The sequence below is a fragment of the Eubalaena glacialis genome, chromosome 9, assembly GCF_028564815.1.
Source record: "Eubalaena glacialis isolate mEubGla1 chromosome 9, mEubGla1.1.hap2.+ XY, whole genome shotgun sequence".
In the NCBI taxonomy this organism is placed as follows: Eukaryota; Metazoa; Chordata; class Mammalia; order Artiodactyla; family Balaenidae; genus Eubalaena; species Eubalaena glacialis.
The window spans coordinates 99,316,758-99,460,936 of NC_083724.1; the positions used below are offsets into that span (position 1 = coordinate 99,316,758).

Consider the following 144,179-nt stretch of genomic DNA (forward strand, 5'->3'; position numbering starts at 1 on the left):
GGGGTGACAGCCTTCTTGAGGGAGGTGGCTGAGACAGGGTGGCTGATGCTGCTGTGAAGGGCTGAGGAGGGGCTGGAACGTGGGTTCAGGCACTGGGGGAGGATTTGGGAAGGGGCTTCTCCAGACAAGCCTGGTCCTTGGAGCTGGGGGAAGGACAGATCCTGGAGGTCCCTGTTTCTTCCTCGTCATCCCATCAGTGTTCTGTGCCAGAGACAGCCTCAGCAAAGATGAATGACCCCCCCCATCAGACAGCCCCCCATGGGTGCACTGGAGAGGATCATAGTTCTTTTTTCACTTTCTCCTAAGTGTTACGAGAGCTCCTACACAAGCCATCTCCTCAGCCAGACTCAGACAAAGGGACAGAGAAAAGTGATTTCCTTGGGTCAATAGTGGATCCCAAATTAGAAGACAGGTCTCTGAACTCCTGGAGCCCTGTTTATCAGGATGTTTATGGGAGCAGACAGCATACACAGCCCTCTACCCACTCACCTCGGAGGGGGTGCTCACCCTCTGGCTGCTTGGGAGGGGCCAGCCTCCAGGACACAGTTCTATATTCTAAGGAGAAAATATGTATGTGTTCCAGCCTTGCTGAAGGCACCTAGGCTGCAAGCCCAGTGTAGCAGCTTGGAGGGGGAGTAGAGGACCCAGGCCTGAGGGCAATATTCAACATCTCAGCTCCAAATGACCCCTGAACCTCGGCACAATCTTGGGGACCAGAAAGACCTAGATCAGACATTTCACCAGCCCTGGGGGAAAATGGGGGTTTGTAGTCAACACTGAGTTGATCTAAAGAAAGTAAAGAAATGTGGATTTAAAAGAGTGGAAGAGGAGGGAGCTCTTTGAAATGTATCACCAAAACAATCCCCAGCTTTATTTCTCCCCCAACCCTCTCCTACAGTCCAGGGACAGAATGATTTGGCCTCAGAACAAAAGACAAGAAGCACTTCCATGTACTGTGTCTTTGTCCAGAATTCTCATCCCCCTATTTTCCGTAGGCCACGTGCAAGTGTCCCCCGGGCCTGGGAGCCTCTCCTTCTTCCCAAAGGAACTGGGCTCCAGGGCCTGTCCTGCCTGGGCTCCCTGTGCTCCCAGGGCCACCTGCCTCCTTAGAGGGGAGCCAGCTGTGCATCCTGTGTTCCTAAGGGGGGATGGGGGACCTGAAGGTGCTTGAGTGAGGACTGAATGAATGACGCAGAGAGAAAGAACTTAGATGGTCCCATATTTAATTCAACATTCTACTCCATGGCTCAGACACAGTACTTTCTGAAGGACCATTTCTCATTTGCCTGAAGGTTTATTTTACACATGGGGTTTTTTCATGGCTCACAGTCCCTGGGCTGCAGCCAGGAGGCTGTGTCTATCAGAATTCCTGGGGTAATGATTTCTGGGCACACCATCAACACCATCATGGGAGGCAACAGGCTGAACCTTTTCTGAAGCTCTTTAATTAAACTGAGCTTTCTATGCCTCAATTTAATTAGTCTGTGGACACTGTGGTGGTCAAAATTTTTAATTGTTGAAAAAAATAATTATGTGGCTATAACGGCGAAATCTCCTCTGAATCCTTTAAATACAAAAAGCAGGAAGACAAACATCTGGTAACAGAGGTTGTGTTCCGAGGGTGGTGGCCAAAAAACTTCATGCATTAGTCAGAGTCTAGAAAAATATTGAGGAAGGAACGTAAGACATCTGTTAAAAAGCAGATTTTTCCAAACTCAGTTCTTCAGAAATTCTCTGGAAAAAACATTTAAAATAAGAAATAAATTTCAATTCATTTAAAGATATTTTAGATTGTAAAAACAAAGTTCCCACTGTAAAAATATTACAACTCATAGAGGTTCTCTGAAGATTCAGAGTCAACAAACATCAGAACCCACTTGGTGCCAGCGATTTCTTTTTAACTTTAAAAATAACACAGTTAGTATGTGGGCCTGTTTGTGTTATAAAAATTCAAATAATGCAGTTAAAGCTCCAGTCCCCCTTGAAAGTAACCACCCATTTCAATCCCCTTCCTGAGAAAACCACTGTGACCATTTAACATTCCTCCTTCCAAAATGTTTTCTTTCCTCATTTACAAATTTTTATTTTTTTATTTTAACAAGTTTATTGAGGTACAATTGACATACAATATTTAAAGTGTACAATTTGATATGTTCTGACATGAAACCAATACCACAATCAATACAGTGACCGTAACCATCTCCCCCAAAGTTGCCTTGTGCCCCTTTGTGATTCCTCCCTTCTCTCCATCCCCCACCCCCAGGCAACCACAGATTTGCTTCCTGTCACTACAGATTATTTTGCATTTTTGCAGAGTTTTATACAAAGGGAATCGTACAATGTGTACTTTGGTGGGGGGTGGGCTGACTTCTTCCACTCAGCACAATTAGGCTGAGAGTCATTCCTGTTGTTGTATGTATCAATAGTTCATTCCTTGTTATTGCTGCATGGCATTCCATGTGTGCATATACCACAATGTAGTTATCCATTTACCCACTCATGGACATTTGTGCTCTTTCCAGTTTTGGGCTATTCCAAATACAGCTGATATGAGTACTTGTGTACAAGTCTTTGTAGGGACATGCACATGTAGGGGCATTTACTCTTGGGTAAATGCCTGGAAGTGGAATGGGTGGATCACAAACTAGGTGCATGTTTAACTGTGTTTTCGAAAGTGTGTACCGTTTTATATCCCCACTAGCAGTGCACGAGAGTTCCCGTTTCTTTGCATCCTCACCAACACTTGGTATGGTGGGTCTTTTTCATTTTAACCATTTTGAAAGGTGTGAAGTGATATCTCATTGTGGTTTTCATTTGCATTTCTCTGACTAATAATGCTTAGCATCTTTTCTTGTGCTTATTTGCCAACTCTATATCGTTGGTGGTGTATTCAAATCTTTTGCACTTTTAAAAGTTTGGGCTGATTTTTCTTTTGTCATATTGTTGAGTTTTGAGAGGTTTTATATAGTCTGGATTCAAGCCCTTTATCAGGTATATGCTTTGCAAAATTCCCTCCTAGTCTATGGCTTGTCTTCTCATTTTCTTAACAGTGTCTTTTGAAGAGCAGAAGTTTTTTGGTTTTTTAAAAAATTTATTTATTTTATTTATTTTTGGCTGCATTGGGTCTTCATTGCTGTGCGCGAGCGTTCTCTAGTTGCAGTGAGCAGGGGCTACTCTTTGTAGCGGTGCGTGGGCTTCTCATTGTGGTGGCTTCTCTTGTTGCGGAGCACGGGCTCTAGGCACGCGGGCTTCAGTAGTTGCAGCATGCGGGCTCAGTAGTTGTGGCGTGCAGGCTCTAGAGCGCAGGCTCAGTAGTTGTGGCGCACGGGCTTAGTTGCTTCCGCAGCATGTGGGATCTTCCCCGACCAGGGCTTGAACCCATGTCCCCTGCATTGGCAGGTGGATTCTTAACCACAGCGCCACCAGGGAAGTCCAAGAGCAGAAGTTTTAAATTTTGATGTAATCCTTTTTTATCAACATGTTCTTCTATGGATTGTACTTTGGAAACAGCACCTGAAACACTGACCAGTTTAAACTGGTTTTGCTTCCTTAAAACAAGTTGATTAATCAAACCTGGAGCTATTTTACAGAGACAGCACTGCGCATATGCAAGACGGGAAGCCATGTCTCCTGAATGACCCCAGGACCAAGAATCTTCAGTCTACAAAACTCAAATAATAGAAATGTTGCCACTGGAGCCCTTTACGAAGTGAGAAGTCCTTCAGTAAGGAAAATCCAGCTTCCAGCAGCTGATTACCATATGTGGACTGATCTAAGACTCGCCAATCAGCTTATTCCCCTCACCCCTTAAATTTCACCTTGAACTCTGGAGGGGGAGACAGATTTGAGCCCTGCCTCCTGTCTCCTTACCTGCTGACCTTGCAATAAAGCTCTTTCTTTTTCTCAAAAGCCTGTACCATTGTACTGGTTTCTATGCAGGTCGGGCAGTCAGCCCTTGCTCAGTAACACTTTTTGTGTCATATCTAACAAATCTCTGGCTAACCTAAGGTCACATGTGCTTTCTCCTAGAAATTTTATAGTTTTAGATTTTACATTTAAAAGTTGATTTTTGTAGATGATGCAAGGTATGGATCCAAGTACTTTTTTTTTTCATACAAATATCCAAATTGTCCCAGCACAATTTGTGGGCAGACTATCCTTTCTCCATTGCATTGCCTTTCCACCTTTGTAAAAAAGCAGGTGTTCATGTACGTGTGGGTCTATTTCTGTACTCTTTTTCTGTTCCATTGATCTATTTGTACAAAATACCACTGTTTTGATTAGTGTAGCTTTATAATAATCTTGAAATCAGATAGCGTTAGCCTGCCAATTTAGTTCTTTTTCAAAGTTGTTTTGTCTGTTGGAGGTCCTTTGCCTTTCCATATAAATTTTGGTTTTGGCCGTGCTGCATGGCATGCGGGATCTTAGTTCCCTGACCAGGCATTGAACCCATGCCCCCTGCAGTAGAAGCACCTAGTCCTAACCACTGGAGTGCCAGGGAGTTCCCCTAAATTTTAGAATCATTTGGCAATTTCTACAAGAAAAGCCTACTTGGATTTTGGGTAGGATTGTGTAGAATCTGGAGGGAAATGACATTTTAACAATATTGAGTCCTTTGACTCATGGACAGGTGTAACTTGTCTTAATTGGGTGTAAGTTTCTCTTGGCAATATTTTGTAGTTTTCAGTGTATAGGTGTAGTGAGCTGAATCATTGCCCTTCCATCCCATTCCCCAAGATATGTCCACATCCTAACCTCCAGAACCTGAGAGTGTGACTTTATTTAGAAAAAAGTTCTTTGTAGATGTAGTTAAGGGTCTTGAGATGAGGAGGTCATCCTGGATTATCTAGATGGGCCCTAAGTTTAATGACAAGTGTCCTTATAAGAGACATGTAGAAGACAGAGAGAGAGGAGGAGAAGGCAACGTGAAGATGGAGTGATATAGTTACAAGCCAAGACACACCAAGGGATGCCTGAAGCCAGCAGAAGCTGAAAGAGGCAGGAAGGATCCTCCCCTAGTGCTTTTGGAAGGAGCACAGCCCTGCTGACACCTTGATTTCAGGCTCCTGGCCTCCAGAACAGGGAGAGAACAAATTTCTGTTGTTGTAAGCCACCAAGTTTGTGATAATTCGTTTTGGCAGCCTTAAGAAACTAATACAACAGGTTGTTCACATCTTCTGTCAGATTTATACCTTAGTATTTCTTCTTTTTTGATGCTATGGCATTGTTTTCCAATTTCAGTTTCAGGTTGTTCATTGCTAATACATAGAAATGGAATTGATTTTTATATATTGATATTGTACCCTCTCACTTATTAGTTCTCACAACTTTTTTCTGCAGAGTCCATCAGATTTTCTATATAGATGATCATGTCTAAGGATAAAAACCATTTTACTTTTATACATGCACTTCAATGTTCATTGTAGCACTATTTACAATAGCCAGGACATGGAAGCAACCTAAATGTCCATCAACAGAAGAATGGGTAAAGAAGATGTGGTACAGATTGGTTCAAGATGGTGGAATAGAAGGACGTGCTCTTACTCCCACTTGTGAGAGCACCGGAATCACAACTAACTGCTAAACAATCATCGACAGGAAGACACTGGAACTCACCAAAAAAGATACCCCACATCCAAAGACAAAGGAGAAGCCACAGTGAGATGGTAGGAGGGGCGCAATCACAAGAAAATCAAATCCCATAACTGCTGGGTGGGTGACTCACAAACTGGGGAACACTTATACCACAGAAGTCCACCCACTGAAGTGAAGGTTCTGAGCCCCACGTCAGACTTCCCAACCTGGGGTCTGGCAATGGGAGGACGAATTCCTAGAGAATCAGACTTTGAAGGCTAGTGGGATTTGATTGCAGGACTTCGACAGGACTGGGGGAAACAGAGACTCCACTCTTGGAGGGCACACACAAAATAGTGTGAGCATCAGGACACAGGGGAAGGAGCAGTGACCCCATAGGAGACTGAACCAGACCTACCTGCTGGTGTTGGAGGGTCTCCTGCAGAGGCAGGGGGTGGCTGTGTCTCACCGTGAGGACAAGGACACTGACAGCAGAAGTTCTGGGAAGTAGTCCTTGGCGAGAGCCCTCCCAGAGTCTGCCATTAGCCCCACCAAAGAGCCCAGGTAGGCTCCAGTATTGGGTCACCTCAGGCCAAACAACCAACAGGGAGGGAATCCAGCCCCACCCATCAGCAGACAAGCAGATTAAAGTTTTACTGAGCTCTGCCCACCAGAGCAACAGCCAGCTCTACCCACCACCAGTCCCTCCCATCAGGAAACTTGCACAAGCCTCTTAGATAGCCTCATCCACCAGAGGGCAGAAAGCAGAAACAAGAACTACAATGCTGCAGCCTGTGGAACAAAAACCACATTCACAGAAAGATAGAAAAGATGAAAAGACAGAGGGCTATGTACCAGATGAAGGAACAAGAAAAAACCCCAGAAAAACAACTAAATGAAGTGGAGATAAGCAACCTTCCAGAAAAAGAATTCAGAATAACGATAGTGAAGATGATCAAGGACCTCGGAAAAAGAATGGAGGCAAAGATCGAGAAGATGCAAGAAATGTTTAACAAAGACCTAGAAGAACTAAAGAACAAACAGAGAGGAACAGTACAATAACTGAAATGAAAAATACACTAGAAGGAATCAATAGCAGAATAACCGAGGCAGAAGAACGAATAAGTGACCTGGAAGACAGAATGGTGGAATTCACTGCTGCGGAACAGAAAAAAGAAAAAAGAATGAAAAGAAATGAAGACAGCCTAAGAGACCTCTGGGACAACATCAAATGCAACAAAATTCACATTATAGGGGTCCCAGAAGGAGAAGAAAGAGAGAAAGGACCCGAGTAAATATTTGAAGAGATTATAGTCTAAAACTTCCCTAACATGGGAAAGGAAATAGCCACCCAAATCCAGGAAGTGCAGAGAGTCCCATAAAGGATAAACCCAAGGAAAAACACGTCGAGACACATAGTAATCAAATTGGCAAAAATTAAAGTCAAAGAAAAACTACTGAAAGCAGCAAGGGAAAAATGACAAATAACATACAAGGGAACTCCCATAAGGTTAACAGCTGATTTCTCAGCAGAAACTCTACAAGCCACAAGGGAGTGGCATGACATATTTAAAGGGATGAAAGGGAAGAACCTACAACCAAGATTACTCTACCAGGCAAGGATCTCATTCAGATTCAATGGAGACAGCGAAAGTTTTACAGACAAGCAAAAGCTAAGAGAATTCAGCACCACCAAACCAGCTCTACAACAAATGCTAAAGGAACTTCTTTAAGTGGGAAACACAAGAGAAGAAAAGGACCTACAAAAACAAACCCAAAACAATTAAGAAAATGGTCATAGGAACATACATATCGATAATTACCTTAAACGTGAATGGATTAAATGCTCCAACCAAAAGACACAGGCTCGCTTAATGGATATAAAAACAAGACCCATATATATGCTGTCTACAAGAGACCCACTTCAGACCTAGGGACACATACAGACTAAAAGTGAGGGGATGGAAAAAGATATTCCATGCAAATGGAAATCAAAAGAAAGCTGGAGTAGCAATACTCATATCAGATAAAGTAGACTTTAAAATAAAGCATGTTACAAGAGACAAGGAAGGATTCTACATAATGATCAAGGGGTCAATCCAAGAGAAGATATAACAATTATAAAGATATATGCACCCAACATAGGAGCACTTCAACACATAAGGCAACTACTAACAGCTATAAAAGAGGAAATTGGCAGTAACACAATAATAGTGGGGGACTTTAACACCTCACTTACACCAATGGACAGATCATCCAAAAAGAAAATTAGTAAGGAAACACAAGCTTTAAATGACACAATAGACCAGATAGATTTAATTGATATTTATAGGACATTCCCTCCAAAAACAGCAGAATACACATTCTTCTCAAGTGCTCATGGAACATTCTCCAGGATAGATCACATCTTGGGTCACAAATCAAGCCTCACTAAATTTAAGAAAATTGAAATCATATCAAGCATCTTTTCTGACCACACCACTATGAGACTATGAGATTAGAAATCAATTACAGGGAAAAAAACGTAAAAAACACAAACACATGGAGGCTAAACAATACGTTGCTAAATAACCAAGAGATCACTGAAGAAATCAAAGACGAAATCACAAAGTACCTACAGACAAATGACAATGAAAACACGATGATCCAAAACCTATGGGATGCAGCAAAAGCAGTTCTAAGAGGGAAGTTTATAGAAATACAAGCCTACCTCAAGAAACAAGAAAAATCTTAAATAAACAACCTAACCTTACACCTAAAGGAACTAGAGAAAGAAGAACAAACAAAACCCAAAGTTAGTAGAAGGAAAGAAATCATAAAGATCAGAGCAGAAATAAATGAAAAAGAAACAAAGAAAACAATAGCGAAGGTCAATAAAACTTAAAGCTGGTTCTTTGAGAAGATAAACAAAATTGATAAACCATTAGCCAGACTCATCAAGAAAAAGAAGGAGAGGACTCAAATCAATAAAATTAAAAATGAAAAAGGAGAAGTTACAACAGACACCGCAGAAATACAAAGCATCCTAAGAGACGACTACAAGCAACTCTATGCCAATAAAATGGACAACCTGGAAGAAATGGACAAATTCTTAGAAAGGTATAACCTTCCAAGACTGAACCAGGAAGAAAGAGAAAATATGAACAGACCAATCACAAGTAATGAAATTGAAACTGTGATTTAAAATCTTCCAACAAACAAAAGCCAAGGACCAGATGGCTTCACAAGTGAATTCTATCAAACATTTAGAGAAGAGCTAACACCATTCCTTCTCAAACTCTTCCAAAAATTTGCTGAGGAAGGAACACTCCCAAACTCATTCTATGAGGCCACCATCACCCTGATACCAAAACCAGACAAAGATACTACAAAAAAAGAAAAGTACAGACCAATATCACTGATGAATATAGATGCAAAAATCCCCAACAAAATGCTAGCAAACAGAATCCAACAGCACATTAAAAGGATCATACACCATGATCAAGTGGGATTTATCCCAGGGATGCAAGGATTCTTCAATATATGCAAATCAATCAATGTGATACAGCATATTAACAAATTGAAGAAGAAAAACCATATGATCATCTCAATAGATGCAGAAAAAGCTTTTGACAATATTCAACACCCATTTATGATAAAAACTCTCCAAAAGGTGGGCAGGGAGGGAACCTACCTCAACATAATAAAGGCCATATACAACAAACCCACAGCAAACATCATTCTCAATGGTGAAAAACTGAAAACATTTCCTCTAAGATCAGGAACAATCAGGACAAGGATGTCAACTCTCACCACTATTATTCAACATAGTTTTGGAAGTCCTAGCCATGGCAATCAGAGAAGAAAAAGACAGAAAAGGAATACAATTTGGAAAAGAAGAAGTAAAACTATCACTGTTTGCAGATGACATGATACTCTACGTAGAGAATCCTAAAGATGCTACCAGAAAACTACTAGAGCTAATCAATGAATTTGGTAAAGTTGCAGGATACAAAATTAATGCACAGACATCTCTTGCATTCCTATACACTAATGATGAAAAATCTGAAAGAGAAATTAAGGAATCGCTCCCATTTACCATTGCAACAAAAAGAATAAAATACCTAGGAATAAAACTACCTAGGGAGACAAAAGACCTGTATGCAGAAAACTATAAGACACTGGTGAAAGAAATTAAAGATGATGCAAATAGATTGAGACATATACCATGTTCTTGGATTGGAAGAATCAATATTGTGAAAATGACTATACTACCCAAAGCAATCTACAGATTCAATACAATCCCTATCAAATTACCAATGGCATTTTTTACAGAACTAGAACAAAAAATTTCACAATTTGTGTGGCAACACAAAAGACCCTGAATAGCCAAAGCAGTTTTGAGGGAAAAAAACAGAGCTGGAGGAGTCAGACTCCCTGACTTCAGACTTTACTACAAAGCTACAGTAATCAAGACAATATCGTACTGGCACAAAAACAGAAATAGAGATCAATGGAAAAGGATAGAAGGCCCAGAGATAAACCCACACACCTATGGTCAACTAATCTATGACAAAGGAGGCAAGGATATACAATGGAGAAAAGACAGTCTCTTCAATAAGTGGTGCTGGGAAAACTGGACAGCCACATGTAAAAGAATGAAATTAGAACACTCCCTAACACCATACAAAAAAATAAACTCAAAATGGATTAGAGACCTAAATGTAAGACCAGACACTATAAAACTCTTAGAGGAAAACATAGGAAGAACACTCTGACATAAGTCACAGCAAGGTCTTTTTTGATCCACCTCCTCGAGTAATGGAAATAAAAACAAAAAGAAACAAATGGGACCTAATGAAACTTAAAAGCTTTTGCCAAGCAAAGGAAACTACAAACAAGACGAAAAGACAACCCTCAGAATGGGAGAAAATATTTGCAAACGAATCAACGGACAAAGCATTAATCTCCAAAATATATAAACAGCTCATGCAGCTCAATATTAAAGAAACAAACAACCCAATCCAAAAATGGGCAGAAAACCTAAATAGACATTTCTCCAAAGAAGACATACAGATGGCCAAGAGGCACATGAAAAGCTGCTCAACATCACTAATCATTAGAGAAACGCAAATCTAAACTACAATGAGAGGGCTTCCCTGGTGGTGCAGTGGTTGAGAATCTGCCTGCTAATGCAGGGGACAGGGGTTCGAGCCCTGGTCTGGGAAGATCCCACATGCCACGGAGCAACTGGGCCCGTGAGCCACAACTGCTGAGCCTGCGCGTCTGGAGCCTGTGCCCTGCAACTGGAGGGGCTGCGATAGCGAGAGGCCCGCACACCGCGATGAAGAGTGGCCCCCGCTTGCCGCAACTAGAGAAAGCCCTCGCACGAAACAAAGACCCAACACAGCTAAAAAATAAATAAATAAATAAATAAATAAAGTAGCTATTAATTAAAAAAAAAAAAAACTACAATGAGATATCACCTCACACCAGTTAGAATGGGCATCATCAGAAAACCTACAAACAACAAATGCTGGAGAGGGTGTGGAGAAAAGGGAACCCTCTTGCACTGTTGGTGGGAATGTAAATTGATACAGCCACTATGGAGAACAGTATGGAGGTGTCTTAAAAAACTAAAACTAGAATTACCATATGACCCAGCAATCCCACTACTGGGCATATACCCAGAGAAAACCATAATTTAAAAAGACACATGCACGGGCTTCCCTGGTGGCGCAGTGGTTAGAAATCCGCCTGCCAATGCAGGGGACACGGGTTCGTGCCCCGGTCCGGGAAGATCCCACATGCCGCGGAGCGGCTAGGCCCGTGAGCCACAACTACTGAGCCTGCGCGTCTGGAGCCTGTGCTCCGCAACGGGAGAGGCCGCGACAGTGAGAGGCCCGCGCACCGCGATGAAGAATGGCCCCCGCTCGCCGCAACTGGAGAAAGCCCTTGCACAGAAACTAAGACCCAACACATCCAAAAATAAATAAATAAATTAAAAAAAAAAAAAAAAAAAAAGACACATGCACCCCAATGTTCATTGAAGCACTATTTACAATAACCAGGTCATGGAAGCAACCTAAATGCCCATCGACAGACGAATGGATAAAGAAGATATGGTACATATATACAATGAAATATTACTCAGCCATAAAAAGGAACAAAATTGGGTCATTTGTAGAGATATGGATGGATCTAGAGACTGTCATACAGAGTGAAGTAAGTCAGAAAGAGAAAAACAAATATCGTATATTAACGCATATATGTGGAACCTAGAAAAATGGTACAGATGAACTGGTTTGCAGGGCAGAAACAGAGACACAGATGTAGAGAACAAATGTATGGACACCAAGGGGGGAAAGTGGCCAGGGGTGGTGGTGGTGGTGTGATGAATTGGGAGATTGGGATTGCCATATATACACTAATATGTATAAAATGGATAACTAATAAGAACCTGCTGTATAAAAAAATAAAATAAAATTCAAGAAAAACCCAGAGGATATGGTACATATATACAATGGAATATTACTCAGCCATAAAATGGAACAAAATTGTGCAATTTGCAGAGATTTGGATGGACCTAGAGACTGTCATACAGAGTGAAGTAAATCAGAAAGAGAAAAACAAATATTGTATAATATTCACTTACATGTGGAATCTAGAAAAATAATACAGACGAACTTATTTGCAAAGCAGAAATAGAGACACAGACGTAGAGAACGGACATATGGATACCAGGGAAGGAAGGGAGAGTGGGATGAATTGCGAGATTGGGATTGACATATATACACTACTATGTATAAAATAGATAACTAAGGAGAACCTACTGTATAGCACAGGGAACTCTACTCAGTGCTCTGTGGTGAACTAAATGGGAAGGAAATCCAAAAATGAGGGGACATATGTATATGTATAGCTGACTCACTTTGCTGTACAGCAGAAACTAACACAACATTGTAAAGCAACTATACTCCAATAAAAATTTATAAAAATTTTTTTTTTACTTTTTACTCTCGATGCCTTTTATTTCTTTTCTTGTCTGACTGTACTAACTAGAACCTCCAGTACAATGTTGAATAGGACTGGTAAGAGCAGCCCTCCTTGATTTGTTCCTAATCTTATGGGGATAGCACTGAGACTTTCATCCTTATACATGACATCTGCTGTAGGCAGATTTTGTAGATGCCCTTCAGCAGGTTGAGGAAGTTCCTTTCTATTATTTGATGAGAATTTTTATCAGAAATGGATGTTGGATTTTGTCATATGCTTTTTCTGTGTCTCTTGAAGATGATGATCTGTTTTTTTCTTTTCTGTTTGTTTATATGGTAATTTCCTCATGTATGAAATGATCAGTACTCAGCTGAGCACCCAAGGGGGCCCTCTGCAGATCTCTGGGCTCCTGCCTGTGCAGCTCTCTCCTGGGTGGTACTCTGTCCAGCAGCTCTAGCCACCTGGTCTCTCCTGACTCTCATCTCCATTTCCTCCAGTAGGAAACTGCCAGGCTGTTCTCAGTCTCCTTTTCTCTGCCACAGTCTGGAAACTTTCTCAGGGCAGTAAGTTGTGGCAATATTGCGGCTCACAACATTTGTTTCCCATCTCCCAAAGATCACTGTCTTTTGTTGTCTGAGGTCCAGTTTCTTAAATATTGTAATTGTTGTTGTTGGTGGTGGTGGTGCTGGGGTGTGTGTGTGTGTGTGTGTGTGTGTGTGTGTGTGCGTTTTCTTGTTTCAGGAGTGCGGTAAATACGGTCTCTGTTTTTCCGTCTTGGCTAGCAGGGGAGGTCATATACAGAAATTTATGTAAGTTGAAAAATAATACATTGTACATATTGCTTTTCTTTTTTAAACTTTGCATCATGGAAAATTTCAAAGGTATACAAAAACAGAGAAAATGAATCCCTATATACCCAACAACCAGCTTTAACAATGATTAATTTATGACCAATCTTGTTTCATCTGTAACTCTGCCCTGATCTTAGGAGACCCTTTCTCCCATTAGGTAATTTTGAAACAAATTACAGACATTGCATCATTTTATTTGTAAGTACTTCAGCTTATATATTTAAAATATGACTTTTTAAAAAAGGAAATGACAATTCCATTATATCATCAACTATATAGATGTTGTTGTCATTGCTGTTTTATAATAGTTTGTTCATATCAGGATCCTGCCCAGGTCTATATGTTGCATTTGGCAGATAGGTCTTTTTAAATCTACAGATTCCCTCCCTTGTGATTTATTTACTGAAGAAATATGGTCATTTGTCCTATATAGTTTCCCAGAGAATGGAGATTCTGGTTGCATCCCCAAGTTGTCTTTAACAACTGATAAACTTAGATGTGATTCCATTTCTAGTTTTTGGCAAATATTTCACAAGTTGTTGTGTATAGTAGCATCATGAATTCATAATCTGATTGTCCCTCTTTGTAGTGTTCTACTAGCCTCCTGTGCATATATACAATGAAATATTACTAGCCTCCTGTGCATATATACAATGAAGTACAATATATACAATATATTGCCAAATACAATATATACAATATATACAATATATTGCCAAATATACTACCATAATATAATCATACACCTCATATTAGTCTGCTGAGGCTGCCATGACAAAATTCCATAGACTGGGTGAGTTAAACAACAGAAATTTATTTTCTCACAGTTCTAGAGGCTGTAAATCTGAGATTAAGGTCTGGCAGGTTGGTTCCTGGTGAGGACTCACTTCCTGGTTTGTAGACAGCCAACTTCTCCCTGTGTCCCCACATGGCAGAGAGAAAACTCTGGTGTCTCTTCCTCTTCTTATAAGGGCACCAGCCCTCTCATATTAGGGCCCCACCTTTATGGCTTCATTTAACCTATATCATCTCCTCACAGGCCCTATGTCCAAATAGACACAGTGGGAATTAGGGTTTCAATATATGAGTTTTGGGGAGACACAAAGATTTAGTCCATAATACACCTTAAGATTGTCTTTTTAAAACAATAAACTTTTTTTTTTCATAAATTTATTTATTTTTGGCTGCATTGGGTCTTTGTTACCGCGCGCGGGCTTTCTCTAGTTGCAGCGAGCAGGGGCTACTCTTCGTTGTGGTGCATGGGCTTCTCATTGTGGTGGCTTCTCTTGTTGCGGAGCATGGGCTCTAGGCGCACAGGCTTCAGTAGTTGTGGCACCTGGCCTCAGTAGTTGTGACGCACGGGCTTAGTTGCTCCGCGGCATGTGGGATCTCCCCAGACCAGGGCTCGAACCCGTGTCTCCTGCATTGGCAGGTGGATTCTTAACCACTGCACCACCAGGGAAGCCCCTAAAACAATAAACTTTTAAAGATAGTTTTAGCTTAACACAAAAATTTCAAAGAAAGAGTAGAATTCTTGTATATTTCTGACTCAATTTCCCTACTGTTAACATTCTATATCACCATGGTATGTTTGTCACAAGTAAGAAACCAACATTGGTACATTGCTCTTAACTAAACTTGACACTTCACTTGGATTTCACCAATTTTCTCCCAATGTCCTTTTTCTGTTCCAGAATTCAATCTTGGATATCACAGTTAGTCATCATGTCTCCTTAGCCTCCCCTGGGCTGTGAGAGTTTCTCAGCTTTTCCTGGTCCTTGATCAACTTGATAGTTTTGAGGAGGACTTCCCAGGTTTTTTGATGAATGTCCCACAGTTTGGATTTGCCTGATGTTTTCCTCATGGTTAGACTGGACTTATGGGTTTTGGGGAGGATGACCACAGAGGTAAAGTGCCTTTCTCCCCATGTCATGCCATGGAAAAATGCTATCAACATGACTTACCACTGATGATATTGACCTTGATTCCCTGGCCAGGACCTGTTTCCCAGTTTTCTCCACTGTAAACTGATACACCTTCCTGTCCCCTTCCATATTATACTTTCTGGAAGCAACTTACTAAGTGCATCCCACATTTTAGTGGGGAAGAGAAGAATATCTACCTAAATTATTCTGGAATTCTTCAGAGGAGATTTGTCTCATCTCCTCCACTTATCTATTGCTCACTTACTTATATAATTATGGACTCACAGATATTTTATACTTTTTGTATGGCTCATGCATTGTACAAAAACAAGTGGTGGGCTGGATTCAGCCTGATCCCAAGTCTAGGAGACTCCTTAGGAAGGATTCATGTGAATAATATTCTCTAAGTTATTTTATATTCATACAAATGTGTGGCCTTTATATATAACGGTTGCATTGCTTGGAAACAAAATCCTTTTTTCCATTTCTTCAAAAAGAAAAGGGGGGCTGTTGGAATTGCATTGAATCTGTAAATAGCTTAGGTAATAGCTTGACATTTTAACAAGATACTCATGTATCATTTATCTTCTGGCATGGTGTTGCTTTTGAAAAGTCTGATGTCAGTCTGATTTTACTTCCCTTTTAAATGACTTGGTCTTTTTGTCTGATTGTCCAAAGAGGCTTTTCTTTTTCCTTTAAAATCCAATAATTTTACTAGAATATGTGTCATTGTTGGCTAGTCTGGGTCGATTTTCCCATGTAATGATAAATGGAGTGAACTTTTAGTATATCCTTTTAAGTCTTCTTTTACTGAACAATTTTTTTGGTATTACAGTTTATAATTTGTTTTTTCCATTATTTTGGCTTTCTTTTTTTGAAATTCCTATTATACTTATGTTGAATCTTCTTTGACTGTCTTCTGTATCTATCACTTTTCTCAAATCTTTTTAATCTAACTTTGTAAATTTGTTTTCCTCCTTCCCACCTTTGTTTCTCTTGGATTTACTTGCTCTTGTGTTCCATCTAGTTTAATTTTCAGTTTCTCAAAGTTTTCCTTTTTATTTCTAATTCTTTCTTGAGTTCATCTGTTTTTTCAGAACTTCTTTTTATCCAATCATCTCATTTCTGAGTTTTTCATATTCTAATTTTTTGCTATTCTATCATAGCTTCTATAATCTTAATTTTTAAAGCTCATTTAAATATTAGGTAAGTATTTGCAAGCGTATTTTTCTGGCATCCTTTCTTTATTCGTAGGGATGTTATTCTGCACCTAATCCATTAATCTTTTTTGTTCTTTTAATAATTTTATATGGGATTGTTGCTCATGCTATGTGAGATGGGGCAGAACAGCTTCCCTACCTTCATGGTTTCAGGGCTTCTTTCTCTGTGGTTTTTGAAAAGTGATGAGAAAAAACAACAACAACAACTCATACTTTCTGTTCCTCTCCCAACTTTTAAAAAGATCTTCTCTTTCCTTTGCCCTCAATTTCTCCCTCCTTGTCAAATTGAATTCTACTTCCAGCAGCATCCCCTTAGTGGGAGGCTTTCTTGGAAAGGAGATTTGGGTTGTTAATTTTGAGTTGATAGAGGTCATACACTGTCAGGGCTACCTGTGGGGGACTTGAGACTCTTTCAGGGTGTCTTCAAGCTTCAAACTTTTTCATTATAGTATTAAGATGTTACATGCATTTCTCACTTTCATGAATGTACAGTGGAGTTTTCCAGTGATTACAAGATGTGTGATAGTATAACAAAATGAATGCAGAGGCAGATATGAGAGTCCAGTTGTCTTCTCTTGTTAGACCTTAAAGAGATTTTCAAAAATTAAAAACAATGCCACTCATTTAAAACTATAGTTATTTTTCACGAAGACATTTATGTTAAGAAGTACAGAACAGGTTTTTGTTCTTTTAAATGAATTATTTTAGAAATTTGTCAATTACTAATATATATAAATATCAATAAATACAATACAAATAAGCAAAACCTCTTTGAGGAACTTAATGATTCTTAGGAGAGCAAAGGGGTCCTGAGATAAACCAGTCAGAACTGCTGCAGAGGAGCCAGTGTTTGTTGTGTGCATTTGTGTATGCAGAATCCACTGTCATATGCATGTATGTGTGTATCAGTGACTCTACAGTTTTGCTTTCTGTCACGTAGTCTCTCAGTTGCTGAGAGTGGGATGCTGAAGTCCCAACCCTAATTGTGGCTTTGTCTATTTCTCCTTTCAGCTCTATCAGGTTTTGCTTCATGTAACTGGACGCTCTGATGGTTGGTGTGTACGTATTCAGGATTGTGTGTCCCTGGTGGGTTGATCCGTTTATCATTGTGTAATGTTTCTGTAATTTTCTTTGCTCTAAAGTCTACTTTATCAGATACTAATATAATCATTCTGCTTTTTAAAAAATAATGTATGCTATAACCAATCTATAACATTGTATTTTAATGTTTCTGGCAGACAGGACTTATTAATCATTTTTTATCCACTTGGCCAATCTGTCTTTTAATTGGTGCATTTAGACCATCTGAATTTAGGTAATTGTTAGAACTTAAGTCAGTCATTTTATTATTTGTTTGCTTGCTTTGTGTTCCTCATTCTCGTTTCTTTTCTTTCCTGTTGTAGTTATTTGAACATTAAAAAAAAGTCCATCTTGATTATAGTTTGTGAGAGTATCACTTTGCATAGTTTTCCTAGTGCTTACTGTAGGTATTACATATGTAACTTGGCACCGTCTACTGGCACGGATATTTTACTACTTTGAATGAAGTGTAGAAATATTACTTCCATTATGCCCCTATACACTCCACTCTCTTGTTTTTAAATATAATTGCCCTAGGTATTTTTTCTATATACACTGACATCAGGGATCTCCCCTCCTTTCCTCTACCACCTTCCCTTTCTTTTACCCACATTTGTTGAATCCCTTCTATGCACCCAGTGTTACACTAGGAGTAGCAGTTCCATGGATGAAAAGAAAGAATATCAACAAAGCCAGCATCCTATGTTCAAGTCCTGTGAGAGACAGAGATGCATGTGAACACACACTTGAGAGAAGAGGAAACACAAATGTCCCCAAACATGTAATAACATATTGGAACACTATCTCCATCAACTAGATCTGGCAAAAATCAAGCACTCATCAGACAGTACTAAGTGTTGACAAGGATGCAGAGCAATGGGAACTCTCATTCATGGCCGCTGGGAGTGTAAACAGCTACAAACATTTTTAGAAATGCTTTGTTATTGCATAGGAAACTGGACATGTGCATACCTTAAAGCCCATAAATTCCACTCTGAGCTACACAGGCTAGAGAAACTTGCATGTGTGCACTCATGTGTTTATACTAATGTACAAATATAAACCACCAAGTGTCTATCACAAGTCAAAGGGATAAATGGTGGTATATCCACATAATGAAATACCACTCAGCAGATAACACATAGATCACACTTCAACACACATAAATATGAGGAGCATGTTGAGCAAAAAAAAGCAAGTCACAGGAGAATGCATACTGCATTCTTCAGTTTACATGAAGTTTATAAACCAAGCAATGTGTTATTTGAAGTAAAACTGTAAACACACACAAGGTACACTGTAAGCACTGAGGAGGAGCAGAGATTTTGCTTTCTCCTGTATCAGTCAGCTCAGGCTGCTGTAACAAAATACTACAGATGGGTGGATTAAACAACAGACATTTATTTTCCCACAATTCTGGAGGCTGGTAGTCCAAGATGAAAGTATCAGCAGCGTGGGTTCCCCGGTGATCTCTCCTTGGCTTGCAGATGGCCATATACTCTGTGTCCTCATATCTTCCCTTTGTGCATGTCTGTGTCCTGATCTTTTCTTCTAAGGACAGCAGTCAGATTGGATTAGGGCCCACACATACGGGGCCTCCTTTTAACTTAATCACCCCTTAAAAGGCCCTATCTCCAAACACAGTCACATTCTGAGGTACTGGGGATTAAGACTTCAACATATGAATTTTAGGACGTAATTCAGCCTATAACACCTCCGCACCTCCTTGGTCGTCAGGTAGTTGAACTTAATTACACTTAACAAAGAGTTAGTTAGAACATATTCTGTTTGAAGGGATCAGAGCCGAGTTTTGAAGGACATTCAGAATTAACTGAATAATAAGTGCTGAGAATTAGTCTTCCAGCATTGTATAGAAAGAGTGCAAGTGTGGACTGAAGGGGGTAGTGAGGTGGCATACAATGCAGAACTCCGGGTGCTGATGGAAGGAGAAGATAGCATGGACAAGTGACGTGGCAGATATAGACATGCACTAGACTTGGCTCCTGATGGCGGGATGAATGACGGAATGATTCCTGGGCGTCCCCAGCATCAGCAGAGTGCAAGCACAGAGTAGCACAAATCAACTGCTGAACGAATAGGAGTTTCATATTAGTCTCTTCCAATTGTATTGGAACTCTAATGTGAGCATACAGGATATTCTTAGAAAATAATTGATCATCTAAACTTTGCTACAATAATTCAGAAAATGTCACCTACCAGTCCCAGGTACATTAAATTTAGTATTAGGTTGAACCATGAAATGGCCCATATTTGATAATTTTTGACTTGCAGAAATGGCCATTCAATATGGTTCAACCTGATTCAATGTCTGAGTAGTCTTGTTCTATTTTTAAGAGGAGAAAGAAAATGATAAAGCAATTCACTAAATCAAAACCAAGGAGTATTTGAAGACTGTAATCAAATGGTCACGTAAGTAGGAAAGTATTCTAAAAACATAACTTCTCTCCCAAAGAGGCAATCTTAAAACATGTTTTCATTTGCCTCCCAGAGGCAATCTTAAAACTTCTTTTCATTCTTAAAACATCTTTTCATCAAAAAAGCCAGGAGGCAGGAGCGTAACAGCCTTCTATTGTGATATAAATTGCAGTGGATGTATGAAACTTATTTTGAGTGCAAAAGGTTTTATGATATTAAAGTCTTATTGGGACATTATTTTTAGTGACTGGATATTTTAGTTGATGGCTTAGAACGAAGGTTTGCCACAGCTCCACTATTGAATGGCTCCATTGTGATTACTTATAAATCAGTTTTATTGTCAGCGTTGGGCTAATCAGAGATCAGCTCATGCTTAAAAGCATAACTAAAAAATAATGCACCACTGTGTAACAGGATTTGTTGAATTTTTCTCCTGCCATTTTATCTGTAAATAATTTTCAACACCTAACAATGAAAAGGGCTCCTTTGGTAAGGTGCTAATTTTGGGCCACATTCATAAAAATAAAAAGCACCAAAGGGAATGTAGTTCTTGGTTCACTTGCACTGAAAATATATCAATGCTTATTAATTTTGAACAACAACAAAGATCCTATGAGTAAGCTATCACTTTTAAACAATCACCCAAATTATTTGGGGGCCTTCAGATATCAAGAACTTGGGGCATGCATTGTCTACAACATAGCACCTCTGGAAATTTTTTTAGACCTCTAGAGAACAGCCAGAAATAGCACCCAAGCATATGAGTAAGTGTCCTCCACTTAAGAGAAAATAGAGAAACTTTCTCTCTACTGAAGTATGATATATGGTTATTTTCATGGAATCCAGAGTGACGAAAGCACATACTCTTTCTCAGATAGAACTGGGAAGCTGGCTGAAGCTATGAGAAAGTAGATCAGCATAGCATTTCTGAGTTATGCAAATAGATGAAGCAATCTCTAAAACAGCAGCACTTCATCTCAAAGAGCATCAGCAAATTCTCTGAAATAGGAAAAAACCAAAAAGTGTGATATGCTAGAGATCATATATATATATATATATGCATGTGTGTGTATGCATATATATATATTTATATATATATAAAACAGTAACAGAGTGAGCTCAGTCTTTTTCAGAGGACAAAAAATGTGGGATATTTTCACTGAAGTTATGGATAATATGATGTTCTATAATGCCATCGTGGAGTCAAGTGCTGAAAGGGCCTCAAGAGGGAGGTGAGCATGGTTCAAAGTCAGTCAGAGGGGAATTCTTTCATCAGCCAAGTATGAAAAATACTTCTCTCTTGGTCTTGTAAGAGAAGTAAGCAAGACAATGCATGTGCTCAGCCATGGTAGTTAAGTTCTGAATGTGTATGCTTTTGGCCCTTTCCACTCTGCTGACCTAAATTTTGCAGCCCTGTAACTTCTTCCAGTAGGTAGATTTCTATCCTCCGGGCTACAAAGAACTCCCCACCAGTTCAAACACAGGAAGGCAGGAATCTTGCCGACCTTGAGATTTTCCTCACACATTCCTCTTAGAACCCTCCTATCTGCGGCCTCCATCCCTTGGTCATTCTGCACCGACAGGATGGGGACTGACTAGAGCCTGGCTAGCTGACTATTCAGCCTGCAACTCAGGCTGCCCATCAGGATACTCTAATCACAAAGCCACATCTTTATCATCAGGATCTCAAGAGCACCAAGCTAAAGAACTACAAGATGAAGGTTATGGGTTTTTTTTTCCCACTTTTATTCAAATTAATACAAAAACTGTATACAGTCTGATTAATTTCTCCCACCATCTCTCTTTTTCAGGCTGGTGCACTTAGATTTTAGACATGCACTGCTGCAGTCACATCATGGCTGTGCAGGATCTATCCTCTAATTTGAAACGATCATTTCAGACACACAAGCCAAAAGCCACTTGCCAAATAAGCCATGGTGGTGCCTGCCCACGTGAGACTGACTGAGATGAGGATAAACATCTTTTTAGGTAAAAAACATATTTTTATAATGTACCTTTGGATAAATGTAATTGTTTTCTCCCCTTCTTTCCCAGATCAGGCACTTGAAAATAAGAAATTTCAGGAATGGGCAACCCAGTTCATTAAAATTCACTGGATTTGATTTCCTAAAAAATTCAAACAGTGTGGCATTTGGCATTTGCCACTAGAGTTAGTAAGACCAATAATGACTAAAATATTTTTGATGTGCTAGAGCTTGATTCAGAAATGCACAAGTTGGAGAAATTTCATTTGTTGTAAATTAGCCTTACTTCCCCTGAAATTCTGTCTTTAAGATTAAGTAGTAGCTTTAGTTAGAAATTGGTTTAATATCACTTTTATTGGGAAAAACTACTATCTGTTCTGTGGCTTGGCCTCTCGTGCCCCACATATTCATTTAAATAATATTTAATGGCTTCCATTGCTGATAGTTTGGTTTATAAGGAACTAAAATAGTTTGAGCAATTACTTCCTCTTATCCAAATGAATGCAACCTACATTGAGTCAAATTCAGTTTAAAAGTCTTAATTCTCATAGAAGTAAAGCAGCCAAAGATAGGGCCCTGAGGCAACTGGGTTTATGGAATGATAGATTTAGGAGGTGTGGGCTGGTGCTTGTGCTATCACAACATCGGCATGAACAGAACTGCCTCTGGGGAGAGGCTATGGCTAGGGTGCCCGCCCCTGTGAGACAGTTCTTTCTGCTGGAGTCCTGCAGCTTCCCATACTGCCTGTCACTGATCTCACTTTCTCTGTAAAGATGCTGCTCAGCTCAGCAACAGCCCAGGGGAGTGGGAACAACGTTTGATGTGTTGAGAACTGCTCCTTCCGCCTGTGACAGCAGAGGTCAGTGAGGTTGTCTGGAAGCCTGACAAAGAGCAAGTCTATTTCCTACAGTAATAAGTCCCAAACACTGCACTGTCAATCTTTTAACGTAAAACTAAATCACTCTGAAAAATAATACATTTGAGACCCTTTGCCACATTTATAAAAAGAAAAAACAAATTCAAACAAATATTAAAAAATCCTTTAAAAATGTTGTGTCAATTGCCTTCTTATTAACAAATATAAAACAGTTTAAGACACTTGGTGACTTCCTTAGGTCATGTATTGGGGAATAGACACACAGTGAAGTTTTACTACTAAAATTATCTATTTGGTAAAAACTCTAGGAAGAGTTCCATCAATAAGATAATTGTTTTGGAAAGAAGAGTTACAACTTTTTCCAAAATGTCAAAAAGAATAAGGATGTAAACACCGCATTCTTAAAAAATTAATACAACAATATTAATCCAGTTAAATAAATAAAAGAAGTGGCACCAACTTTATGGCAATTTTTCAACACAAAAATGTAACTCAAGGATATTTTAAAATAAATAATTGCTCCAAACAGGAACAAGCATTCTTAGCACAAACCAAGAGCATCTGAAATAAAGTGCTATGAGACGAAGCAGTTCCACATTTCAGCTTGTTCAGCTATGAGCAGAAATGCCATCTAGATCTTCAGGTCTGAAATATTCACGAGGGGAAAGTCAGCTTCACTAAATGCCAGGCTTAGGGCCATCTTTTGTCATTTTTCTTTTTTCTTCCAGTGTGTTCTTAAATATTTTCTTCAGGGTGTTGTAAACTATTGGTCCATTTTCAGAATCAAAATTAACCTGGTAACAAAGAAAATTTATATTCAGGATACTATAACAAGAATTTTAAACAGTCTTTATTTGGGGAGGAAAAAAAAGGGGGTGGAGAAAAAAACAAAGACTTATAAACAAAATTATACACAATTAAAAAGCACACACAATGCATTTCACACACTAGTTTTAATTAAAATACTATATTAGAGGGCTTCCCTGGTGGCGCAGTGGTTAGGAATCCGCCTGCCAATGCAAGGGACACGGGTTCGTGCCCCGGTCCGGGAAGATCCCACATGCCGCGGAGCGGCTAGGCCCTTGAGCCACAACTACTGAGCCTGCGCGTCTGGAGCCTGTGCTCCGCAATGGGAGAGGCCGCGACAGTGAGAGGCCCGCGCACCGCGATGAAGAGTGACCCCGCTCGCCGCAACTGGAGAAAGCCCTCGCACAGAAACGAAGACCCAACACTGCCAAAAATAATAAATAATAAAAAAATAAAAATAAAAAGGTCAAAAGAAATTAAGCAAGGAGAAATAAACTGCTTAAAAAAAAATACTATATTAGAACTGCCAATCATGTCAATACCAAATTTATGAATGAAAACTAAAAAAATTAAATCGAGTGCCTGTATATGTACTGTACTCATGAAGCAAGTCAATAGTGAGTGTGATGGGGGTTTTGAATGCAGAGACTAATCATGGATGGTATAAGGGAAAGGTATCCTTATTAAAACAATGCACACCAGCTTAACTGTTGGACTCAGGTGACCTGAATGGGGAGCCTAGCTTTCCACCTGTCAGCAATTGTAGCCTCAGGTCATACCTAACCTTCCTGTAAAATAAAGACCACAACATCCATCTCCTTAGGATTTCTCTGAGTACTAAATATGAGGCTCTAACACATGCTTGGCACATATAAATACATCCATAAAGTTAATTTCCTTTCCCATTGGTGGGAGGGCACCACATATACATATTTGGATTGTTTACCCAAGTTCACCGTATTGCAGGGTTAGGAGTGATGTTAGGACAGAGAACCAGAGCAATCACCACACCTCCACCCCACTCCCATCGCCAAAGAAATGTGTGACTCCTTAGGAAAGGATCAGGATCACTTGGCCGGTGATCCCTTCCCTCCTGGAGAGAGACAGCAAAGCCTGTTCCCTTATGAAGGGCTGGGAAGGGTCTGAGATTTCACCCTGATAACACACCTTATAGATGCTAGCAGAAGACATGAGATTGCTGGGTCAGAGACAAACAACTTTATGACTGAAGGCAGCACACGCTCCGTAATCACATGGGTTCCCTTGCCCTCCAAGCCCCCTGGGGATGATGCAGAGGGGCACAGGTTGAGTCTGCATCACAGCTGAGGAACTCCATGCTTAGGCAATCCCCCACGTTTGATGAGGGAGCTGTGGCAAGCCTGCTAAGCTTTGGCCTGAAGGAAACATGATCTTTGTTACATAGGAAGCAGATGCTACACAGATTTCCTTGAAGAGCTAGCCTGGAATAGAAGCTATCAGGGCCTTTGCTCCTAAGACTGTGCACAAGGGGAGAGACCCAAGACAGATTTGGAACAACTGGTATATTTAACTTTTCATTAGTATCCCCCTAAAAGGTCAACAGAAGTTGTAAAGAATTCCTAACACTTTCAGAGAGACCAGTATTCAGGATTTTTTCCAGTTAAATTCAGAAATTTAACTTTATCTTAATCATTATTTTGTCTGTCCTATCTGCAAAAACTTATTAACATTAACAACAGTTTGAACTGTATACTTTGTTAAACACCAAATCACAACCATCCCCACACAGCAGTGGCCTCTGGGTCTATGAAAACATAAACAGAGATGTAAAGGATCACATGACTTTGGTTTTGAGGCGCTGACTCTGGAAACAGTCATGAAGAGACTGAGAGGATGCAAAGTGGTTAGTGCTGTAAAGCATCAGATGAGGAAAAAAGAAACCTGCAAGAAGGACATCACTTTAGAAAGAGTGGATGGGGAAAGAGATTGGTGAATGAGTACAAATAATAAGTGCTATTATCATTAATGTTTGCCACAGATGCTGTCATTGAAAAACTGGGTTCTTTGTTTAATGACATTTTTGTATCACATATGAGAGATACCAAACAAATTGGTTTAAGAGGTGAGGGGAACATTTTCTTTCTTTCAATATTTATTTATTTATTTGGCTGCACCGGGTCTTAGTTGTGGCATGCGGGGTCTTTTGTTGTGGCAAGCGGGCTCCAGAGCGTGCGGGGTCAGTAGTTGCGGCGCGTGGGCTTAGTTGCCCCGTGGCATGTGGGATCTTAGTTCCCTGACCAGGGATCGAACCCGCGTCCCCTGCATTGGAAGGCAGGTTCTTAACCACTGGACCACCAGGGAAGTCCCAAGGGAACCTTTCCTCTTGGTATGAAATCTGGTGTGTTTTTTCAGCCAGGAAAGACTGCTGCAGGCCAAAAGGATGTGCATGGAAAGGAAACATTTTTTTACTTTTTGCTTAGGATTTGCCAACCAGACACGGTACCAAACTGCTAAAGTTGGATGTTAAATTCTCAGTAGATGGTTTCTTGTTCAGACCCAAGGTAGAACTGGCTCAACAAGAAAAGATTCTCTGAGTTCTACTAGGCACATGATTTAAAAATATTTTCTCAACACTCAATTGTTTCTCTCTACACAAAACTTCTTTGTTCCAAAGTTTTCCTTCAAAAACCCCACAGTTCAGCCTTTTATATCATTGTTAGGAAACTGATATTTTTTAGCCAAAAGTTTGCAACTATTTTCAAGAAATGTCAAACACATTTCCATTAAAGGGAAACATGGCCAAAAGGTTTATTTTAGAGAAGGCTGGTGACCCTCGGATTCTGATTTACAAAGATTATACTGACTGTGGTCTGTAGGGGGAAAGAGGAGCGCCACCCACCTTAGTGAAGGCTTTAATGGCACGTGCAAGAACGGCTTCCTCCACGTTGGCAGGAATCACCTGCAGGCTCACTATGCAATGCAACACGCAAAGAATAGTCTGTTGCTGGCCCTGTTTTTGCAGAAATCAAAATCAAACAAGTTAGGGGTGGGATAGGGAGGGTGGGAGGGAGATGCAAGAGGGAGGGGATATATGTATACATATAGCTGATTCACTTTGTTATATAGCAGAAACTAACACAACATTGTAAAGCAATTATACTCCAATAAAGATGTTAAAAAAAAAATGCCTCATGAAATAAACTCAAAACAACTGCTTAGCCAAGAACTGGTTTGTGACCAAGTAATCATTATCTCAAATACTAAACTATCTACCAAGGGCTCTACCAGTGTTTATGGTTATGTGTTAACTTGAAAAGCTTTCAGTAGATAATATCAAAGCTGGTTAGTTATTACACAAAGTAGAGTTGAATCTGAAGATAAGTGCAAATGAAAATCAAATGCCTTCCATGCAGTGAACTGAGGACGATCCATTCTTGTTGTTTCTAGACATAATCGTTTCAGTATGGCTAGTAGATGCTGACACGTCACAGCAATACGTGGATTAGATGGCTGGGTACTCAGCGCTCAGTACCTTCATCATGTCTTGCCAGTTGCACACAATACTAAGTGGGGAGGGACAGAAGAAGAAAGACAGCCACAGCCCTCCAGGAGCATGCCATAACATAAGGGGGAAGGTCCCTGAAGAATGTGTCCCCAACTTGACTCCTGAGGGTTGCTTACTTTGGAGAAACAAAGGAGAAACTCCATCACTGGAGCAGTTCGCATTCAATACACGTTGCCCCCTGAGAGCCACTAATTTCACTTCTGGAAATCTACTCTAAGGACATGATCTGAAATGCAGAAAAACCTGCAAGCACAAATTATCATTACAGTGATGCCTATAAAAGTAAAAAACTTTAAATAATGTAAATGCCCTGCATGTGAGGGTTGGAGTGAATGATGAGGAAACAGCACAATGTGACAGAAAGTACATGACCTTTGTGCCGGAGTTTGTATCCTGCTCTGACACATGCTGCACACTGTGGGCAGACTGCTTCACATTCCCTTTTCTGAAAAGTGGGGCCTCTACCTCTCTGAGTTATGGAGATGAACAAAGGTGAAAATAGAAATTATGACCTAGCAAGGGCCTGGCCCATTGCCACCCAATGAAAGTTAACTGCCTTCCTTATCCGCCCTCCTGTTTCATCTCTAAAATTTAAATGCTCAGAAAATAGCCTAAGAAAAGGACTGCAGATACAGGAAAAGCCTTATCTTTAAAGACGTGCATCACACAACTGTGAGCAAGTGCCTGTGTGTATCTCTGTGTGTCTATATGAAGTAGTAATAGTAGTAGTAGAAGATTTGGAAGCAATGAGGTGTTTACACCACAGCGTAGTAGGTTACTCAAGGTTGATTATAACATTGTTTCCTAAAACATAACAAAGCCTATTTATAAATGAAAATTTAATATCTCTTCAGGGTTAAAAATATTAAATTGTATAAAAGAATCTACAATGAAAAGTCTCCCTTGCTTCCTAGATCCACTGTCTCCTACTACTATTCTCTAAAGCAGGGGTCCCCAACCCCCGGGCCACAGACCGGTAACAGTCCATGGCCTGTTATGAATCAGGCCGCAGAGCAAGAGGTGAGCAGCGGGCGAGTGAGCGAAGCTTCATCTGTATTTACAGCTGTTCCCCATCACTGGCATTACTGCCTGAGCTCTGCCTCCTGTCAGCATTATGGTGAGTTGTATAATTATTTCATTATATATTACAATATAAAAATAATAGAAATAAAGTGCACAATAAATGTAACGTGTTTGAATTATCCTGAAACCATCCTCTCCCTAACCCACTCCATGGAAAAACTGTCTTCCATGAAACCACTCCCTGGTGCCAAAAAGGTTGGGGACTGCTGTTCTAAAGGCAACCACCATTATCAGTTTCTTATTTTTCCTTCTATATTTTATACATACACAAAATATATACATAAATGTATATATGTGACACACACCTTTTTTAAAGAAATACAAATGAGTGCATATTCCAACCTACCTCAGTTATTCACATTATATGCTCACAGTAAATAAGTAGAAACAAATACTTGAAAATGAAAAAGTGGTTAGTTATAACATATCCCCATGTTAGAGCATTACCTACCCATTAAAGTTAACAGTAATGAAAAACTTAAACATGGAAAAATACCTATGTTATAATTTTGAGCAAAAATGAAGTATAAAGTTGTATGTGAAATAATTTTTACCAAGTTAATATATGCATCAGTAAGATTGAAAGAAAAGACTTGAAAATGTTTAAAGTAGTTCTCCTGGGGTTATGGGTATTTTCCTTTTTTATTTTTGTATCTTCTAAATGTTTATACTGGGGATGCATTTCTTCTCTTACCTTGGAAAAATTTAAATTAGACCCCGATAAGGGATTCTGTGTGAATTCTCTTTTTTATAATGGGTTTTTTCAGTCTGTAAAACTTGTATTGAGGGCCTTAGTTAACTTCACCAACTGTTCAACAGCTACTTTACCTTCTCTAATAAAAACAGTGCTTCTGCGGCATCCGCAGATCTGTCAACCAACATGTCCACGTCCTCTTTGGTTATCACAGGCTCCTTCAGCTGCTCCACCCAAGACCACATCAAACTGCACAGGATGAAAGGATCCCTTTCGCCACATATTCTTTCCCAAGCTCCATCTCGGGAATTTAGTTCTTTCTAAAAAGGAAGGAAGGAAGAAAGAAAGAGAAAAAGAAAGGAGAGAGGAGAGGAGAGGACAGACAGGAAAGGAGGGAGAGGAAAAGAAAGAGAGAGACAAAGTGAGGAAGAGAGGAGGAGAGGGAGGCAGGCACGGTTTGACATCTGATGATCCTTAGGCTGTCCAGGAGAGTAAACTCTTAGGCTCTGGGGTGCAGATCGGGACCCCTCCCAGTAACCCCACTTCCAGGCAGTACCTTGGGCTAAGACATGCAATTTCTCTAAGTCTCAGTTTCCCTTTGTAAAGTTCATCTCCACCCCACAGGTGGACTGACTAACTGAGAGGGCTGTTAAAGCTCTTGGTACAAAGAAAGGCTTAGTTAACCTGAGTTCTCCACTTTGTTTAGAGACCACAGAAACAGTTCAAGAAGAGGGAACCTTCCTTTTCAGGCTCCTTGGAACAAAACAAATATTTACTGCAAGGAAGTAGAATGGTAGATGAAAAAGTGTAAAGTGTAAAAGTGCCAAAAAGTTAGTAAATGTGGTATATGTATTTCTTTCAAATTCCTTTTTAGAATCCTATGTAGAATTTAACAAACAAGCCCTGTATTCTGAAATTTGATAGGGTAAAATAACTAGGAAGTCTTGCCAATACTCCAAATGTCTGGAGATAATTTAAGATTTTAAAACTTTACCTCACAGAGATCAGGGGAAAAGTGAGATAAGAATTTTAATTTCTGATAGGGTTCAGATTTATTTTTAATAAATAAAATACGTGTTTGCAATAGTAATAAGCAGAATAATTGCCACCATTCATTCATTCACCCATCCAATATTCATAGAATACTTATAGTATGACAGGAACGATGATACAAGACTTATCTCTGATTCTTACAGCAACCCAGCAAGGAGGTCCCCTTTACAGATAAAATGTACTGGGGGGCTCAGGAAAGATGAAGTAACTTGCCCAGGAGCCCAAAGTGCGAGAGCGCATTCCCAACCCAGATCTGCTCTATCCCAGTCTGTGATGTTTTTCTCATGCTACCAGGGTCCTCCAGCACTGGGTTTCTCTTTATTATGTCATAAATAAGCCAAAACTTTTAGTTGTGGATAGTCCTTCATATCCCATAGATCATGTATATAGCAGAGTAGCTTTTACTCAATTTTTATGTTGGGCAGAAACAACATGATTCAAAGACCCTCTTAGTAAAACAACCATTACATCATTGTTGTTTTCTGAAATCTTCCAGCAGGGTTAGGAAAAACATCAGGGATGATGGAAAGTATTAAACACATGAACTGTATCCTGACCCTGCTGCCTTTGGACCACATCACCTCAAGCACATCACTTGACCTCTGTGACCCTTAGTTTCCTGACCTGTGATACTTAATTCATAAGGACTGAAAGATTAACAAAGAATCTGTAAAAAATATCATCTGTCTCACAGGGTTACTGTGAAAATCACATGAAATAATAGATGTGAAAGGGCCTAATAAGGGCACAGGCAGCATTATGCTACTCAAATCATGTTCATTTTACTTTTTCCAGAATTCAACTGATTTGTTTTATTACTGAAAGACCCACAGTAAAATCTAGAAAGGAAAAAAAAGGCAAACCTGTCCAAATGATAGGGTAGTATCCACCTCTAGGAAATGCTTTCGTTTATATTATGTGTTCAAACAGTCTGGCCCATGTGGGGCTGACCCACGAGGGGGTGGTAAGCTGTCAAGCCTGAACCCGGAGGTCCTGCCACTAGCTACTGTGGCTCACAGCGACGCAGAGGAGACCTGCGCACTGAGTGGAAGGCTTGCTCAGTTTGGAGTAGGAAATAAAGAAAATACTTCATGTTGGAAGAAAGCAATACATCTAACTATTCATTAAGCAAAACACTACAATTCTGATGAAGAAATCGTGTGTGGAAGAGCTCTCCTCCTGTCACACAGTTGCAAGTGAGGGCGAGGCTCCACGCCTCCTCAACCCGCCTCTGCAACTGGAAGGTCTGGCCTCCTGAAAAGTGTACACACCTTGTTTGATTAACGGTAGCATATGGAAAAGTAGCTACACAAATAATTCATGGTAGGTTATGGGCTAACGAGCCAAAATTTCACTGAGCCAGGCCTCCCCAGGTCAGCCCCACATATGGGCAGTTTACCTGTTTCTGGTAACTAGGTTTATAAGGCCTGACTTTCCTCTAGACTAGCTGCTTATTTTGGGCAGAGAACAAGGCTAATTTAAGACTGTCTTCCTAGTGAAAGTACAACACAAAAAGCCGTTAAAATTTAAAATTTCACATTCTAATTTAAGTAAAGGCTAAGAAATAGACCCCAAGAACCCAATCTCAGATAAAACCAGTGGCACAAAGGTACGCTGTGGCCACTCCCATTTGCCTTCCAGAATCCAGCACCTGCCTTACTGGGGTGGATTGGGAAGTCTGCAGGAGGGAATGCTGAGCAGACAGCATCCATCACTCATCCTTCTGGCTTTACTTGACACTTGGGTTAATGAGCTTTGGAAAAGAATTGTCTCTATTTCATTTATATCTCTGTCACTGGTTCTCAAAGTGTGGTTCCCTGCTAGGTCTCAGGTTAGAGATACTTCGGGTCAGTTCCTACAGCTGTCTGCTGTGGTCTGTTCATCTGTCCATCAGTCCTGCAAGCCCAGTGAGAAAGATGGAAACTATCGACATCAATCAGTATCATTGCCTTGCTCAGTCAAGCACCCTGCTGAGTGCTAAGCACTAAGTGCTTTCTTTCACAGAGATTGAAGTGAACCTACAAAACAGCCCTGTGTCTGTTGTTTCTATGACAGCAAGCTGGTATCATAGCTGAGTAACTTGAAGTTCAAAAGTTACGTATTATACAAACATGTCTTCAAATTCCTGTAACAAATGAATTTGGGAAAATGTATTGTTTTTTCTCTGACACAAATATTTCCCACTCATATATAATTAAATGAAATACAAGTACCTGCCACATTTCTACCTTCTTCTTCACTTCCTCCTTTTCTGCAATCTCATTTAAATTTGCCAGGGCTTTGGCTGCCAGTATTCTCCTTGCTTCAACACTCAAGTCAGACTGTAAAGCCGTGTATGGAGCAACTTCAGACAGATATTTGCTATCCCGGGTTTCAGGTCCAACCAAGAACTGTGCTTTGGGACTGGACGCACAGTCCACAGGGCGGCGGCAAGTCTCACTGTCCTCCGCAACGGAGCTTGGGCCACAACCACCATGAGTTTCACACTCACAGTGGGACACTTGCTGGTGAGAACAGTTTAGTTCCTTAGGGATATTTGCAAAGTTTGGTGTAACTGGTTCCCCAGGGTTGTATGAACCTGAAATACCTGAAGAGAAGGTTCTACTTCGCTGTACTTCCTTTGGAATGTTCGTCCTATGGAAAATTGATGACCTGTCATCTTTGAGTCCTTCCAGGCCTCCAAATTTAGCGTGATTCCAGAAAGAAAATGTATTGCGGACCAGCGTTTCCTTATTTAAATCTAGCTGTGGAGACTGTGGGGAGTAACAATGGCTTATGTGCTTCTGCTGCCTGGGGTTATGGCAAAGCAAGGCCTGGGCAGGCACTGTCCACGGAGTCCTCCCTTGCTCCAGAAGTGACTCGGCTCTCTTTAAGTCTGAGTCACTGTAGCTGAGCTGCCTTTTCAGACGAGTCAGGGGCTGAAGGCACTCAACATTCCGCCTCTTCCAAAGAGGGTCAAACTCTTGCTCACTGGAAAGAATCACATCCTGATTCTCAAAATCTGCCACCACTGCATTGGGGGTGAAAGAGTCCGATGCATCACTGTCATGTCTCAGTAACTCTTTATCCAGCTGCATTGTGACCATCTCAGAAACAGTCTTTTCAATTTCAGCAGAGAGGCCAGGTACTTCTGCCACTTCTTCCGTCACTACTGGCCTGTTCTCAGCTAAGTCCAGCAACAATTTGCACACGAGATGGATAATTTTGGGTACATGTTTCAGAAGTCGTGCCTCATAGCCATGAAGCAGATGCCGCTGACGAATGAGATACTGTGCTAAGGTGACAGCATGTGCCTTGGGGTCACAGCAAGAGAATATATTGCGAAGAGGGATCAGAAACTGAGTAAATTCCCTTACACATAGTAGCTGTCCTCGGGTTTGTATGGAATTAGGTCGCTTTGCCCGAACAAATATAATTGCTTGGTCAGCAGTCATTCTTGTTGCAAAAACTAAGTAACATGCTATTAAAACACCTAAACAGTGAAGAAGAGAATATTGATATGAGAAAAGCTTATATTTTTATTTATACTCTTTGGTGATTTAAAATTTGAATACGTGTTAGGAAACCACATAAATACAGAAACATTTTAAGGACAATGATAACTTTTTGTACAGGTGTTCATCTATTTACTAAGTCTATATGGCAACCCTCCCCTTGACTGAGAACCCTTGGTCACCTCTGTACTCCAGGGCAAGCACCAAGAACTGCCACAGTGAAGTTGAGTAGGTGTGGAGTGAGGGGGGATGACTGAGTGTGGAGGGTGATGACTGAATAAACTGATGACCTGCCCCATTTACCGTCATTAATGCCCAACTCCAACATGGAAGAAAGCCAATCCTGCTTTCCACTCTGAACAGCTCTTAAAAATTTCTATCCAATCAGTCTGTACACTCTGCTTGGAACTTCCCACCCCTGCCATCTTTGACATCAACTGGTGGCACATTCCAGACTGGCATTTTTCCTACTTGGGTATTTTTATCTTTGGCAATTATTCACATTCACAATCTATTTTTTTCTCCTGATAATTCTTATTTAAGACTAAACTAATGACTAAACTAATATGTATTTTCCTCTAGACCATAACTATTTTTCTATAAGCACTTAATATTAAGGAAAATAGCCTTAACAGTATAAACATTATGTATTCTTGTTAATTAATACTAAATTAAAATGAATAATAAAAAGGCGATAATCAATTAACTCAAATATAATAGTTAATTAACATCAAGTAAAAGACAAATCAAAAGACATCTGTGTTAATCACTAAGTTTGTGAATCTCATTACACATGAAAATCAGAACCTCTGAAAAAATGCATGTTTTCCTAGTATACGGCAAGGTCCAACCTATCTTTCTCACTAGGACATGTCAGTTCTTTAGGGTAAGTATGAAATATCTGCAGAGCTGTCATGCGGAATCTCTAGAACAGTGAGATTTTGGCTCAACCATGAGAGCTGACAATCTGGGACAGAACTGAGTCTCTACCCTAAAGATGCTCCCCAGAAGGTAGAAGACCCAGTGGTAGGTATATGGGTACACTGTGGACAGAGTCGAGCTCAGGTGTCTGGCTAGATTACATGACAATGAAGATTCCAACCCTTTTTGTGCCCCAATATCAGTGTTGCACTGATATTCTGCAGCATTTTTAAGTAAAATCATTGATTTTTATACAGAATTCTAGGTACAGGTAAGACTCTCCTTTACAAACAAAATCCTTACAGCCATGGATTTTAAATCATGGCCCTGCCACTTACTTGATGTAGCAAATTAACCTCCTTCAAAACTTACATTGTTGCTAAAGACTTAAAAAGATAGGTGAAACAATGCTTGCTATTTTCATTATTATTTTGGTTAAGGAAAATACATTTTAAAAAGACTGCATATTAAAAACAAAGTGTTGATTTTTTTCCTTTAAAGAAGAAAATCAGAAAGATCATTTAGTTAGCTATGGAAATCCACTTACTTATTACTCAATATGATGAGGTTTTAGCACTAAATCATTCAAAAATACTCTCATGAATATATGGTCACTGAAGCTATCTAAGATATTTCAAGTATCTTTTACTGACTTGTTCCATTTGACTCCAAAACTTCGATAGGAATCTGAAAACTATCCTCTAGAATTAGGAAATATTCCTTATATGTTTAAATATGTAGAAGGACAATAAAACCGCCTCCTAGAATTTACCTGTTCGACCAAGCCCTGCATGACAATGGATAGCTACTTTTCCTTCTTGTAAGGCAAATGTCATCACCTTCACCATATCTAAGATGGTGGTAAGGGATGCTACACCATAATCCTTCCATCCAAAATTGTAGAAATAAACTGGACAATGAGAAAGAGAACAAGAAGAAAATCAACATACAGGAAAAATACTTGTAAAGACATTTGAAAAAAGTGAGTGAATTCATGAAAAGTATAAAGCTGTAAGGCATGCAGATCTCACTGGATGAGCAGACCTAAAATAATAGGCTTTTTACATTTCCAGTAAACTTACTGTTAACATTTCTTAAAAAGCACATTCTATATTACTTAACACATTTCCTGCTGAAACTCAGTCAGAAAGAATTAAGAAAAGCAGGATTGCAAATTAAAGTCAATGATCTATGCCAAAATTACTCAACCATGGAGGGAAAGCATGCAACCTTGTTTAAGCATGGAAACATGTCTAACTGATAAATGGCATAAGGTAGTACATATAGATTTTCTAACTAGTGGGATAAAAAAGCTAACATAAACTTCTTAAAAACAAGTTGTAGATCATCACATACAGAATCCCTGCATCCTACCCAGGGGCAGAGCTATGCAGTAGGTAAAAGCATGAGTGAGTCCTGGGTTCCAATCCTGCTGCCATGTTTAAGCTGTGTGATCTTGGGCAAGTCAGAACTTCCTCAGCCTGTGTGACCTCATGTGTGAAGCAGAACAACTATATTATGTGACTGCTTTAAGGATTAAATGAGATGACAGGTCTGGATACTGTTTATATTAATTATACAGGCATTATTTCTACAAGGTCTCCTCTCAAGATCCCTCTCACAGGAAAAAAGAAATCTTATACTTTCAACAGCAATACCACAGAAGAATGATCGCATTATTTAAAGTCAAAGTTAGCTCATCTTCACTTTTTAGAAGCCCTACTACAGTACTATGCAGTAACTGTTTATTTCCATCACCTTTTTAACCTAAGAGCTGAATAGACAAAAAGTCTCTGAGTTCTGTCCTTGGTAACTCATGGAGAGGAGGATGGAAGGACTTACTGCCAGCCTCCATGAAAGCTTCAGGAAGGTATGTGAAGCCACTTTCTTGTTCCAGCGGGTTCCCACAGCTGGCATGCTCACCAGGACGCTGCAGGTTGATGATACTTTTTATGCCATGGCTTAAAGGAAAAAGAAAAAAAAATTAGTCATACTGGGAGGTAGTGTTAAAAAAATTAACCATTTTTGGCATTAATAAACATTATTAACTACTTTCAAAACCTTAATTGTCTTATTTGAAATAAGTTCTTCACACTCCTGTTGGTAAAATGAAAGCACCTTTCCATTTGAAGTCAAAAGCAATAGAAGAGAAAACACAAGCTGGCTTATTAAAGTGTGTAAACACGCAACGTTTACCTTCGGAACTGCTCGATGATGCAGTACTTCTCGAGGAGCTCAGTGGACGGGCGTGCCATGGCCAGGATATTATCAGTGACCCTACAGATGGGAGGAGGGACTGGTGATACGCACAAAACTGAGAAAGAAAGATTTCAAGCCCTTACTTTTTCTATGATTTCAACAATGCTATAAGGTAAGAATCTCCTTATACAAATCCAGCTTCAATTCTGTATTATGATTATGGCTCTAAGAAACCCTAGCTTCTTAAATCCCTGGAAAAAATTCCAGGACATAAAGTATTTATGGACTCCAGCAAAGTACTTTCAAGGACTTTCATGAGATTCTAGTGGACATGACGGAATGATGGAGAAACCTCAGCTGGCAGCAAAGGACATCCTGGATTAGTTATCCAAAGGTTACTGACTAAATGAGGAGGGCCAGCTGGGAGGCATTTTTAGTTACATAGCTATCTGTACCTCAGTTACCTAATGTATTGAGTGGGGATAATGCCTGCCTCACAAGGTTGGTGTGAGAATTCAATATGATGTGAATGTAAAGACTTTAGCACAAATCCTAGCATGTGGTTATGAATAAATGCTGAGTTACTGTAATTTTGCAAAAAATATGGCTTTGGAGTCAGTTGGACCTGGTTTCAAATGCTGGCTTTTCTACTTTCTAGCTGTGTAGCAAATTAATTAGTCTCTCTGGACTTCAATTCCTTCACCAATAAAATGACATTAATGATGCCTACTTAAAGAGTTTTATGAAGATAATAATTTGAGAGTGTTCAGCACCGTGCCTGGCTTGTAACCAAATGGATGTTTACTGAGTGTACAAATGGATAGAGACCCAGTAAATGGCTATCACTCTCACTAGGGCTCTGGCTTCACACTGTTCTGATTGCATTTCTCACCAGTGACCTGGTGAAAGATACATAAGGTAGACTATTGCAAGTTGTGGGTCACAAGAACCTGAGAGGAGTAACAGAGACATTAGATGAGCAGGTCAGGATTCAGAAAGATACTATCCCTCATGCCTGGGGCAATGTCTAAAACTTAACAGGGATCCCCAAAGGTTTGGGACCCCCCAAATTTAATAGCACTTAGTGTAGGATTGAGAGAGACGTAACATGAAAGCAGCAGAGGCGAAAAAAGTTCAGATAGTTTAGTCAACAATAAACCAAAAATATGAATGTGACCTTAAGCTGCATTATTAGAAATTTACTTGTCTGACCACACCTCAGGAATAGTGTTTGCTTTTTCACAACATTCTTCAAGAAAGATAGTGATAAACTAGAACATGATCTGTGGAGAACAACAGTGACGCTGGACCCCAGACTATAGTACTACACATGTACTCAGCAAATCCAATATGAAAAAGTACAGGGTTGCAAGTTAGTAAGCTGGTTGACAAATATCTAATTTGTAAATGAATTCTTGCTCTATAAAATGATTCACAAGCACAGTTCTTTGAATAGTGAATTCCTCTTAGTGCATTCCAAATGTGATTTGGTTTTGAATATCAGAATTTTTTAGAGATATCACTACATCAAAAAAGGTATACTCGACAGTTTACTATTAATAATAAAAGCAGTATGATTCAATAATGAATGAATTACACTTACATACCATAAACAAAGTAAGCATCCTATATTGTCTACTGAACTGACAACTCGTACCACCTTCTACTGAGGCAGACTGGAAGTGTATGTATTTATATGAAAATGTATCCTTTTATACAGAATACAGGAACAAAATAAAAACGAGGCTAAAGCTTACCTGTATGAAACTGAAAAACTACCTATGTACCTCATAATTTCTCAAATTTATAGTTGAACATTTTAATTATTTTTAGCAATTTCTGAAATTTAAGAGCTATCTAGTTACCATTTCTATAAGATACTTTACATACAGCATTCCATCCAATTAAAAAAAACCCTATAGGGTTGGTTTCATTATTTCCATTCTACAGATGATGAAACTGTGGTTCCGACTGCCTGTGTGAGTAGACCAAGATCACACAGCTTGTCAAGTGGCAAAGCCAGGGATGGAGGTGAGGTCCTCTGACTTCAAAACCCCACATTCCTTCTTCTACAGCCCACTGCCTCCTGGCCATCTCCTACACGTCCATTCCCTTTTCCCACTTAGCAGTAGGTGGGAGCTACCAAAGACAGACAGAATCACTTACCAGGACGAGTAGACCCCCTTAATAGCTTGCTCCTGTTCACTCCAGCGGGCTGCATTTTCATACTTGCAAGCTTTGCCACCACATGCCATGGAACAGGCCATATGTCCAGGAATGACATGCCGTAAACGCTCTCCAACTTTTGTATACTTTGGTGTTGGACGTCCTGAATTTCCTAGAACAGTCAAAGGGACGATTCAAAATCCTACTCTCTGAACAGAATAGTAACTTGGGAAACAGCTTCCATTTTCTCTCAGGATTGTAGATGACAAGCTGGTGCTAAATCCCCTTCATTTTGTCAGGAATAAAACTGTTTCCCTTTCGTATAAGTACACTATCCTTTACTACAGAAAAGGCTTTTGCACACAATAATCTCCACATGTCATATTGGTAATGAAAAGGAAGAAACTGTAAAAGCAGATCTTCTACAAGGGAATGAGTTTTGTGCAAAAACTACATTTTTAATGAAAAAACATAAAACAATCATTTTTATCTCCTATTACATGTCTACTGAATCTCTTAGCATAACAGACAATAAAAAGTATAATGCAGAATTAATTGTCAAAATTTTAAAAAGTATCAACACAGCATAACCTCTTCACAGTTCTTATATTTAAACTCAAAGCTGTGGCAATCAATAAGAAGAAAAGGAGCTTTACTTTTTCTCTTGGGGCAAGTTGGGTTTCTCTCAGCACAGCTGACAGAGGACATGGCCACCATCACCTGGAGAGAGGATGAGGAGAGCATCTTGGCAGTGGAGCTGCGCCGCCCCTGCTGCAGTCGCAGGATGGGGTCGGAGGCAGAGTGTCGTCGGCCCTGGAAAAAGGAGCTGAGGAATGGCACAGCAGAGAGCCTCCGGGGTGGATCCTGCATGGCGCTGGGCTTCCAGGAGGGAAGAGCTGGAGGCGAGATGTCAGCGCCAGCCTGCTCCATGATGAAGTTACACGGAGACATGTGCATCACTCTGCGTGATCTAACCGCCATTCAGGATAGGCTGACTTGTTTCCATAGTGACAAACAAAGAAACTACTGATTCCCACTCAGATCTGTACAAGCAAAATCCCATATGAATGGATTGTTTTGAACAGATTGTTCAAATATAAGGAAGAATAACATGTATTTTAAATAGATTATACCTAAAATGTGACTTTTCTATTGTTTCTCAAACACATTTAAAAGATCTGACTGCTCAAAAAATTACATCTAAAATACTGTAATGAATTTAGAAAAATGTCTTTCCGATGTAAACACACACATATTAAAATATTTAAATTTTGTTATTCCTTTCATATCTATTCTTTGAACATTTTGAAAAATATTCTCTTTCTACGGCTCTCTGGAACAGGGCAGATAAAGTTAATTTTAACGAAGTGAGAGAGTGGCATGGACATATATACACTACCAGATGTAAAACAGATAGCTAGTGGGATGCAGCACAGGGAGATCAGCTCGGTGCTTTGTGACCACCTAGAGGGGTGGGATAAGGAGGGTGGGAGGGAGACGCAAGAGGGAGGGGATATGGGGATATATGTATATGTATAGCTGATTCACTTTGTTAAACAGCAGAAACTAACACAACGTTGTAAAGCAATTATACTCCAATAAAGATGTTAAAAAAAAAAGTTAATTGTAATAAAGTGGGATATACTAGATACCTCTAAAACTATTAAAACACCATTTAATTTTTCAAAATAAAAAAAACCTATTTTTTTTATAGAACTATTAAAGAAATGCTTGGATAGAACAAATAAAGATATCTGTAGGGCTGATATATTAATCAAAAGACATTTATATTCATATTCTTATTTTCAGAATGTGAAAACCCAATCCTTGGTTATTGGATAGTAATAGTAGTCATAACTATAGCCCTCAAAAACTCAAAGACACAATTCTGTGCCTTTTGTTGCCGACTATGGGGAAAAGAAAAGCTTCAGTAATGTCTTGGCAGAGGCATAGGAAGAAAATTCACTAAGTATCACATTTTTTAAAGGAACTGGATGAGGGGGAGGTTGCAACTTGAGGATCAAGGATATAAAGAACACAGAAACTATAACCACCACCAACTATCTGCCTCCTCTCTTGTTAATGTCAAGCTGCACACCCTAACCCCACCCCCGTCTCTCTCTCCCTCTGTCTCTCCAAATGGTATTTCAGCCATGTGCAGGTGGAAACAGTCTACTGTCATAGATAGGGTTCTTCTTTGTTTTGTTATGTTTTATTTTAACAATTAATAATGCTTTAAAGCATGCTCCTTTTAAAACACACCCCCCATCTCCCCAACTGGATGTGCTTTGTCAAATAAGACAGAGTAGCTCAATTTGGTGCCCAAATTCCTATGAGTATAGCATCCTGCCCCTGTTATTTTGCATACAGCAATGGAAAAGAATTCCTTTTAACGTACCTAATCCAGAAGGCACAGCTTCCACACAGTTTTACAGGAAAGGAAAGAGTAGAGGATGCGGTGTGGAAGGCAAGTTGGAACCTGATGGCAAGAGACCCTAAATGCTCAAACTAAGGGGTCTGAGTCTGCTATCTGGGGAACAGGGAGTCTGACTCAAGTTTCTTAGTGTTAACATTCCCTGCAAAGATAGGGCCGGGAGCCAAGGACTGGGGGCCTGCTGGGACTGTGACTATGTGAACGGAGCTAAGCATGGAAACAAGACAGTACAGGGGCAGACACTGCACTGGGTGCTGAGACTTCAAGCCTAAGTGAGCAGCAGCAAGATACTGAAGCAGGTAAATATGGGAGTCCACGAGAAGAAGGTGTGAGAGAAAATCCGGTAGGCAAGTTCCATCTGAGATGAAAGGCATGTGAGGCAGCAACTAGGAGGTCTCAACCAGTGAGTAGGAAATGCCTGATCTGTGCAGCTCTAAGGACATCCACAGAGGAGAGTCCAAGTAACTCTGTTCTCAACAGTTCTGAAAATGAGAATGAATTTGATGAGGATAGGACTTGTCTGGACCAAGCTAAGGAACGAAAGGTTTATGTATTAAAATACAATGTCTTACAGATGTGTGAAACAAGAAATGTGAGTATATGTAACTAAACTGACCCACAAAATGAATAAAATAACTATTTTCAAAAAGAATACAAAAAGAGACCAATTTGGTACAAGTTCTGATATCTTTTATTCCATAAATTAGAAGATAATCTCTATAAAGTCATGGCATGATTGTTTTTTGGCAACATTCTGTGAACAAAAGTGTGGTTATGTGGAGATGTGGATTTCTGAGGTTGGCACAATAGCCTAAAAATCAATTAAAAAATTTAAATTGGGATGTTATAGATTTCTAATGATGAATTGTTCAGACTTTTAGAAATAACATTTTAAAATTTATTTAAATTACCAATAGGGAAAAAAGCGAAGCCTTATCTTTAGATAGAAGGAGGAACAAGACTATTTTAATTTCTATTTCATGTTTTATATAAGATGGAAGTATTTTAGAGTAAGAGTAATTTTATGAAGGGCCATACTTTCAACAGAAACTAAAAGGTAAAGAACTGAGTTATTTGTAATGAGGTGGATGGACCTAGAGTCTGCCATACAGAGTGAAGTAAGTCAGAAGGAGAAAAACAAATACCGCATGTTAACACATATATATGGAATCTAAAAAAAAAAAAAAAAAAAGGTTCTGAAGAACCTAGGGGCAGGACAGGAACAAAGATGCAGACATAGAGAATGGACTTGAGGACATGGGGAGGGGGAAGGGTAAGCTGGGACGAAGTGAAAGAGTGGCATGGACTTATAAATACTACCCAAATGTAAAATAGATAGCTAGTGGGAAGCAGCCGCATAGCACGGGGAGATCAGCTTGGTGCTTTGTGACCACCTAGAGGGGTGTGGGATAGGGAGGGTGGGAGGGAGACGCAAGAGGGAGGAGATATGGGGATATATGTATACGTATAGCTGATTCACTTTGTTATAAAGCAGAAACTAACACAACATTGTAAAGCAATTATACTCCAATAAAGACGTTAAAAAAAAAAAAGCTAAAGAAACTTTTTTTCTGGCAACCTCAGAGAAAGTCTATAGAACCTCATTATTATAAGCTACATTCACCTCTCTGCTCTCCTTCCCTCCTTCCTCCATAGTTATAACTTGAGGCCACAAGAAACAACACTACTGTTGTTTCTCCACTTACCTGCTAACAGGATCTATATTTTCCTTCTCTGACAAAGTATTTTTCTAAATACATAAGAAAAAAAATATCAGTTTTCTATATTCCATGAATATAAAATCATAGGGGACCCTGCCTCATTACTATTTTTACCCTTTTTCTTCCAAATATGCTGTCTCTAAAAAAAAAAAAAAATCAGGCTCCAAGAAAAAGTAGGAAAACAATACAAAAGATAATCCCCATGACCAATCCTATACTCCCCCCTAAGATGCTGTAATCATCAATGCATAAAAGACCCCTCTCAAAGCATAAAGAATATGGGTGCTGCACTCTAAACACAACAATACCTTTGTGGCCAATGGCCTGTTTGTAGGTAGGCAATCAGACCTTCTCAAATTCAGAATAATATTTAAGGAACCAAATGAGATACTGGTCACTGCAAATGTGAAATTAAGCACAGTAAACAACAAAGAAACCTACCTAAAGTTACTTATGAGCCCTTGATCTTTTCCTCTTTAATTTCTACATGTGGGTGGTTAAAGCACCAAAGAGTCTAAAGAGATGTGGAGCCTCAAGAACTGGTAATTCCCTTTTATACTCAAGAAAGGACTAATAACTTCCTACTTAAACAAACTCATGCAACAATAGGCCCAAGAATGCAGTGGGAGATGGAGGTCCATCTAGGCTCAGTCCTAAGTCAATACAGGAGTCATTTCCAGGAACTGGAAATGGACTAGAATGTTGACTTTACAGCTTCTTGTTTTCCACTTTTTGTGACAGTAGGCTCACTTCTCACAAGGCAACTAACTATTCAACTGTTTGACAGCTCAAGATGTTTTCTAATGTTGAGTCAAAATCCATTTCTCTGTAAACATTGGTCCTGGTTCTTCCCTCTAAAAATTAAAAACAAAGCATCTCTTTGACTTGCAAGGTTTTCAAATATCTGAAGACAGAACTTCTCTAAGTCTTCCCCTATTGGGGTCAAATCTTCTTAATTTTTCAAACATTCCTAGTATATGTCATTGTTTCCAGATCCTTCACTATATTTCCCCTTCTTCAGAGAGCCCTCCCTCTCCCATTTACAGCTAAACTTCTAAAAAAAGGTGACTTCATTTGTCATTTCCATTTGTCACCTTCTCATCCTCAATCTATTCAACTCTGGTCTCTGTCTCCAGCATCCACTGAAAATTGATCTTGCTAAGGTCTCTGATGCCTTTTTATAGTTTTTGTCTTATTTTGACTGCTTAGCACATTTAACACAATTGAACAATTTAGTTTCTTTTCTTTTTAATTAACATCTTTAGTGGAGTATAATTGCTTTACGATGGTGTGTTAGCTTCTGCTTTATAACAAAGTGAATCAGTTATACATATACATATATCCCCATATCTCCTCCCTCTTGCATCTCCCTCTCTCACACCCTCGCTATCCCACCCCTCTAGGTGGTCACAAAGCACCGAGCTGATCTCCCTGTGCTATGTGGCTGCTTTCCACTAGCTATTTTACGTTTGGTAGTGTATATATGTCCATGCCACTCTCTCACTTTGTCCCAGCTTACCCTTCCCCCTCCCCATATCCTCAAGCCCATTCTCTAGTAGGTCTGCGTCCTTATTCCCGTCTTGCCCCTAGGTTCTTCATGACGATTTTTTTTTTTTTTTTTAGATTCCATATATACGTGTTAGCATAAGGTATTTGTTTTTCTCTTTCTTACTTCACTCTGTGTGACAGACTCTAGGTCCATCCACCTCACTACAAATAACTCCATTCCGTTTCTTTTTATGGCTGAGTAATATTCCATTGAATATATGTGCCAGATCTTCTTTATCCATTCATCTGTTGATGGACACTTAGATGGCTTCCATGTCCTGGCTATTGTAAATAGAGCTGCAATGAACATTGTGGTACATGTATCTTTTTGAATTATGGATTTCTCAGGGTATATGCCTAGTAGTGGGATTGCTGGGTCGTATGGTAGCTCTATTTTTAGTTTTTTAAGGAACCTCCATACTGTTCTCCATAGTGGTTGTATCAATTTATATTCCCACCAACAGTGCAAGAGGGTTCCCTTTTCTCCACACCCTCTCCAGCATTTATTGTTTGTAGGTTTTTTGATGATGGCCATTCTGACTGGTGTGAGATAATATCTCATTGTAGTTTTGATTTGCATTTCTCTAATGATTAATGATGTTGAGCATTCTTTCATGTGTTTGTTGGCAATCTGTGTATCTTTTTTGGAGAAATGTCTATTTAGGTCTTCTGCCCATTTTTGGATTGGGTTGTTTGTTATTTTGATATTGAGCTGCATGAGCTGCTTGTAAATTTTGGAAATTAATCCTTTGTCAGTTGCTTCATTTTCAAATATTTTCTCCCATTCTGAGGGTTGTCTTTTCGTTGTTTATGGTTTCCTTTGCTGTGCAAAAGCTTTTAAGGTTCATTAGGTCCCATTTGTTTATTTTTGTCTTTATTTCCATTTCTCTAGGAGGTGGATCAAAAAGGTTCTTGCTGTGATTTACGTCATGGAGTGTTCTGGCTATGTTTTCCTCTAAGAGTTTAATAGTGTCTGGCCTTACATTTAGGTCTTTAATCCATTTTGAGTTTATTTTTGTGTATGGTGTTAGGGAGTGTTCTAATTTCATTCTTTTACATGTACCTGTCCAGTTTTCCTGGCACCACTTATTGAAGAGGCTGTCTTTTCTCCACTGTATATTCTAGCCTCTTTTATCAAAGAAAAGGTGACCATATGTGCGTGGGTTTATCTCTGGGCTTTCTATCCTGTTCCATTGATCTATATTTCTGTTTTTGTGCCAGTACCATACTGTCTTGATTACTGTAGCTTTGTAGTAAAATTTGAAGTCAGGGAGCCTGATTCCTCCAGCTCCGTTTTTCTTTCTCAAGATTGTTTTGGCTATTCGAGGTCTTTTGTGTTTCCATACAAATTGTGAAATTTTTTGTTCTAGTTCTCTGAAAAATGCCAGTGGTAGTTTGATAGGGATTGCATTGAATCTGTAGATTGCTTTGGGTAGTAGAGTCATTTTCACAATGTTGATTCTTCCAATCCAAGAACATGGTATATCTCTCCATCTATTTGTATCATCTTTAATTTCTTTCATCAGTGTCTTATAATTTTCTGCATACAGGTCTTTTGTCTCCTTAGGTAGGTTTATTCCTAGATATTTTATTCTTTTTGTTGCAGTGGTAAATGGGAGTGTTTTCTTAATTTCACTTTCAGATTTTTCATCATTAGTGTACAGGAATCCAAGAGATTTCTGTGCATTAATTTTGTATCCTGCTACTTTACCAAATTCATTGATTAGCCCTAGTAGTTTTCTGGTAGCATCTTTAGGATTCTCTACGTAGAGTATCATGTCATCTGCAAGCAGTGACAGCTTTATTTCTTCTTTTCCAATTTGGATTCTTTTTATTTCTTTTTCTTCTCTGACTGCTGTGGCTAAAACTTCCAAAACTATGTTGAATAATAGTGGTGAGAGTGGGCAACCTTGTCTTGTTCCTGATCTCAGTGGAAATGGTTTCAGTTTTTCACCATTGAGGACGATGTTGGCTGTGGGTTTGTCATATATGGCCTTTATTATGTTGAGGTAAGTTCCCTCTATGCCTACTTTATGGAGGGTTTTTATCATAAATCAGTGTTGAATTTTGTCAAAAGCTTTCTCTGCATCTCTTGAGACGATCGTATGGTTTTTCTCCTTCAATTTGTTAATATGGTGTATCACATTAATTGATTTGCGTATATTGAAGAATCCTTGCATTCCTGGGATAAACCCCACTTGATCATGGTGTATGATCCTTTTAATGTGCTGTTGGATTCTGTTTGCTAGTATTTTGTTGAGGATTTTTGCATCTATGTTCATCAGTGATATTGGCCTGTAGTTTTCTTTCTTTGTGACATCTTTGTCTGGTTTTGGTATCAAGGTGATGGTGGCCTCATAGAATGAGTCTGGGAGTGTTCCTCCCTCTGCTATATTTTGGAAGCATTTGAGAAGGATAGGTGTTAGCTCTTCTCTAAATGTTTGATAGAATTCGCCTGTGAAGCCATCTGGTCCTGGGCTTTTGTTTGTTGGAAGATTTTTAATCACAGTTTCAATTTCAGTGCTTGTGACTGGTCTGTTCATAATTTCTATTTCTTCCTGGTTCAGTCTCAGAAGGTTGTGCATTTCTAAGAATTTGTCCATTTCTTCCAGGTTGTCCATTTTGTTGGCATAGAGTTGCTTGTAGTAATCTCTCATGATCCTTTGTATTTCTGCAGTGTCAGTTGTTACTTTTCCTTTTTCATTTCTAATTCTATTGACTTGAGTCTCCTCCCTTTTTTTCCTGATGAGTCTGGCTAATGGTTTATCAATTTTGTTTATCTTCTCAAAGAACCAGCTTTTTGTTTTATTGATCTTTGCTATCGATTCCTTCATTTCTTTTTCATTTATTTCTGATCTGATCTTTATGATTTCCTTCCTTCTGCTAACTTTGGGGATTTTTTGTTCTTCTTTCTCTAATTGCTTTAGGTGTAAGGTTAGGTTGTTTATTTGAGATGTTTCTTCTTTCTTAAGGTAGGATTGTATTGCTATAAACTTCCCTCTTAGAACTGCTTTTGTTGCATCCCATAGGTTTTGGGTCGTCACGTTTTCATTGTCATTTGTTTCTGGGTATTTTTTGATTTCCTCTTTGATTTCTTCAGTGATCTCTTGGTTATTAAGTAGTGTATTGCTTAGCCTCCATGTGTTTGTACTTTTTACAAATTTTTCCTGTAATTCATATCTAGTCTCATAGCGTTGTGGTCAGAAAAGATACTTGATACGATTTCAATTTTCTTAAATTTACCAAGGCTTGATTTGTGACCCAAGATATGCTCTATCCTGGAGAATGTTCCATGAGCACTTGAGAAGAAAGTGTATTCTGTTGTTTTTGGATGGAATGTCCTATAAATATCAATTAAGTCCATCTTGTTTAATGTATCATTTAAAGCTTGTGTTTCCTTATTTATTTTCATTGTGGATGATCTGTCCACTGGTGAAAGTGGGGTGTTAAAGTCCCCTACTATGATTGTGTTTCTGTCGATTTCCCCTTTTATGGCTGTTAGTATTTGCCTTATGTATTGAGGTGCTCCTATGTTGGGTGTATAAATATTTACAATTGTTATATCTTCCTTCTTGGATTGATCCCTTGATCATTATGTAGTTTCCTTCTTTGTCTCTTGTTATAGTCTTTGTTCTAAAGTGTATTTTGCCTGATATGAGAGCTGCTACTCCAGCTTTCTTTTGATTTCCATTTGCATGGAATATCTTTTTCCTTCCCCTCACTTTCAGTCTGTATGTGTCCCTAGGTCTGAAGTGGGTCTCTTGTAGACAGCATATATACGGGTTTTGTTGTTGTATCCATTCAGCCAGTCTATGTCTTTTAGTTAGAGCATTTAATCCATTTACATATAAGGTAATTATCAATATGTATGTTCCTATTACCATTTTCTTAATTGTTTTGGGTTTGTTATTGTAGGTCTTTTCCTTCACTTGTGTTTCCTGCCTAGAGAAGTTCCTTTAGCATTTGTTGTAAAGCTGGTTTGGTAGTGCTGAATTCTTTTAGCTTTTGCTTGTCAGTAAAGGTTTTAATTTCTCCATCAAATCTGAATGAGATCCTTGCTGGGTAATCTTGGTTGTAGGTTTTTCTCCTTCATCATTTTAAATATGTCCTGCCACTCTCTTCTGGCTTGCAGAGTTTCTGCTGAAAGATCAGCTGTTAACCTTATGGGGATATCCTTGTATGTTATTTGTTGTTTTTCCCTTGCTGCTTTTAATATTTTTTCTTTGTATTTAATTTTCGATAGTTTGATTAATATGTGTCTTCGCATGTTTCTCCTTGGATTTATCCTGTATGGGACTCTCTGTGCTTCCTGGACTTGATTAACTATTTCCTTTCCCATATTAGGGAAGTTTTCAACTATAATCTCTTCAAATATTTTCTCAGTCCCTTTCTTTTTCTCTTCTTCTTCTGGGACCCCCTATAATTCGCATGTTGGTGGGAATTACAGGGGTTTAATGTTGTCCCAGAGGTCTCTGAGAGTGTACTCAACTGCTTTCATTTTTTTTTCTTTATTCTGCTCTGCAGTAGTTATTTCCACTATTTTATCTTCCAGGTCAGTTGTCCATTCTTCTGCCTCAGTTATTCTGCTATTGATCCCTTCTAGAGAATTTTTAATTTATTGTGTTGTTCATCACTGTTTGTTTGCTCTTTAGTTCTTCTAGGTCCTTGTTAAACGTTTCTTGTATTTTCTCTATTCTATTTCCAAGATTTTGGATTATCTTTACTATCATTATTCTGAATTCGTTTTCAGGTAGACTGCCTATTTCGTCTTCATTTGTTCGGTCTGGTGGGTTTTTACCTTGCTCCTTCATCTGCTGTGTGTTTCTCTGTCTTCTCATTTTGCTTAACTTACTGTGCTTGGGGGTCTCCTTTTTGCAGGCTGCAGGTTCGTAGTTCCCATTGTTTTTGGTGTCTGCCCCCAGTGGCTAAGGTTCCTTCAGTGGGTTGTGTAGGCTTCCTGGTGGAGGGGACTAGTGCCTATGCTCTGGTGGATGAGGCTAGATATTTTCTTTCTGGTGGGCAGGTCCACACCTGGTGGTGTGTTTTGGGGTGTCTGTGGCCTTATTATGATTTTAGGCAGCCTCTCTGTTAATGGGTGGGGTTGTGTTCCTGTCTTGCTAGTTGTTTGGCATAGGGTGTCCAGCACTGGAGCTTCCTGGTCATTGAGTGGAGCTGGGTCTTCGCGTTGAGATGGAGATCTCTGGGAGATTTTCGCTGTTTGATATTACATGGAGCTGGGAGGTCTCCTGTGGAGCAATGTCCTGAACTTGGCTCTCCCACCTCTGAGGCACAGCCCTGACACCTGGCTGGAGCACCAAGAGCCTGTCATCCACACAGCTCAGAATAAGAGGGAGAAAAGAAAGAAAGAAAGAAAGAAGAAGATAAAATAAAATACAATAAAAAGTTATTAAAATAAAAAAGAAAAAATAATTTTAAAAAATTTTTTAATAAAAAAAAAACAAAGAAGAGAGCAACCAAACCAAAAAACAAATCCACCAATGATAACAAGCGCTAAAAACTATACAAAAAAAAAAAAAAAAGGACAGACAGAACCCTAGGACAAATGGTAAAAGCAAAGCTATACAGACAATATCACACACAGAAGCATACACATACACACTCACAAAAAGAGAAAAAGGGAAAAAAATATATATGTCGTTGCTCCCAAAGTCCACCTTCTCAATTTGGGATGATTCATTGTCTATTCAGGTATTACACAGATGCAGCGTACATCAAGTTGATCGTGGAGATTTACTCCGCTGCTCCTGAGGCTGCTGGGAGAGAGTTCCCTTTCTCTTCTTTGTTCGCACAGCTCCTGGGGGTCAGCTTTGGATTTGGTCCCGCCTCTGCGTGTAGGTTGCCTGAGGGCGTCTGTTCTTTGCTCAGACAGGACGGGGTTAAAGGAGCAGCTGATTCGGGGGCTGTGGCTCACTCAGGCCGCGGGGAGGGAGGCTTACAGAGTTTGGGGCGAGCCTGCGGCAGCAGAGGTCGCAATGACGTTGCACCAGCATGAGGTGCGCCGTGTGTTCTCCCAGGGAAGTTGTCCCTGGATCACGGGACCCTGGCAGTGGCGGGCTGCACAGGCTCCTGGGAGGGCAGGTGTGGATAGTGACCTGTGCTTGCACACAGGCTTCTTGGTGGCTGCAGCAGCAGCCTTAGCATCTCATGCCCATCTCTGGGGTCCGTGCTGATAGTCGTGGCTCACGCCCGTCTCTGGAGCTCCTTTAAGTGGTGCTCTTAATCCCCTCTCCTCGCACACCAGGAAACAAAGAGGGAAGAAAAAGTCTCTTGCCTCTTCGGTAGCTCCAAACTTTTTCCTGGACTCCCTCCCAGCTAGCTGTGGCGCACTAGCACCCTTCAGGCTGTGTTCACGCAGCCAACCCCAGTCCTCTCCCTGGGATCTGACCTCCGAAGAACGAGCCTCAGCTCCCAGCCTCCACCTGTCCTGGCGGGTGAGCAGACAAGCCTCTCGGGCTGGTGAGTACTGGCTAGCACCAATCCTCTGTGTGGGAATCTCTCCGCTTTGCCCTCCGCACCCCTGTTGCTGCGCTCTCCTCCGTGGCTCCGAAGCTTCCCCCCTCTGCCACCCGCAGTCTCCACCCACGGAGGGGCTTCCTAGTATGTGGAAATCTTTCCTTCTTCACAGCTCCCTCCCACTGGCGCAGGTCCCATCCCTATTCTTTTGTCTCTTTTTTATCTTTTGCCCTACCCAGGTACGTGGGGAGTTTCTTGCCTTTTGGGAGGTCTGAGGTCTTCTGCCAGCATTCAGTAGGTGTTCTCTAAGGGTTGTTCCACATGTAGATGTATTTCTGATGTATCTGTGGGCGGGGAAGATGATCTCCACGTCTTACTCTTCTGCCATCTTGAACTCCCTCCACCAAAAATTTAGTTTTAATTTTTAAAAAATTTTGGAGAGGATTTTATTTTTTTGGAGCAATATCAAACTTACAGAAAAATTATAACACCAAGACTATTGTTTCTTGAACCATTTGAGAATAAGCTGCAGACATACTGCCCCATTACTCTAAATAACTTAGTATATATTTCCCATAAACAAAGACATTCTCTAAAATTCCCCCAAATCAGAAAATTATGATTGATACATTATTAGTTGCCCACTATTCCTCAGACCTCTCTCAAGCTTCACTGATTATCTCAATGTTCCTTATGGTAAAATCATACTACACAATGTTCAGAATCACACACTGTATTTTAGTTGTCCCCTCATTTATTTCGCTTTAGAACAAGTTCCTCAGTCTTTCCTTGATATTGATGCCTTTGACTTTTGAAGAGTATAGGCCAGTTATTTTGTACAACATCTCTCAATTTGGGTGTGTCTGCTTCCTCATAATTAGATCCAGTAAGTCCTGGTGTTTATTGGTAAAGAATAATATTTAGAAACCAAGTCCAGATGCTAGGTGTGCTCATTACTGTTAACAGTGTTGTTGCTAGCAGGCCCTCTCAGTGGACAGAACTAAAGAATATGTGCACTATATACAGGCATACACACACACATCACACATTTAAATTAATATTTACATATGCACGCATACATGTTGAAAACTTATTCAAGTTCACCCTGACATTACCAGTTCCAATCCAACAGCACAGGTTTCCTCCTAATATCCCCCTTTCCATAATTATAACTCTCTTCTCTGATGGTGAGAACCCTGCTATTATCCTTTACTTATCTGACTAGTCCCCCTCTATGTGACCAATCTCCCCTCACTGCTGCTGGCCCCCCTTACCTAAGTGGACGCCTCCCTTCCTCCAACTGAACTCTAAGATCCTGAGCTAGGCTGCTGTTGCCACCCACATGTGTGGATGTCTCCTCACTCTGCTTGTGTTCTGATACAGTATGAGGGGTCACTCTGCCATGTGGAGCCCTCCTAACCTCATTTGAGCTCTGACACCTAGAGTATTCTAACACCCAGGAATCAGGTCAGCCTCCCACATGATATCATCCTGCTCAGGAATCATGACTGCCAGGCTGCCCCCCTATACAGATCCGCCTCACCCTACTTGGCTTCCAGTGCTGCAGCCTTACTCACCCTCCGGTGTGGATGCCTACTTTTTATGGTCCCACCCAGTGGCTTTTGGACTGTTCAATTCAGGAAGGGAAGGAAAAAGAAGAGGAAGAGAAAGCTCCTTTTTTCCCTTGTTACAGGTGGCAAAATACACATAACATAAAATTTACCATTTTAACCATTTTTAAGTGTACAGTGCAGTAGCATTATGTACAGATTGTTGTGCAACCATCACCACCAACCACCTCCAGAATTTTTTCATTTTCCCAAACTGAAACTGTATACCCCTTAAACACTAAGTCCCCATTTCTCTCTTGCCCTAGTTCCTGGCAACCACCATTGTGCTTTCTGTCTCTAAGTACTTGACATTCTAGGTACCTCATGTAAGTGGAACCAAATAATTATTTTTGTCTTTTTGTGACTGGCTTATTTCACATAGCTTAATGTCTTCAAAGTTCATCCATGTTGTAGCATGTGCAGAATTTCCTTCCTTTCTAAGGCTGAATAATATCCCTTTGTATGTACATGCTATATTTTATCCATTAATCTATTCATAGACGTTCAGGTTGTTTCCCACTTTTGGTTAGTGTGAATGCTGCTATAAATATGGGTGTACAAATATCTGCTCAAGTCCCTGATTTCAATTCTTTTGGTATATACCCAGAAGTGAAATTGCTGGATCATATGGTAATTCTATTTTTAAGTTTTTGAGGAACTACCATACTGTTTTCAATAGTGGCTGTACCATTTACACTACCAGTAATACAGTAATATACTAGAGTTCCAATTTCTCAGCATCCTTGACAACAATCATTTCTGTGTTTTTGATAATAACCATCCTAATGGATATGCAGTTGTATCTCACTGTGGGTTTTTTTTTTTTTTTTTTAATTTATGGCTGTGTTGGGTCTTCGTTTCTGTGCGAGGGCTTTCTCTAGTTGCGGCCAGCAGGGGCAACTCTTCATCGCAGTGCGCGGGCCTCTCACTGTCACGGTCTCTCTTGTTGTGGAGCACAGGCTCCAGACTTGCAGGCTCAGTAGCTGTGGCTCATGGGCCTAATTGCTCCGCGGCATGTGGGATCTTCCCAGACCAGGGCTCGAACCCGTGTCCCCTGCATTGGCAGGCAGATTCTCAACCACTGCGCTACCAGGTAAGCCCATCACTGTGGTTTTCATTTGCATTTTCTAATAGCTAATAATGTTGAGCATCTTTTCATGGTTATTGGACATCTGTGTATCTTTTCGTGAGAACAGTCTATTCAAGTCCTTTGTCTGTTTTTGAATAGGGTTGTTTGTTTGTGGTTGTTGAGTTTTAGGAGTTCTGTATAATTCTGGATATTAGTCCCTTATTAGATACATGATTTGCAAATAGTTCACCCATTCTGTAGGATGACTTTTCATTCTGTTGATAGTGTCTTTTGATGAACAAAAGTTTTAAGTTTTGATGAAGTTCAATTTATCTATGTTTTTCTTCTGTCACCTGTGCTTTGGTGTCATAATCAAGAAATCATCATGAAATCCAATGTTATGAAGATTTTCCCCTTATTTTGTTCTAAGAGTTTTATACCTTGAGCTCTTACGTTTAGGTCTTTGATTTTTTAAAAATTGAAGTACAGCTGATTTACAATTTTGTGTTAATTTCAGATGTATAGCAAATTGATTCAATTTTATATATACTTATATAAATATATAACTATATATTCAAATTTGTATGTTAACATATATATATATTTTCTTTTTCAGATTAGGTTATTACAAGATATTTGTAATAGGTTATTACAAGATATTACAGTTCCCTGTGTTATACAGTAGGTCCTTGTTGTTTATCTATTTTATATATAGTAGTATGTATTTGTTAAGCCCAAACTCCTAATTTATAACTTCCCACTTTCCCCTTTGGTACACAAACAAGTTGATTTTCTATGTGAGTCTGTTTCTATGAGTCTGTTTCTGTTTTGTAAATTGTAATTGTTTATTTGTATCATTTTTTTAGATTCCACATATAAGTGGTATCATGTGATATTTGTCTTTCACTGTCTGACTTCACTTAGCATGATAATGTCTAGGTCCATTCATTGTTGCAAATGGCAATATTTCATTCGTTTGTATGGTCGAGTAATATTCCACTATGTGTGTGTGTACGTATACACACACACCGCATCTTCTTTACCTATTCATCTGTGAACGGACACTTAGGTTGCTTCCATGTTTTGGCTATTGTAAAGAGTGCTGTAATGAACACTGGGGTGCATGTATTTTTTGAATTAGAGTTTCATCTTTTCCTGATATATGCCCAGGAGTGGGATTGCTGGATCATGTGGGAACTCTATTTTTAGTTTTTTAAGGAATCTCCATACTGTTTTCCACAGTGGCTGCACCAATTTACAATCCCACCAACAGTGTAGGAGGGTCCCCTTTTCTCCACACCCTCTCCAGCAATTTATTATTTGTGGATTTTTTGATGGCGGCCATTCTGACAGGTATGAGGTGGTACCTCATTGTAGTTTTGATTTGCATCTAATAATTAGCGATGTTGAGCATCTTTTCATGTGCCTGTTGGCCATCTGTATATCTTCTTTGCAGAAATGTCTATTTAGGTCTTCTGCTCATTTTTTTTGATTGGGTTGTTTGTTTTTTTCATATTGAGCTGTATTTAAGTCCTTAAACCATTTCAAATTTATTTTTGTGCATGGTGTGAAGGAGTGTTCTAATTTCATTGATTTACATGCGGCTGCCCAGCTTTCCTGACACCACTTGCTGAATAGACTGTCTTTTCTCCGTTGTATATTTTTGCCTCCTTTGTCAAAGATCAATTGACTGTAGGTGTGTGGGTTTATTTCTGGGCTCTCTCTTCTGTTCCATTGATCCATATGTCTGATTTTGTGCCAATACCCTGCTGTTTTGATTACTGTAGCTTTGTAATATTGTCTGAAGTCTGGGAGGGTTATGCCTCCAGCTTTGTTCCTTTTCCTCAGGATTGCTTTGGCAATTCTAAGCCTTTTATGATTCCATATAAATTTTAGGTTTATTTGTTTTAGTTCTGAAAAAATGTCATGGGTAATCTGATAGGGATTGCAGTAAATCAGTAGATGCTTTGGATAGTATGGACATTTTAACAATATTAATTCTTCCAATCCAAGAGCATGGGATATCTTTCCATTTCGTTGAATCATCTTCAATCTCCTTTATCAATGTCTTATAGTTCTCAGCATATAAGTCTTTCACCTCCTTAATCAGGTTTATTCCTAGGTTACATGGTGATCTTTCCTGCAGTTTTGGTTGTATGAGATCTTCTGCCTGCATTCAGTAGGTATTTGGTGAGAATTATTCCAAATATGGATGTATTTTTGATATATTTGTGGGAAGAGGTAAGCTCCACGTCCTTCTACTCCACCATCTTGATCTCTCTCAGGTTCTTGATTTTGAGTTAATTTTGGTATATGGCATAAGGTAAGGGTTCAACACCATTCTTTTCCATGTGCATACAGTTTTCCCAACACCAACTGATGAAAAGATTATCTTTTCCCCACTGAATAGTCTTGGCACCCTTGTCAAAAATCATTGACCACATTTGCAAGGTTTTTTCCTCCTGGGATCTCTTTTCTGTTCCATTCATTTATATGTCTTTGTTTATGCCAGTACCACACTGTTTTGATTACTGTATCTTTGTAGTAAGTTTTGAAATCAGGAAGCAAGTCCTCAAACTTTGTTCTTCTTTTTCAAGATTATTTTGGCTATTTGGGGGTCCTTTAAGATTCCATGTGAATTTTAGGGTGAGTTTTTCTATTTCTGCAAAAAACATCATTGGGATTTTGACAGGGATCGCATTGAATCTGTAGATCCTGTTGCGTTGTACTGACATCTTAACAATTCTGCCAATCCATGAACACAAGATGTCTTTCCATTTATTTAGATCTTTAATTTCTTTCAGTAATGTTTTGTAGTTTTCAAAGATGTAACTATTGGTGGAAACTGAGTAAAAGATAAATGAGATTTTTTTGTACTATTTCTTACAATTGCACACTAGTATACAATTATCTCAATATTTTAATTAAAAATGTATATATAATCAAAGAAAAAACAGTCACAAGGCAGGCCTAAGTGAGGGTCATTTAGCAGAGGTCAGGGCCAACACAGGGAAGACAACTAACAGTGTATGGTATGTGACCTGGCAGGGCATGGGCTCCGTGTGGAAAAAAGAGCTAAGATGGATGATGGCAGGGCAGGGCTGGGAGGGCAGGCCTGAAAAGGAGGGCTGAATAAATAAGGAAACATATTGGGGATAATAAGAGCCAGGTTTCTCATTCTTAGAGAAGGGAATTATAAACAAAAAAATGGGAAAAGCTAGAATGATGGTAAAGTGTTGGATTAGAATAGAAAGTACCAATATGAAGTCATGGTTTTCAATATGTATAGACAGAAACAAAAATAAATATATATGTACAAGTGGACAAACAGATATATATATACATATATATGTATATATATATGTATATATATTAACATATATTTTCTAGCTTTGTCCCCTAGGGAGCTTGGGAACTGTAACATTTCAGTGGTAGTTAGCACATCCAGTAGTGAGTACATCTTGGTTTCTAAATACCATTCCCCACTAAAAGGGCTCCTTGGAGAAAAGGCTGATTTCAGGGCTAGGATAGGGAAAGTGCAACATGAGACTGGAAGATCTTGCTGTGCTAGAAAGCAAGGAATGCTGGAGTGGTGGGGACTTGTCAAAATGATACAGCTAAGGGCCAAAGATTAAAGTATCATATTTGAGGATCAAACAAATGATGGTAAAAGATGATATTCCACTGAACAAAACAGGAATCTACACTGAAATAAATAACTGAGCAAATAAATGGAAAGGGAAAGTTCTTTCCTCACAGTAGAATGCCAACTAAGAAATGCCTAGGGAATGATGGAATTAGAAAACCTCCATTTAGTTATCTATCATAGTAATAATTAAAAGCTGAAACTACTGGGTAAAAGCTGGATGAGGACCAGGATATATATATAAGGTCTCAAAGCATCTCTCCATAAAATATTAATTATGAAGGGAGAAAGAATAATGTATAATAGGTAAATCTTGGCAGATACCACTTTACTGACATGATCAAACTTAACATTTCCAGTTTTATGGCAAAATATCTTGCATCACTTGACAGGATGTATAAGAAGTAGAGTCACTTCTGTGATGTTTCTGCCAAAAATGCATAACCTCAATCTTATGATGAAACAGTAGGTAAACCCATATTGAGAAACATACTGCAAAATAAGTGGGCCGTAATGTTCACAAAGGTCAAGAAAGGACTAACTGTGATCATTGAAAGAAACTGAAAAAACATGACAAGTATCCTTTTGTTATTAAAAGATATTATTGACACAGTTGATAAAACTTGAATGGGGGTCTCTGGTTGAAAATACATAGAAATTTTTTTGTGCTTTTCTGTAAGTTAGGAAATTATTTCAAAAATAAAAGAACTAATATTACAAAAAGAGGGACAGTCAGACAACATGGGAATCCTGATGGAAGAATAAGCACAGTCAATGAAATATTGTGCCAATAAAAAAACCTGACTAGACTCTACAACCGTCTATGAATCCAATTTATAGGAAATACTATGAGGGTATAATCAGCAAAATACGGATTGTGACAAAATCTACAAGGTAAAATTTCTGGTTTCTTCAACAAATAAAGTGTAAGGAAAAAGAGACAGGGGGAAACCCAAATTTAAGAGATGTAAGATACATATCAACCATGTATGATATATGAAATCATATATATTGTCGGATCTCAATTCAAACAAAGATACATCCATCTATGAGACAAGTAGAAATCTGAGCAATGTTTAGATACCTAAGCAATTATTGTTAATTTTTTTAAGTTACTGCAATGATGATATATGATTAACGGATGAAATGAAGTAATATGGAAGTAGAGAAAATGAGTGGAGGAAGTGACTGAGCTGAAATTGTTAAAGTTGGGTGATGGTACCTATATAGGGGATGTTACTTCCATGGCAGGGGGGTGGTACACACATGGGAATCTTTATTGTATTTTGTATACTTCTGTGAATGTTTGAAATTTCCCGAAATAAGTTTTTCCCCCTCAAAAGTAGTAGAACCAAGATTTAAATTGAGGTCTAATTCCAAAGCTAATTCTTCCTGAGTTTTCTATTTTCCTTAGTATTTTATTTATATATCCCCTAATTAAAATTTCCCATGACCCATCAGTCAACGTTTAAAACATATACTAACCTCATCCCAATGTTAACCTGACTAAATGAAGATGCACTTTAAGAAAGTTAAATATAAAGTAAGTTTTTTTATTTTTCCAGATTTTTTTCCTAATTAAAAATTAGCTACACTTATACAATGAGGAAAATTTTATTTAAAAAAATGTTTTTGGAAAGGTGAAAATCAGCTTACCTAGTGGATTACAATAGGGGTTACAACCTTCCTGGGGGCATTTGGAAATGTATATGGTTTTTTTGGTTGTCATTGTAATCTAGGGACATTACTAGATGAGGGGGGCAGGGATATTAAATGTCTTCAATGCTCAGGGTTCTCCTGTACAGTGAACAGTTGCTCCGCCTCAAAAGCCAACAGAATCCAGGTGAGAAACACCAACTAAGAGGTAACATTCCAACAGAAGAAAGGATAGAGAAACAGGCTCATCTGATTCTTACATTCGTTAGGCTGGAACAGTACTTAGGGGGAAAAAAACCCCATTATTCTACAAGAGAAGCAGCAAATAGACACCATTATTGCACTTGTTTTAGACAGCACTGCTTTCTAAAACCAGGTAAATGAAAATGTATTGTAAGTCTGGCACATAGAAGCTGTCCACAGATGGTAACTATCAGAAGTATTAGTCCCTCTAGAGTCCCTCTAGAGTCAGACACAGCACAGACAGATGAAGGAGGAGCCACAAGGATCTGGAATTTAGACAAGGTCACAAGTACAAAACACTGGTTTTCCTGATGAAAGAGAGCACCCCCTGGTGGAGTGGTTAGTTTCCAATAAGAGGCATAAACAACTCTGTGAACCAATTATTCCCAGCAAGCATTTAACTCCAATACCTTTAGACCTTTACTCCTTTACTTTTCTTTATATTATCTAATCCATACTTAGAGGGGAAAAAACCCCATAGAGGAGCACTAAAGTGAACTTGGGCAAAATCCAGAGTAGGCAATAAGGAAATCATGCAAAGAGTACTGCCAAGAAAAATTATTCAACATGTCTCTTGGCTAACTGCTGGTGGTAGCAGCAAGACTAGTGGTGCCAATGTGGCAGGAAATCAGGGTGTACTTCCAGCTTAGAACTTTCAACAGTAAGAAACAGTGAGGGTGAGTGTGGCAGTAAGAGTCCAAGTCACAGCACCCTTCCTTTCCTGGGACACCTTGTAAAAATCAGAACTGTAGGACCATGACAGAGGAGAGAAAAAAAAAGAGGAGGAGGGCTAGCGTGCTTCTGAATGTGCTTTATAAGTGACACTTGAGAATAACAAAAGAAGAAAAAAATGAAAGGTCGAATTGCAAGTAGGCATTTGATGAGAGGAACAACCGGATAACTTAACTCTAAGAGGATAATGAAGGAGACAAACATTGTTTTCAATATTCCTTCTTAAAAGGCTAAGGAGAGAGTGGCCAAGATAGTGGAGTAGAAAGACTCTGAGGCCACCTCCTCTCATGAACACACCAAAATCACAACTATATGCAGAAAAAACATGGATGAAAAAGATTGGAACCTACCAGAAAAGATCTCCTACAACTAAGGACCAAGAAGGAAACAAGAGATGGGTAGGACAGGTGGACTCAGCGATATAATCAAATCCCATACTCTCCACAAACTGGAGAATAATTATATTGCAGAGTGAGTGACAGCTCTGAGTCCCACATCAGGCTCCCTAGCCCTGGAAGACGAGCCTCCAGTGCATTTGGTTTTGAACACCAGTGGGGCTTAATTTCAGGAGCCCCACAGAACTGGGGAAACAGAGACTTTACTCCTAAAGGACACACACAAAATCACTCACACCAGGACCCAGGGCAAAAGCAGTAATTTGACAGGAGTCTGGGCCAGACCTACCTGCTTCTCATGGCGAGTCTCTCGGAGAGGTGGGGGCAGCTGTGGCTCACTCTGGGGACATAAACACTGGTGGCAGCCACATTTGGGAACATTCTGCTGGATGAATACTGCTGCTGGCAGCTGTCATCTTGGCTGACTAGCGCTAAGACCTGGCCTCACCCAACAGCCTGTAGGCACTAGAGCTGGGCTGCCTCCAGCCAAGCAACTAACTAGGCAGGGACACAGCCTCACCCATCAGTACACAGGCTGCCCAAAGACTTCCTGAGACCACAGCCACCTCTAAGACACGCCCCTAGACATGGCCCTACCCACCAGAGGGCCAGGACCCAGCTCCACCCAGCACCAGGCCTTCTCCCCAGGAAGCCTGCACTAGCCTCTAGAACAGTCTCACCCACCAGAGGGGGCAGACACCAGACGGAAGAAAATGACGATCCTGCAGCCTGCGGATCCAGGCTGCCCACAGCAGGCCAAACCCTACCCTGGGACCAGCTGGGTCCTGGCCCTGTCCACTAGCAGGCCAACGCAACCTTCGGGACACCCCAGACCCCATACTCAACTGTGTCAGGAACCACTCCCCACCCCTGCCACCAACTATCTGAAACAAGCTCTGGGATCCCTGCACCCTGCAGCCAGACTCCAACAACTGGCTCTGCCTAACAGTAGGCCAGCACTAACCCCAGGACCTGGCTTCACCAACCAGTGGGTGGGCAACAGCCCTGGAGTCTTCAGGAACCTGACTCTGCCCACCAATGAGCCAGCACTAGCCCTGGGGCTCCCTAGGATTCTGTAGCCAGCCACCTTGTGACCAGGCCTCGCTAAACAGCAGCCAGCAGCATCTGCACAATGCAGGGCCTGGCAACGAAATGGGCCAGGGATCAACCAAGCCTAAATGACTGTCCACATAGTCAGCCCCCATAACAGAAGAACCCACACATTCCCCTTAGGGGGAACCTCTAGAGCGTATAGCTTGGATGATGAGAGAGGAGTGCACTGCTGGAACACATAGGACATCTACAGAAGGCCACTTCTCCAAAGTCAGGAAACATAACTAACCTACCACATACATAAAAAAAATAAATAACAACTTAGACAAAGTGAAGTAGCAAAGGAACATATTCCAGAAGAAGGAATAAGATAAAACCCCAGAAAAAAACTAAGTAAAGTGGAGATAGGCAATCTACCCAAGAAAGAGTTCAGAGTAACAATCCTAAAGATGATGAAAGAACTCGGGAGAAGAATGGATGCACACAGTGAGAAGTTAGAAGTTTTTAAACAAAGTCTTAAAAAATATAAAGAACGACCAATCAGAGATGAAGAATACAATAATTGAAATGAAAAGTACACCAGAAGGACTCAATAGCAGACTAAAAGATAAAGAGAAATGGATCAGCAAGCTAGAAGACAGAGTGGTGGAAATCACTGATTCTGAACAGAAAAAAAGAAAAGAAATGAGGACAGTTTAAGAGACCTCTGGGATAATATCAAGTGCACTCATTTTGGCATTATAGAGGTCCCTGAAGTAGAAGAGAGAGAGAAAAGGCCTGAGAAGATATCTGTAGACACAACAGCTGAAAACTTCCCTAACCCGGGAAAGGAAACAGTCACCCAAGTCCAGGAAGCATAGAGTCCCATGTAGGATTAACCCAAAGAGAAACACACCAAGACACATGGTAATCAAAATGACAAAAGTTAAAGAGAGAATATTAAAAGAAGCAAGGAAAAAGCAACAAATTACATACAAGAGAACTCTCACAAGGCTATCTGCTGGTTTTTTAGCAGAAATTCTGCAGGCAAAAAGGGAGTGACAACTTGTTGATGTGGTGTATCACACTGATTGATTTGTGGATATTGAAAAATCCTTGCATCCCTGGGATAAATCCCACTTGATCATGGTGTATTATCCTTTTAATGTACTGTTGGATTCGGATTGCTAGTATTTTGTTGAGGACTTTTGTGTCTATGTTCATCAGTGATATTGGCCTGTAATTTTCTTTTTTTTGTGGTATCTTTGTCTGGTTTTGGTATCAGTGTGATGGTGGCCTCACAGAAAGAGTTTGGGAGTCTTCCTTCCTCTGCAATTTTTTGGAACAGTTTCAGAAGGACAGGTGTTAGCTCTTCTCTAAATGTTTGATAGAATTCACCTGTGAAGCCATCTGGTCCTGGACTTTTACTTGTTGGGAGTTTTTTTTCGATTTCAGTGCTTGTGATTGGTCTGTTCATATTTTCTATTTCTTCCTGGTTCAGTCTTGGGAGATTGTACCTTTCTAAGAATTTGTCCATTTCTTCCAGATTGTCCATTTTATTGGCATATAGTTGCTTATACTAGTCTCTTACGATCCTTTGTATTTCTGTGGTGTCAGTTGTAACTTCTCCTTTTCCACTTCTACTTTTATTGATTTGAGTCCTCTCCCTTTATTTCTTGATGATTCCAACTAAAGGTTTATCAATTTTGTTTATCTTTTCAAAGAACAAGCTTTTAGTTTCACTGTTCTTTGCTACTGTTTTCTTCATCTCTATTTCATTTATTTCTGCTCTGATCTTTATGATTTCTTTCCTTCTACTAACTTTGGGATTTGTTTGTTCTTCTTTCCCTAGTTGCTTTAGGTGTAAGGTTAGGTTGTTTACTTGAGATTTTTCTTGTTTCCTGAGGTAAGACTCTATTGCTTTAAACTTCCCTCTTAAAACTTCTTTTGCTGCATCCCATAGGTTTTGGATTGTTGTGCTTTTGTGTTCATTTGTCAGTGCGTATTTTTTGATTTCCTCTTTGATTTCTTCAGTGATCCATTGGTTGTTTAGTAGCATGTTGTTTAGCCTCCACATGTTTGTGTTTTTTAGTTTTTTTTTCATGTAGTTTACTTCTAATCTCACAGCATTGTAGATGGAAAAGATGTTTGATATGATTTCATTTTTCTTAAAAATTGAAGAATAAAAACTATATGATCATCTCAATAGATGCAGAAAAAGCTTTTGACAAAATTCAACACCCATTTATGATAAAAACTCTCCAGAAAGTGGGCATAGAGGGAACATACCTCAACATAATAAAGGCCATATACGACAAACCTACAGTTAACATCTTACTCAAAGGTGAAAAGCTGAAAGCATTTCATCTAAGATCAGGACCAAGACAAGGATGTCCACTCTCACCACTTTTATTCAACATAGATTTGGAAGTCCTAGCTGTGGCAATCAGAGAAGAAAAAGAAATAAAAGGACTCTAAATTGGAAAAGAAGACATTAAACTGTCACTGTTTGCAGATTACATGTTACTATACATAGAAAATCCTAAAAATGCTACCAGAAAACTACTAGAGCTGATTAATGAATTTGGTAAAGTTGCAGGATACAAAATTAATACACAGAAACCTGTTGCATTTCTATACACTAGCAATGAAAAATCAGAAAGCGAAATTCAAGAAACAATCCCCTTCCCAAAAAAGAAACAATCCCATTTACCATCTCATCAAAAAGAACAAAATACCTAGGAATAAACTTACCTAAGGAGACAAAAAACCTGTACTCCGAAAACTATGAAATGCTGATGAAAGAAATAGAAGAGACACAAACAGATGGAAAGATATACCATGTTCTTGGATTGGAAGAATGAGTATTGTCAAAATGACTACATTACCCAAGGAAATCTACAGATTCAATGCAATCCCTATCAAATTACCAATGGCATTTTCCACTGAACTAGAACAAAAAAATCTTAAAATTTGTATGGAGACACAAAAGACAATGAATAGCCAAAGCAATCTTGAGAAAGAAAAACAGAGCTGGAGGAATCAGGCTTCCTGACTTCCGACTACTACAAAGCGATAGTCATCAAAACAGTAATGGTATTGGCACAAAAACAGAAATATAGATCAATGGAACAGGATAGAAAGCCCAGAAGTAAACCCACGCACCTATGGTCAATTAATCTATGAAAAAGGAGGCAAGACTATACAATGGAAGAAAGACAGTCTCTTCAATAAGTGGTGCTGGGAAAACTAGATAGCTACATGGAAAAAAATGGAATTAGAACATTCTTTCATATCATACACAAAAAATAGGCTCAAAATGGATTAAAGACCTAAATGTGAGACCAGACACTATAAAACTCTTAGTGGAAAACATTGGCAGAACACTCTTGGACATAAATTGCAGCAATATCTTTTTCCATCTGTCTCTCAGAGTAATGAAAATAAAAACAAAAATAAACAAAGGAAACCTAATGAAACTCATCAAAAGCTTTTGCACAGCAAAGGAAACCATAAACAAAACGAAAAGACAACCCACAGAATGGCAGAAAATATTTGCAAATTATATGACTGATGAGGGATTAGTCTCCAAAATTTACAAACAGCTCCTGTGGCTTAATATCATCAAAATGAACAACCCAGAAGACCTATATACACATTTCTCCAAAGAAGACATACAGATAGCCAAGAGGCACATGAAAAGATGTTCAACATTGCTAATTATTAGAGAAATACAAATCAAAACTACATTGAGATATCACCTTACACAAGTCAGAATGGTTATTATCAAAAAATCCACAAACAATAAATGCTGGAGAGGGTGTGGAGAGAAGGGAACCCTCTTACACTGTTGGTGGGAATGTAAATTGGTACAGTCACTATGGAGAACAGTACGAAAGTTCCTTTAAAAACTAAAAATAGAGTTACCATATGATCCTGCAATCCCATTCCTGGGTATATATCCAGAGAAAAACGTGGTCCAAAAGGATACATGCACCCCAATGTTCATTGCAGCACTGTTTACAATAGCCAAGACATGGCAGCAACCTAAATGTCCATCGACAGAGGAATGGATAAAGAAGATGTGGTACATATATACAATGGAATATTACTCAGCCATTAAAAATAATGAAATAATGCCATTTGCAGCAACAAGGATGGACCTAGAGATTGTCTAGGTCCTAGAGATACTGAGTGAAGTAAACCAGAGAAAGTGAAATATTGAATGATACCACTTATATGCAGAATCTAAAAAAAAATGATACAAATGAACTTATTTACAAAACAGAAAGAGACTCACAGACTTAAAGAACAAACTTATGGTTACCGGGGGAATGGTGGGGCAAAGGGATAGTTAGGCAGTTTGGGATTGACATGTACACACTGCTGTATTTAAAATGGATAACCAACAAGGACCTACCGTATAGCACAGGAATGCTGCTCAATATTCTGTAATAACCTAAATGGGAAAAGAATTTGAAAAAGAATAGATACATGTATATGTATAAATGAATCACTTTGCTGTACACCTGAAACTAACAGAACATTGTTAATCAACTATACGCCAATATAAAATAAAAAGTTAAAAAAACTAAGATAAAAAACAAAAGGGAGTGGCAAGATATATTTAATGGGATGAAAGGGAAAAACCTACAACCAAGAATACTCTACCCAGTAAAGCTCTTGGTTCAGATTTGATGGAGAAATCAAAAGCTTTACAGACAAGCAAAAGCTAAAAGGAGTTCAGCACCACCAAACCAGCTTCACAACAAATGTTAAAGGAACTTCTCCGGGCAAAAAAGAAAAATCCACAACCAGAAACAAGAAAATTACAAAATGAAAAAGCTCATAGGTAAAGGCAATCATACAGTAAAGGTAGGAAATAATCCACACACAAAGCTAGTAGAGGGGTTAAAAGACAAAAGTAGTAAAATCATCTATATCCACAATAAGCAGTTAAATGATACACAAAACGATTAGATGTAAAATACGACATCAAAAACAGTAATTGTACAATATTGTAAATCAACCATACTTCAATAAAAAAGGAAAAACCAGTAATCGTGAGAAGAGTACAAATGCAGGGTTTTAAAAATGCATTTGAAATTAAGATATCAAAAACTTAAACAATCATGTATATATATAGACTGCTATATGAAAACCTCATGGTAACCACAAACCAAAAATCTATAATAAGTATACACTCAAAAGAGAAAAAGGAATACAACATAACACTAAAGACATTCATCAAATCACAAGAGAAGAAAACAAAGGAAGAAAGGGAATAAAAGACCCATAAAAGCAAATCCAAAATAATCAACAAAATGGCAATAAGAACATACACATCGACAATTACCTTAAATGTAAACTGACTAAATGCTCCAACCAAAAGACACAGAGTGGCTGAATGGATACAAAAGCAAGACCCGTGTATATGGTGCCTACAAGAGCCTTGCTTCAGATCTAGAGACACATACAGACTGAAAGTCAGGGAATAGAAGAAGGTATTCCAGGAAAATGTAACTCAAAAGAAAGCCAGAGTAGCAATACTTATATCAGACAAAATAGACTTTATTTATTTTATTTTTTAAAAATTGTTTTATTATTCTTATTGATTGATTGATTGATTGATTGATTTATATTTCTTGGCCGAGCCATGCAGCATGTGGGCTCTTAGTTCTCCGACAGGGATCGAACCCACACTCCCTGCACTGGAAGAACAGAGTCTTAACCACTGGACTACCAGGGAAGTCCAGACAAAATAGACTTTAAAATAAAGACTGTTACAACAGACAACGAAGAACACTACACAATGATCAAGGGATCAATCCAAGAAGAAGATATACAGACTGTAAATATATATGCACCCAATATAGGAGGCACCTAAATACATAAAGCAAATATGAACAGACATAAAGGAAGAAATTTACAGTAACACAGTAGCAGTACGGGACTTTAAAACCCCACTTACATCAATGGAGAGATTATACATACAGAAAATTAATAAGGAAACACTGCCCTTAAATGACACATTAGACCAGATGGATTTTATTGATATATATATATATAGCATTCCATCTGAAAGCAGCAGAATACACATTCTTTTTAAGTGCACATGGAGTATTTCTCCAGGATAGATGACACGCTAGGCCACAGAACAAGCCTCAGTAAATTTAAGAAAATTGAAATCATATCAAGCATCTTTAAAAAAAAATAAATTTATTTATTTATTCATTCATTCATTCCTGGCTGCACTGGGTCCTCGTTGCTGCGCATGGGCTCCATCTAGTTGCAGTGAGAGGGGGCCACCCCTCGCCACGGTGCACGGGCCTCTCACTGTGGTGGCCTCTCCCGCCGTGGAGCACAGGCTCCAGGCACGCAGGCCTCAGCAGTTGCAGCACATGGGCTCAGCAGCTGTGGCTCAAGGGCTGCAGAGCACAGGCTTAGCAGCTGTAGCGCACAGGCCCAGCTGCTCTGCGGCATGTGAGATCCTCCCAGACCAGGGCTCAAACGTGCATCTCACGCACTGGCAGGCAGACTCCCAACCACTGTGCCACCAGGGAAGCCCTCAAGAATCTTTTTTGACCACAGTACTATGAGACTTGAAATCAACCAGAAAAAAACTGCAAAAAACACAAACACATGGAGGTTAAACAATACGCTACTAAACAAGTAATGGATCACAGAAGAAGTCAAAGAGGAAATTAAAAGAAAACCTGGAGACAAATGAAAACAAAACACGACAATCCAAAACCTATGGGATGCAGCAAAAAGTTCTAAGAGGGAAGTTTACACTAATACAAGCTTACCTCCGGAAACAAGAAAATCTCAAATAAACAACCTAACCGTACACCTCAAAGAACTAGAGAAAGAAGAACAAACAAAACCTGACGTTAGTAGAAGGAAAGAAATCATAAAGATCAGAGCAGAAATAAACAAAATAGAGATGACAAAAACAATAGCAAAGATCAGTGAAACTAAAAGCTTGTTCTTTGAAAAGATAAACAAAATTGATAAACCTTTAGCCAGACTCATCAAGAAAAAGAGGAACAGGACTCAAACCAATAAAAGTAGAAATGAAAAAGGAGAAGTTATAACTGACACCACAGAAATACAAAGGATCATGAGAGATTACTACAAGCAACTCTATGCCAATAAAATGGACAACCTGGAAGAAATGAACTAATTCTTAGAAAGGTACAAACTCCCAAGTCTGAACCAGGAAGAAATAAAAACTATGAACAGACCAATTACCAGTAATGAAACTGAATCAGTAATTTAAAAAAAACTCCCCAACAAGTAAAAGTCCAGGACCAGATGGCTTCACAGGTGAATTCTATCAAACATTTAGAGAAGAGTTAACACCTATCCTCCTCAAACTATTCCAAAAATTTGCAGAGGAAGGAATACTTCCAACTCATTCTATGAGGCCAGCATCCCCTGATACCAAGATCAGACAAAGAAAATTATAGGCCAATATCACTGATGAACATAGATGCAAAAATCCTCAACAAAATACCAAAATCCAAACCAAATCCAACAATATATTAGAAGGATCATATACCATGATCAAATGGGATTTACCCCAGGAATGCAAGGATTTTTCAATATCTGCAAATCAATCAATATGATATACCACATTAACAAACTGAAGAATAAAAACCATGTAATCATCTCAATAGATGCAGAAAAAGCTTTTGATAAAATCAAACATCCAGTTATGATAAAAACTCTCCAGAAAGTGGGAGTAGATGGAACACACCTCATCTTAATAAAGGCCATATATGACAAACCCACAGCTAACATCATACTCAATGGTGAAAAGCTGAAAGCATTTCCTCTAAGATTAGGAATAAGACAAGGATATCCACCCTCGCCACTTTAATTCAACATAGTTTTCGAAGTCCTAGCCACAGCAATCAGACAAGAAAAAGAAATAAAAAGAATCTAAATTGGAAAGGAAGAAGTAAAACTTTAATGTTTGCAGATGACATGATACTACACATAGAAAATCCTAAGGATGTCACCAGAAAACTACTAGAACTGATTAATGAATTCGGTAAAGTTGAAGGATACAAACTTGATACACAGAAACCTGTTCATTTCCATACACTAACAATGAACTATCAGAAGGAGAAATAAGGAAACAATCCCATTTACCATTGCATCAAAAAGAATAACATACCTAGGAATAAACCTACCTAAGGAAACAAAAGACCTGTACTCAGAAAACTGTAAGACACTGATGAAAGAAATTGAAGATGACATAAACAGATGGAAAGATATACCATGGTCTTGCATTGGAAGAATCAATATTGTTAAAATGATCATACTGACCAAGGCTATCTACACATTCAATGGAATCCTTATCAAAATACCAATGTCATTTTTCACAGAACTAGAATAAATAATTTAAAAATTTGTATAGAAACACAAAAGACCCCAAATAGCCAAAACAATCTTGAGAAAGAAGAACAGAGCTGGAGGAATCATGCTCCCTGACTTCAGACTATACTACAAAGCTACAGTGATCAAAACCGTATGGTAGTGGCACAAAAACACACATAGATCAATAGGGATAGAGAGCCTAGTATAAACTCAAGCAGTTATGGTCACTTAATCTATGACAAAGGAAGCAAGAATATACAATGGGGAAAAGACAGTCTCTTCAATAAGTGGTGCTGGGAAAACTGGACAGCTACATGTAAAAGAATGAAATTAGAACATTCTGTAACATCATATACAAAAATAAACTCAAAATGAATTAAAGACCTAAATTTAAGACTGGTACTATACAACTCCTAGAGGAAAACACAGGCAGAACACTCTTTGACATAAACTGTAGCAACATTTTTTTGGATCTGTCTCCTAAAGCAAAGGAAATAAAAGCAAAAATAAACAAATGAGACCTAATTAAATCTAAAAGCTTTTGCACAGCAAAGGAAATCATCGACAAAATGAAAAGACAACCTACTGAATGGGAGAAGATAGTTGCAAATGATATGACCAATAAGCGATTAATATCCAACATATATTGATATAAACAGGTCATACAACTGAACATCAAAAAAAAAAAAACCTGATTAAAAAATGGGCAGAACTGAATAGACATTTTTCCAAAGAGGAAATACAGATGGCCAACAGGCACATGAAAAGATGCTCAACATAGCTAATCAACAGGGAAATGCAAATTAGAACCACAATGAGATATCACCTCACACCTGTCAGAATAGCTATCATTAAAAAGAACACAAATGACAAATGTTGGCAAGGATGTGGAGAAAAGGGAACCTTTGTACATTGTTGGTGGGAATGTAAATTGGTGTGGCCACTGTGGAAAATATAGAGTTTTCTCAAAAAACTAAAAATAGAACTACCATATAGAACTTCCACTCTTGGGTATATATCCAAAAGAACGAAAAACATTAACTCGAAAAGATACATGCACCCCAATGTTCACAGCAGCATTATTTACAATTGCCAAGATATGGAAGCAACCTAAGTGTCCATCAACAAATGAACGGATAAAGAAGATGTGGCGTATATATACACAGTGGAATATATTCAGCCATAAAAAAGAACAAAATCTTGCCAGTTGCAGTAACATGGATGGACTTGGAGGGCACTATGCTAAGTGAATAAGTCAGAGAAAGACAAGTACTGTATGATATCACTTACATGTGGAATATAAAAAATACAACAAACTAGTGAATATAACATGAAGACTCACAGATATCGAGAACAAACTAATGGTTACCAGTGGTGGGGGGAGCAATACAGGAGTAGGGGACTGGGAGGTACAAACTACTGGGTGTAAGATAAGCTCAAGGATATATTGTACAACACAGGGAATATAGTCAACATTTTGTAAGAACTGTAAATGCAAAGTAACCTTCAAAAATTGTATAAAAAATTAAGGAATAAAAAAGGCTAAGGTCATTACTCAGGATTTTGAAAAGGAATTTTAACAGGTGAAAACAGTAAGGCAGAAATAAACAAAAGGCTGTAAGTAGTACCTGCAACTTGAGATTCCAATATGAAGAATCAGCCTTTTCTTTCATGTGTATTCATATAACTTTATTAAACTCTAGTTTACACAAAGACAAAAAGCATATTAAAGAACTATTACCTTTCATGTTTGCAGCATACCCACTGTTATTCACCAAAGGAGAACATGGTTGTTCATTTTGAGGCAAGACTCCCGCAGCCATGGTAGTCTGTTGGGGGGGGAAAAGATTACTTTTTGAAGGTTTGCCTATAGAAGATTCATATGCTAATCACCTATAATGCGCTAGACTTCTACTGTCTAATACAGCAGTCATTAGCTAAGGGTTTATTGAGCACTTGAAATGTGGCTAGTACAGATTTGTAAATATAAAATACAAGATTTTGGAGACTTGTACAAAAAAAGAATGTAAAATATCTAATTTTTTACATTTATTTGGCATTGAAATATTTTTGATATATTGGGTTAAATACATTAAAATTATTTTTCTGATTCTTTTTATTGTTACTGGAGAATCTAAATTTGAATATGTGGCTCACATGATATTCTACTGTACAGTGCTGTGCTAGACAGTAAGGACATTACAGAGAAAAATAAGACATACTCTTCCTATACATCTATAGACTGTTGGGAAGATAAGATGTAGACACAAATAATGCTAATATGTGCTAAGTGTCACAAGGCAGTCTTGGACAAGCAAGAGGGCTGTCCAATTTGAGGGCAGGTGCAAGGCTTGAAGAAGGAATTTGTACTTGAACTGGGCTCAAGGAGTAACATTTATTGTGGACATGACGGTATACTAGGCAATTAAACAGAAGCCCTCATTCTTTACTAATTAAATGAGAGTTTACTGAGTTTATAACTTTACAGTTAACAGTCTTCATCTAGTTCATGCTAAGTTATATGGCTAAGTGATCACTGTGTTGCTATGGTTTCTCCACTGAGGAAAGTTAAGTAAATCTTTTTATGTGTCAAAAAGCAAAAACTGCCACCTTTCTGAAGCCCCTATTATGTGTTGGATTGTGAAATAAGAAAAACACATATTGATCTTTGTTCCCTGGTTCCTGACACAGGGCAACTAGACCATCGTAAATTCCTAAGTGATAGGAGCCCTAGGAGCCTCTTTTGTTCCAGTTCTAATAAGGCAACTTTAACTCTAGGTGGGCTACTGGATGGCTCCTGGATGGTGCTGGTCACCAGAAAGACCAAGCCATGATTAGAAGCTTGGAATGTTCTAGAAGGGGAGAGTTGACTGTGACACAACAGAAAGTCACACACAACATTAAGGCTTTTTTCTAAATAATGATTTTAATATTTTTCTTTGAAAAAGCACGTTTATTGTTTGGGCATCAATGACTGGGGGGGTCAAACTATAATTTTTATATGGTTATGTATTTTTAAAAAATGCTCTAAAAATCTGTTGAAATTTTTTGCACCAATAAATTAACAGTGGTAATTAATACAGCCTTAATATTTTTCCTTAGAGCATTTATTTTTGTGAAAAAAATCACAAATTTCAGGGGTCCTCCAACAATTTCAAATTCACTAAAATTTTATTTCTAAAATCAACTTTTATATGCTCAATAGGTATAAAATTTTTAATCTAAAGTCCTACTCAATGAAACTGTCTCCCTTCAAAAGAAATACAAGAATTAACATCATAGAGGTTTTCTAACATGAAAGAAAAAAGAAATTCCTGCAATATTTATATACAAATCTGGTATCATACTAATTAATACAAAATTTTATAATGGGCATAACATTTCAAATGAATGTTACATAAAGACAAGAAGTCAATGGACTAATGGAACAAGTTGTTCCAGGAAACTCATTAGCAAAAACTTAATTTGAAAGAATATCCATTATGATTAGATTTACAGTAAACATTTTTACCATATTACTTTCAAAAATTTGGATTTTTAAAACATGTTTTGACCAAAAAACAATTTACCACCATTTTAGAACCATGGAATTTTACAGCAGTCAGGGGAGTTCTAGCCCAGGTTGTTTTGTAGATGAGGAGTTATAAAGCATGTCCCAGGTGATCCAGCATGTGGTAACAAGGTAGAACCAGTCGTCACTTTTTCTATGAAGGCTTCCCTGATGCCACCCTAAGCTCTTCAGCTGTAATGTAATGAAATGCGACTACTGAACTGTCTCCCCTGCACACCACGGGGTCTCGAGAGGAGAAGCCATGATTTGCTCATCTCTGTCTCTAGAAAAGGGGAGAGTCTGGTGTAAGGAACACATTCACTGCACATCTGTTGAGCTGAAATGGGCATACTAGACTGAGTTTCATGGATCTATTCATGTCTTATTTATGCCTGTATCCCCAAGACCTAGAGCTCATTGAAAACGTGGCTTTTCATGTTGTGGTTAAGACTCCACGCTTCCAGTGCAGGGGGCGCGGGTTCGATCCCTGGTCAGGGAATTAAGATCCCACACGCTGTGCCACACGGCCAAAACAACAAACAAAAACAAACAAAAACAGAAAAACCCCATGGCTTTAAAGAGTGTTGAATTAATTTTACTCTTTTGGATAGTAAAGAGTACAAATATGATTGTGGACTGTCTTAAAAAACTTTCTTTTTAACTAGCCCCTCAGAAACTCAAAGTTGTAAGGAACCTCAGAAGTCCTCTATTAGAATCCTAACGCACAAGAGCATTCTCTCCACAATGTCTTTGAACAGTAACACTGACATTATCACACAGCTCTGGTAGTTAGAAAGCTCTTTATAACGTGGCCATTCTGTAATTTCTGCCCATTGGTCAGAAATATTTCTGCCCTTTGAGACTACACAGAATAAATAAACCCTTTCTTCCTCATATCAAAAGCTGGCTGGTGATCATGTTCCCCTTACTCCCAAATTACATCTTCCCAGACTAACCACCAGCAGTTCCTCCCCTCACCGTTTTTCATATGTAATGGTTCTAGACCTCACAGACCTGGATGCCCTTTTCTATTTACACTCTATAGTTATTCATATCCTAGTACTCAGAGCTGAGATGTATCCCTCAGGTGGGGTGTGATCATCAAAAATTAGAACAAAAACAATCAGCTCCTCTGTCTGCAGTGTATGTGGCTTACCATCATATTTCAGCAGTCTCAAGCAGTTTTCAGCAGTCTCAAGACACATCAGGATACAATGGTTAAAAAAAAAAAAGGCTAAAAAATGATCTGTAATACATTTCGAGGTTAAAAAATGGACATTCAGTACAGATAATTAAACATATATAAAATTTAAAGTGAAATAAATGGTACAGAAGGAGAAGTAAAGTCTCCATTCCTATTTCCCAGCCCAAGCTTTACTCCCCAGAGGTAAACAATGTAAACATAGGCTTTAGTTCTTCTGGGGGGTAGTGACTATATGTACACCTCTGGTTATTATTTTATCATCTTTAAAATGAGTCACCAGATTATTGAATTCCTGGTATAAAAGATGAGAAAATTGGCTCATTTACTCTACCAACCTCCCACCATGCCAAACCTTTGCCCATTTAATACATCATTGTATTTTTAATTCTTCTGATTATCTTTGTAATTCTAAATAACATCCTTTAACCATCTCTTCTTCTATCAAGTTTAAACAGTATCTTGACTCCTTACCTTGTAAAATAAGAAAAGTAGTTTATCTGTATTATTCCATTTCACCTTTCCCCTCCACTTCCAAGTTCTGCTAACTATATCATTTCTTTTTTTAAAAGATTTTTAATTTTTAAGCTTTAGCTATATCTGTAATTAAGTTTCCCATGCTTTGTCTATAGGCTTATTCCAATATGTAAGATGAAATACAATATAATTATTGTGAGTGTATTAGATATTATATATATATATCTGTATACACATATGTATAATCCATACATACTTACCTTAAAAAATTTTTTTACCAAGTTTTATGCTTGGACTCATATAAAAAGAAGTGCAATCTTGTATCACAAAACCTGTGCTGCTCAAAGTAAAACATTCCAAGCATCAGTGTCAAGTGGATTATCTTTTATTTCATTAGCTGCTTAAAACAAGGGCAGATTTTTAAAATCTGTAAATCTGTAAATTTAGACAATGTATTTCTTATATAGACTTCCCCCTGGTTTTTAATCGCCTTTTTCTTGCTGACAAAAGAAACAAATATTTATCATATCCCTAAGATCTTTCAAATTCTTAATCATATTATCGTAATCATATTATCTACTTGCTTTTTAAAAATATTTTTTCCAAGCCCTTTGGGTTCCTAATTCTAATGTGGATGAAAAGCTTCCTAGGCCCACTAAACAGTTATCAACCTAGGATTTCTTTTAATTGCACCCCTGAGTTGAGGCCACTGTTCCTCAGATTCTGCTTCGGCTTTGCTCTATCCTCAAGTAATTTTTTCATGAAAGGTGAATGGACGATGAACTTTCTAAGTCCTCTCATTCTGAAAATATTTATTTTATCCTCGTACTCAGCTGATAATTTGGCTACTTACAGAATTCTAGGTTGAAAGCCATGCTATGTCATGTCTACTGTGTTTTAACAAACAACATTGCTGATGAGAAGTCTGGATGTCAATCAGTGTATTAGAAACAGGCCCTTTTCATTAACCTTGATTATTAGTTCCTTTCAATATGCAGATTGAGTCTCCTTCAGAAGCTAAAATCATCTGTGTACCAAGTACCATGATTTATATTAAGTGCTTTACTTTACAAAATCCATGTCATTCTTACAGAATCACTCTATGCAGTATATACTATTATTAGCTCCATTTTCTCAGGTGGGAAACCTTGCCTGAGATTACACATTTTCACTGGTAGAGCTGGGACATGAATACAGCCTGCACGCTTCTAATACCAATCCACTGTGCCCTACAGAAAGATCTGACCAATTTACACAATTTATTAAAAGACAAGTCTTTTCTTTCGTCCTTATCAATGCCAGCCATTTTAAACCTTTTTAACAGAATCATCTCATTATTGTTTTACTTTGCATTCCTTAAGTGAGGCAAAGTAGTTTTTCAGAAGCTTTTTTAAAAAAGTGAATTTCTTGTAAATAAACTGCCTGCTTCAGAATTTAGCCCTTTTCCTACTGGGACATTTGCCCCTTTCTTACAGACTTGCAAGATGTCTTTCTATATTAATATCAACTCTTCATCATATATGCTGCACACCTTTTTATTTTTTATTTACTTATTTTTGATGTGGACCAGTTTTAAAGTCTTTATTGAATTTGTTACAATATAGCTTCTGCTTTATGTTTTGGTTTTTTGGCCCCAAGGCATGTGGGATCTTAGCTCCCTGACCAGGGAATGAACCTGCACCCCCTGCATTGGAAGGCTAAGTCTTAACCACTGGACCGCCAGGGAAGTCCCTGTACATCTTTTTAAAAATAGTTTACCATGTCTTAAATATGTTGTGTGTTTTGCCTAGCAGTCTTACTCTGTCTTGTAGTCCAACCTGTAAGATTTTTCCTTTGATTTTTCTGGCCTCAGTGACACAATACAAAAAGCTTTCTCCAATATAAGATGTAAATCCCAATTTAATGTCTCCCATTTGGGGGTGATAAATGTTGTCCCTTTTTTGCAGGTTAACAGTACTATTGCTAAAACGTAAGTTAATCTACAAAATTAAAGACAGTCCATCTTCAAAGAATATCATAGGTATCCTAATATGACTTTATAAGTCATCTTTAAAAGTAGTAAAATAAAAAATTCTCCTTATTTGTAAATTATCTACAACTGTAAAGCTTAAATACTATATTTTACCAAACAACACGACATGCTTTATATGAAAAAGTAATTCTGCTAACCTAGGAAAAACAGTGGAAGAATGGAAAATTTTCTTTAAAGGTGTTAGTAACCCAAGAGTTACTATACATGCGTACAGTTAAATTACCAATTTTCAAAGATCTGAAATATATAATAAACATTAGTTTGAGAAACAGAATATTTCAAGACCATTCAAAATCTAACAGTTAAAACAGAAAATCAGCTCTATTTGTATCTGTAGGGCCATCAAAAGCATCCAGTGCAGATTCCTTTTCATTCTTCTTGCAGTTGCTGATCACTTGCCTTCATCTAAACTCTAGTAGCCTCAGTTCCACTGCTTTATAAATTAAACAGCTTTCCTGTTTTCCTGAACAACCAGTCAAACTTTCATCCTGTTTTACTTAATCCTTCTTTCTCCTCAAGGAAATCCTCATTACTTATTCAATAGGTCTCAAGTGCTGACTTTTTTTCCTTTCTCATTAGACTAGTTATTTGAAATCAGTATGGCAGCTCCAGAGCTGCCTTTATTTTAGGCTAATTTAGCCCATTGCTTAAGGCCACATCTTTCTAAGGCTTCCACCTGCTTCTCTGGGTATTATGAGGCCTTTCTTCTCTGGCTGGTGGGAACACGAACTATTTCCAGCCCCGAGTGCCCTGAAAACTGTTCTGTCTACTCCTTCCTGTATCTTTCCCTAGTCTTGGGTAATTTGCACAGATCAGTACTCAGCCAAATACTTTAGGCCAGCAAAGACTTGAGGGCCCTCTGCACGTTTCTGAAGGCTCTCTTCATGCTGCTCCCTTCTCTCCAGTACGCTACGCTGCAAATTCTAGCCACCCTGGCTCTCTACACATCTCTGAGAAGGCTCTGTTTAGGTACTCCCTGCACTGCAGCCTACAGATTGCTTCCAGGGAGGCAGCTGGTGCAACCTTAGGCTCACCACATTTCTCCTCTCAGATATCACAATTCCAAGCTGCCTGCTTTCCAATGTCCAAAACCCATTTTTTATATATTTTTCCTGGTTTCATAGTTATTTTAGGCAGGAGGGTGATTCTGGTCTCTGTTATTTCATCTTGGTTGGAAGCAGAAATCTCCGTTGGCCCTCTTCATATACCTCAAATTCAGGGGAACTCTGCAAGAGTGCTCATTGTGCATTGACTCTGCATAAAAACATTAATTTACTGTTCAACTATATACAGCTCAACTAGGTTAGTTAAACTATATGGTACAATCAAAAGTTCTCTGTTTAAATCTTGACTCAGTTCATTGCCTGCTGTATGAACCATTTTGAGCTTCAATTTTATCTTCTGTAAAATGAGGATTATTATATCTACTTTCTTAGGATGCTGTGAAGATGAGAGGTTGTGTGTGTGTGTGTGTTTCTAGCACAATGTCTGGTATATAGGTATTCAATAAATGCGTGTTTATTTTCATTTGCAAACCAATATCTGTAATCTTTTTGTTTCTTTCCCTTCTGTCTATATTCACTTCATTTTCCTGTGATTTTTTATAAGAATCTGTAAAGGATTCCCTTCATTATCTGTAAAACAGTCCTGCCAGTAGTTAGTAATGGTTGAGCTTTTCAAGAAGATTTATAAAAACATTATCTCCATTCACAACTGAATTTATTTCATGTGCCTGGTTGTAGGTTCAGGAGAAAAAGGGTTTGAATAGTAATCCTATCATTTCACTGCACCATCATATATTACTTAACTTCATTTTCTGCTCCTTATGACAGATATTTTGCTCACTCTATCCTAGAATTTGCTTTTATCCCAAAAGTCCCTCAAAATGACTCAACTGTTAGGATTAATCACACGCTCACTAATTAGTACCTAATACTTAAAAATTAGAACAGCATGGACTATGACTCATACTGTTAAGAATCATCACAAAGTAAGAGTTCAATACAAAGTATGTTCTACTTCATAAAAAAGTCACTTCACACCAGAGACTGGGTTCTGAGGTGGACTGAGGAGTTCTTAGGTCATTACTTTCCCTTCCATCTTCCAGATACACAGTGATCTGCCAAAATCTACACGTGTATTTTTGGGAGAGAATTTGTGGGGATTACATTAAGAAGTGCCTGGGAAGTTAGAAGTGTGGTATAATCCTTCCTAGATTCTCAAAGCACTACCACTCCAACTTGCATCAGAATCACCTTGGGTGCTTGTGGAAAATGCAGATTCCTTAGCCCACCCTCAAAATGTCTGAGTTGGTAAGTTTGGTGTAACAATTTGTATTATCAACTTACACACCAGCTCATTCTGGTAAGAGGCCTTCTGCCCACACTTAAAGAAGTACAGTCAATATGATTAGATTCTACACAGCAACCATGACAGAAGAATTTGAGGCTGAAAAACTTAAGTTTGTATGGGGAAAAACAGAGATGGAAGCCCAAGTCTATAAGTGAACCCATGAAACCTATATAAATATTTTTATGTTCATGAATAATAACTAAAACACATAAGCTTACTCGATGTCAGGCACTGTTCCAAATGCTTTATATATCCTAATTCATATAATACCCATGACAACACTATTAGGTGAATACTACCATTATTCCCATTTAAAAAAATAGCTTTATTTATTTATTTTTTAAACATCTTTATTGGAGTATAATTGCTTTACAATGGTGTGTTAGTTTCTGCTTTATAACAAAAAAATAGCTTTATAGCAAAACTAAGTAGAAGGTACAGAGATTTCCCATAAACCCCCACCCTACCTTGCACATGCACAGCCTTTTTCCCATTATCAACAACCCCCACCAAAGTGGTACATCTGTTACAATAGATGAACCTACATCGACACATCATAATCACCCAGAGTCTACAGTTTACCTTAGGGTTCACTCTTGGTATTGGACACTGTGGAACTGGACAAATGCATGACATGTATCCACCATTATAGTATCATACAGAATATTTTCACTACCCTAAAAATCCTCTATGCTCCACTTAGTTATGCTCCCTACCCCACCTTAGCAACCATTGATCTTTTTACTGTCTCCGTATTTTGGCTTTTCCAGAATGTATTGATAATACAGTTGGAATCATACATTATGTAGCCTTTTCAGATTGGGTACTTTCACTTAGTAATATGCAAGTAAGGTTCTCCATGCCTTTTCATGGCTTGATAGCTCATTTCATTTTAGTGCTGAATAATATTCCATTCTCTAGATGTAACACAGTTTATTCACTAACCTACTGAAAAACTTGGTTGCTTCCAAGTTTTGGTAATTATGAATACAGTGGCTATAAACATCTGTGTGCAGGTTTTTGTGTGAACATAGGTTTTACAGCTCCTTTGGGTAAACACCAAGGAGCATGACTGCTGGATTGTATGGTAAGAACATGTTCAGTTTGTACATTATTTCTATTTTACAGATTAGGAAACTAAGGCAAAGAGACATCAAATAATTTGCCTGAAGTCACATCTATTATTTGAATTGGGATTTGAGCTGGGATTTGAATTTACACAGTTTAGCTCCAGAGTTAGTGCTTTTAACCACTACACATACAGCTTCTCAACAATTAAGAAAGACCTCACACTAAATAAAAGGAACGTCACTGTTAGTCAGCTACACTATTCATTGTAACTTGGCTATGCTGGATTCTGCACCATTTATAATTTCTTCACTTTCAAGAAACTCTTCAGATCTCCTTTCCACAGCAAAATTTTCAAATTTATTTTGCTCTGTGCAGGCAATCTGCTGATTCTTCATTCCAAATCTTCATTCACTGCTGTACCAAAGACAAATATCAAGAACACAGCCCCTTTTAGGTTTAACACATTTTAGGTTCCTCCCTCCCAACAGAAAAAGAAATGCAGCTGGTCTGAACATAACGTTATAAAATCTAAACATATTTTCAATAGAGTTGTTGGCACTTACTAGCTCTGTGATCTTAAGCACACCTACTAACATCTCTGAGACTCACTATCTGCTCTGCAGTAGTTATAAAGATTACCTGAGAGCCAGTACACAGATCTAATTCCATGCCTGATCCATAATTCAGTCTGTTCTCAAGACAGCAGCCAGAGTGATCTTGTTAACTTCATGTCACCCTTCTCTTCAAAACCCTTCTAGTTACCCTATTTACAATTTAAACCAGCTCCCCTTCCCTGTTCCACTTTTCTCTTCAGGACTTATGAAGAAAATACATCTAGAACATTACATAATTAACTTATTTATCCTGTTTATCATCTGCCTTTCTCTACCCAATGAAGACATAGATTTTTGTCTGCTTTGTCAACTGTTGTGTCTCAAAAGCCCAGAAAAGGGCCTGTCACGTAGTAGGTGCTCAAAGATTTGTTGAACAAATACATGAATATACGTTCAATAAAAAGTAGCTGCCACCACACCACCATCATTTAATCTCTTTGAACCTCAGCTTTTTAATCTGTAAAGGAGGCACAGTAATAGTGCTTTACTTATCTCAAGATTATCGCTAAGAGCCTATCAATTACAAGACAGTACCACTACGCAAATGCAAGGAATGGCATTCTCCCTATCTTAGCTTTCCTGATCACAGTTATATCTCCAACTTCTCACCTATTTTCAACCTGAAAAATTTGTATTTCTTCTAATTCCCTGAGGGGTGTAGCTGTTTTTCTTCAGCCAAATACACATGATGACAATAAATTCAACCCTCAGCCCAAATTTTCTCTCCTTTAGGATGCCTTCCCTAATACCAATTACACATTTTATTCACATCCCCTCATCATGAAGGGCTGACTGAAGATTTATCTAGTGGCTCGGATGCTATAAAACATAGCTTCCTAATACCACAGTAGTATTTTGTTCTTAAAAGAATTAAAGCACTCCTTATGACTCTTTATGTAGTAAAACAAAACAAAACCAGGTTACTTTTAAACTGTAAGTCCTCACCTCCGAATCTGCAACCTCAAAAAAAACAAAACAAAAAACCCAAAAAACAACAAAAAACCCCCCCAAACCCCCAGAACTATATAAAATCCCCTTTCTCCTCAAGTCACTTCCGGAGGGCAGGCAGGCAACATTTAAAAAACACCTTTTCTTTTTTTTCCAAATCCCTCCAGCCTTTCTAACTATGTAAGTCCTCAGGGAAAGAACTTAGGACTGCTTTGAATATACAATATGTCTGGCAGTTTGCTATGAACTTCACTGGCTTCTGTGATCTCACACCTTAAATACACCTTAGGCAGCGTCCCTGTCTCTCAGGAGACTCATCACAGATCAGGGAAAAACAATACTTCAGTAGGATTCTCACCATTTCATCATTTAAAGAAATATGCTGCTTGTTTCAGATTCTTCAGAAAACACATGATGATAAAGCAGATAGGTAAGATATTAACAATAGGTGAAGCTGGTTTTCACAAGCAAGGTTTCCATACTCCCTAGCCTTTTCCCACAAACAACCACATCTGGCTGGTTATTCCTACAGGGTTGAACCAACCTCACGTGAACATCACCACCACAGATACTTCTAAACTCATAAGGAGGTCAACAATTCCTAATTCAACACTCATCAGAATCACTTGGAGGGCTTTCTTAAAAACCCAGACTGCTAGGCCCCACCCCCAGAATTTCCACTCAGTAGGTCTGAGGGGCTGAGAATCTGCATTTTTAACTAGTTTCCAGGGATGCTGATGCTTTGAGAACTACTGCATTAGGTAAGCAATCTGCATTTACCTAACAGCACATATTCTATAGGTTATTGTCAAAGAGTGTCTCCTGGGTTCTGTTAAAACCTGTCACACAAGCAAACCTTCTTTTTTTCTGAGCCAATCTTTGCAATGTCTTGAAATACATTAAGAAGTCCTATATCATCAACCAGATCAAGAAAAAGCCTCATGTTCCTGGGTGAGACCTGGGCACTAATGTTCCTACCAAAATTCTATTTTAAACCAAACACATCACCTGGAATCAGGGCACTGCTATGCAAGTGGTTATCAGCAAGAAGAAAGACTCCACATCAGCCACTTTTTAGTCAAGCACCACACACCGCATCATTTTGGAGACCATAATTAGGATTCCTAACCAACAGATGTTTAGTATCTGAATATTCCTTTTAGTAAGTATATAAGTATTGCAGACATATAATTACATTCACCTTTAAATACACATATTGTGATACTGTTTAGAATTTTTAAAATAAATTGCAGCTAGTTCAACATGAAAAGCTTAAAATACTGGATGAAGCAGAGTTTACTATTCACTTTACTATCCCCATTTATTTACAGACTGGGAAGGATAACAAGATTTTACACCTCTTAAATTCCTGAACTACTTCTCAAAGAAAAAGCTATCCTGTGAAACATATTTCAAATACTTGGGTGACAAGCTTGGATGACTTAAAACATAGGCAGGTGTGTAGCTCCTGGGACACCACAGGCTTAGATTAGACCTTCTATAGCAAGATACAGAGAATATCTGGTTTAAGTAGTAGATTGAACTCATACACTAGCTTTCCCTTCCTCCTAAGACCCTGGTGAGAAGAAATTTTAAAAAGAATAAGCTCACAGAGCAAGGAGCAAGAGTCTTCAATGGATTTTGGAAGAAAGCAAGCAGATGAAAGTAAAGAGGCAACTAAAACTGAGTGGAGGAAGTTGTAGCCTAAAATACGACCATGAAGAGGGTAACAAGAGATGGTTATGTCTCATCAGAAAAGATGGAAGACAGTGAGATGACCACCTTCAAAGTGCTGAAAGAAATACATGGTCAACCAAGAATTCTATAACCAGCTAAATTCTCCTTGAAAAATGAAGGAGAAATTAAGACACCTCCAGATTTAAAAACAAACAATCCAAAACCATAAAACAGATATGAGAGAATTTGTTGCTAACAGACCTGCCCTATGAGAAATACTAAAGGAAATCCTTCAGGCTGAAATGAATGACATTATAGGGTAAGTTGAATCCACACAAAGAAATAAAAAGCACCAAAAAAAGTTAACTAAATGGGTATTATGAGAATAACTATAACTCTTTAAACATAACTCTTTTCTTGACCAGTTTTAAGACACTTGCATAAAGCAATAATTACAAAAATAGGTTGACAAGCATATAGTGTATATAAAAGTATAATTTGATGACAGTAATAGTACAAAAGAGGAAGGAAATGCAGATATACTGAAGAAAAGATTTTGAATACTTCAATTAAACTAGTATTAATCTGAACGAGACTGTTTTAAGAGCTAATTGTAATCCTAAGGTGAGTGCTAAGAAAATAACTGAAAATAAACAGAAAAGAAAACAAAAAGGAAATTGGAAAGGCATAATCAAAAATATCTAACACAACAGAAGGCAAGAATCAAGGAATAAAGGAATGCAAAAGCTGCAAGACATATAAAAACAAGAAAAAGGCAGGTGTAAATTCTAATTTATTAGTAATTACACTAAGTGTAAATGGATTACATACCCCAATCAAAAGTCAGAGATTGGCAGAATGGATTTAGAAAATGAGCCACCTAAAAATATATATGAGACCTACATGAGGAAAACTACAAAACACTAATGAACAAAATCAAAGAAGACCTAAGTAAATGGAAAAATAGTCCATGTTCATGGACAGGAAGATTCAATATTTCAAGATGTCAGTTCTTCCCAACTTGATCTATAGATTCAATGCAATCTCAGCCAAAAAAATCCCAACGAGTTATTTTCCAGACATCAACAAACTGATTCTAAAGTTTATATGGAAAGGCAAAAGACGTAGAATAGCCAACACAATACTGAATGAGAAGAACAAAGCTGGAGTACTGACACTACCTGACTTCAAGACTTACTATAAAGCTACAGTAATCAAGACAATGTGGTACTGGCCAAAAGAACAGATCAATGGACCAAACAGAGAACTCAGAAATAGACCCACATAAATAAAGTCAACTGATCTTTGACAAAGGAGCAAAGCTATACAGTCTCTTCAACAAATGGTGCTGGAACAACAGGACGTCCATAAGAAAAAAACATTAATCTAGACATAGACCTTAGACTCATCACAAAAATTAACTCAAAATCAATGATAGGCCAAAATGTAAAACACAAAACTATAAAACTTCTATAAGATAATATAGGAGAAAACCTTGGGAACAGTGATGCCTTTTGAGATACAACACCAAAGACAAAATCCATAAAAGAAATGACTAATAAGCTGGACTTAATTAAAATTAAAAACTTCTGCTCTGTGAAAGACAAAGTCAAGAGAAAGAGAAGACAAACCACAGACTGGGAAAAAACATTTGCACAAGAACATCTGGTAATGGACTGTTATTCAAAACATACAAACAACTCTTAAAATTCAACAGTAAGAGAACAAACAACCTGAGTAAAAACCGGGCCAAAGACCTTAACAGAGACCTCACCAAAGAAAATACATGATAAATAATCATATGAAAAGGAGCTCCACATCATATGTCATCAGAGAAATGCAAATTAATACAACAATGAGATACCATTACACACCTATTAGAATGGCTAAAACCTGGAACACTGATAACACCAAATGCTGGTGAGAATGTGGAGCAATAGGAACTCTTGTACATTACTAGTGGAAATGTGAAATGGTACAGCCACTTTGAAAGAGTTTGGTGGTTTCTTACAAAACTAAACATACTCTTACTATATAATCCAGCAATTATGCTCCTTGGTATTTTCCCAAAGGAGTTGAAAACTATGTCCACACAAAAACCTGCACACAAATGTTTATAACAGATTTATAATACTTGGAAGCATCAAGATGCCCTTCAATAAGTGAATGAATAAACAAGTTGCAGTACATCCAGATAATGGAATATTATTCAGCACTAAAAAGAAATGAGCTGTCAAACTATGAGCTGTCAAACTATGAAAAGACATGAAGGAATCTTAAATGTATTATCAGTAAGTGAAAGAAGTCAATCTGAAAATGCTACATACTATATGATTCCAACTATATGACATTCTGGAAAAAGCAAAACTATGAAGACAAAACGATCAGTGGTTGCTGGGGATGGGGGAGGCAAAGAGATAAGGAGGGATGAATAGGCAGAGCAAGAGGATTTTTAGGGCAGTGAAAATACGCTGTATGATGTTCTAACCGTGACTATGTCATTATACATTTGTCCAAATCCATAAAATGTACATCAAGAATGAACCCTAAGGGAAACTATGGCTGACTATGATGTATCAATGTAGGTTCACTGATTATAACAAATGTACCATTCTGGTGAGTGATGTTGATAATGAGAGATGCATCTGTTGGGGCAGGGGATATATGGGAAATCTCTGTACCTTCCTCTCTCTGTACCTTCACAATTTTGTTGTGAACTTAAAACTGATCTAAAAAAATTAGTCTTAAAAACATGGACCCAAAAAACATAAAACAAAAAGGCGTAAATTGGATTCCATTCAAAAAAATAAATCCAACTATATACTATCTACAAAAGACAAGTTAGATTCAATGACATAAACAGGCTGAAAAATAAAAGATAGAAAAATATAGACCATGCAAGCAATAACCAAAATAGAACCGAGACGGCTATACTAATATCACACAAAATTCTGTAAGGCAAAAATTGTTCCTAGATACAAAAGAAAGATATTTTACAATGATAAGAGGAGCGATTCATCAGGAAGATATAGTGACTATAAGTATGCTTGCACTTAAAAAGAGAGCCCCAAAATACATGAAGTAAAACTGAAAACCTGAAGGGAGAAATAAACAATTCAACAAAAATAGTTGGAGACTTCAATACCTCTCTTATAAGAATGGGTTGAAAGCAAGGCAGAAGATCAACAAAAAAGAGCTAATTTATTGAAGAATACCATAAACTACCTTGTCGTAGCAGATATCTACAGAATACTCTAGATAGGAAAAGAACAGAATACACATTCTTCTCAAACGCACATGAAACATTCTCCATGACAGACCATGTACTAGGTGACAAAACAAACCTCAATAAACTAAAAAAGAATTAAATCATGCAAAGTATGTTCTTTGACCACAATGAAATTAAATTTGAAATCAATAACAAAAGAAAATGTGGAAAAATGACAACTATATAAAAGTTAAGCAACATATGCTTAAACAACCAATGGGTCAAAGAGGAAAACACAATGGAAAACATAAAGTACTTTGGGATGAATGAAAAAAAAAAAATCAAGCCTTATGATACACAGCTATGCTGATACATAGCAGTGCTAAAGAGAAATTTATAGCTGCAAACACTATATTAGGAAGAGAAAGAATTCAACTCAATAACCTTCCACCTTAAGTAACTGGAAAAAAGAAGAGCAAGATGAACCCAAAGCAAGCAGAAGGTAGGAAATACAAAAGATTAGAATGGAAAAAAAAGAGATAGAGAAAAGTCATGCAGAAAAATCAACAAACCCAAAAGTTGGTTCTTTAAAAAATCAACAAAATTGACAGACTTTTAGCTAGACTTCCCCCCCCCACCGCAAAAAAGAGAAGACTCAAATTATAATAATAAAGAGGGAACATTATAACCAGAAATAAAAAGGATTATAAGAGAATACTATGAAGAAAAGTATGCCAACAAATAGGTAAGAAAGATTTAAAAAGTTCTTAGAAAGACACAAACTACCAAGAATACCTTTGAGAAGAAACAGAAAATCTGGGAGAGTGATGTCAGCAGCACGGTGAAATGAGACAACTCAACTAGGACCCCTCTACTCAACACAACAGGATGCTGAAGAATACCACGCACCTGTACACCAAAAGGTGGGTGGACTGTAACACATAGAGGCACAACTGAGGGAACAATAGAGACAGTGCCTGCAATCCTAGCGCTCCAGCCACAACAGCTAAGCCCACAGCCCCAGAAAACCAGGTAGCAGCAGAGGAAGTGGTATACGTGACTCTGACCTCCCAGCAGGAGTGGCGCCCATGGCCACTGGTAACTGGGCAGCAGCACTACTAGGGCCCAGGACCCCATCCCCCAAGTCACTGAGGCGCCCACAACTCTGGCCCACAGTGGTGGAGCCTGCGAACCTTACCATACCAGACACAAGCAGAGGTGCCTGCATGACCCCAACTCCCCATCCCCACCCTTGGTGGTGAAGCCTGTGATTCAGGGAATTCTGGATGCAGCAGAAGAGCCCATCATCCCTGTGCCCCAGGAGGCGATGCCACTGACCCTGAAGGCACAAGAAGCGATAATGAGGGTATGGGGCAATACCTCTGACACAAGCAGAGAGTGGAAAGTGCCAACTCTTAAATATAACCAGTGGCAGCTCAGCTAAGAGAAAGAAAAACTTGTGCTATAGTGCCACCTACTGGAAAACAAAAAAAAATCCTCTAATTTCTTACTTGTTGAGTTATTAGAATCCAGTGGAAAAGTATTTGCTACTTCAAATGCACCAGCAGAGGAACAACTCATTAGGCATCCTAAAGAACCACAGTAACACTGTATGACAAAAAGAAAATGACAATTCCCCAAAAACCAACCTTAAAATTGTGGAGTGTTATGATCTAACAAAGAATGCAAAATAGCTGTCATGAAGAAATTCCACAAGCTACAAGAAAACTCAGAAAGGCTCAAGTTCAATTAGCTCAGGAATAAAATTAATGAACAGAAAGAACACTTTACCAAAGAGACTGAAACTCTAAAAAAGAACCAAACAAACTCTGGAGCTGAAGAACTCAACACATGAAATAAAGAATGTACTAGAAAGCACTGGAAATAGAGCAAACCAGATACCACAAAAATACAAAGAATTATAAGAGAATCTTATGAACAGCTATGTAGCAACAAATTGGACAACCTAGAAGAAACAGACAAATTCTTAGAATAATATAACCTTCCAAAACTGAATCATAAAGACAGAGATTGAAACAGTAATATAAAAACCTCCCCCAAAACAAAAGTCCAGGACCAGAGAGCTTCACAGGTGAATTCTATCAAACATTCAAAGAAGATTTAATATCTATCCTTATCAAAGTCTTCAGAAAAATGAAGAAGGAATGCTTTCTAACTCATTTCATAAAGCCAATGTCACTCTGATACCAAAACCAAATGAAGACAACACACAAAAAAGAAAATTACAGCCAATATCTCTGATAAACACAGATGCAAAAATCCTCAACTAAATATTGGCAAACTAAATACAACAATATATTCAAAGGATCACACACCATGATCAAGTGGGATTTATTCCAGGGAGGCAAGGATGGTTCAACATCCTCAAACCAATCACAATGATACATCACATTAACAAAATGAAGCATAAAAACATAAGATCATCTGAATACATGCAGAAAAAGCACTTGACAAGATTCTAACACCCATTTCTGATAAAAACTCAATAAAGTGAGTATAGAACATACTTCAACATAATAAAGGCCATATATGACAAAAGCACAGCTAACATCATCCTCATTGGTGAAAAACTGAAAACTATCTCATTAAAATTAGGAATAAGGACTTCTCCAGTGGCGCAGTGGTTAAGAATCCGCCTGCCAATGCAGGGGACACGGGTTCGATCCCTGGTCCGGGAAGATCCCACATGCCACAGAGCAACTACACCCGTGCGCCACAACTACTGAGCCAGCGCTCTAGAGCCTGTGAGCCACAACTACTGAGCCCACACACCACAACTACTGAGACTGCGCACGCTAGAGCCCGCGCACCGCAACTACTGAGCCCACGCGCCACAACTACTGAGCCTGCGCGCCACCAACTACTGAAGCCCACGCACTCTAGGGACAGTGTGCCACAACTACTGAGCCTGTGTGCTGCAACTACTGAAGCCCGTGTGCCTAGAGCCTGTGCTCCGCAACAAGAGAAGCCACCGCAATGAGAAGCCTACACACTTGCAACGAAGAGTAGCCTCTGCTCGCCACAAATAGAGAAAGCCTGTGTGCAGCAATGAAGATCTAATGCAGCCAAAAAACAAATAAAAATTTTTTAAATTTTAAAAATTAAAATAAAAAAATAAAATTAGGAATAAGACAAAGATGCCCACTATTGCCACTCTTATTCAACATAGCATTGGAAGTCCTAGGTAGAGCAATTAGATAAGAAAAAGAAATAAAAAACTGTTACTATTTGTGGATGGTATGATTATATATGTTAAAAACCCTAAAGACACCACCACGAAACTATTAGAAGTAATAAACACAGCAAAGTTGCAGAATACAAACTCAACATACACAAATTTGTGCTGTTTTTAACACACTAACGTTGAGCTAACAGAAAGAGAAATTAAGAAAATAACCCCACTTACAATCACAACAAAAAGAATAAAATATCTAGGAATAAATTTAACCAAGGAGGTGAAAGATCTGTACATTGAAAACTATAACACACTGTTGAAAGATACTGAAGAAGAGATAAATAAATGGAAATATACTCTGTGCTCACAGATTGGAAGAATTAACATTGCTCAAATGTCCTAAAGCAATCTCAGGTTTGAAGTAATCCCTATCAAAAATTCCAAGGACATTTTTCACAGAAACATAACAAAAACTTCTAAGATTTATATGGAACCACAAAAGACCCCTGAATAGCCAAAATAATCCTGATGGGAAAAAAAACAAACAAAGCTGGAGGTATCACACACCCCAATTTCAAATATTACAAAGCCATAGTAACAAAACAGCATGGTATTGGCAGAAAAAGTTACATAGATCTATGGAACAGAACTGAGAGCAAGAAATAAACCCACACATATATGGACAACTAATGTATGACAAAGGAGCAAAGAAAATACAATGGAGAAAGCCTAGTCTTTTCAATAAATGGTGATGGGAAAACTGGACAATCACATGCAAAAAAGAAAAATGAAACTAGACCACTATCTCACATCATACACAAAAATCAACTCAAAGTAGATTAAAGACTTGAATGTAAGATTTGAAACCATAAAACTCCTGGAAGAAAACAGGCTGTATGCTCTTTGACACTGATCTTATTATCTTTCTAGATAATGTCTCCTCAGGCAAGAGAAACTAAAGCAAAAATAAACAGGACTCCATCAAACTAAAAAGCTTCTGCACAGCAAAGGAAAATGTCAACAGAACGAAAAGACAACCTACTGAATGGGAGAAGATATCTGTAAATCATATATCCAATAAGGGATTGATAGCCAAAATATATAAAGAATTCATACAACTTGACAACAAAAAAACCAAATGACCTTATTTAAAAGTGGGCAAAGGAGCTTCCAAAAGAAGACATACAGAATGCCAACAGGCACTTGAAAAGATGTTAACAGCACTACTTATTAGAGAAATGCAAATCAAAACCACAATGAGATACTAACTCATGCTTGTTAAAATTAACAAGCTATTATCAAAAAGGCAAGAAATAACAAGTTTTAGCAAGGATGTGGAGAAAAGGGAACGCTCATACACTATTGGTGGGAATGTAAATTGGTGTAGCCACTAGGGAAAACAGTATGGAGATTCCTCAAAAAATTAATAGAACTACAATAAGATCCAGCTATCCCTCTTTTGGGTATTTATCCAAAGGATACAAAAACACTTGCTCCAAAAGATACACGGACCCCTGTGATCATTGTGGCATTATGTACAATAGCCATGATATGAATATAACCTAATTGCCCATCTTGTGATGAATGGAGAAAGACGGTGTAGATAGACAAATAGATGTGTGTATACTAGAATACACACTACTCAGCCATAAAAAAAGAAAGAAATCTTGCCATTTCTTTCAACATGGATGGACCTTGAGAGTATTATCCTAAGTGAAATATGTCAGATGAATAAAGACAAATATCATATAATTTCACTCATGTGGAATATAAAAAACAAATTTTAAAAAGTTGAATAAACTAAACCAAACATAGATACAGTGAGCGTAGTGGTTACCAGAGAGGAAGGTGTGTTGTGGCAGGGGGGTGAAATGGGTAAAGGGGATCAACTATGTGGTGACAGATGGAAACTAAATTTTTGGTGAGCTGTAATGTATAGAGAAGCAGTAGTATATTATTGCACACATGAAGCTTATATAATGCTATAAGCCAATGTTACCTCAATAAAAAAGTAATTAAAACAAAGAAAAAACAGAAAATCTGAATAGACCTATATCAAGTAAAGAAACTTATTATTCCAAAAACTTGCCACAAAAAAAGCACCGAGTCTAGATGGTTTTACTGGTGAGTTCTACCAAACATTAAAGAATTAACACCAATCCTTTTCAAGCTCCTCAAAAAATAGATGAGGAGGAACATGTCACAATTCATTCTGTGAGTACAGAATTACACTGATACTAAAATGAGACAAACATCACAAGAAAATTATAGACCAGTATCTCTTATGAATATGGAGGAAAAAAATCCTCAAAATATATTAGCAACAAACCAAATCCAACAACATACAGAAAAGTATATACACCATGATAAAATGGAATTTATCTCAGGAACATGAGGTTGGTGTAACATTCAAAATCAACAAAATACCTCATATCAGTGGAATAAAAGACAAAAACCACATGATCATCTCAACAGACACAAAAAGCATTTGACAAAAACCAACATCCTCTCAAGATAAAAACACTCAATAAACTAGCATTACAAGGGAATTTCCTCATACTGACAAAGGGCACCTATGAAAAACCCACAACTAACATCATAAGTAACGGTGGAATACAAACGGCTTTCCCCTAAGATCCAGAACCAGACAGACATACACTCTTATCACTTCTGTTCAACACTGTAATGGGGGTTCCAGTCAGAGCAATAATGCAGGAAAAAGAAATAAAAGTCTTCCATATTGCAAAGGAAGAAATAAAAGAATTTCAATCTGCAGATGATGTGATGTTTAGAAGAGTTTAAGGAATCCACTAAAAAAAAAAACTATTAGAACTAATAAACAAGTTCAGCAAGTTGTCAGGATACAAGATTGATATACAAAAACAACTGTATTTCTGTACGTTTAAACTAAATATAAATTCCACTTCTATAAGGTCTGTAAGAAAAAGATGCTCTTTTTCAAGTTGAGGCAGTTCCCCTCTATTCCTAACTTTCTGAGAGTTTTTAATGAGTCAGTGTTGAATTGTGTCAAATGCTTTTTCTGCACTGACTGATATAATTGTGTGACTTTTGTCCCTTTAACCTGTTAATATGGTCAGTTACACTGATTTTCAAATACTGAAGCAGCATCCTCTTTCAGCAGCGCTTTAGGCAGCTCACAAGTTTTTGATATGTTGAAATTTCATTCAGTTCAACGTATTTCCCCCACTGAGAAAAGCATGTCCACTCTTACCACTTTTACACAATACAGTATGGAGGCAAAATTATGTTTATTCAGAGATGACACATCAACTATGTCATCTGATGCAATCCACAAAAAACCTACTAGAAATAAGCCAACTTAATAAGGTTACATGATTAACATACAAAAATTAATCATATTTTTATATAAATCATAAATAATAAAATTAAAATTAGAAAGCACATTTACAATAGCATCAAAAAGAATGAAATATTTAGGGCTACATCTAACGAAAGATGTGAAAAGGCTGTATACTGAAAACTGTAAAACACTACTGAGAAAAAATAAAGAGGACCTTAAAAAGGGGCAAGATCTACTGTGTTAGTAGTTCAGAAGACTAAGATATCAGTTCTCCCTATAATGACCTACAGATCCATCACAATCTCAACCAAAATTTCATGAGGTTTTCTTGCAGAAATTGACAAGCCAATTACACAACTTATATGGAAATACAGTAGCCAAAACAACTTGAATAAGAAAAGTTTTCAGTCTAATACTTCCAACAGCAATAAAAACAGTGAGGTAGTAGCATAAAGCCAGATAAATGGAGCAATGCAACAAGAAAAAAGAATGTCCAGAAATATACCCACACCTACTGGACAACCGATTTTTGACAAAGATATAAAGGCAGTGAAGTAGAAAAAAGTATGCTCTTTTCAACAAAGTGTGCTGAAACAACTGAATATCCCTATGCAAAAAACAGGAACCTCTAATGACCTCTCATACCACAAACAAAAATTGACTCAAAATTGATAATATGCCCAAATTTGAGAACTGATAGCATAAACTTTATAAACATGAAGCAAAAACTGATAAAACTGAAAGGAGAAATAGACAAATTGCCTACAGTTAGCCCTCTATACCCACAGGTTCCCTATTCATGGATTCAACCAACCATGGATGGAAAATATTTGGAAAAACAATTCCAGAAAGCTCCAAAAAGCAAAACTTGAATTTGCTACATACCTGTAACTATTTACATAGACTTCAGCTTGTATTTACAACCATTTACACAGCATTTACAATGTATTAGGTATTATAAGTAATCTAAAGATGTTTTAAAGTATATGGGAGAATATGCATAGGTTATATGCAGACACAACACCACTTTATATAAGGGACTTGAGCATCCATGGATTTTGGAATCTGGGGGCGGGGGGGGCGGATACTGGAACCAATCCACTGTGGATAAGTGGGATGACTGTATTTACAACTGGAGGCTTCAACACCCTTTCCAAGTAATTGATAGAACAGGTAGGCAGAAAATCAGTAAGAATATAGATGACCTGAACAGCACTATCAATCAACTTGATACAACTGATATTTATAGAACATTCCATCTAACAACAGGAGCACACACAGAACAGTCATCAACATTCTGGTACATAAAACATAATTTAACAAATAGAACAGAAACCTTACAAAGTATGTTCTCAAAGCATACCAAAATAAAACTAGAAATCAGTAATAGAAGATAGCCAATTCAAAATATTTGGAAATCAATTTTTTATAGATTTTTGGCTGCGTTGGGTCTTCGTTGCTGCACACGGGCTTTCTCTAGTAACAGGCGAGCAAGGGCTACTATTCATTGAGGTGCCTGGGCTTCTCATTGCGGTGGCTTCTCTTGTTGCAGAGCACTGGGCTCTAGAGCGCAGGGTCAGTAGTTGTGGCACATGGGCTTAGCTGTTCCGCAGCATGTGGGATCTTCCTGGACCAGGGCTCGAACCCATGTCCCCCGCATTGGCAGGCGGATTCTTAACCACTGCGCCACCAGGGAAGCCCCAAATATTTGGAAATTAAACAACATACTTCTAAATTATATATGGGTTAAGAAGTCTCAAGATAAATTTGAAAATATTTTGAACAAAATAAAAAAGAAAATACAATTTAACTTGCACAGCATGAATATATTTAATATCATTTAACCACTTAAAATGGTTAAGATGGTAAATTTTATGTTATGTATATTTTACTACAATTAAAAATAACTTTTAAAAATACATCAAAATTTATGGGATGCAGCTGACGTAGTGCTTAGAGACAAATGTTTAGTATTATGTATTTTAGAAAAGAAGAAAGTTCTAAAATCAATAACCTAAGCTTTCAACTTAGGAAACTAGATAAAGAAAAATGAATTAAACCTAAAGTAAAAGGAATGAGATGATAAACCTCTAATCAAAGTAACCAAGAAAAAAAAGAGGAGACTACAAATTAACAATATCAGGAATAAAAGAGGTATCATCACTACTAAAACCAAAGACATGAAAAGATAATAATGGAATACTACAAACAAGTCTGTGCCCATAAATTTTATAATTTGGATAAAATGAACCAGTCCTTGAAGGGCACAAACTACTGAAACTTACTTAAGGAAATATAGATAATATAAATAGCCCTATATCTAAAAAAGAAATTAAGTTAGTAGAAAACCTTCACCCCCACACACACAAAAAAAGAACACAAGGCTTAGATGGTTTCACTGGTGAATTTTACTACGTATTTAAGGAAGAAATAATACCACATTTACAGTCTCTTCCAGAAAACATGGGAGAGCACTTCCCTACTCATTTTATAAGGCCAGCATTAACCTATTCCAAAACTAAAATATACAGTTGACCCGTGAACAGTGTTGGGGTTAGGGATGTTGACCCTCCCCACAGTTGAAAATCCGCTTGTATAACTTTACAATCAGCCCTTGGTATCCACAGTTCCACATCTGCAGAGTCAGCCAACCAGGGTTCGTTCAGTACTGTAGTATGTATTTATTGAAAAAAATCTGTGTATAAGTGGATCCACACAGTTCAAACCCATGTTGTTCAAGGGTCAACGGTATTACAAAAAAGAAAACTATAAAAGAGTATCTTTCATGAATTTAGATGTAAATATACTAGTCAACTGAATCCAGCAATATATAAAAAGGGTAATACATCATGATCACATGGGTGTCATACCAAAATTGCAAGGTTGGTTTAACATATGTAAATTAATCAATGTAATTTATCATTTTAATACATTGAACAAGAAAAATCATGTGATCACATTAATACATGAGCAGAAACAGTTCAACATCCATTCATGATAAAAACTCTCAAAAAACTAAGAATAGAAGGGAACTTCACTAACCTAATAAAGATTATTTTTTAAAGATCACAGCTAACATCATCCTCAATAGCAAGATGTTAAGTTTTCCCCCTAAGATCAGGAACAAGGCAAGGATGTCCTTTCTCACCACTTCTAATTCAACCTCATACCAAAAGTCCTAGCTAGTGTATTCAAATAAAGAAATGAAAGGTATACAGACTAGAAAGGAAGAAATATGCAAAACTGCTTTAATCACAGACAACATAACTATCTATGCAGAAAACCCCAAAGTATCTACCAAATAACTCCTGTACATAATGAATGAGTTTAGCAAGGTCAAAAGGTACACAGTCAATACACAAAAGTCAACTGCTTTTCTATATACCAGCAACGAATACTCAGAATTTGAATTTTTAAAAATAATACATTTATAATAACATCCCCCAAAATGAAGTCCTTAGGTGTAAATCTAACAAAATATGTACAGGATTTGAGTATAGAAAACTAGAAATCACTGATGAAAGAAAGAAAATCTAAATAAATAGAGGAGATATTTTGTGTTCTTGCCCTGGAAGACGCAACACAGTAAAGATGTCAATTCTCTGTGGCCTAATGAAATTCCAGCCAGGTTTTTTATAGACATACATAAGCATATTCTAAAATTTTATGAAAAGGTAAAGGTACTAGAATAACTAATTCAATTCTGGGAAAGAAGAACAAAAGTTAAAGGATTTATATTACCCAATTTCAAGACTCACTGTTACAATAATAAACACAGGGTAAGAATAGACACATCAATCAATGGAATAGAATAGAGAGTATGGAAACAGACCTACAAAAATACTGTCAATTTTTTGACAAAGGTGCAAAAGCAATTCAATGGAGAAAGAACAGTCTTTTGAACAAATGATGCTACACATTGGAAGTCCATATGCAACAAATTGAACCTCACATCTTACACAAAAATTAACTTGAAACGGATCACAGACCTAAATGTAAAATGCAGAAACTATAAAATTTCTAGAAGAAAATGTAGGGGAACATCTGCATGACTTTGGGTTTGGCGATGAGTTTTCAAGTACAATACCAAAAGCAAAATTCATAAAAGAAAAAATTTTAAGTTGGACTTAATTAAAATCAAAACCCTTTGCTTTGTGAAAGACACTGTTAGGAAAATGAAAAGACATACTGGGGGCTTCCCTGGTGGCACAGTGGTTAAGAATCCACCTGCCAATGCAGGGGACACGGGTTCAAGCCCTTGTCCGGGAAGATCCCACATGCCATGGAGCAACTAAGCCCGTGTGCCACAACTACTGAGCCTGTGCTCTAGAGCCCACGAGCCACAACTACTGAGCCCATGAGCCACAACTACTGAGCCCATGAGCCACAACTACTGAAGCCCACACGCCTAGAGCCCATGCTCCGCAACGAGAAGCCACCACAATAAGAAGCCCGCGCACCACAACGAAGAGTAGCCCACGCTCGCCACAACTAGAGAAAGCCTGCGTGCAGAAACAAAGACCCAACATAGCCAAAAAAAATAAATAAATAAGAAAGAACGAAAGAAAAAGAAAGGAAGGAAGGAAGAAAAGAAAGAAAGAAAGAAAGAAAGAAAGAAAGAAAGAAAGAAAGAAAGAAAGAAAGAAAGAAAGAAAGAAAGAAAGAAAGAAAGGGAAGAAAGGGAAAGAAGAAAGGGAAGGAAGGAAGGAAGGAAGGAAGGAAGGAAGGAAGGACGGACGGAAAGACATACCGGGAGAAAATATCTGCAAATCACATACTGACAAAGGACATGTTTCCAGCATATACAAAGAAACTTTTAAGGCTGAATACGAAAACAACCCAATTTTTTTTAATGGGCAAAATGAGAGAGGGAAATGGTGAGGAGAGAGGGCAGGAGTGAGAGTGAGAGCAAGACTGACAGGAAGGATAGGTTTCAGGATAGAATATGATTACCATTCCCAAGAAGCCTACTGCTTTTTTTCTGTTTATATATTGGTAAATTATAAAATTATAGATATCCATATAGTGTATTTTTATTTAAGAAAAAACCAAAAGGCCATCAGTGTGTATAAAAGTGTGGTTACTGCAGTATTTTTCTTGTAGACAAGAAACTGGTATTAATTTGAATACTTTTGAGTAAGAAATGGTTGAGCAAATTATAGCATATATTTCTTATGGAATAAAAACCAGCTGGAACAAGTTAGATTTAAATGTACTGACCTGGAACACTGACTATAATACAGTGATAAGTTAAAAAATAAAAGCAAGTTGCAGAGTAATAATTTTACTCTAGTTAGGTTTATATGTAAAAAATTTCAAAATTATAGAAAAAATGCATTTGTGTTACTAGAAGCATAGGGGAAAAACCTGCAGCATATGTGTCAATTTGTTAACACCAGTTATTTTAAAAGATTTAGGTTTGGAGCAAAAAGGGAGCATTTATCCTATTTTATTTCCTTTATACACTTCTGTATTGTCTGAACTTTGCTTTGAAATTAAAAATTAAACCTTGATATTCTATTTTTTAGTTTCTACTGAAATAAAAAAAAAATGGGCAAAAGATCTATTCGTAGTTACCAATTGCCAATACCTGGAAACAACCAAGATGTTACAATCATGCTACGAACACCATTCTGTGATCAAACAGAAAGAGCCATTAATCTACGCAACAACATGGATAAATCATGGATAAATCCTAAATGCATTATGCCAAGTGAAAGAATCCAGTCTGAGAAGCCTACATCTTGTATGATTTCATTTATATGACTTTCTAGAAAAGATAGAAAACAGATCAGTTTTTGTAAGTGGTCTGGAAAGAGCAGAGGAGTGGCTAGGTAAAGCACAATTTTTTAGGGCCATTAAACTATTTTGTCTAACACTACAGTGATGGATACATGATGTTATCCACTTGTCAAAACCCATGGAACTTTATAGCACAAGGAATCAACTTTAATGTAATATTTTTAAATGAAAATTTAAAAAAACTCAACTAAGAGGGTGGAGGGGGGGAATTCCAGCATGGAATGCAGACTATGACAAAAGAATTTAATTATATTACAAACGTATGACATAATCCCACTGGAGGGGATGGGGAGAAACGGATCTAAGTATATTTAGAAATGACTGGAGACTGTAGGACAAAACAAAAGGAACTGTATGTAAACACTATACTGTAGTTGGTAATGTTGTTTCTCAAGGAGGTACTGGTTAACAATTCTGATACTGCTGTACTTGTACACTGCGACTGATAAAATAAGTAAAAAGATGGGGAATGGTAGAAGCTAGATTTCTCACTGTTGGAATGGGAGTTTACAGATAAGTAAGGGGAAGAGGCTAAAATGAACCATGTAGTTCTGAACTAGAGTCTGAGACATCAGTGGGAACTCCTGTTTAGCTTAACTTAGGAACTGATGAGTAATAGTAGAAATAATACAGATGTGTATACATACACAGGTTAATATACATACATTTACTTTCTAACACTGACAGGGCCTAAAGGCAGTGACACCCCAGTTTCAATGATGAGCAGATTAGACCAATTCCTGGTTTCTAATACCATTCTACAATAAAAGGATCTGGGGATCCTTGTTGAAATGGCTGATTTTATATAAAAAAGAATGAAATAATGCCATTTGCAGCAACATGGATGGACCTAGAGATTATCATATTAAGTGAAGTTAAGTCAGAAAGAGAAAGACAAATACCACATGATATCACTTACATGTGCAATCTAAAATATGACACAAATGAACTTATTTACGAAACAGAAACAGACTCACAGACATAGCAAACAGACTTGTGGTTGCCAAGGGGAAGGGGAGTGCGGGAGGGATGGATTGGGAGTTTGGGACTAGCAGATGCAAACTATTATATATAGAATGGATAAACAGCAAGGTCCTACTGTACAGCACAGGGAACTATATTCAGTATCTTGTAATAAATTATAATGGAAAAGAAAAAAATAAACAACAACAAAAACAAACAAAAAGAAATGGCTGATTTTAGGGGTGGAGCAAGGAATATACAAGATGATCCTGGAGCATCCTACAGTGCCAGAAAGTAGGAAAGTGCTCAAAACACAAACTGCTGGGACTATGCCAAAGTTCTTTCAGCCAACTGAAAGAACTCCCAATGGCAAATGCTGGAACAATTTGAGCAACAAAGTAAATAATACAGTTTTCAGTTATAACTGTCTGGTAAAAGAAAACTTTGACATCCTCAATAATAATAAAATTAGGCCATCTTTGATATTTTTCCAACTTTCAATCATGTAAAATTGTGTCTTTGTGCAAATATATTTTTTTCAAAGTCGGAAGACAGAACATACAAGGAACATAACTGAAAAAAGACAGATAAACTGGAATATGTTTAGAGGGGAAGAGGCCAGGATAGTTAGGGACTCACATGAACAACAGTCCAAGATAATAAATATTTGAGCTGCTACTAGATGCCAAGAACTATGAGAGTCATGGGGAATATAAGGATAAATAAAATAGGCCCTGACCTTTAAAAACATAATTGCCTGGTAGAAAGGATGAAAGCGTATACCCAGGGAGTAATGAAGTGTGGAAAAGGAGTCAGAGTTGTTCACTATGACCTGAGGGATAGGCTTAGGAATGAAGGGTGGATACTGTACCAGGCTCCCTTGGTCTCAATGTCTGGCACAAAGTGAATGATTGCTATATGTTAAAATCTCTTCCCCAAATGCCCATACGACAAGATTCACTCTGCTGAAACCAATAAATTTCACCACTTATGTGACAAAAGGATATTACTTCTAGTCTATATTGTTATAGTCACCTAGAAAAGTTAGTTTAAAAAAAGTATAAAATTTAAGTCCAAAATTTAATATAAAGAAAAATAGTTCAATTTTATTTCCATCTTCACCAATGTGAGGAATTTTGAAGTTTGATTTGTCTATCTATCTAGGAGGTCTACCACTGATCCAAGTAATAATCAATTAGACAACAAGACTTTGAAAGGTACAAGCTAAAAGCTTAATTATTCTGCAATCTTTTTATAGCAATTTAAACCATTAATGGCATTCACACTTTAAAAATCCACAAATAATTAGAACTGTGTTTTCCCTGTTTTGAAATATCTAATCATTTGCATAAGATAGAAGAGAAGAAAATTATCTAAATGAGAATACTTTTCCCATGTGCACCAGGAACCACACACAAATAGTCACAGAGAGAAGAAAACCTCCCCTGTGGTCCTGCTTATCATCTTTGTTTTCAATGAGCTTTTGCTCAAAGGAAAGAAAACACTGAACTAGAGTCAGTTGATTCTTTACAGCCTTTTACTGACAAAATTAGGCAGGCTAAATTAGATGCATGGTAGGACCTGTGCAAAACAGACTTATAGAATGGAGGAAATGTGGAGATTACAGGGGCTGAGAAAATGAACTCAGCTATGGGGAAGAAAGGAAGACATAGCAGTCCAATAATAGCATTCACCGGGACATGATAAAGTAAGCTTGTTCAGATAAGCCACCAATATAAAGTACAGAAACATAAGAAGTGTTTAAGAAATGACAGCAATGATGACAGTGAATATTAAAAAGCATCCATGTCAGGATGGTCAACATCTGGGAAGAACCTAGCCTGCAGGAGAATTCAGATGGAGGAGCTGGGAAAGACAGGGGCTAGCATTAGCTGCAGTACATTATATCAGGGACATATTAAAATATTAAAAATTGATTTAAAGTGGTAAAACACTTCTATTAAGGAAGTCAAATACAAAAACTGTACACATACTTTGTAAAAATAAATAGGCAGAGAAAAAGGACTTGAAAGAAATTGACCAAAAATGGGATTGTGATTGTTTTTTTCCTTTATACATTTCTATATTTTCCATTATTACTTATATTATTTCTTATTTTGTTATCACTCAGATTATTAAAACAAACTTAAAAAGTTAGTATGCTCACACTTTTCCGTAAAGACACATGATGTGCCAGATATCTATAGATACACAAGGGAAGTTGAAATCTGTTATGGTTTATAAAAAGGGTGGATAAAAGATTTCGACCTTAGAATAGGAATAAGCCCATTCATTCACAAAACAGGTTCAAAAAAGATAATGTATACATATTCAATTCAAATAGAGTTAAAGCACTCACAGGAGAGCTGTCATTTGATATGACCATTATGAATAGAATTCACTATAGATTAGGAAAGAGAAAGGCAAATTAGATTAGTAAACTAATGGAATATTAACAGTGGTGGGATGCTAAGTGTTTTTTTCTGTTTGGCCTATTGGTATTTTCTAAATTTTTAAATGTTCTACTTTTATAGAAATAAATTTGTCTTCAAAAGATTCTATAGTTGCAAAACTGGTTACAATTATGTACACTTTTGGGTATTTACTTTCATGCTACAATTTAAAACCCAGTCCTACCATTGTTTGTAATATCCAATATAAACTTAATCTGTGGCTTGAGTCATTTATATATAATTTCTCATACAGTATAAAGACATTGAGAATGAAGACAAAAATACTGTATATTTCAAAACAGGGATATTTAATAGTCAAATATATTTGCACATTAGAAACAATATAACAAAACTGCTAGAAAGTTTGAAGTAATACACAAAAGGCAAAATGGAATTTAAAAACTAGGCCATTTTCTTTGGAACACAAAAATTTTTAATTTGAATGTCTATTAGTCAACCCTAAACATATTTTTATTCAGTTATCTCCCCTTCCCCTACAATTCTGAGCAAGAATTCCAGCATATGATTTTTATTTTCCCACATTACTCCAAACCCTCCCAACTCCACTCTTGATGGGAAGTTGAAATCTGTTATGGTTTATAAAAAGGGTGGATAAAAGATTTCGACCTTAGAATAGGAATAAGCCCAGCCATTCACAAAACAGGTTCTCTAGCAAATAAAGTAAAAAATAAAAATTCTGAAGGATTGGCTGAAAAGGTTTGAAAAGATGAGATCTTAAGCGTTAGTATGTAACTGACTAGATAAACCTTCCTTCAGAGACTCCCCCAACAGAACCCTCCTGGGGGTGGAAGAATGGGCAGTGGGGAGTAAGGGGGACAGAATTAAGGACAGAAAGGAGCAGAGAAGTGGATTTTGTTGGTAGATTGGGTTTCTGGATTTATCCTGAAGAATAATTTAATAAATAGATTCTAGTAGTCCCTATTCTAGCAATAAAACATCTGCTTACAAAGAACGGGAATCATGTGAATAAAAAAGCATATTTATTTGCCATGTAATACTAGATTAAAAAATACAAGCTGTAGAATAGAATGCAGAGTATGATCTCATTTTTATCAAAGAAATATATAAATAAAATAGGTACACAGAGAAAGACCAGAAGAATATATATCAAAATATTAACAGGGTGTATTTTATTTTATTTTCTGATTATTAATATTTTCTAAGTTTGATACTGAATATATATTACCTTTATACCTTTATTTTCTTCCTAGAAAACATTATTTTTAAAAGTCAATATATATTATATGAAAACTTCTTGGGAAACAGTATTGTAAATAGAATAAAATAAAAACACAGTCACAGAGAGTAAGCATTGACATATATACACTACCAAATGTAAAACAGATAGCTAGTGGGAAGCGACTGCCTAGCACAGGGAGATCAGCTTGATGCTTTGTGACCACCTGAGGGGTGAGATAGGGAGGGTGGGAGGGAGGCTCAAGAGGGAGGGTATATGGGGATATATGTATACATATAGCTGATTCACTCTGTTGTATAGCAGAAACTAACACAACATTGTAAAGCAATTATACTCAATAAAGATGTAAAAAAAAAGAAAATCCACAGTCACAACACTAAATTAAACTACTGGGCTATTTAATTCCTAGAACAGAAGATTTTTTCAAATGGAGAAAATATAAATTCTCTAGAACATTTTCCACCTAGAGCTGAATTAGTCTTTATAAAGCTATAAAAGTAACATAATCAAGATTAACTTTGCAAAGGCATGTTTCTAAATGAGAAAATGTTTCCATGAGTAGCTAAGATCACATGGCCCTTCTTAAACATACAGAAATTTGCCACTGAATCCATAATAACAGATCCATTTAAACTACTATAATATCTAGCACATAGCAAGTATTCAAAAATTTTTGATGAAATAAAGTCCTGAGTTCATTTATACAGCCAGACAACCTTCCTTTTGAAGGGTAGAGTGCCACAAATTATTAGATCAAGTGTGCAGAAGAAACGGTGCTGCTTGAACTGTAGTGAACAGAAATGACTCAGAGATCAAAAAGGCATGCCTTTGTTTCCCTCAAGTACTATTTGTGGGCTTTCTCCAAACCATTCTCCACCTGCAATGGTCAACTCCTTGTGCTATAAACACAGCAGCATCCAGACAGGAAAGTATGATCCAAAGACTGATACTTATTCACACCCAAGAGAAAGAACAAAGAGAGGAAGTATTCTTTCATAGCAGCTAGAATGAGGCTGGGTGATGGTCTTGTGGTAGAACCTGCTACTCAAAAAGTTATGGATTAAAATCATAAAGGTTTATTACCCAAGAGAACAAATGTTAGGTTTTAAACCAAGACAAAAAAAGCATGTCCAAATACTTAACTACATAGCCCAGAAAACATGATCAATAACCAACTGAGAAAATGCTAAAGCAGAATCCCTATTAATATTCTTAAGTTATTTTTTTCATGCAAGTGTATGTAGATAGGGAGTTTCAAATTTTCATCACTGTAACTAGCCACTTGCAAAATTCACAGTTTTTTTAAAAATCCAATTTGCTCAATTTACTGTGATCAGATTGATCACTGTTTGATCAACTAGAAAAATAAAGATATGTAACTTCTAAATTATATCTAAAATTACTGGACTTATATCTAAAGTTTCTTAGACACCTGTTTTATAATGGTCAGTCCATAGTCACTGTGTGTTAAAATTCCCATGGGCTTAAGAATCAATAAATTTTACAGAAACCATAGAGGAAGATGTTTTTTGGACACAATTTTCTACCAAACTAGGTACCCATGTTAATTTCTATTAAAGGGAATAATCTCCAAGAAAAATATTATAACTTCTTTAAAGTCAAGGTAAAGAACTATCAACATTGACAGTTCTATGGAACCAATGTAAATCACATCTCTTGCATCAATTGTAAAAAGTACAGTATTTCAGATCTCGGTAATCTTTAACTGTGATCATTTATTTTCCTTAAGTTCTCCATTTTCTGACACACAATCTACTTTCACAATCTTAACTGAGACTTTTTAGAGAATTTTCTAACCAATATCTGTTACAAATTAAACTCAGTGAGGAACACAGTTCCTTATCATGTTAACACTGAGACACTTTATAGTCTTATTGTCCTGGCATTTATCACAATCTGTAATTACCTTGTTTTATTCATTTATTGTCCTTTTCTTATATAATTTTTGTAAGATAAGGGACGTTGTTTGTCTTCTTCACTGGTACATCCCCTACATTTAGATGCCTGGCACTAATAAGTGTTCATAAATGTTTACCGAATTAACAAATGGATGATTTTGGTCGTAGCAAAATGTGATAAAGAGCTAGATAGTCTATGCCCTTAGATTTCTCAAAGAAAAATTTAAAAGGTGGTTCACTATTATTTTTATGGATTTTGTTTATGCCTCACACATAGAAGATCCTCAAAAAAAACCTCTGCATCTCTTTTGGAAATGAAAATGACCTCAAATATTATACAGCAGGATTGGAACTCACAAATTTGCTCTAAAAAGAGTGAAGGAGAAAGAGAACTAATAGTAGAAAAAGAGTTATGCTTAGTACTCTGGTGGCTTTATAAATGCTGTCTCAGATAAAACCCTGGTGGCACTGTCCCCATCTTAAAGATGAGCAAAGTGAGAAAAAGAGAGGAAGTCAATGGCGCAAGGTTAAAGTGTTGGAATTGGGATTGGAACATGAAGTTTTCCTTAAACCAAAACCCACTTTATTTTCTCTATCCCATATTGCCTCCACAAGAGCCAGAAAACTAAAACCTTTTCAGCAACAAAGTGCATTAAATGATAGTTAATAATTGCAAAGAAATGTTTTGATTATTCAACTTACATTTTTTAGAACAGGAAATATATAAGCAAATTAATTAAACATATATTTTGGTGAGGTTGAAGTCATATGGCAAAGAACAGATAAAGTTACTGGAGAAGAAATATTTCAGTGTATACATTTTCATTCCCACTATACCATTTATTTTAGAACTAAAGAAAAACCTTCAGATTTTGAGGAATTTGGAAGAAGAATGAGACATGCTTTCAAGAGAACTGTGATTTAAGGTTTATCTTCAGCATGATTTTCTGATTTCCAATTGGAATTGTGAAGTTCAAGCCTATCTCTTGGAAGAATTTTCTAAATTTTGTGAACTTGAACAATCTATGATTGTTCAATGATTAACAAGAGGGAGATCATTAATTAACAGTAGAACAATAAAACGGAACATGAACATTGTTAGACTGGTAGCATTATGAGTGAATTGTGGCTTTTAAACTTTTTTTCATGGTGTTTTAAAGTTTAATATTAACTTTAAAAGAAATGCCTTGAGCCTGGTTTTTCAGGAGGGTCAGAATAGCAGTGAAGGAAGCTCTACAAAAAAAGGAAGGAAGCAAGGGAGGGAGGAAGGAAGGGAGGGAGGAAGGAAGGAAGGGAAAGAGGAAAGGGAGGGAGGGAGGGTGGGAGGGAAGGAAGGAAGGGAGAGAGGGAGGGAGGTAAGGAAGGAAGGGAGGGAGGAGGAAAGAAAGAAGGGAGAAAGGAAGGAAGGGAAAGAAGGAAGGAAGGAAGGAGGAAAGAAGGGAGGGAGGGAGGGGGGAGGAAGGGAGAGAGAGAAAGAAAAGCAAAATTGTCAGCACTTTCTCAAACAGAGCTGTGCAAGGTGCTATCTCATAAACTTTGGCTTCTCCCAACAAAGGACTTCCTCCCAAAGCTTGGCTGGTCACCTATCTGGAAGAGGAGATGGAATCTCTGCTCTGGAAGGAGAATTTTGAATCCCTAGGGTACAATCCCATGAGGAAATGGGGACTGGGGACTGGGTCGGAAATTAGAACAACTACTAGAGTAGTTGTTCTCCAAATGGTCCCTGGATCACCAAAATGGAATCACCTAGTAAAGTTGTTAAAATGCAGATTCCCGGTCCCGGTCCCAGATACTGAATTCACATTTCTGGAGTGGGGGGTGCTGGGAATCTTCATTTTTATAAAGTCACAAAGTAGAATTCTTGGTTGGGACATAATTGGACCACAGGCTGAGAGGCAACGTGATGAGTAGGTGGGTTTGGAGCCATAAAGACTTGGGTTTAAATCCCAGTTCTTCCATTTAATAGCTCTGACTGCAGCACATCACCCAAACCCTTTGACCCTCAATTTTCTCATTATAGAAAGTGGAATGACAGTTTGTTTTGGAGACCAAGTAAAATTATGTGTGTGTACGTGTATGGTGTCACAAAACTTTTCTAATAGTTAGATGACCTCTCAGGTTCTTCCAACTCTCAGTCTATAAATGCTAGTTTGTTTTAATCCTTTAATATATACAACTATCACAGGAACGTCTGTTTACCTCTTCCCTTAAAGCAGTGTTTCTCACCTTTTTCTCATTTCCCCACTCTCTCCTCCAGGAGCCTTTCTAGGCATTTTCTCTTCTAATCCCCCAGCCCCTATTAACATTTTAACGCCACATGTACATCTGCTTATATTCCGTGGCCCTTTGCAAAGCCACAAGCCATTGTATTTTCTAAGACCTTTCTGACCCCCAGATATATGAGCACTATTACCCATGTTGAGAATGCCCATCCCAGAGAGACGTGACTTGGTCAAGGTCACACCACAAATTAGGAAGAGAATCTGGTCTACACAGGTCACAAACTGATGGTCTGGAATCGGCCCGTCAACTTGTTTGGTTCCCCCCGTGTTTACTTATTTACTTTTAATTAGTTACTAACATTTAAAAATCAGGAGCTTCTACAGGAGAATGGCGACATTCAGCTTCTCGAGATCCAGGTCGGGTCCTGGGTGGGGGCTGAGGGCGGCCCCTCGCGCCCCGGCCTTGCAGCCCCGAGACCCAGACCAGTCCCCCTCACTGAGGTGCCCTCCAGCACTCACCACGTGCTGATCCAGACGTTTAGGACGGTGTTGGAGTCGCAGGCGCAGCTACGTTAGCTGCAAGTCGCGCACCTCTTCCCCGGCTTCTCATCCAGAGTCCTAGAAGCGGCGGGCGGGTCAGCTTCGCAGCTTCCCCCGCCGGCCCCGCCCCACTCGCTCCCCTCCCGCCGGCCCCAGGCTCAACCGAACCCAACAGGCCGCGCTTCGCCGGGGTGTCCCAGAGGCCCCGCCGCCCACCGCAGCAGGATAAGCAACACTACCGCCCCTCACGGCCTTGCTCTACCAGGCCTGCCGCCTCGCAGACCGCTCACCGCCGCTGGGCGCTCGGGTCTGAGGCAACTCTGGCTCTGTGGTCCCCGGTCCGCCCCCGCCTCCTCGTACCGCACCAATCGCCGCCGCGCGCTGCTGCACGTGACGCGCGCTGGCGAATGGCAGCTCGACACAGCCCATGACGCGAGTGGAAGCTCCGGGCGCTTTCAAAGCGGGCGGCGGGCTGAGGGGGCGGTGTGCCTCTAGTTGGCTGCAGGGCCGCGAGAGGGGGCCTGATAACGTGGGTGGACTCGGGCTCGGTTCTGCACGGCTGCGGGTAGCTGAAGTCCGGCTCTGACTCCCGCTGCTCTCCCCGGAGGACACCGGATTTCGGTGGGAGAAGGAAGGGAAAGGAGTACGGACGAGGGCTGACAGAGTATGGGGCTTGGCTAGCCTCTCCGCCCTGGACCTGGTGTCTATTTCCCGCCTTTTTTCCCTCTATTATCATCCTGGTCCAGCCCCACTCTTACTGGCCACCTGGCCTCCAGCTAGTCCCAGGATGTTCCCAAGGACACTGCAAGGGATGGGAATACAGGGATTAGAGCAAAGCCCAGCAGTCAATCTCACACTAGCTGTTAACCGATGGACTGATGGGTTCACCTGCATCCCCAAATTCCAACATCTTAAACACATATGGCTTTTTTCCCCCTCTCTCAGAAAGTGTTAAGTAGGTACCCCAGGGATCCAAACTCTGCTCTATACTTACTGCTTGGCTTCTATCCCCAAATTGGGGCCAAAATTGTTGTTGGAGCTCCAGACATCACGTCTTTTATTTTATTTCACTTTATTTTGTTTTAAACTGTAGTCATTGTATTCTTCACCACTACTCTTTGCAGAAAAAAAAAAAAAAAAAGCCAGTTTCATTTGAGAAAGTCATAGATGAAACAGTAACAATTATTAACGATATTAAAACTTGACCCTTGAAATATACATATCTTTAACATTCTATGATGATTGTCTGGAAAGGCATTTGGTCTATTAGGTCGAATGATATGATATGACATTGCCATTTGTTCTAATCAAATACTGTTTGAGTTGTGAGCTTGTAATAGAGCAGGGCAACGTGCAGCCATTAGCACTCGGCCAGTTGCTGGGCACCGTTATTGGGCAACCCATTACCAGGCAATGGTTACTGCAAGACCACTAACTCGGGAAGGTTAGAGCAGCAGCTAGAGGTCCTGCTCAGCCAATGGTCGGCCGAGTGGTGGTAGTCAGGCGGAGACTGGGGTAAGAGGCAGATACCGGCCTTCTCCCCAGGGCCCTCCAGCTCACTTGGCCTCAGGTGAGCTGGGGGGCCCAGGGAACAGGCTGGGGGCTGTGTCCTGCAGGACTCTAGAGCCCTCTCCAAGGCCGCCCACTGGCTGCACCCAGGCCTTAAGGCAGCGGTGAACCTCTCCCCCATCCCCGCTTCTATGGCCCCTTCTGCAACCTCTGCATCTGCAGTCTGTCTGGGTTGCAGTCTGCGGGACCTGGCCCCCGCCATTTGAGCGGCCTAAGGGCCAGTTGGGTCCTCAGCGATGACAGCTGGGTGGGGTCTGGGGACCTGACCTTGAGGGAGCTGCCTCTTCAGCCAGGCCTGGGCACTGGCGGGAGGACCCAGACTGGGTGCTGGACAAACGCTCTGGGGCAGGGTAATCGGCCCCTGCAGGCACCCCCTCCTCCTAGCCAGGACCTGGACCTCGGAGGGTGAAAGTTTTGCCTAGGGACCTTGCCCTTTTCTTGTCAGAACAGAGACTAACATTTGTTTGGTGGAGATTTACAGAAACGTAGTTACCTGACCATGACCTGACCTCAAGAACAAAGGATCTGACACCAAGAAGTTTGCAACAACTAATCATGTCCCTCCCCCACCTTTCCTGTAAAAGGGCTTTGCTAAAAACTTTCGGGGAGTTTGGGGCTTTTAAGGCGTGAGCCACCCATTTCCTAGCATGGCCTTGCAATAAACCTTTCTCTGTTCCAAACTGTGACGTTTTGGTATTGTTTGGCCTCACTGTGCATCAGACAAATGGGAAAAAGACAAGAGAACAGACAGTTTGAACACATCATGATGCTATGGGTGGTATGGGAACATGTGAGAAGGGCATCCAACCTGGAGCGGAGGCGAGGGAGAAAAAGGGAGTTGTCAGGAATTTCTAAAGAGCGGATAACTAAAAAAATAAAAATACAAAATAAAGAGCTAATGACTGAACAGGGTCTTGAAAATTGAACTGGAGACCACCAGCTAAGTGTAGGGAATGGTAGTACAAAAGTATGTAGATGGCAAAGAGTGTGAGTTATATGTGACTACTGGGTATGAAGAGAGAGGGGATAGGAGAGCATACTGAAGAGTTAGGCAGTGCCTTATTATGATGGATCATGTATGCATGCCAAGGAGTTTGTATCCTATGGCCACTAGCATCCATTCCCTCCTTGCTTTGGGGGGAGTTACATTCTTAATTTAGACACCCTCTGCTTCCCCAGCCAATGGATGGGCAGTTGACTCAAGCAAAGCCAATTAGATCATCTACCAAGAGTGAGAGGGAAAGTTGTGGGATGGGGAGTTGAGTGTTTACACATCCCCACTAGAGAGGGGGTGAGGAGGTTGCTCTTGGATCCATGAAAAGATTCCAAGATTGGATGGAGAGCACAACTGATCATAGAGGTTATATGTATGATATTTTCTTTAGCAAACCCAATAACCTAGAGTCTCATTACTTCATTTTCACATCTCACAACTGGATATAAACACTGTATTTTATATTTCCAAATGAATCAACAGACAAAAGATTAATCTCCAAAATATACAAACAGTTCATGGAGCTCAATATCAAAATAACAAATAATGCAATTAAAAAATGGGCAGAAGACCTAAATAGACATTTCACCAAAGAAAACATACAGATGGGCAAGAGGCGTATGAAAAGATGCTCAACATCACTAATTATTAGAGAAATGCAAATCAAAGCTACAATGAGGTATCACCACACACCAGTCAGAATGGCCATCATCAAAAAATCTACAAACAATAAATGCTGGAGAGGGTGTGGAGAAAAAGGAAACCCCTTGCATTGTTGGTGGGAATGTAAATTGATACAGCCACTATGGAGAACAGTATGGAGGTTCCTTAAAAAACTAAAAACAGAACTACCATATGACCCAGCAATCCCACTACTGGGCATATACCCTGAGAAAACCATAATTCAAAAGGACACATGTACCCCAATGTTCATTGCAGCACTATTTACAACAGCCAGGACGTGGAAACAACCTAAATGTCCAACGTCAGATGAATAGATAAAGAAGCTGTGGTACATATATACAATGGAATATTACTCAGCCATAAAAAGGAACAAAGTTGGTCATTTGTAGAGATGTGGATGGACCTAGAGTCTGTCATACAGAGTGAAGTAAGCCAGAAAGAGAAAAACAAATATCGTATATTAACGCATATATGTGGAACCTAGAAAAATGGTACAGATGAACCTATTTGCAGGGCAGGAATACAGACATAGACATAGAGAATAGACATGTGGACACAGGGGGGAAAGGGAGGGTGGGAGGAATTGTGAGATTAGGATTGACATATATACACTACCATGTGTAAAATAGATAGCTAGCGGGAACATGCTATAAAGTGCAGGAAGCTCAGCTCGGTGCTCTGGGACAACCTAGATGCGTGGGATGGGGGGCTGGTGGGAGGGAGGTCCAAGAGGGAGGGGAATATAAGTATACATATAGCTGATTCACTTCATTGTACAGCAGAAACCAACACAACAATGTAAAGCAGTTATACTCCAATAAAAAAAAATACTGTATTTTAGTTACTGAAAAGATATACTTTTATATATATATATATATATATATATATATATATAAGTATATTGTGATCATACTTTCTAACCAAAAATTAAATACTTCATATTGAATCAACACTGTTATGGAAAATCTGGACTATGTGGAAATCATTTCACTATGGCAACTTGTGTGGGGTGTTCCACACAAAATTTTTTTTCAGTAATGTGTGCAAAAACCCTACCCAATTTTACTCTCATTCCATGTTAACCTAACAACCTTCCTGGAGTTTCAACTCAATAATAACAAGGTTCCCCAGTGGAAAAATCATTACTCTGGCATTATACATGAATTCTTTAGATTTCGAAATTTCTAAGAGCTTAAAACCATTGCATCCTCTTGCCCGAAACGAGACAGAACTGACTGCCTAGGAAAACTTCTACTTTCAAGACCTCTACCAGTATTATGATTTCAAGACACAGCCGGTAGCTGTGATCCAGAGATAGGAAGCCAGAATTAATAGTAGGTGCTGCTGTTGCAGCTGCTGTAATAACCTCTAGTCCCCTAGCATGGAGAAGGGATACTGGTGAACTGGACAGGAAAACCTTAACATATCCAAGACTTTGCTTCATAGTAGAAAGAGCTGAAGGCGGAGGCAGAGAACCTATGTCTCACTTCCACCTCCAAATCTCAGAATCCTAATTTACACAAGAACATAGCTTCAAGAGAATGTGGGAAGTATAGTTGTCACATCTCCAGCCAAAAGGCATATGGAATGGAAATAGTGAATACCAATTCACATTATCCACCATGTAGAGATGTCATTAAATTGCCTGTTCAAAGAGGGATAATCAGATCTTACTTTTGTCCTCCATCCTCCCCAGGGATACTCTGATGTGTATGAGGAAGCTAGACTGGAGTTGGTGCACTTCATTTTTGATCTCTTGAAATCAAAGGTGCATGATTTTTAAAAAATGAAAGAATAAGTTACTACATATAAACCCTAATTTTAAGCAGTTTTACATCTCTCACCAAATAATACTGGCTTTCATCAAAATACTGATGAAGGAAGAAAAAATGATTGGAGAATTAGAATTAAATTTATTCCTGTGAGTCTGAGTCATTTTCTCTTAGTGAATAAAGTTGTGAATTTTAAAGCAGAAGGTTTTCTGATGGTGAAAGTCAAATAGAATTCATATGCTAACATATAATTTCTCCCCTTTCACTGCCACCCTAGAGTAAAAGTTTCATTGTCCTCATGATAAAGAACAATAGTGTTGAGAAAAGACAACTTTGTGGGAGGTGTGGAATAAAACCAGAGTTTTGTTCTTAAGTTCCTGGAGGACCACTAGTTAGAGCCACTTGCAAGCAAACTCTTTCTAACTTATTTTTGATAAGTGATAATGTTTCTGGTGACACTTTCAAAATAATGTTTTTTCTTAAGGAATAAAAAGGTTACAAGTTAGAGTACATTAAAATGATAGTTTTAAAAGCATTTCTGTGTATTTTAATCCTTACTCTTTTTTTTTTGCTTCCCAGATTTGAATCTCTGAAAATTAATGATTGATTAGACCTAAGTAGATTGCTTTATGAATTAGAGCATTAAAAAGAAAATCCTGATATAAACATAAATCTTTAAGCCATATTTCCAAACTTTCACCAAATGCATTCTCTAGTTAATATTAAAACAGTTTATTCCATGGCACCATCTCCAATTATGTTCTCCTCAATAATATACCTTAGCCACTCCTTGACCGTCTCTGAATCCACCTACTGTAAGGGAGATAAATGGACAATCATCCTTGAACAGTAAGTTGCTGCTCTTACTGAAGAACTTGCCCTGTTAGTTTAGCTCAAATATTCCATTATTGGGTAGAATGAATGTTCTGGCATAGCAGTTATTCAAGTTGTGATTTTGTTTCCTTATAATCATTTGCAGTTGTGCTTGAAGTAAGCCATAATGCAATTGTCTCAATTTAATGTGAGCTGTTTTTAGCAATGCAAAAGATCTGATTGCGTTTTTTCATTTTATCCCTTAGTATAAGATGGGAATCCATGTTTAGTCATATCCACAGATTACCTTAATGAACAAAAATGTATTACATTATCTTTATTTTTTTTAAACATCTTTATTGGAGTATAATTGCTTTACAATGTTGTGTTAGTTTCTGCTTTATAACAAAATGAATCAGCTATATGCATACATATATCCCCATATCCCCTCCCTCTTGCGTCTCCCTCCCACCCTCATCTCATCCCTCTAGGTGGTCGCAAAGCACCGAGCTGATCTCCCTGTGCTATGCAGCTGCTTCCCACTGGCTATCTGTTTTACATTTGGTAGTGTATATATGTCAGTGTTACTCTCACTTCGCCCCAGCTTACTCTTCCCCCTCCCCGTGTCCTCAAGTCCATTCTCAACATCTGTGTTTTTATTCCTGTCCTGCCCCTAGGTTCATCAGAACCTTTTTTTTTTTTTTAGATTCCATATATATGTGTTAGCATATGGTATTTGTTTTTCCCTTTCTGACTTACTTCACTCTGTATGACAGACTCTAGGTCCATCCACCTCACTACATATAACTCAATTTCATTTCTATTTTTTAATAGATTTTATCTATCTATCTATCTATCTATCTATCTACCTATCTATCTATCCATTTACTTTTGGCTGTGTTGGGTCTTCATTGCTGCGTGCGGGCTTTCTCTAGTTGTGGCTAGTGGGGGCTACTCTTTGTTGTGGTGTGTGGACTTCTCTCGTTGCAATGATGGCTTCTCTTGTTGTGGAGCACAGGCTCTAGAGCGCAGGCTCAGTAGTTGTGGTGCACAGGCTTAGTTGTTCAGCGGATCTTCCCAGACCAGGGCTCGAACCCATGTCCCCTGCATTGGCAGGCGGATTCTTAACCACTGCGCCACCAGGGAAGCCCCTCAATTTCATCTATTTTTATGGCTGAGTAATATTCCATTGTATATATGTGCCACATCTTCTTTATCCATTCATCTGTCGATGGACAAGTAGGTTGCTTCCATGTCCTGGCTATTGTAAATAGTGCTTCAATGAGTACTGGGGTACATGTGTCCTTTAGAATTATGGTTTTATCAGGGTATATGCCCAGTAGTGGGAATGCTGGGTCATATGGTAGTTCTACTTTTAGTTTTTAAAGGAACCTCCATACTGTCCTCCACAGTGGCTGTATCAATTTACATTCCCACCAACAATGCAAGAGGGTTTCCGTTTCTCCACACCCTTTCCAGCATTCATTGTTTGTAGATTTTTTGATGATGGCCATTCTGACCAGTGTGAGGTGATACCTCATTGTGGTTTTGATTTGCATTTCTCTAATGATTAGTGATGTTGAGCATCTTTTCATGTGTTTGTTGGTAATCTGTATATCTTCTTTGGAGAAATGTCTATTTAGGTCTTCTGCCCATTTTTGGATTGGGTAATTCATTTCTTTGATATTGAGCTGCATGAGCTGCTTGTATATTTTGGAGATTAATCCTTTGTTGCGTTGTTTGCAAATATTTTCTCCCATTATGATGGTTGACTTTTTGTCTTGTTTATGGTTTCCTTTGCTGTGCAAAACCTTTTAAGTTTCATTAGGTCCCATTTGTTTATTTTTGTTTTTATTTCCATTTTTCTAGGAGGTAGGTCAAAAAGGATCTTGCTGTGATTTATGTCATAGAGTGTTCTGCCTATGTTTTCCTCTAAGAGTTTTATACTGTCTGGTCTTACATTTAGGTCTTTAATCCATTTTGAGTTTATTTTTGTGTATGGTGTTAAGAAGTGTTTTAATTTCATTCTTTTACATGTAGCTATCCAGTTTTCCCAGCATCACTTATTGAAGAGCCTGTCTTTTCTCCATTCCCTTGCCTCCTTTATCAAAGATAAGGTGACCAGATGCGCGTGGATTAACCTCTGGGCTTTCTATCTGGTTCCATTCATCTATATTTCTGTTTTTGTGCCAGTACTATACTGTCTTGATTACTGTAGCTTTGTAGTATAGTCTGAAGTCCAGGAACCTGATTCCTCCAGCTCCATTTTTCTTTCTCAAGATTGCTTTGGCTATTCGGGGTCTTTTGTGTTTCCATACAAATTGTGAATTTTTTTGTTCTAGTTCTGTGAGAAATGCCATTGGTAGTTTGATAGGGATTGCATTGAATCTGTAGCTTGCTTTGGGTAGTATAGTCATTTTCACAATATTGATTCTTCCAATCCAAGAACATGGTATATCTCTCCATCTGTTTGTATCATCTTTAATTTCTTTCATCAGTGTCTTATAGTTTTCTGCATACAGGTCTTTTATCTCCTTAGGTAAGTTTATTCCTAGGTATTTTACTCTTTTTGTTGCAATGGTAAAGGGGAATGTTTCCTTAATTTTTCTTTAGATTTTTCATCATTAGTGTATAGGAATGCAAGAGATTTCTGTGCATTAATTTTGTATACTGTTACTCTACCAAATTCATTGATTGGTTCTAGTAGTTTTCTGGTAGCATCTTTAGGATTCTCTATGTATAGTATCATGTCATCTGCAAACAGTGACATTTTCACTTCTTCTTTTCCAATTTGGATTCCTTTTAATTCTTTTTCCTCTCTGATTGCTGTGGCTAAAACTTCCAAAACTATATTGAATAATACTGGTGAGAGTGGTCGACCTTGTCTTTTTCCTGATCCTAGAGGAAATGCTTTCAGTTTTTCACCATTGAGAATGATATTGGCTGCAGGTTTGCCATATACAGCCTTTATTATGTTGAGGTAAGTTCCCTCTGTGCTTACTTTCTGAGGAGTGTTTTATCATAAATGGGTGTTGAATTTTGTCAAAAGCTTTTTCTGCATCTATTGAGATTGTCATATGGTTTTTATCCTTCAATTTGTTAATATGGTGTGTCACATTGATTGATTTGCTTATATTGAAGAATCCTTGCATTCCTGGGATAAACCCCACTTGATCATGGTGGATGGTCCTTTTAATGTGCTTTTGGATTCTGTTTGATAGTATTCTGTTGGGGATTTTTGCATCTATGTTCATCAGAGATCTTGGCCTGCAGTTTTCTCTTTTTTTGACATCTTTGTCTGGTTTTGGTGTCAGGGTGATGGTGACCTCGTAGAATGAGTTTGGAGGTGTTCCTCCATCTGCTATATTTTGCAAGAGTTGGAGAAGGATGGGTGTTAGCTCTTCTCTAAATGTTTGATAGAATTTACCTGTGAAGCCATCTGGTCCTGGGCTTTTGTTTGTTGGAAGATTTTTAATCACAGTTTCAATTTCAGTGCTTGTGACTGGTCTGTTTATATTTTCTATTTCTTCCTGGTCCAGTCTCAGAAGGTTGTGCTTTTCTAAGAATTTGTCCATTTCTTCCAGGTTGTCCATTTTACTGGCATTTAGTTGCATGTAGTAGTCTCTCATGATCCTTTGTACTTCTGCAGTGTCAGTTGTTTCTTCTCCTTTTTCATTTCTAATTCTGTTGATTTGAGTCTTCTCCCTATTTTTCTTGATGAGTCTGGCTAATGGTTTATCCGTTTTGTTTATCTTTTCAAAGAACCAGATTTTAGTTTTATTGATCTTTGCTATTGTTTCCTTCACTTCTTTTTCATTTGTTTCTGATCTGATCTTTATGATTTCTTTCCTTCTGCTAAGTTTGGGGTTTTTTTTGTTTTTTTGTTTTTCTGTTGTTCTTCTTTCTCTAATTTGTTTAGGTGTAATGTTAGGCTGTTTATTTGAGATTTTTCTTGTTTCTTGAGGTAAGATTGTATTGCTATATAGTTCCCTCTTAGAACTCTTTTGCTGCATCCCATAGGTTTTGGGTCCTCATGTTTTCATTGTGATTTGTTTCTAGGTATTTTTTTATTTCCTCTTTGTTTTCTTCAGAGAACTCTTGGTTATTTAGTATCGTACTGTTTAGCCTCCATGTGTTTGTATTTTTTACAGTTTTTTTCCTGTAATTGATATCTATTCTTTTTTTTTTAACATCTTTATTGGAGTATAATTGCTTTACAATGGTGTGTTAGTTTCTGCTTTATAACAAAGTGAATCAGTTATACATATACATATGTTCCCATATCTCTTCCCTCTTGCGTCTCCCTCCCTCCCACCCTCCCTATCCCACCCCTTTAGGTGGTCACAAACCACCGAGCTGATCTGCCTGTGCTATGCGGCTGCTTCCCACTAGCTGTCTATTTTACGTTTGGTAGTGTATATATGTCCATGCCACTCTCTCCCTTTGTCACAGCTTACCCTTCCCCCTCCCCGTATCCTCAAGTCCATTCTCTAGTAGGTCTGTGTCTTTATTCCCGTCTTACCCCTAGGTTCTTCATCGAGTCTTATAGCGTTGTGGTCAGAAAAGATACTTGATATGATATCAATTTTCTTAAATTTACCAAGGCTTGATTTGTGACCCAAGGTATGGTCTATCCTGGAGAATGTTCCATGAGCACTTGAGAAGAAAGTGTATTCTGTTGTTTTTGGATGGAATGTCCTATAAATATCAATTAAGTCCATCTTGTTTACTGTGTCATTTAAAGCTTGTGTTTCCTTATTTACTTTCATTTTGGATGATCTGTCCATTGGTGAAAGTGGGGTGTTAAAGTCCCCTACTATGATTGTGTTACTGTCGATTTCCCCTTTTATAGCTGTTAGCATTTGCCTTATGTAATGAGGTGCTCCTCTGTTGGGTATATAAATATTTACAATTGTTATATCTTCTTCTTGGATTGATCCCTTGATCATATGTAGTGTCCTTCTTTGTCTCTTGTAATAGTCTTTATTTTAAAGTATATTTTGGCTGATATGAGAATTGCTACTCCAGCTTTCTTTTGATTTCCATCTGCATGGAATATCTTTTTCCATCCCCTCACTTTCAGTCTGTATGTTTCCCTAGGTCTGAAGTGGGTCTCTTCTAGACAGTATATGTACAGGTCTTGTTTTTGTATCCATTCAGCCAGTTTATGTCTTTTGGTTGGAGCATTTAATCCATTTACATTTAAGGTAATTATCAATATGTATGTTCTTATTACCATTTTCTTATATTATTTTGGGTTTGTTGTTGTAGGTCTTTTCCTTCTCTTGTGTTTCCTGCCTGGAGAAGTTCCTTTAGCATTTGTTGTAAAGCTGGTTTTGTGGTGCTGAATTCTCTTAACTTTTGCTTGTCTGTAAAGTTTTTAATTTCCCTGTTGAATTGGAATGAGATCCTTGCTGGGTAGAGTAACCTTGGTTGTAGGTTTTTCCCTTTCATCACTTTAAATATGTCCTGCCACTCCCTTCTGGCTTGCAGAGTTTATGCTGAAAAATCAGCTATTAACCTTATGGGGAGTCCCTGTACATTATTTTTGCTTTTCCCTTGCTGCTTTTAATATTTTTTCTTTGTATTTAATTTTTGATAGTTATATTAATATGTGTCTTGGTGTGTTTCTCTTTGGGTTTATCCTGTATGGTACTCTCTGTGCTTCCTGGACTTGATTGATTATTTCCTTTCCCATGTTAGGGAAGTTTTTGTCTATAATCTCTTCAAATATATTCTCAGACCCTTTCTTTTTCTCTTCTTCTTCTGGGACCCCTATAATTCAAATGTTGGTACATTTAATGTTGTCCCAGAGGTTTCTGAGCCTGTCCTCAATTCTTTTCATTCTTTTTTATTTGTTCTGCTCCCTGGCAGTTATTTCCACCATTTTATCTTTCAGGTCACTTATCAGTTCTTCTGCCTCAGTTATTCAGCTATTGATTCCTTCTAGAGTATTTATTTTTTATATATACAGCAGGTTCTTATTAGGCACAAATTTTATACACATCACTGTATACATGTCAATCCCAATCGTCCAGTTCATCACACCCCCACCCCCACCACCCCGCGGCTTTCCCCCCTTGCTGTCCATACGTTTGTCCTCTATATCTGTGCCTCAATTTCTGCCCTGAAAACCGGTTCTTCTGTACCATTTTTCTAGGTTGCACATATATGCATTAATATATGATATTTGTTTTTCTCTTTCTGACTTACTTCACTCTGTATGACAGTCTCTAGATCCATCCACATCTCAACAAATGACCCAATTTCGTTCCTTTTTATGGCTGAGTAATATTCCATTGTATATATGTACCACATCTTCTTTATCCATTCGTCTGCTGATGGGCATTTAGGTTGCCTCCATGACCTGGCTATTGTAAATAGTGCTGCAATGAACAATGGGGTGCATGTGTCTTTTTGAATTGTGGTTTTCTCTGGGTATATGCCCAATAGTGGGATTGCTGGATCATATGGTAATTCTAGTTTTAGTTTTCTAAGGAACCTCCATACTGTTTTCCATAGTGGCTGTATCAGTTTACATTCCCACCAACAGTGCAAGAGGGTTCCCTTTTCTCCACACCCTCTCCAGCATTTGTTGTTTGTAGATTTTCTGATGATGCCCATTCTAACTGGTGTGAGATGATACCTCATTGTAGTCTTGATTTGCATTTCTCTAATAATTAGTGATGTTGAGCAGCTTTTCATGTGCTTCTTGGCCATCTGTATGTCTCCTTTGGAGAAATGTCTATTTAGGTCTTCTGCCCATTTTTGGATTGGGTTGTTTGTTTCTTTAATATTGAGCTGCATGAGCTGTTTATATATTTTGGAGATTAATCCTTTGTCCGTTGATTCGTTTGCAAACATTTTCTCCCATTCTGAGGGTTGTCTTTTCGTCTTGTTTACGGTCTCCTTTGCTGTGCAAAAGCTTTTAAGTTTCGTTAGATCCCATTTGTTTACTTTTGTTTTTATTTCCATTACTCTAGGAGGTGGATCAAAAAAGATCTTGCTGTGATTTATGTCAAAGAGTGTTCTTCCTATGTTTTCCTCTAAGAGTTTTATAGTGTCTGGTCTTACATTTAGGTCTCTAATCCATTTTGAGTTTATTTTTGTGTATGGTGTTAGGAACTGTTCTAATTTCATTCTTTTACATGTAGCTGTCCAGTTTTCCCAGCACCACTTATTGAAGAGACTGTCTTTTCTCCATTGTATATCCTTCCCTCCTTTGTCATAGATCAGTTGACCATAGGTGCGTGTGTTTACCTCTGGGCTTTCTATCTTGTTCCATTGATCTATGTTTCTGTTTTTGTGCCAGTACCATATTGTCTTGATGACTGTAGCTTTGTATTATAGTCTGAAGGCAGGGAGTCTGATTCCTCCAGCTCCGTTATTTTCCTTCAAGACTGCTTTGGCTATTTGGGGTCTTCTTTGTCTCCATACAAATTTTAAGATTTTTTGTTCTAGTTCTGTAAAAAATGCCATTGGTAATTTGATAGGGATTGCATTGAATCTGTAGATTGCTTTGGGTATTAGAGTAATTTTCACAATATTGATTCTTCCAATCCAAGAACATGGTATATCTCTCCATCTGTTGGTATCATCTTTAATTTATTTCTTCAGTGTCTTATAGTTTTCTGCATACAGGTCTTTTGTCTCCCTAGGTAGGTTTATTCCTAAATATTTTATTCTTTTTGTTGCAATGGTAAATGGGAGTGTTTCCTTAATTTCTCTTTCAGATATTTCATCATTAGTGTATAGGAATGCTAGAGATTTCTTTGCATTAATCTTGTATCCTGCAACTTTACCAAATTCATTGATTAGCTCTAGTAGTTTTCTGGTGGCATCTTTAGGATTCTCTATGTATAGTATCATGTCATCTGCAAGCAGTGACAGTTTTACTTCTTCTTTTCCAATTTGTTTTCCTTTTATTTCTTTTTCTTCTCTCATTGCTGTGGCTAGGACTTCCAAAACTACGCTGAATAATAGCGGTGAGAGTGGACATCCTTGTCTTCTTCCTGATCGTAGGAGAAATGCTTTCAGTTTTTCACCATTGAGAATGATGTTTGCTGTGGGTTTGTTGTATATGGCCTTTATTATGTTGAGTAGGTTCCCTCTATGCCCACTTTCTGGAGAGTTTTTATCATAAATGGGTGTTTAATTTTGTCAAAAGCTTTTTCTGCATCTAGTGGGATTATCATATGGTTTTTATCCTTCAATTTGTTAATATGGTGTATCACATTGATTGATTTGCATATATTGAAGAATCCTTGCATCCCTGGGAAAATCCCACCTGATCATGGTGTTTGATCCTCTTAATGTGTTGTTGGATTCTGTTTGCTAGTAGTTTGTTGAGGTTTTTGCATCTATATTCATCAGTGATATTGTTCTGTACTTTTCTTTTTTTGTAGTATCTTTGTCTGGTTTTGGTATCAGGGTGATGTTGGCCTCATAGAATGAGTTTGGGAGTGTTCCATCCTCCATAATATTTTGGAAGAGTTTGAGAAGGAATGGTGTTAGCTCTTCTCTAAATGTTTGATAGAATTCACCTGTGAAGCCCTCTGGTCCAGGACTTTGTTTGTTGGAAGATTTTTAATCACAGTTTCAATTTCATTACTTGTGCTTGGTCTGTTCACATTTTCTCTTTCTTCCTGGTTCAGCCTTAGAAGGTTATACCTTTCTAAGAATTTGTCCATTTCTTCCAGGTTGTCCATTTTATTGGCATAGAGTTGCTTGTAGTCGTCTCTTAGGATGTTTTGTATTTCTGTGGTGTCTGTTGTAACTTCTCCTTTTTCATTTTCAATTTTGTTGATTTGAGTCCTCTCCCTCTTTTTCTTGATGAGTCTGGCTAATGGTTTATCAATTTTGTTTATCTTCTCAAAGAATCAGCTTTTAGTTTTATTGATCTTTGCTATTGTTTTCTTTGTTTCTATTTCATTTATTTTTGCTCTGATCTTTATGATTTCTTTCCTTCTGCTAACTTTGGGTTTTGTTTGTTCTTCTTTCTCTAGTTCCTTTAGGTGTAAGGTTAGATTATTTATTGGAGATTTTTCTTATTTCTGGGGGTAGGCTTGTATAGCTATAAACTTCCCTCTTAGAACTGCTTTTGCTGCTTCCCATAGGTTTTGGATTGTCATGTTTTCATTGTCATTTGTCTCTAGGTATTTTTTGATTTCCTCTTTGATTTCTTCAGTGATCCATTTGTTATTTAGTAACATAGCGTTTAGCCTCCATGTGTTTGTGTTTTTCACGTGTTTTCCCCTGTCATTCATTTGTAATCTCATAGTGTTGTGGTCAGAAAAGATGCTTGATATCATTTCAATTTTCTTAAATTTACTGAAGCTTGATTTGTGACCCAAGATGTGATCTATCCTGGAGAATGTTCTGTGCACACTTGAGAAGAAAGTGTAATCTGCTGTTTTTGGATGGAATGTCCTATAAATATCAACTAAATCTATCTGGTCTATTGTGTCATTTAAAGCTTCTGTTTCCTTATTTATTTTCATTTTGGATGATCTGTCCATTGGTGTAAGTGAGATGTTAAAGTCCCCCACTATTATTGTGCTACTGTCAATTTCCTCTTTTATAGCTATTAGCAGTTGCCTTATGTATTGAGGTGCTCCTATGTTGGGTGCATATATATTTATAATTGTTATATCTTCTTCTTGGATTGATCCCTTGATCATTACGTAGTGTCCTTCCTTGTCTCTTGTAACATTCTTTATTTTAAAGTCTATTTTATCTGATATGAGTATAGCTACTCCAGCTTTCTTTTGATTTCCATTTGCATGGAATATCTTTTTCCATCCCCTCACTTTTAGTCTGTATGTGTCCCTAGGTCTGAAGTGGGTCTCTTGTAGACAGCATATATATGGGTCTTGTTTTTGTATCCATTCAGCAAGCCTGTGTCTTTTGGTTGGAGCATTTAATCCATTCACGTTTAAGGTAATTATCGATATGTATGTTCCTATGACCATTTTCTTAATTGTTTTCGGTTTGTTTTTGTAGGTCCTTTTCTTCTCTTGTGTTTCCCACTTAGAGAAGTTCCTTTAGCATTTGTCGTAGAGCTCGTTTGGTGGTGCTGAATTCTCTTAGCTTTTGCTTGTCTGTAAAGCTTTTGATTTCTCCATCAAATCTAAATGAGATCCTTGCTGGGTAGAGTAATCTTGGTTGTAGGTTCTTCCCTTTCATCACTTTAAGTATATCATGCCACTCCCTTCTGGCTTGTAGAGTTTCTGCTGAGAAATCAGCTGTTAACCTTATGGGAGTTCCCTTGTATGTTATTTGTCATTTTTCCCTTGCTTCTTTCAATAATTTTTCTTTGTCTTTAATTTTTGCCACTTTGATTACTATGTGTCTCGACGTGTTTCTCCTTGGGTTTATCCTGTATGGGACTCTCTGCACTTCCTGGACTTGGGTGGCTCTTTCCTTTCCCATGTTAGGGAAGTTTTCGACCATAATCTCTTCAAATATTTTCTCTGGTCCTTTCTCTCTCTCTTCTCCTTCTGGGACCCCTATAATGCGAATGTTGTTGCGTTTAATGTTGTCCCAGAGGTCTCTTAGGCTGTCTTCATTTCTTTTCATTCTTTTTTCTTTAGTCTATTCTGCAGCAGTGAATTCCAGCATTCTGTCTTCCAGATCACTTATCCGTTCTTCTGCATCAGTTATTCTGCTATTGATTCCTTCTAGTGTAGTTTTCATTTCAGTTTTTTTATTGTTCATCTCTGTTTGTTTGTTCTTTAATTCTTCTAGGTCTTTGTTAAACATTTCTTGCATCTTCTCGATCTTTGCCTCCATCGTTTTTCCGAGGTCCTGGATCATCTTCACTATCATTATTCTGAATTCTTTTTCTGGAAGGTTGCCTATCTCCACTTCATTTAGTTTTTTTGGGGGGTTTTTTCTTGTTCCTTCATCTGGTACATTGCACTCTGCCTTTTCATCTTGTCTGTCTTTCTGTGAATGTGGTTTTTGTTCCACAGGCTGTAGGATTGTAGTTCTCCTTGCTTCTGCTGTCTGTCCTCTCTAGAGTATATTTTTTTTCTCTAGCGTATTTTTAATTTCAGCAATTGTGTTGTTCATCACTGTTTGTTTGTTCTTTAGTTCTTCTAGATCCTTGTTCAATGTTTCTTGTATTTTCTCCATTCTGTTTTGGAGATTTGGGATCTTCTTTACTATCATTACTCTGAATTCTTTTTCAGGTAGGTTGCCTACTTCATCTTCATTTATTTGGTCTTGTAGGTTTTTACCTTGATACTTCATTTGTAACATATTTTTTTGTCATTTCATTTTTAAATTTTTGATGGGTGGTGCTATATTCCTGTCTTACTGGGTGTTTGGCCTGAGACATCCAGCACTGCAGTTTGCAGGCAGTTGGATAGAGCCAGGTCTTGGTGCTGAGATGAGGATCTCTGGGACTTCTCACTCTGATTGATATTCCCCTGGGTCTGAGGTTCTCTGTTAGTCCAGCAGTTTGGACTCTGAGCTCCCACCACAGGAGCTCGGGGCCGACCTCTGGGCTGGGAAGCAAGATCCCGCAAGCTTCGTGACATGGTTAAAAAATAATAATAATAAAAAATAAAAGAAAGCAAGAAAGAAAAAATGGAGAAGTGCAATATCAAAGAATAGAAAACAAAATAATATTAGAAAGATAAAAAATATATTCAGAAAAATAAAAGTATAATTGAAACAAGTGCAACAAGGTAAAATAAAACCACAACAGAAAAAAGAAAGAAAAGGAAAAGGCGGTGGGGGGGGGGGGGGGGCGGGCCGGGGCAGGGGGCGGGAACAAGCCAAAAGGAGAGAACAATAACAAAATATAAAGAATAAAATAAAATTAGAAAAATAGAAGTTTTATTAGGAAAAATAAAAATATAAAAGAATCAGCAACAGTGAAACAACAAGTAAAACAGAACATCCATCTAAAAGGAGAAAAAAGAAGAAGAAGAAAAAAAAAAAGCCTTGGCTATGGGGGCGGAGTTTAGCTGGGTGTGGAACTTAGGCAGAGGTGGGGTTTAGGGTTGGGTGGGATCTAGGCAGGTGGGGGGGTGACGTTTGATCGTGGGGCAGGGCCTAGGCAGGGCAACATTCAAGTGTGTGGCAGGGCCTCTGCTTAGGACCTGTGCAGAAGGGGAGAGGCAGCATATAGAAAGGAGGGCCTCTGGAGTGTGGAGTTCTAGAGTTTGGAGGTAGGGCCCTGGGTGGAGGTGTAGGGGTGGGGCTCGGGTTCTGCACAACAGGAGGGTGGCTCCGAAGGCAGAGGATTAGGCCCGGGAGCCCAACAGGCTTCCCGGTGCCTAAGTGGACAGGGAAAGCACTGGCTGAGTTCCCTTCGATTCCCTCACACCTCTCCCCCACTGTCTTCTCCAAGGTCTCCTGTGGCCGCTGGACCCCTAATCGTGGGTGGGTCCCACTGGCTGTAGGAACTCCTCCCCTCCCCCAGCGACCCCGCAGTGGTGCTGGTCCCAGAGGTCCACCTTTACTTTTGCTCCCACTTCCCTCCCTTCCATTCCCTCAGGACCCCTGCTGCTGGAGGGGGCCTAGGTGGGCAGGGGATCAGGCCCAGGCTCTCAACAGGTTCCTGGGGGACCAAGTGGACAGGGAAAACCTGGCCACACTCCCTTTTGATCCTCTGCCCTCCCAGTGGTTCCCCAATTTCCTGCTTTGGCATGGGATCCCTTCCCCTCCCCCAGCCGCCCCTCAGGGGAGCCAGTCCCATCGCACCTCCACTTCTCCACCCCCTTCACTCCCCCCATGCCCTGTGTCCTACCAGCTTGCTGTGGGTTCCTCCCATCCCCTTAGGTGTCCGTGGTCCCCCACTGGTGCCTGGTAGTTGCCCTAGTTGTGAGGAGATGCAAATTCCATGTCCTCCTAGTGTGCCATCTTGACTCCGCCCCACATTATCTTTAAATCAATGAATTTCAGTATGTTCCAAGGTTCCCCCCAAAATGTTGTATCATTATGACACAAATATGACACCATCACAGATAAACTCTCCTCCCAAGGTTTTGAATATATTTTTTTCTTTGAAAATGGGAATACATCTATCTTTAATTATAAAATAAATGTTCATTGAAAAAATAAATTTCAAGAAAGGCAGAAAAGTATGAGGAATACTTTTAAAATATATACATTATATATATATATAAAATATATAAATTTTAAAATATATTAAAGTGGTTTATATTGTCCAAGACATTTTTCTACAAATATTTTTTCAAACATAAGCTTAATTTTAAATAAGATCATATAACATACTGTTTCATAACCTATTTTTTATTTACCATAACATAGACAGGTTTGAATAGCAAAACCACAAACTTAGTGACCTAGAACAACACTTATTTATTATCTCACAGTTTTTTGTTGCCAGGCTACAATCAGGTGTTGGCTAGGACTGCAGTCTCATCAGAGGCTTGACCAGGGAAAGATTTGCTTCCAAGCTCCCTCAGGTTATTGGCAGGATTCATCTCTTTACAGCTCCAGACTGTGGCTCTATTTTCTTGCTGACTGTCAGCAGTGGGCTGCTCTCAGCTCCTAGAGTTATATCAAATATCCACCTTCAGTTCCTTGTCATGTGGTTCTCTCCATTGACCCTCTCACAACCTGGAAGCTTCTTCAAAGCCAGCAAAAGAGAGAGAATCATTATCATTTTAATGGTAGCATAATATTCTACTGTACAAATGTCACGTAATTTAACTACCCTCTATAGATATAAGGTTGTTTCAAATTTTTCTTTATTATAAACAACGCTACAATACATCTTTGTTACTTCTCTGGTTGTTTCCTTAGAATAATGCCCAGAAGTGGAATTACTGAGTCAAATGGTATGCACTTTTAAAACTATTTACATATTACAAAATAGCCATCCAGAAAACTAATCCCATCATACTTCCAGTAAGAATGTATGAGAGTGCTGGTTCGTGCACATACTTGCCAACACTGGCCTTATCCATAAATTTAAGCTTTGTCAATCTAATGGTGAAAAGTTATATTTCATTGTTTTAATTTGTATTTATTTGATTGGTAAGATCAAACATGTTTATATGTTTACTGGACATTGTGTTCTATGAATTGTCCTTTCATGACTTTTGCCCATTTTGCAATTGTGAAACACTGTATGTTAAGTGCTCTTTGTGGACTGCAAATATTTCTCCTAATTCATGTTTGTTAATACTTGGGGGAATTGTTGGCCATATGAAAGTTTTAAACTTTTTTCAGAAATCAGTTCTCTTGGTCATTTTCTTAATGCTTTTGCCTTTGATGTCATACTTAGAAATAACTTTCCCTTCTGAGAAGTGTAAAAATTTTCACACATTTGTGGTTCTAAAATTATTATAGTTTTATATCTCACTTAACTTTTAATTGTTCTGGAATTATTGTATTGTAAGATTGATTAATTGTGACAACCATGACAAGTGTGTGGGGTTTTTTTCTTGAGTTATTCTAGATGGGCAACTCTAGAGCTATTTTAAAAATGAGTCACTTTTTACTATAGATTTGTGGGAAATAGAGAACAAATCAGCACTGTGGAATGTTTTCTTCATCATGTGCTTCTCTGAGTACTTTTATTTCCAGTAATATCCACTTTTTCCTGAAATTTTATGGAACTATGTCACTTGTGCTGTAATAACATTGTATAAGAGGATGTACTTACTGATGAAATTGACAACAGGGAATAAATTAAGAAGACCTAGGACAAGGACTAAACCACAGAAGCCCTTAATTAAGAGGTCAGGATGATCTTGCCACAACACAATTACTTTCAAAAGTAATAATGTTGAGGCCAAGGGCACTGAGGCTTCTGTTGAGAAAGTGGAGTTATTCATCACTACAAGTGGGAAACCAAAGATAGTAGGGAAGCAGTGGGAGGCCAAGACTGAGCTTAGGCCTGGCTGGAGTGTAAAGCAAGTCTCTTAGGTACATTCTCCTGCCTCAGTGAAATTCAAAGAAGACTGATTCAAAAAGAATTTTGGTGACCAGAAAGCCAAAGTAGCTTTTGTGAGCTTTGATGTCTCTTAAATGAATGAATGTGTGAAATGAAGAAGCAAAAGCAGATATGAGATTGAAATGCTGTGACTTGTTTGCCTGCGATTCCCAACACTTAGCACAGAGCCTGGCTCAGTGTGGGTTCTCAATCAATGTTAATTTCCTCTGAGCCATCCTCTTGCTTGTCTCAACATCTATCACTTAGCACAGTGACTGGCATATTATTAAGCACTTAGTGAATGTTTATGGAATAAATGATTACACGGTTTGAAGAAATAAATGTGTAGGTATCCAAGAGGAAGTTTAGTCACATACCAACAATCATAGTAGCCAATTTATGAAGTGCCAATTTCTAAACTAAGTGCTTTGCACACTTAGTTCATTTAATCTTCATGATAGCCCCATGATATAAATATTATTATAATTCCACTTTTACATGTGAAGAAACAGAAGATCAGAAAGGAACCAAAGTTATCCAACTAAGTGGAGGAATCAAGGTCTAAAACCCTGAGCTGTCTACATTACAAAGCCCAAGTATTTTCGCAGTATTCCCTTATAGCCTCTAAAATGTTCACAAATCACTATGGTGAGAAAACTCTAATCATTGTATAAGCATGTACATTCCCAAGGCATTTCATGGGTGTGTTTATCTTCCAAAATGGACAAGACCCACACCTAAAGATTGTGCAAGACCACACTAGCCAGAGAGAGCTCATTAACCTTCCAAATTCCTTCAACTCAGCTCCCCAGGGAAGAAAGAAAACAGATGGTCAACGTGCTGTTCACTTCCTCAGCTGCACAACTATTTCTAGAGACATTTAACTTGACAGGCTGGTTGGACTTTCTAGTGGCTGTGGGAGCTGGAGCATTCAAGTTTAGCTTGAGCCTTTACACCTGCTTATTAAATCTGTTCAAAAGGCAGCCACTAGGCCAATATAGTGGGAAACAGTTTACTAGAAAGAGTGGTGAGAAGGAAATAGGAGATCTGGGTCCAGCTCACTGTTTATTATCATTATTATTACTTTTATTATAAATTTGTTCATTCAGCAAATGCTTTTTGAAATGTCTGTTATATGCCAGACTCTGTGCTCTAGTCTATGAATTTAGCAAGAAAAGGTTGAGGGAGACCATCACATAATGATTTCTTCTGCTGAAGGGGAAAATATATATGTAACCATCATTCTTAAGCAAGTTACATCCTGGTCTATGTGCTCCTTTCCCAGAAAGGAAGCCACACTGAAGGAAGAGAAAATGGGACTCCTACAGATGAGTGTGTTGACTTACTTTCACTGTTTCTTTCAGATAATAGACAACCTTGCCCCTTGGTGTTCTATAAGAGAGTTATAATTAGATGTTATCATAACTCATAATTTCTGCCCTAAGGAACATTGGAGAGCGGGGAGGTATAGACAAGCTGTCTTCCCTGTTGAAACATTTGCCTGGTCATCTCTGCTGTGCCTACCTCCTTCTGAGTTAGGCCCCTACTTTACCAGATGAACCATGTCAGCTTGGCGGTCCAGTTTGGTTACTTGAAGAAATCCCAGCTTCAGCCGAGGGCTAGAGCCGTCCAGATACATCCAAATACAGTTTAGCATTGTCCTGGGTAGGAAGAAATGGCCATTTAAACCCTGTAGCTTCTCTCCATTTCTTGGTGCCCTCAACTAACATGTCATTGTGACTAAGAGTAAGGCTCACACTACAGAGGAGGAAGCCCCTATTTTTGGCAGGTCTGAAGAGACAAACTTTCCTCTAACTTTTAGGAACTTTGTGTCTAGGGAAGCCACACACTTGTACATATTAACTTCGACTAGACCCTGCCAGGTTGTGTCTTATACCTTAAAGCCACTCTCATATTAATCTTCTCATTAACCCTTACAAAAACCTTGTGGGGTATTTATTATTTTCATCCTACCAATGAAGAAACATGGGCTCAATCAAGTGTAATGATATGTCCAACTGCAGAGATGGTGAGTGGTGAAGCTGTCAAAACCATGTCTGTGATTCCCATGCCCTTGTGTGTAAGCAGGATTATCACTTGTTTTCCAAGAGTTCTTGCCCACCTTCCATATACACATCCTGAATAATCCTTGGGATTGAATCTGATGGGTTTTCCTGCCATAATTAAGTTATGTTACCCAACACAGTTGATGTTAAGAAAAAGAGAGAGGATCTTGGTGGGCCTAACCTAATTGCATGAGACCACTGAAAGGAGAGGATTTTCTGTAGCTGGTAACCACAGCAGAAGTCAGAGATTGGAAGTATGAGAAGGATTTGATGCACTGTTTTTGGCTTAATGATGGGGGTACCAGGTGGAAAGGACTTGAGAGAAGTCTCTAGGAGTGAGAGCCAATGGCCAGCAAGGAAACTGGGCCTTCAATCCTGCAGCTGAGAAGGACCGAGTCCTGCCAATAAGGATGAGCTTGGGAGTGGGTCCTTCCCCAGAGCCTCCAGATGGGAACTCAGCCCAATGATGCCTTAATTTCAACCTCATGAGACCCTGAGCAGGGAACCAGTCATGCTGGGCTGGGCAGGGCCTCTGACCCACAGAACTGTGAGTTAATAAATTGGTGTTGTCTTAAGCCACTAAATTTGTGGTAATTTGTTTTGCAGCTTGCTTTTCTTGCTAAATCTTAGGACTTGGAGCAAGTCTTTTAAATTTTCTGGTCTTCATTTTCATTTAAAATAGAATTTATGTGATCTTTAAGGTCTTTCCAGCTCAGATGATTCTAAGATTCTTAAAACTGTGTTTTTATAAAGATAGAAAGAAAATAGTGCACATGAAAGCACTTTAATCTTGAGAAAATATACAAATTGAGAATAGTAATCAATCTAATAATGTTACAAGTCATCTGATGCCCTCTTGGGATCTTCTAGGACAGTTTCCCATGAAAAGTAATCTGTATTTTAGGGCTACAGTTGTGAACATATATGGAAGAGAGAATTCCTGACTCCTGAGGGCTTTCTTTCCACTGTGGCAGACATCAGGGAGCACACAGAGGGAAAGACACCCTCCAGCATCTTGAAACACCCGAGCTATGGGGTCGGAGGTGCTGTAGGAGTGAGGTGCAGCTCCTGCCTTGCAGTGTGGGAGGGTGGTGTCCACATGAATAAGCTGAGACAACAAAGTGATTGGAAGCTACAGAGGAGGAAGAGGCATTGTCAGGGGCATTTATGAGATTGGGCTGGGTTTTGAAAGGAAGGGGTTTCCCAGCCACACTGTGTTGGAGCAGCCCAAACAGAGGCGGCGGCATGTGGGAAAGTGTGGATAACAGTTGCTGATCCTAAAGCCCAGGTGGGTATTCAGTTGATGGGAACTGTTAGTTGATTATTGCTGGAGAATTTGGAGTGGGCATGCTGGAGGGGGATTAGGGTAACTCTGTGCTAATATCTGAGTCTGATATCACCTCTCTAATTTTAAATTCACATAACTGATACTTATTCATCCTTCAACCTTGTGCACATCCCTTCTGAAGGATAGTTTTATTGTGTTTTACTTTCTGTAGTTAGAATGATCAAATCAGTAAGCACATATTGAATCTACCCTTTCCAATGACCTCACCATCACCCCGTTCTGCCACCCAGCTCAAGATCCCATTAGGGTCTCCTGACGATTAAGAATCATTTGTCCAAAATATGAACCTAATGTGAATTATGACTAATAGTGCTGACGTAAGAATTGCTGGACTGTAAACTCCTTGAGGACAGGAGTCTTGCTTTGCACATCTCCATAGCACTCAGCACAGTTTCTTGCACACAGCAAATTCTGTGTTGAATTAAATTTAGTTTGAGGTAAGCTGTATTAGCATGCAGATAAAAAAGGAGCAGAGATCATAACAAAACCTCCCTGATAGATAGTGCTCAGGCTTTTTGCACACACCAAACCAGAGTGGCTTCAAAGCACAGAGCCAATTGGTTAGAGCATGCTTCTCTGTGAGAATACCACATTTCAGGCCCTTGTCCCTGGGAGAAAGTCATTCAGCTGTCAGAGGCGAGCTTGGAGGAAATCCTATCTCCACACTAGATCCAAGTTGTTCTCATCAGTCACAGGAGACTCACTTATTACTACTCTATATGACAGCTTCATGAGTTGATAGCTAAATTACACAACAATTATGGAGGATAGTGTGACATTAACTGAGGAACTATCAAAGTAGTTCTAATCAAAGCATTGCTAATCTCCTCCCACCATTATACAGAATTAAAGACCAGACATGATGGAAACTTGGTTGGTCAATCTTTTGTTTCTTTTTGGTGGGAAAAAAATTTCCCCTGAAATCTTTTAATTTTCAATCTGGAGGAAACCTTAGAGGTTATCTATTTCTCTATCATTTAGTCTACTATTAATTTATTCATTGAAAAATGCTAATTATTTAGTGCTTACTGTGACTCAGACACTGGGCTGGCCTCTAGGTTGGAGCTGCAAATGAGATCAATGTGTTTCCTTGTCCTTATATGAAGCTTCAAATCTAGAAGTAAGACATTTCAAGAGTGTAAAGTATTATGATGGCCAAGGGCAAGATGCTCCAGGAGTGTGTTCTCAGGGAACTAACCTAGTTCAGGGAGATGAGATTCTCTAAGGAAATAATATTTCAAGTGATAAGTAAAGATGAATGTGAGTTAGTGAGGGGAGGGAGATAAGAGAGGGTGGGAGGGATTCCAGATTAAAGGAATAACCATATTCTTGTAAACTAGTCCTTATGAAATAGAAAACTCAAGACTGAATTTCTTAAAGAGAAAGGATGCTATAAGTGGAGAAGGCAAATGTGAGATCTTAGACCAACCTCATTGCATTTACTGAGAATTGTGCCACCTTGTGGCAGCTAATTATGAATGCACATACTGTGTGTCAACAAGTTTTCTTGGAATCCTAGGATTTTTTTGAGCTGGAAGGTCTTTGCTTTAGAAAACAACTATTACATAGGTTCCTAACTTTATCAAGAAGGTTACACATGATTATCTGCCTCTCCTCATGGATCATGTTTTGAACGATATCTGTCAAACAAAGATACACTTCTTTTTCTTTTTTTTCCCCTCTGTTAACTGGATAATCCTACTTACATTATTAAGTTGATATAATTCCATTTAAAAGCAAAGAAACTTAGTTTTTCATTTTATTTAGCCTTGTAAAACCCCAGTTCTGCCTTAGGAAAGTTATCTCCACTCTGTGGACTATTTCATCATCTGAAAATGGAAATGGTAAAATAGATATAACAATACCTACTTCATTAGGTAACTTCAAGGAAACATGAGCCTAGGACTTGGGTACTTAGTAAATGTTTATTCCTTTTGTGACCTCTTCGTGGGCAAAAATTCCATTTTATTAGCTTACTGATTCCTGTTCATATCACTGAAGGCCCCCTGGGAATCCAGGGGTCCAATTCTTGGCGTCTAACTCCAATCAAGTTCAACCTTCTTATTTTACAGATGAAGAAACTATGATGGACTTCCCTGGTGGCGCAGTGGTTAAGAATCCGCCTGTCAATGCAGGGGACACGGGTTCGATTCCTGGTCCGGGAAGATCCCACACGCCGTGGAGTAACAAAGCCTGTGTGCCGCAACTACTGAGCCTGTGCTCTAGAGCCCGCAAGCCAGAACTACTGAGCCCACACTCCACAACTACTGAAGCCCGCTCCCCTAGAGCCCATGCTCTGCAACAAGAGAAGCCACCACAATGAGAAGCCTGTGCACCACAACAAAGAGTAGCCCCCGCTTGCCGCTACTGGAGAGAGCCTGTGCGCAGCAACGGAGACCCAGTGCAGCCAAAAAAAAAAAACCAACTATGACACAAGAGAAAAGAATTTGGAAGCCTATGCCTATGGGGTAATGAAGACCAAGGAGAATTTGCATCTTCCCCCAACGGTATCTATGACCACCTTGACTCTGGCACACTAGGACAGATAGTTCAGCCGAGAACTCAAATGGAAGGGCTGATGGATTTCTGCCTCCCTGTACTTTGCTGTCACATTTATGGGGGAAGAAAGGAGAATTTAAGGTCTTCTTTGCTAGTGGGTGTCCCATTGACTTTTGCTTTGTCTTCTTACGTTTATTGTATTTAGTTAACAAACAAGTATATATTGCTCAATAAGGTATCAGGTGCTGTTCTATGCTCAATAAGGTATCAGGTGCTGTTCTAAGGATCTTACAAGCATAAATTATTCCATTTAGCTTGTAACTTTGTCAAGGACAGGGAATTCCTCTCCCTTATGCAGCTTGGCACGTGGTAGACGACTCTAGGTAACATTGATTTGCTTACCCATCAACATGATTTAGAATACTTAAGAAGAGGAGGAAAGTCTATTGGGTGTACCCATACTTTTACTCCTACTGTTTTTCTTTCTTCCTTCCTGGAATTCCCAAATTCCTTCTTTTATCATTTTGGTTTCAACAACACGTTTTAGTGTATGTCTGCTGGTGACAAATTTTAGTTTTCCTTCCTTTAAGAGTATTTTGATTTCCCATTTATTCCCTAGGGATATTTTCACTGGATGTAGAATTCTGGGTTCATAGTTCTTTTCTTTCTGTATTTGAAGCGTGCTGTGCCACTTCTGGCCACCATGGTTTCTAATGAGAAATATGGTCATTTGAATGGTTTTCTTCACAGATAAAGTGTCATTTCTCTGGCAGCTTTCAAGATTTCTTGGTCTTTCATGTTCAGGAGTTTGACTGTGATATTTGGCATGGGTTTCATTATGTTTATCCTATTTGGAGTTAGTTCAGTTTCTTGAATCTGTAGGGTTATGTCATCTGCTAAGTTTGGGAAATGTTCAGCCATTATTTCTTTGAAAACTTTTCAGCCCTATCTTCTTTCTCCTCTTCTTCTGAGATTCCAATGACACATGTAAGATATGTTACAGCTCCACAGGAACTGGGGGCTCATTCATTTTTAAAAAATCTATTTTCTTTCTGTTGTTCAGTTTGGGTAATTTCCTTTATTCTACCTTCAACTTTATTGATTCTTCACTCTGTCCTTTCCTCTCCATTTTCCATGGTACCCATTCATGGAGTTTTTCATTTGTATTTTTCAGTTCTAAAATTTTCATCTGACTTTTCTTTACATCTCCTGTTTCTTTGCTGAGACTTTCTATTTTTTTCATTTGTTTCAAGCATGTTTATATTTGCTCATTGAAGCATTTTTATTATGGCTGTTTTGAAATTCTTGCCATATAATTCCAACATGTGTCCTCTTGGTGTTGGCTTCTGTTGTCTTTTCTCAGTCAAGTTGAGATTTTCCTGGTTCCTGGTTTAACTGGTGATTTTCTATTATATTCTGGACATATTGAGTATTACGCTGTAAGACCCTGGTTCATATTTAAATCCTTTATTTCAACAGACTTCTCTGTCACTGCACTGGTAGAGAAAGGAGGGTACCACCTTGGTACTGCCAAGTTGGGGTGGAAATTCAGATTCCCCACTTGGCCACCACTGATATGGTGGAGGAGGGTTTCATTGCCATCAGATAGGGATCAAAGTCCCAGCTCCCCATTCAGCCTTCTCTGACACCATGCTGGTGGTTGGGAGGGGCTGTCTTGTTACAGCCAGGTAGGTGAGGGTTCCCCACTAGTTCTTTGAGGATGGGGATGGCAATAGAGCTGCAGTGTTTTCTGTGGTGTTTGACTGGAGTTTTTAATTTGCATTTTCTAGTTCTAAGATTTCTATTTGGTTCTTCTTTATGGCCTTAAAGTTATGGTCTAAAAGTTTTCTGTCTTGCTAGGCTGCTGTGTTCCAATTCCTTTGGCTAGAGAGAATTGGCTTTTTGGAGGGCTTCTGTTGTCTGTACTCATTGGCATTTGCAAGTTGTCAGCTTCTGTAGCTCCAAGTCTTGAATGTAGGAGGGAACCTAGGGAAAAGAAGAAGACCTAGGGAATACTCCACAGTGCCATTTCTCAGGTCTCAAGATCCCTAGTTGATCCCCCTTCCTTTCTACATCTTTCAGATTATTCTCATGTTCATTTTATATGTAATGTCCAGGATTTTTAGGTGTACTTAGTGGGAGGAACAGGGATAAGTGAGTCTACTCCATCTTGTGTGGAACCAAAAGTCCTTTTTTTTTTTTTTTTTTTACTTTTGAAGTGGATCTTAGAGGCTATGTTCCTGTTACCTTAAATAGGTATTAATGGGGAGGACAGTTGCATCATGTTGGAAAAGCATGAAATTTTTGTCACCTTTGCTGAACACAATCTTAAATATGGATAGTGAAATGGGTCATAATGCTGAGTGCTATGGGGAAGGCTGCATGGATTATTTCTATTGTAGCTGAGGTCCCCACCTGCTTTTTGTCCTTCACTTTCAACTACTGGAGCTGAATGAAATCTGCATTTCCTAGATTCACTTGACAACTGGCTTCTGGTTCTGACAATGGAGGAACTAGCAGGAGATTGAAATTGGGGGAGAGAGAAGCTTCCTGTTCCTGCTGTGACAGCACACAGTTGCTCTGCAGGTGGGAAGGGCATGACTGTGCTCTTGCAGTCCAGGCAATGCCAAGGCCACTTCCTAGGGGGGCGGGAGGGGCATCACTGTGCTCTCACATCACAGCACAGGCAGCATAGGAGTGAGTGGTGGTTTCAGAGCAGGAGTGATGGTGGCCCCTTGGTTCCTGGTTATCACTCTTTCTTTTTCACTCTTCTAGCCCTTCTAACTCATTTGTAACCAATTCCCTATATAAATTCTTTTCTGTTTAAATACCTAGTTTGTTTTCTGTTTTCTTTCTTCCTTTTTTTTTAACATCTTTATTGGAGTATAATTGTTTTACAATGGTGTGTTAGTTTCTGCTTTATAACAAAATGAATCAGCTATACATATACATATATCCCCATATCTCTTCTCTCTTGCGTCTCCCTCTCTCCCACCCTCCCTATCCCACCCCTCTAGGTGGTCACAAAGCACTGAGCTAGGCTATGACTAATATAGTAATCTAGAGTACCAGAAATACTGGTCTGACATAACACAATAAACACAACAGCCCAGCCCAGGGCCAGGTGGGGAGAGGGTAGTAATTTGACAATGTTTAAATGGGTGGTTTTAAAACATTTGTTCAACGTTTACTTAGAGGAAAGGCTCAGTGCTCTTAACAAATAAAGGAAGGGCCCATAGGAGGAATGTCCCCGAAGGGTTGGCCCCAGCCTTTCTGCCACCTCCAAGAAATTCATTTCTGGCCCCAAATTTATAGTCCCCTCTCAGCAAAACAAAAGCCCCACAATAAGGGCACCTGTTATCTTAGGAGTCAATGTCCTGGTGCAGGCCCCTCAGAACCTTCTTTCCAGGCCCTAATCACATATTCCTTTCCTTGCCCTGCTATTTCTCTTGAGGGCAAATCTGGAAAAGACTATTATGTCTCTATCTTGGTACTGTTTTCAGTGATATTCAGCTGGCCCACCCCAGCTAAAAGGAAACATTGTTTTTTTTCCAAGTGAACTGGGAGGGCTGAGCACTCTGGTGTTTCTATAAGGGGTGGCTTGTGCCTTCATACCCGCTGCCCACCACTCCTAGTTCCACCGGGCCCCCCAATGTATCTGTCAGTAGGGCCATGACATAGAATGTGCACAGAAATTAGAAAGGATTGCTCTTTGGGTCTTTATAAGTTTAATTCTGGCTTCTAGCTTGGCACCCCCTTCACATGACCCCCTTGGTCACCTCTCCCAGCCTTGGAGTGCAGCTTATGATGCTGTTACTATTGCAAAGGGCTTCCTCCTGCAAAGGGCATGGCTCACTGAACTTTACCCTCTGCTTCCTCCACCATTTCCATGAAGGCAACTTGAGCTGCCTGGAAATTGGCTTTTTGACATTAAATGTAATAGTCTTCCTTTTTCTCTTTGAGGCAAGTCCAGAATGATCACTTGAATACCTTTCACCCACAACTATGGGTCAAAATTATTCCCTAGAACATAAGTGGCAGAAAGAAAGGACAAAGCAGAGTAAACAGTGTGTTTCGCAGAACACACTCAACTTTGAATAGCATAGAAAGCACTCATTAGCCAAGAGGACTTATAGTGCAGCATGCAATGCTCAAGGCACCGAAATGGATGGGGCGCCTCCTTCCTCAGCTTGCATTAGTTGAGAATACAGAGTGTGATGTGTGTGTGTGTATTATATACAACTTTTAAGAAAAGTATTTCTGAGACCAATAGTATCATAAAGAATTAGCACACTTAAACAGGAACTGTATGTGACCTATTTGTAAAAGTAAAAAAAAAAAAAACTGGTCTGGTCAAGATGGTGGATTGAAAAGATATATGTTTAATTTCCTTATTTCCCAGAACCCAACCAAAATATAAGTGGAGACATTTACAAAAACTTATTAACCCAAACAACAAAGAGAACACTGGGAAGAAATATCAACATGTGAGAGAGTTTAATATGTTGACTGCAAATTAAATGTGGGTAGAAATCTGTCCTTGAAGGAAATAGGAGAGAAAGCCACTGTCCAGATGCAGTGGTTATCAGTGGGTGGACCACACAAAAGGCACCCCATAATTCCTACTTCCTAACACTCTCAGATCCTGTCTTCTGCATTATACCAGGGAATTTTGAGCATCTTACTGTTATTGAATGTAGTTTGCTGTTGGACCAGGTGTTTGTTAGTCAATCAGACAAACAAACTGTTAGAGCAACTCCACATTTAATCTAGGATCTCAGGTACTGGCATACCACATTGATACCTTTTCTCGACTCAACTATCCCACCCAGCCATTTTGCACTCTCTCATTCCTTCCCCCAAAAGGGGGCACACAAAGTCCCATTACTCCCCATAACAACGTCTGGATGGTCATTTCTTTTCTGACTTAATTAAAATCCCACCTGGAAATTCTGTGACCCAAAAAGTAATAGAAATTAATCACTATCAAAACTGCTGAGTAAACAATAGGGAAGAAGAGAAGGCAAAACTTGGTTTACCCACACACACACACCAGGAAAAAACAAGAAAATGTGTGTAGCTTTTACAATTTTCATTTGTACAACTGGTCTTGAAGCCATAGTCAATATTTGAGTTTTCTTCCTTCACTACCCCATCCATGTTCTCTTCACTCTCAGCCAACCAACCCCTCAGCTGACTGGGATCTAGCCCCAGTGGTGATCCAAACCTTCAGTATTTGACACTTTGAATTCTTAATGGTCCTGCTTTTATTGAGAGACCATAGTTTTCCATTCACTTATATATATATAGTTGTGGCATGCGGGATCTTCATTGAGGCACGAGGGATCTTTCGTTGAGGCGTGCGAGCTTCTCTCCAGTTGCAGTGTGCAGGCTTAGTTGCCCCGTGGCATGTGGGATCTTACCAGGGATCAAACCCACGTCCCCTGCATTGGAAGGCCGATTCTCAACCACTGGGCCACCAAGGAAGTCCCTCCATTCACTTTTAAAAACTAGGCTTATTGTGGCATAATTCACATGAATAAATAGCACTCATTTTAGTGTGGAGCTCTATGAATTTTGAAAAATGTACACATCCATGTAATCACCATGACTATCAAAATAGAGAACATTCTCATCAGCCCAGAAAGTTCCACATGCTCCTTGGCAGTGAATCTTCCTTGCTGGAGCCCCAGACACTGCCGGTTTGCCTGTTAGTGTATTTCCTATAAATAGAGTCACATAGTAGGTGCCCTTTTGTGTCTGGCTGCTTTTTCTCAGCAAAATGTCTTCGTGATGCATCTGAGTTGTGTGTGTGTCAGTTGTTCATTAATTTTTATTGCTGAGTGGTGTTTTCCATTGTATAGATTCACCACAGTTTGTTCATCTGTTAACCTATTGATAAACACTGGTGTCATGTCTATATTGGGGCATGTGCCAGATCAATTTATTGCCTCTGAACTCCAGATTCACCGCAAGAGCACTTTTTCTTGTGATAATGGCCTGGGTTCTATCAGCATTTCTCCTTTGCAGGGAGCATAATGCCAACATTGTCAGCAGATGGCACTAGAGGGCCAGTGTAGGAGGGAGGGGCCCCTCCTCTTGTCACCCACGCGCTGCATCCTGCTTTTTCTTGCTTCTGCCGCACCCTTGGGGAACACCCAGAGGCGCTCTGCCCTGTCATATGCCCAGAGTGTGTGTCCCTCGAAACTTCTCTGCCTAGAACAGGCCCAGTAGCCACTTTGCTGTAGCCCTTCCAACATGGACCCCATGCACCAGAGACCATGTACTGTCCTGTCAGTGAGCAGGCAACCTCAGAGGGTCATTTCCTGCTGCCCAGGGACTTTGGATCAGCTCTGGCCAGGCAACCAGCAAAATCCTGTGCCATCTAGTGAGCTACAACCAACACCTCTAACAACAGTGCCTGAACCTCATGCTTGGGGAAGCAGGGCCCCTTCCAAGTTTGTTCTTCCTTACGTGTTCTTGCTACATACAGAACATGTGTGTCATGTGTGTTTTTCCTGCAATGTACCGCAGTTTGTTTACCCAGCCTTAGGGTTCCCTTTAGAGTTCTCTCTACATCTTTATAGTTACTCCCCTAATCACAGATTAATAATTCTTTATACTAAACTTTCCCTGTTTAAACTATGTGGTTTCTGTCTTTTGCTTGGATCGAAACTAATATAGAATTGGTTCTGGGATTGGTCCCAGGAAATAGATATGTAAAAATGGAATTTGGGGATTGATGTAATTGTGCCCTCAGGTTCCTTGCCAATGGGAAGCAGGAGGCTGGTAACCATGACATGGCAGCATCACAGCTGATGATGGTGACCCAGGTGGCTGCTGCTCTTGACCATTAGGGCAGTAATGATTCCTGCAAGGACTCTGGGGTGGGATGTATCCTTTCAGATGTACTTGAGCTCTTACAGAGAGAAAATGAGAAGCTCAGATGTGTTAACTCTCAGCTCAAGCCATCTCTGAGAACCAGAAGAGTCTATGGCAGCCCCTGAAGAGTCTCACTCCTTGTAGCCATAGGACTGATACTGATGGAAATCAAGCACAAAATTTAGTTGTGCAGGTTGATGGATGACAATTGTTGAATTCACAGTCTTACCAAGTTTCGCATTTGAAAGTTAGGGTATTGATCAGGCAAGAATGAGATCTTGAAACTTGGAATAGAGAAATTTGGTTGGACCCAGAAGAAAACAACAATATTGAACCCCCGAATCATTCTGAGCCTCTCTCACCAGTGGAAGTGGCTTGCCTTTTAGTGGCCAGGGAGAGCTTCTGAGTTAAACGTTGTGATAACTTCACCTGGACAAATGCCTCAAAAAGGAGTACTCATTCTTTTCAGGACCCACCACAACCTCTCCCTGTTGCCACTAGACCCATAAGTAAGGTCAGATCTCAGCATGATTTCTAGGAACAGATACACACTCTGACCCAGGAAGATATAGTTCAAACATCGAAAGATTCCCAAGATTTCACTAATATATATTGGAAACCTGGGGAACACGTGGAGATAGATTCTAAGCTGCTAGACCAAGGAGAATAGACTAGAACACCAGATCAGGCTGAATTTGTCAATATGGATGTTCTTACCAGAGAGTCTGGATTTAACATATTAACTGGAGGTTGCTTTAACAGCTTATCTAGTTGGTTGGCTGAATGTCGACTCAGCAGTGGCCTACACTTAATGAGGTTGAGATGCTAGTGCTTTCTGGTACAACGTGAAGGAGGGAATCCAAAGGCTTAGGGAGATAGAAATGCAGGACTGGGTTTATCATGTGCGTACCTACCCGCAACTATGCTCCACAAGAGGATCCAGAAGACACTCCCTTCACTATTGCATTAAGAAATATGGTATGCCTGGGAATAAAATAGATGGGCAATCTACTGGAGTGAGGCCTGATCTGTATAAAAAGAAAAGCTCTATGTCTGGTAGACCAAAGCCTAGCTTGAGGTGTCGCAGTGAAAAGCCATGGTCCATCACCCTGTTTCCAGATATAAGTCAGTTCACAGGCCCTAAATCCGTTGAGTCAAGGGCAGGCTGAGTTCCCTTGAGAAAAGACCCTGTGCTATTACTGCAGGTTCACACACACATATTCCTCGGAGCCTTCGCAAGGGATCTGTGGCTATTTACTAAAGTGGCTATGCATTGGAGAAAAAGAAATGTGCAGACCTTTTATGGATGAATGGAATCTGGCTCTGAATTGACACTGATTCCTAGGGACTCAAAATGCCACTGTAGCCAATGAGTCAGAGTGGTAAGGCCATCGATGGAGTCATAAGTCTCACAGTGAGCCTGGTTGGTGCACAGGCAAGTGACACATTCTCCATATTGGCTTCTTGACCCATAGAGTGAAGCCCATTATGGTAGGAAAGGCTAACTGGTGGCTCCTGGAACTTCCCCTCCCTACCAGGATAGTAGAAGGATAGTAAACTAGAAGCAGTACTGCACTCCTGGGGGAAATGGAGAAATTACTACCAGCATCAAAGTCTTGAAAGAAGCAAGGGTGGTGATCCTACTATATCCCATTTAACTCACCAGGTTAGCCTGTGCAGAAGCCAGATGAATCTTGAAGAATGACTGTGGGCTGTCATAAACTTACTCAGGTTGTGACTCCAATTTCAGCTGCTGTCTCAGATGAAGTGTCTTCACTGGAGCCAATCAACACGGCCTCTGGCACTTGGTTGCATTTCCCTCTATACCAATTTCCAAGAGCACCAGAAGCTGTTTGCTGTTACCTGGTAGGGCCAATAGTATGCCTTAACAGTGTTTTCCACAGGGCCCCATTAATTCCTCTGCTTTTTGTCAGAGTATAGTCCAAAGTCATCTTGATTGTCTCAACATTCCACAAAACATCACACTGGTTTACTCTGTGATGACAGTATGCTGATTGGGTCTGATATGTAAGAAGT

The 144,179-nt window shown here is 38.7% G+C and overlaps 1 protein-coding gene across 4 annotated transcripts; it reads right to left on the minus strand.

Moving 5' to 3' along the window:
• Positions 1-23,507: 23,507 nt before the first annotated feature.
• PTPDC1 (protein tyrosine phosphatase domain containing 1) lies at positions 23,508-108,890 on the minus strand. Of its 4 annotated transcripts, XM_061199357.1 has the most exons (11): positions 108,861-108,890; positions 108,578-108,676; positions 71,574-71,661; positions 38,885-39,056; positions 36,716-36,796; positions 36,362-36,480; positions 35,292-35,429; positions 32,318-33,576; positions 29,186-29,371; positions 26,609-26,719; positions 23,508-23,717 (listed from the first exon to the last, which is right to left on the minus strand). In XM_061199357.1, the coding sequence occupies exons 3-11, from the start codon at positions 71,653-71,655 to the stop codon at positions 23,601-23,603; spliced, it is 2,265 nt and encodes a 754-aa protein (XP_061055340.1). In that variant the 5' UTR covers positions 71,656-71,661; positions 108,578-108,676; positions 108,861-108,890; the 3' UTR covers positions 23,508-23,600. The 4 variants fall into 4 exon arrangements, with proteins under 4 accessions (XP_061055340.1, XP_061055342.1, XP_061055341.1 ...); XM_061199359.1 differs by lacking the exon at positions 71,574-71,661; XM_061199358.1 differs by lacking the exon at positions 108,861-108,890 and having other exon boundaries at positions 108,578-108,690.
• Positions 108,891-144,179: the final 35,289 nt, after the last annotated feature.

What these genes read in the sequence shown, in the direction of transcription:
- PTPDC1 (XM_061199356.1), bottom strand. Translation starts at nt 39,865, where the DNA reads ATGGCGGTTAGATCACGCAGAGTGATGCACATGTCTCCGTGTAACTTC. An exon ending in AAGGGGGTCTACTCGTCCTG is followed by an intron (nt 36,797 to 38,884) that starts GTAAGTGATTCT and finishes TCCCATCTGTAG; the next exon opens with GGTCACTGATAATATCCTGG. An exon ending in CACTGTTTTTATTAGAGAAG is followed by an intron (nt 26,720 to 29,185) that starts GTAAAGTAGCTG and finishes CTGCAAAAACAG; the next exon opens with GGCCAGCAACAGACTATTCT.